We start from the raw sequence: 142,043 nt of genomic DNA on the forward strand, positions 1-142,043 counted from the left end.
TTTGGTTGCAGCCGTCATTGCTGTTTGGCGGGCCCCGGGCTGGATTCGAACCCGCCAGCTCAGGTGTATGTGGCTGGCGCCTTAGCCGCTTGAGCCACAGGCGCCGAGCCTCTAACCCATTTTAAAGATGGTAAAACTGAGACAGGAAAATGCTCAGAGCGCTTACGGTATTGGTCCATAAAGGGTAGTTAAGGATTTACCCACCCAGATTCCTAAACTTCTAAGGTCAAACCCAAATAAAACAAAAGAAGTCCTGCTTTATTCCTACACCGAACGATTAAAGTTAAAAGCCCTTCGCACGCAGGTCTGCGCTTGCGCGGATCAGGACTTGCGAACCAGCCTCCGACCGACCTAGAAGTTTCAGGCAGCCCCTCCTAATCCGGAACACAACCGACATTCCGTCGCTCTGGCCTTGACAGGCGTGACCTTCATTCAATAAGAATGGAGAGATGATTCCCACAAAGCCAATGGTGAGAGCCCGAGGGGTGGTGGAGGCGGACCCTGTGAGGAAACTAGAAGACAGGCCCAAGATGGAGACGGCGGCGGCCGTAGCGGCGTGACAGGTGAGGGCAGGCTTGGTAGGGCTCGGTTTCTCCGCCGCCGGGCACGGGCCGGGAGCCCGAACTGAAAGCTCAGCTCCGGGATGTCAGTGCCTCGGCTCCGGCGTCTCCCGCCCGGAACCGGAGGAGTGGTTTGACCTGGGGCGAGACCATCGTCGACAGCGGGGGTGGGTAGCATGCTGGTGATGGTTTCGCCCGCCGCGAGTGGCAGCGCGCTTGCGCAAAGCCGGAAGCCCTTCGGTAGGCGGGACTCTGCTGTGTGGGGCCTGAGTTGGGGGGTGTCATGCCCGGATTCCGTCTTAACCCCCGTTAAGGTGTTTGATAACTCTTTCTTATCAGCCCTGAGAGTGCATGCAGACGCGGCTCACTTTCCGGTTTCTTATTCTGGACTAATGTCTGAACCCTTAGGGAAATGTCTGAGGATTCCCTGGTTACTCCTCTTCAATCCTCTTCAACCCACTTTCACGGTCCCTCATTCAGTTTACACTAGTAATATGTCTTTGACCCCCTCATTAGTTGCCAGGCAGAATTTTGGAGTCTTCTTCTTACCTCCGTTTTTCTCACTTCAACACCATTACCTTCCTTTTTCCTTCCCTATGACAGTATCTGGTGATAGGCTGTTACCACCCCCGTTTGGCTTAAAGTTTGTTGACCCCCATTATCTTCCTTTCTCCTGCATTACAATTCCTAGTGATCCCCGTTACATTTCCCTTCAGTATAGTGTCTGGTGACCCCATATGAATCCCTCATCAGAGAGTCTTGTGACGTTAGTCATCTAACGGTGTCTGTGGTCCTGCCATCCACATTGCACTCTAAGACTTAGGGATGCCCACAACGTCCTTTAAGAACATGTTTGGTGCAACTTCCATTTACTCAAACTAAGGGCAATGTCTGGTCATCCTCTTCCACCATCCTGTTTGTGACTCCTTCCCAAGGTCTCTGGTAACCCCCCCCCACTTCCTTCTCCATCAAAAATACGGGACATTCCACTCATGCCCCTTGTGTACCTGATACTTCAGTGCAGTTCTGTTTCCCCATTGGGCCCCAGGAGAGTCTTGTGTGCTCCTGTGCCCTCCAGGACAGTGTGCGCTACCTCCCACTGTGTTCCCTCTTCCCTCCCCACCCTGTGTGGTGAATCTGAGACCTGGGCACTCAAGAGTGAAGCAAACAACAGGAGGGTTTGAGCAAAGGAAGGACTGGGTAGACCGCAGGTGTGAACATTTTGGGGGCTGTTATGTGGAAATTAGGCTGCAGGGGCCAATGGGAGCATGGAGATGGAATTTTTAAATTTTTTTTATTTTTAATTATTATGGTTACAAAATAGTTGTACATAATTCATGGAGTATATGTGATACAAATGTACAATGCATAATGATAAAATCAGGGTAATTGGATATCCATCACCTCAAACATTTATATCTTTCTTTCTAATTCCCCTCTTGCAGTTATTTTGAAATATGCAATAAATTATTGTTAATTCAAGTCACCTTGTGGTACTACTGAACACTAGGTCTTATTCCTTCTGACATATTTTTGTACCCATTAACCATCCCCCTCATTATCCCTCCCTCCCTGCTATCCTTCCCTGCCTCTCATAGCCATCATTCTACTCTCTGTCTCCATGAGTTCAAGGTTTTTTTGGCTCCCACATATGGGTGAGAACATATGATATTTGTCTTTTTGTGACTGGCTTAACATCATATCCTCCAGTTCTATCTATGTTGTTGCAAATGACAGGATTTCGTTCTTTTTTATGGCTGAATGATATTCCATTGTTTCTGTGTATTACGTTTTCTTTATTAGTTCATTCATTAATGGCTGGAGCTTGAATTTTATTTTGTCCCCTGCTTCTTTGCTTTCGGACTATCATTATTGGACCTCTGAATTCTTCCTCTGTCTTCTCTTAGGAGCCCCATGGCATCTGCCAAGCCCCACCTCAGCCCATCTTGACAAAGTCTTAGGCTCTATGGAGCCACCAAGGGGCCCCCCTGCCAATGGGGCTGAGCCGTCCCGGGCAGTGGGCACTGTCAAAGTGTACCTGCCCAACAAGCAACGCACAGTGGTGAGTCATGAGAGCAAAACTGTCAAGGATTGTAGATGGACCCATTTGTAACTCTGAAATTGGAAGGGTGACAAGGAATGGGGGAAGGCCTTTGTATATGGATGGGAGTATCAGTTGGGCACTCTTTTGGGCACTGAGGATCTTTACATCTGCACACAAACAGGTGACTGTCCGGGATGGTATGAGTGTCTACAACTCTCTAGACAAGGCCCTCAAGGTGCGGGGTCTCAATCAAGATTGCTGCGTGGTCTACCGACTCATCAAGGGGTGAGTGTGGGTAACCCCACACCCACCCACTGGGTGCTCCCCTCCCATCCCCTTCTCAGGGTCATCATGAAATCCTCTATTCACCTTCCTTTAGTCTCTAGTCCTCTCCTTATTTGTGGGAGATATGCTCCAGGACTCTCAGTGGATGCCTGAAACCATGGATAGCACTTAACTCTTTGGCTGGCCTTTGGAATACATTTCTGTTCACGTCTTTTACCCACAAATGTAATGCTTTGTCCATCTTAACTAAGCACTTACCATGCATTGTGGCCATAACTTTTGTACTTTGAAGTGCAACAGCAAAATCAGAATGAATTTCTTTTCCTTTCACAATTTCAAGAGTGGAAGAGTCATCCTTGCTATAGATCTCAGCACCCTCAGCATATGATTTTTTTTCTTTCCTTAAATCAAGAACTTTCATCTCCTCACTTAAAGGAAGCACTTTTTTTTGTGTGACAGTATCTCAAGCTGTCGCCCTGGGTAGAGTGCTGTGATGTCATAGCTCACAGCAACTTCCAACTCTTGGGCTCAAGAGATCCTTTTGCCTCCATTTTTCTATTTTTAGTAGAGATGGGGTCTCACTCTGGCTCAGGCTGGTCTTGAACCTGTGCTCAAGCAATCCACCTGCCTCAGCCTCCCAGAGTGCTAGGATTACAGGTGTGAGACATCAGCCTCCCAGAGTGCTAGGATAACAGGTGTGAGCCACCATGCTTGGCCATTAAAGGAAGCACTTTATGGCTTCTCTTAGGCATATCTGAATTGCCACCATCACTACTTTTACACTTTGGGGCCATTATTAATTAAAATAAGAATAACTTGAACACAAGCACTGCAAATAGTGAGAAAGTCATCTGATAACCAAGATAACTTCTTAGTGACTAGCAATAGCGGACAGTGTAGATACTGTGGATATGCTGGACAAGGGGATGATTCACATCCTAGGTGGAAAGGCACAAGATTTCATCATACTACTCAGAATGGTGCTTGATTTAACTGTGGGTAACTGAAACTGTGGAAAGTGAAAGCACAGATAAGAGGAAATTTTTGTAGTTCATTTAAACTATGAGTCCATCCATCTTTTAGTCCATCACTTTATTAGTTTGTTGGCCTGTAAGGTCAGCAACTCATTCTCTTTTTGGTCCCCAAGTCCTCACTCTGCTCTCACTTTCAGAGATCATCTATTTTGTTCTTTTACTATTTCATTAATTCATCACCTCTCCTTCCTCAGTTTCCCCATTCCCTGTCTCCTGAGTTGGGCCTTGGTGCCCTTCCATTTATTCCTCTATTCTGGGGTTCCTATTTTTTTTAATTCACACATTATTATTTGTTTGAGACAGAGTCTCACTGTGTCACCCTTGGTAGAGTGCTATGGCGTCATAGCTCACAGCAACTTCAAATTCTTGGGCTTAAGCAATTCTCTTGCCTCAGCCTCCTAAGTAGCTGGGACTACAGGCACCCGCTACAACACCCGGCTATTTTTTTTGTTGTTGTAGTTGTCATTGTTTAGCAGGCCCAGGCTGGGTTTGAACCCGCCAGTCCCAGTGTATGTGGCCGGCACCCTAACCACTGAGCTATGAGCACGCAGCCCAGTTCACACATTATGTTTTATTTGTTCTTTCAGTGCTTCATCAGCCCCCTTTTCAGAAGCTCAATTAGCACTCATCACACTTAGTTGTTTGGCTTCCTTCACTTCTTTTTATTTTATTTATTTATTTTTTTGCAGTTTTTGGCCGGAACTGGTTTTGAACCCACCACCTCCAATATATGGGGCCAGCGCTCTACTCCTTTAGCCACAGGCGCCGCCCGCTTCCTTCACCTCTCACCTTGTTGTTAAGAGCATGGCCTCTTCACTCTGTCTTGTCACTCATTAACCCTTGTGGCCTTGGACAAGTCACTTAATCTCTCTGAGCCTGTTTTCCTGTCTGTAAAATGGGGGCAAGAATTGTGACTAATTCCTTAAGTTGCTGTGATGAGAATTAAACATGCCAAATATTGGCTCGGCGCCTATAGCATAGTGGTTATGGCACTAGCCACATACACGGAGGCTGGAGGGTTCGAACCCAGCCCAGGCCTACTACACAACAGTGACAACTGCAACAAAAAAATAGCTGGGCATTGTGGCAGGCGCCTGTAGTCCCAGCTACTTGGGAGGCTGAGGCAAGAGAATCACTTAAGCCCAAGAGTTTGAGGTTGCTGTGAGCCATGACGCCACAGCACCCTACTGAGGGCGACATAGAGAGACTCTGTCTCAAATAAATAAATAAATAAACATGTGAGATATTACTCCATGGATGGCAGGCTCCGAGGGACTTCTGGATGTTTTCTGTTTCTCCATGGCCTCTGTCCATCCTTCTACTCATTCCCTTCAATGCCCTCTGCAGGCGAAAGACAGTCACTGCCTGGGACACGGCCATTGCCCCCTTGGATGGTGAGGAACTTATTGTCGAGGTCCTTGAAGATGTCCCACTGACCATGCACAATTTTGTGAGTGCAGGGTGGACAGTGGGGGCCCACTGTGTGTGTGAGGAGGGTCTTGACCAGCCTTAAACCTTCCTTGCTCTGTGGCAGCAGGTACGGAAGACCTTCTTCAGCCTGGCATTCTGTGACTTCTGCCTTAAGTTTCTGTTCAATGGCTTCCGCTGCCAAACCTGTGGCTACAAGTTCCACCAGCATTGTTCCTCCAAGGTCCCCACAGTCTGTGTCGACATGAGTACCAACCGCCGACAGTGAGCTCAGCCTGGGGTGGGTGGGGGGATGGGGAGACAGGCCCTTACAGACAGCTGACCCGTGTCCCCTTCCTTTATACTCTAATGTCTTCAAGGTTCTACCACAGTGTCCAGGATTTGTCCGGAGGGTCCAGATATCATGAAGCTCCCACAAACCGCCCCCTGAATGAGCCGCTAACCCCCCAGGGTCCCAGGTAGGGATGACTTAGCCAAAGGGCTACTGGGATAGAAAAGGATCTGGGGGCCCCTGTAAACCACAAGCAATACTTTAATCATGTATTTACTTTACAAACATTTATTGAGTACCTACAAGTGTGAGTAAGGGCATGAAGCTGTGGGACCTTGGGCAAGTCACCTAATTTCTCTGGGCCTCCGTTTTCTCATCTATAAAGAAGGGATAATAGCACTTTCTACCATATGGGGTTCTGTTGAGGATTAAATGAGTTAAGACATGTTGAATGCCAAGAATAGGATCTGGTACAGAGTAATGATCAATTCATCTTATAAATTATAAACATATATGGTATATGTAAGCATACGACTACCTTGTTGATTTGTCCAGTACAACTATGCCCAAGCCTTTCCATTTTGAAGTGCATATTACTTTATCATAAGTTCCCTTTTATTTTTGTTATGTTAAATATTATAATATATATTAAGATATATTGTTGTTCCTATATAGGTCATACATTTTATAATGCACATATTTATATTATATATTTATGATATTGTATCATGTCTTCTATTATATATTCTTATATAGAACATCATATATATTTATATAATATATAAAATGTACAGTTAGGGTATTATTTTTAATTATGGGTATATGTGGATTATTTACCTCACAATTTCAGAATAGTGAGGGGCACATTAGGAAATATTTTTATAACACTATAATATGTATAACATGTATGTATAGCATATAACATTATGATAATATGTATATTCTAAAATATTGCCATTTTAATATAGCTCATGCATGTTTTATAACATGTATTTGAATAGTACATGTAATTATATATTTATAAAACACTATATATTGCCCTTTTCCCACTATCTGTGTGGCTTGCTGTCCTTCCTTTAGGCCTTTGCTCCAATGTCACTTCCTCAGAAAAGCCCTTCCTGACACCCTTAGGGATACTTTCTGTCTCCTTATTTTGCCTTACTGTTTTTTGTTATCATACCTATCACTATCAGGCATATTATATATTTGTTTTTTTGTTTGTTTTTTTTTTTTTTTTTTGTAGAGACAGTCTCACTTTATAGCCCTTGGTAGAGTGCCGTGGCATCACACAGCTCACAGCAACCTCCAACTCCTGGGCTTAAGCAATTCTCTTGCTTCAGCCTCCCGAGTAGCTGGGACTACAGGCGCCCGCCACAACACCCGGCTATTTTTTGGTTGCAGTTCAGCTGGGGCCGGGTTTGAACCCGCCACCCTCAGTATATGGGGCCGGCGCCTTACCCACTGAGCCACAGGCGCCACCCATATTGTTTTTTTCTTTCTTCCTCTGCTAAAATATCAGCCCCACAAGGCCACAAACTGTTTTGTCCACAATTCTATCTATACCATCTGGAATGGTATGTAGCACATAGCAGGCACTCAATAAATGTTTCTTGAAACAATGAATAATAGTACTACCAGTGGACATTTGCTCTGTATGAGCCAAATGCCTGTTTACAGCCATAGGTTGAGTGGGGAGGGCTTTCTTGGTTCTCTGATTCATTCAACAGTGATTTCACAGCCTTTCCCCTGTCAGTCCCCGCACCCAGCACCACGACCCGGAGCACTTTCCCTTCCCTGCCCCAGCCAACGCCCCCCTCCAGCGCATCCGCTCCACGTCCACTCCCAACGTCCATATGGTCAGCACCACAGCCCCCATGGACTCCAACCTCATCCAGGTTGGTGCCATGGGGGGCAATGATGGGGACCACTGGGCAGAGGGGAGAATGTTCCTGTTGGCATCCACATATTCTCTTTGACTCCTGTCCCTCTTCTTCCAGCTCAATGCCCAGAGTTTCAGCATTGATGGTGAGCCCCCTATACCCGTACCCTGAACCCCCTAACCTCTGCCTTCACCCCTCTTGCCTTCACTCACATCCTCTTCACAACTACAGCTGCTGCTAGTAAAGGTGGTGGTGATGGATTCCCCTGGGGGAGCCCCAGCCCAGCCAGTGTGTCCTCAGGGAGAAAGTCCCCACATTCCAAGTCTCCATTGGAGCAGCGGGAACGGAAGTCATTGGCTGATGAGAAGAAGAAAGTGGTATGCTCAAGGGGAAAATTTCGGGGAGCACCACAAGTTGAGTGACATGGGATGAGGTATGTGGGCAAGCCCCTCAGATGCCACCCGTCTGGCCCACAGAAGAACCTGGGGTACCGGGACTCGGGCTATTACTGGGAAGTGCCGCCCAGTGAGGTACAGCTGCTGAAGAGGATTGGGACAGGCTCGTTTGGCACCGTGTTTCGTGGGCGATGGCATGGTGATGTGGCTGTGAAGGTGCTCAAGGTGGCCCAACCCACAGCTGAGCAGGCCCAGGCCTTCAAGAACGAGATGCAAGTGCTCAGGTGAGGCCATATGTGTGTAGAAGTGGGGGGTGGCAAGTAGGGCCTTGGCTTCTCTCTGGAAAAAAGCCATGCACAGAGCACTTCCTGGATGTCTCCTGCATTTGTGTTGTTAGACCATAATTCAAAGTTGTTTCTCTCTTAATGTCCCTTTCCACTTTAGGAAATGGATATGTTTAGTGGGCCTCTGATGATGCTATTGTTTGTGTTTGGGTTAACACTGGTATTTTTTTTATATATATATATTTTTTATTATTATTAAATCATAGCTGTGTACATTAATGCAATCATGGGGCACCATACACTTGTTTTATATACCATTTGACATATTTTTATCACACTGGTTAACATAGCCATCCTGGCATTTTCTTAGTTATTGTGTTAAGACATTTATATTATACGTTTAGTAAGCTTCACATGTACACTACGGTGAGATCCCACCAATCACCCTCCCTCCGAACATTGGTATTAATTAATGGCTCTATCTCCAAAATGTGAGACTTCTCATTTGCACATGGTAAACTGGGCAGGGGGCAGGCCGCCATTCACATTCTTACATGCACTTGCATGAAGAGCATGTTAGTGGACACATCCCCAGGAAGGCTGAGTCCTTCCTTCCTCTCTGCTTGTACTACATTGTTAATGTTATGTTTATTGTGCTGCATCTTGTTATTCATTAATTCTAATAATACCTTAAAGAACAATATTATTGTAATTATCACCATAATATAATCATTGCCTAATTATTATAATTGCTGTACTTAATATGTAATTAATAGGCTTAGTGCCTGTGGCTCAAGTGGCTAAGGCGCCAGCCACATACACCTGAGCTGGTGGGTTTGAATCCAGCCCAGGCCCGCCAAACAATGATGGCTGCAACCAAAAAAATAGCCAGGCATTGTGGCAAGCGCCTGTAGACCCAGCTACTTGGGAGGTGGAGGCAGCAGAATCACTTGAGCCCAGGAGTTGGAGGTTGCTGTGAGCTGTGATGCCACGGCACTCTACCCGGGGCGACAGCTTGAGGCTCTGTCTCAAAAAAAAAAAAATGTAATTAATAGTATATTAATGCACACTGAAAAACCCAGGTGTTCTTTTTTTTTTTTTTGCAGTTGTAGTTACTGTGTAATGTAGTACTCTATCCTGATATACTACATAGGGAATACTGTACAGTTTCTACCACTCCTGGGATGTCTGCATGGGCTTTTCTCCTCTGTTAAATGGGCACAGTTATCAGCATCTATGTCATCATAATTACTTGTACTATATTAATTCTTATCTTCACAATGGATGTCATAGTAAGAAAACCTTTAGTATCAATTCCTCTATGTGCAATGGCAATGATTTGAGTGCATTGTTACTTTAATATATTTTATTAATATATTAATATTTTATATTTTATTTTTTTCTATTTTTTGAGACAGAGTTTTATTTTGTCACCCTCGGTAGAGTGCCGTGGCATCATAGCTCACAGCAACCTCAAACTCTTGGACTCAAGTGATTCTCTTGCCTCAGCCCCCAGGTAGCTGGGACTGTAGGTGCCTACCAACAATGCCCAGCTAGCATTTTGCTCAGGCTGGTCTCAAATTCCTCTGAGTTCAAGCAGTCCACCCTCCCCAGCCTCCAAGAGTGCTAGGATTACAAACATGAGCCACCGTGCCCGGCCCAGTTTATTAATATTTTATTTTATGTTTGTTTTTTGGGGGGGAGACAGTCTCAGTCGCCCTGGGGTTGAATGCATCGTAGCTCACAGCAACCTCAAACTCTTGCTTGGGTTGATGTGATTCTCTTGCCTCAGCCTCCCAAGTAGCTGGGACTGCAGGCACCCGCCACAATGCCTGGCTATTTTTTAGGTCTCCCTCTTGCTCAGGCTAGTCTTGAACTCCTGAGCTTAAGCGATCCACCCGCTACAGGCGTGAGCCACCGCGCCCAGCCCTTATTAATATTTTTAACTATATTCTAACCACTATTACGAATCCTCATGTGCTCTGTTATCCTCTTAGATGTGAACACAACTCCAGATTATCATTGGTGTTATTTGCATTTGTGTTACCATTATACTTGTGGTTAATACTTCCATAAGGAATGAAGGTTTTCTCACAAACTAGAGGGAAACAATTCATACATGACTGAGTTTCCGTGAGATACATCCAGGTACCCAGGACCAGTAACAGTAAGGGCAGTGACATTTTCTGAGCATTTACTATGCGTTCAGCACCATTCTAAGCATCTTCCCATTATTTACTCTCTCCTCTTGACATCTCTATAATGTAGCTAATATAATTATCACAATTCTACATTTGAGGAACATGAATCCCAGAGAGGTGAAATGTCCTATTAAAGGTTACATAGCAAGTAACCAGTAAAACCTCAATTTGAACACAGGATATGACATGAGTCCAGACTCCAAGCTGTCTACTTCTAAGCTTTTTATGCTGATGAATAAGCTATAGTCATCATATGTCACCAATATTTTTATCCTGTATTTATCAATATTATGTTGATACATCACTGAAGAAGGATAATATTAGACTTTCTCATCTGTAAAATGGTCACAGGCCCGGGTAATGGTCTAACTCAGAGTTGGGGAGAGTAGAGATGATTAGAGATGTTACTGGTAGACAGAGGGTGGAGGCAGCAATCTTTCTATCCTGCTTTTGTTGGGAGATTCAGATGAGGAAGCTCCAGATATAAATAAGCCCTCAGCAGAGAATCATAATCCAGCAAACATGTCTCACAAATTCATGGAATCTGGGAACAGTCTGGTCACCAGTGCCCCAAAAGACAGGGTGAAAATGAATGACAGAGGAAGCCAATGAACAGTACCATTCCTGATGCTCAGTAAGTGAATGGCAGTTGCTGGTTTTCCTCCCCGCCTCTTACACTGCCCTGTCTGCCTGCAGGAAGACACGACATGTCAACATTTTGCTGTTTATGGGCTTTATGACCTGGCCAGGATTTGCCATCATCACACAGTGGTGCGAGGGCTCCAGCCTCTACCACCACCTGCATGTGGCCGACACACGATTTGACATGGTCCAGCTCATTGACGTGGCCCGTCAGACTGCCCAGGGCATGGAGTGAGCCTCTCATCCTGGGGAGCAAGCGGGAGGGGGATAAGGGTGGGGGAGATAAGGTAGCCCCCAGCCAATTCGCCACTGCCTCCACCCCACAGCTACCTCCATGCCAAGAACATCATCCACCGAGATCTCAAGTCTAACAGTATCTACCTGTCCCTGGGCTGGGATTGGGGTGGGAGCATCAAACAGGGTGAGGCCTTAGAGAGATGGCACTTATGAGGGCTTCTGAGGATGAAGAGAGTGGGGGTATGTGTCACATGACTCCTTGCCAGGTGGCAAAGCTATGGCTGGTTAGGGCACTTTAGTGGGGGGGTCTCTTGGTTAGTAGTCAGAGGTGTGGCTGGTTCACGTTCTGTTCTTGGGGACTCTGGTCAGGCTCTGAGGTGTGGCAGTTGTAGAGAAGCATTATGGGGGTTCTTCATCAGCATCTGAAGTATGGTGAGTTTGGGTGCCACTAGAGGGGCTTCCTGGTCAGGAGTCACAGTTGGGTCCAAGTGTGGAGGCCGTTAGTTGGATTTCCCCGCCCAAGTCAAGGTTGTGGAGAGTTTGTGTAACACTGGGAGGCTTCTGGTCAGAGTAAGAGACATGACTGTTGTTGGGATCATTAATGGGAACTTCTCAGGGTGAGAAATGTGGCTATTAGGAGTCCCTGTAGTGGTCCTTGACCTTGTCAGACATCTTCTTACATGAGGGGCTCACAGTGAAGATCGGTGACTTTGGCCTGGCCACAGTGAAGACACGATGGAGTGGGGCCCAGCCCTTGGAACAGCCCTCAGGCTCCGTGCTATGGATGGTAAGTTGGGCCAGGCTAGACAGAGGCCACATGGGGATATGGGCTCCTAGATTAGGACATGTGGGGCTGAGTGGGGACAGGGATGCCTGTGTCAGATGTGGGCAGCTGTGATTTGTGCCCAGTGCTGCCAGTGGGATCTGAGTCTATGGGCCAGCCATCTGCTGACCCCCATGGTCCATGTCCATGGTCTGGCTTATCATAGGCGGCTGAGGTGATCCGTATGCAGGACCCGAACCCCTACAGCTTTCAATCGGATGTCTATGCCTACGGGGTAGTGCTCTACGAGCTTATGACTGGCTCACTGCCCTACAGCCACATTGGCTGCCGTGACCAGGTGAGTCACATACCTTACTCACACTTCCCCAGGCTACAGGATCCCCTTAGGTCTCTACACAGTTCAGAATCCTCTGAATCCCTGTAGGCCTACAAATACCCAGAAGCCCTCTGGACCCCTAGACACCTACAGTCCTCTGTTCTGGGTATGCAAAATCCCCCAAATCCCCAAAGCCCAGAATCCTGTTTCTCCCAGAAACAGAATCCCTTTGTACTTCCAGAATATTCACAGATACCCACAATTGTGCCAGGCTTGAGTGTCCAACAGGCTTTAGGCCCTGATATTTGTAATACTGTAGGCCCCAAACTCTCAACAGTTCTCCCAGTTCAAGGTCCAGAACCTCCCATCATTCAGAAACTGTGGGTTCTCTATGCTCCAGATAGCAACTCTCTGACCCCTGAACATTCACAGTTCTACAGACCACATGGACTCATAGACTTCTAGGTCCCAGAACCCCACAGAAATGCAAGTTCCTTGTGGACCCAGAACTCCATGTTTCCCAGAGACCTAGTACTTTCCAGGATCCCTATCCCCCCTAGAAACATTTGAACCCATAATCCTCTGGGCCCTAGATACTTAAAATCCTTAAAACCCCAAACTTAAATCTGTCCTGTAAATAGAGAATCCTCCCAAGTCCTCAAGAGACCCTGAATCCTTTGGGCCCCAATACCTACAGTATCCCAGTTCCTCAAAAATGAGCCTCCAGGCTCAGCACCCATAGTACAGTACTGTAGTACTGTGGTTACAGCGCCAGCTACATACACCAAGGGTGGGTTCGAACCTAGACCGGGCCAGCTAAACGATGACAACTGCAACCAAAAATAGCCAGGCATTGTGGTGGGCACCTGTAGTCCCAGCTACTTGGGAGGCTGAGGCAAGAGAATGCTTAAGCCCAGGAGTTTGAGGTTGCTGTGCGCTGTGACGCCATGGCACTCTACCGAGGGCTACATAGTGAGACTGTGTCTCAAAAGAAAAAACAAGCCTCCTAAGTTCTTCAAGACCAAGAGTTCCCTGGGCCTCCCAACCCCAGCCCCCAGATCACCCTCTTCCTCTCCTGACAGATTATCTTTATGGTGGGCCGTGGCTATCTGTCCCCGGACCTCAGCAAAATCTCCAGCAACTGCCCCAAGGCAATGCGGCGCCTGCTGTCTGACTGCCTCAAGTTCCAGCGGGAGGAGCGACCCCTTTTTCCCCAGGTGGCTGGGTAGGAGGGCTGGATACCTTGGGTGGGGGACTCTGAGATGGAAGCAGCTGTGAATGTGAGCTGCGTTTAAAGCTCAGAGATGTACAGTTTGTGAGTGTGTGTGTTTCCCCATTAGGACGGGGTCTGGGGTTGGGATGCTCATGCGGCTGTTGGACACCCCTCATTACCCCTACCTGCCCCCAGATCCTGGCCACAATTGAGCTGCTGCAACGGTCACTCCCCAAGATTGAGCGGAGTGCCTCTGAACCCTCCTTGCACCGCACCCAGGCTGATGAGTTGCCTGCCTGCCTGCTCAGCGCAGCCCGCCTTGTACCTTAGGCCTTACCCCCAGCCATGAGGGAGCCAGTCTCAGCCTGCCATGCCAAGGAGCCTTGCCCACCACCAATGTTCCGTCTCTGCCCTGACACTGCCTCAGGATCCCCCATTCCCTACCCTGGGAGATGAGGGGGTCCCCGTGTGCTTTTCCAATTCCCTTGGAATTGGGAGACCCCCCCCAATAATTGTGCCTCCTCCACAATTTGGGTTTCCTTTTGGCTTTGGAGATACTTCTAAATTTTGGGAGCTCCTCCATCTGCAATGGCTGGGATTTGTGGCAGGGATTCCACTCAGAACCTCTCTGGAATTTGTGCCTAATGTGCCTTCCACTGGATTTTGGGGTTCCCAGCACCCTGTGTGGATTTTGGGGTCCCTGTTGTGTTTTCCCCTGCCATTCAAGGACTCCCCTCTTTCTTCACCAAGAAGCACAGAATTCTGCTGGGCCTTTGCTTGTTTATTTTGTTTCCCAACTCTTCTCTTGGGGTTCAGAACCACTGGGGGGAAAGGTGAGTCCAGGGAAGGAGTGGAGGTCAGGGGGAGGTGTGGACCACACAGCGTCACTGCACGCATCACCACAGGCAGCACAATGAACGAGGACCACATATGCCAAGCACGGCACAAGAGGAGGCCACGTCAGTCACAGACACAGACATCACGGCAAAGATGGGGAAGTGGGAGACCACTGGCCTATGTGCAAAGGATTCTGGGAGGATATCTGGAGTTTGCATATTTAAAGACAGCTGTCAGAGGCAGGAAACTGGGGAGGGGATCCCTGGGGGACCAAAGGGTCCTGGAAGTGAGAAGAGCTCCCAAGGTATTCAGTAGGTTTGAGGGGTGTGGGCAAAGGGAAATCCTTGTGGGCTGGGTGGTGGGTAGCATTTGAGATATGGATCTCCAGAAAGTGAGAAGGGGCTCAAAGTTAGGAGTTTCTTGAGAATTTGGAAAATTTTTATGGGGAACAAGGTGTGCTGGAGAGATTCAGGACCAGGAACTTGAGGGTTCCAAGAGGGGATTCAGTGGTATTAGGGGCCAGAAATGGGTTGCCTGGTATTTGGGAGCTTCTGGGAAGGAAAGCATCCTGGGAGGTGACCAGGAGCAGAGGTCTTCAGGAATTTGGAGGTTCTAAAACTGAGAAATAAGATCTTGAGGTGACCAGGAGTGGAGTTCTGAAAGGACTCGGGGATTTCAAATGTGAGAATTGGATTTGGGACCAGGAGTGAGGTTCCACAAGGGACTTGGAGATCTTGAGGAATGAGAAGTGGGACCTTAGAGAACCAGCAGAGGAGTTCTCAAGAGATCTGGATGTTCCAAAAGTGAGAAATGGATTCAGGGCCTGGAGAGGGGTTGCCCAGGGATTGGGGGGTTCTCAGAGTGGGGTGTCAGTCGGAGAAGAGGCTGGCGAAAGACTTCCTCAGGCTGCGGATCGTCTCAGCTTTCACCTCGTCCTGGCTAAGGCTGGGCCTGGGCGGGGCTGGCTCTGGAAGGTTGAAGGCATTGGTCAGAGACTGGGATTTGCTAGAGAGAGACAAGGTGGAGGCGTGGGAGGAAGAGGGGAAGAGGAAGGGGAGAGAAACACAGTGTTACCCCAGGCCCGGCCCCAGCCCTGCCCCTCTGATCCTGGGGCTGTGCCTGTGACCACCCCACCTACTACCATGTGCTAGGTCCTCAGGGCTGGGAGGATTCAGATAAAGTGGGTGGAGCCCTGGGCCAGAGGTGGGATCTGAGACAGGCTGGGGGAACTTAGAACCAAGATGAAGTGTGGGATTAATGGGAAGAGTCCTAGGCAGAATCTTCTCTTTGCCTTATAGTTTGATACAAACGGGAAGATGAGTAGGCATGTTTCCAGTCTAAAGGCCGGGGAGGGACTTGGCCCAAGTCAACCTAAGTGGGAGCAGCTAGGTGGGGCAGGGAGGACTTTCGAGCTGGGGGTGGGGAGAGAATGATTTGGGAAGAGACTGAGATGGGTCAGAAAGTTCTGGGGATGGACTAGAGAAGATCCCAGACTGCTGGGAAAAGTATGAGGTTGAACTGGGAGGAGTGATGTGACAGGAGTTTGGGGAATGGGCTGGGCAGTAGTGGGTCAGCAAGGTGTCTGGGACAGGCTGGGAGGTCCCAGAGGTGGAGACTTTCCCAGGGCCAGTGGGGAGGAACCCAAATCAAAAGTGGAGCCTCTCCGGGATTCCGGAACCAAAAGGCTGGGCTGGAGGGGCGGAGCGAAAGCTTGGGAGCTGGCGGCTGGGCTGTAGAGTTCTTGAGACCCCTGGATATGACACGCACGGGAGGTGGGGCCGCCCTATGGGGCTGGAGCCCGCTTTGGGAGCAGCAACTTGAGGGCTGCTGTAGGAGTCCTCTTACTTGAGCTGGGGGTGCGGGGGTCCCCCGGCAGCAGCGGTGGCGGGTGGCGGCATGTCCTGGCTAGGTTTCTGGGCCAGCTGTGGCTTGGCGGGACGTCCAGCGGGGCCTGGGCCACTGGGCCGAGGCTGCTGCGTGGTGGGTAGCCCAGTGCGGGGCATGGGACCAGCCTGGCTGGCCTGGCGTGTGGGGCCAGCAGGGCCAGGGGGTTTCTGGGGCGGGCCCTGGCGCTGCTGCCCACCCGGTGGGGCCCCAGAGGCTTTGGGCGGAGCCTGACCGGACACAGATGTCTGCCGGGTAGCCTGTGGGGGGGCCGCCTGGCGCTGAGGAGACACGGAGGCGGGTGGGCGGGTGGCTGGAGGCACCCCAGGACCTGCCGCTACCGGCCGGGATTGGCGGCCTTGACCCTGGGTCTGGGACACAGGCTGCTGGGGCGCTGATGTGGGACTTGGTAGGCGCTGGGGCAGGGGGCTTCCAGCTGGGGGTCCAAGGCCTGAAAGGTGCTGCTGGCCCTGTGGGGGTGGACGCTGCTGCAGTGGGGGTCCCTGGCGCTGGGGGCCTGGGCTCGGCTGTGGAGGGCCACCTGGGGGACAGAGAGAGAACACACGTGAGAGGGAGCAAGTTAAGAGATGGCAGGCTGTGAGGATGGAGTAAGCCAGCCCCCCACTTACCCTGTGGTGGGGGTCGTTGCTGAGCCGGGGGACCTGAGGGCTGCTGGGAGGTCTGGCGGCCCAAGGGCAGGGCCCCTGGGGATGGTGTCTGTGGCAGAGGCATTGAACAGGAGAGGTTAAAAATAGTGACCAGCCAGTGGAACATCAGCCAGTTATAAAGACACAGGTTCTCTGCGTGCTGGGTGTGCCCCATTTGTGGTAGAGCTGAGGGGACCTCCAGTTGTGGGGTGGGGGACTTGCTCCCAGGGGAGGGGTTGGTAAGGCACTCAGGGAAGTTGGGGCAGCAACTGTTTATAAGGTTTCTAAACATTTAGCAACTGCAGCCACATGTGCACAAGAGCTATGCTATTAGCCTACTGGTTATCTGCTCCATGGTGGGCATGACCAAGGCACTGACCTGGCTGTGGACTCTGCCAGGGGAGGCATCCCGCTGTTGCTGCCGTGGTAGGGCCTGAGCCATCTTGTTGACCACGAGCTCTACGATGAGCTGCTTGTCTTCATCCTGGTGCTCACCAATGAGCGGCATGGAGGAACCCACCACCTGAGGAAGGGAGAGAGGGAGCCAGTGAGGGGGAGGCAGGATGTGCACCTTGGGGGGCAGTAACAATGTGGAAGCGAGCTTCAGTTTATCAGAAGCACTGATAGTGCACCATGAGAAAGGTTTGTCTTTTCCAAAATACCTTACAGCTTATAAGGTGCTTCAGAACAAAGGTCAGCAAATTAGGGCCATGGGCCAAATCTGGCCCATCACCTGTTTTTGTATGTATGGCCCATGAGCTGGGGATGGAGTTTTTATTTTATAACAGTTGAGAAAAATCAAAAGATTTCAGGACATGTGAAACATGTTATAATGAAACATGTTTTCACATGAAAAACAATCTGAAATTTAAATTTCAGTGTCAATACACTAAGTTTTATAAGAATACAGCTGCGACTTGGAGGATATTTGCTTTTGCCTTGGTTATTACTTATCTTTGTTCAATTTCTCAAAGGCATAGTCTCTGCACTTGTGATAAAAGGCAAAGTGTTCGTGGCTCAACAATATTATGAAGTAGCCGTGGATACCGATAATGAATGAGATGAGACCCCATTCCTGATTGATGCAGTCTCAAAGGGGGTAATAAGAAATGAGAAATAAATCTTATACTTAGTGATCCTGAGAAAGCAGCAGGCAGCTGCAGAAAAACTCCTCCTCCTTTAAAGATAAGAACAAACTTTACACTGAGCTAAAATAACCTTGAAAAGCAAAAAAAACAAACAACTCTGTAACTAATAACAATACCCTGGTTTCTAACATCTGTAGCCCTAACTATGTAGCTGATATTGAACAAAAGAATAAAAAAAGTTATAAAAGAGTTCGGTGGGGGGGGAGGGAACTGTTCCCTGGAACTCAGCATTTTATGTCTGAGGCACCTGAGTTCTCGCCAGCAATTAAAGGTTCCTTCCTCTATTAATAATAATAATAACACAGCTGCCCTTAAATTTTGTTACATGTTGTCTTTTTTACATATTGTTTATGGCTGCTTTTGCACAGTAGTGCAACAGAGACTGTGTGGCCACAAAACCTAAAATATGTCCAGAAAATGTTTGCTGATCCCCATTTTATACTTTGCTAGGCATTTTGTCCTTCATGAATTGTTTTGCTGTTGGCCTAGTTTACAGAACACTTTAAAGGTTACTAAGTGCTTTGTCATTCACCAAGATGTCTCAATTTACAGAACATTTTATAGTTTAACAAGTGTTTTTTGTTTGTTTTTTTGAGACAGAGTCTCACTATGCGGCCCTTGGTAGAGTGCTATGGCATCATAGCTCACAGCAACATCCAACTCCTGGGCTTAGGCGATTCTCTTGCCTCAGCCTCCCGAGTAGCTGGGACTACAGGCACCTGCCACAATGCCTGGCTATTTTTTGTTGCAGTTTGGCCAGGGCCAGGTTTGAACCCGCCACCCTTGGTATATGGGGCCAGTGCCCTACTCACTGAGCCACAGGTGCCACCCTTAACAAGTGTTTTGATATTCTCCAAGGAGGTCTGAGTTCACACAGCAGTTTAGCATTTACTAAGCATTTTGCCATTTGCCAAGAATGTCCCCTCGTAAAGTTTACTAAAGACATTGCAGTTTGCTGACGACCTTCTAAGTCATGAAGGGCTTCACTGTTTGGAATGTCACTTCCTTGCACTCGTTCCTCCCTATGTGTCCCACCGATTCCTGGGTGCTCCCACCTCAATGATGTGATCCCTTCCGTCCTTGCCATGTAGTGCTTCCACAGCACAGATGTCCAGTCCCCCAAAAATCTCTGAGCACGTGTCCACCCACAGCTTGTACCTGCCAAGAAAAGGGGCAAGGAAGCCTGTGAGTGCCTTGCCCAGCAGCCGGGCTCCCACCCTCCCTCCCTCCCAGACTGAATTCGAGCTGCCCACCTGTCAGACATGGCAATCTGTTCAAGCATCGCAGAGCCAGTGTTGGTTTTCCAGTTCCCTGACACTGACGTCCTCCTGGGGACAAAGAAGCAGAGGCTCAGGAGGGCCTTGGTTGTACGGGGCAGGACAGGGGACCCCTCCCTGGGCCTTTGTCTCTCCACTCACATGTAGGCCTTGTAGTTCTGCCCAATCTTCTGGACACGTACATCATATTTGGCATCAATGAAGGGCTCAGCTGTAGCGTATGTCTTAGTCAGTGCCACAACACTTGCGATGTCTTGGAAGTCATGATGGTTGTCCACCTTGACCTGTGGGGGTGGAGATCAGGGCTTGGTTGGATGGGGCAGCAGTGGGGAGCAGGGATGCCTGGGGGCATGTACACATGACATACAGGGGAGGCACATAAACCTTAGGCAGATGTGCCAAGGCACTCAAGCTTGCATGTGGGTTTCCTATTTTGTATATTTGCACATGGACCCAAAGTTGGGTATATAGATGTACAACTCTGAGCATAGTAAAAACCACTGAATTGTCCACTTTAAATGGGCGAGTTGTTTGGTATGTGAATTATATCTCAATAAAGCTGAAAAAACTGTATATACATATGGACACCCAGGCACAAAATCAGTTGTATACACAATATGCAAACACAAAAGCTTAGACACTTTCAAACAAATTACAAGTCTGCTTTCTATGGACACACAGAGATAAAATCAGATGAATGGAAAACATACAGGACCCAAAACCCTGGCATAAACAGTGTGTGTGTACTCAACACAGAGGCATGCATGTACACACAAACCCAGTGCTGGATACGCTAGCAAAATAAGAGGATACACAAAATTGGCTGAGTGCACAATAGAAAAATGGCCTGACAAAATCAGCCAAATATGAGGAAACAAAAATCCAAACAGATAAAAACATCCCAGGCTAATCGTATGTACCCTTATGTTAATCTGAAATTAAAAAAATCCTAGGACACACAATCACACAGATTTTACTTGTGTATGTCACGCAAATACACATCTACCCATATACAGTGCCAGGAGCAGGCACTGTACAGACACGTGTGCACTCCCTAGCTCTGTAGAGACTTACCTTGCCCATCCCAGAGTGTGCATGACCCATCTTCACAACCACAGGGTATGTTGTGCTGCTGAGCTGGTGGGGACAAAGGCAGAGGAGGCACAGTTAGAGCAGAAGGGCTGATGCCCACGTCCGGGGGTGATGCTGAGGGGACCCCATCCAGTAGAAGCCACACTATGAACCATTTCCCAAGAAAGGTGGGTCAGAGATGGGGAGGCAGGAGCTAGGAGTCACACAGTACCTCACAGCCCAGAATTGAACTCAGGGCCCTGTCTGCCTGTCCATCCCTGCACCCCTAAGTCCCAGACTTCCCACATCTCCTTCCAGGGTTGAGGCATGGGTTGAGGGTGAGGGAATTTTCCAGAAGAGAGAAAGTTTGTTTTTACAGTGAATGGATAGAGTTGAGTGTGTGTGGGTGTGTGTTTGGTGGTGAGCATGTAGAGACTGGACCCCTTGGCTAAGCTTTGTACATTAGCCATGTCCACATAAACAATTAGGGACACAGGAAGATCTATACCGCCAAACCCAGACCTGCCCATCACAACGAGACTGGCAAACATAGTCTTTGGGACTGCACAGAGACCCACACACTCATCCAGCCACCGGGTGCTCATATCGGGACAGCAGCCAGGACAGCAGCACACAACTGACACTTAGACATATGACCAACACTTTTGAGCACGCACACAGGCTCCCTCCCCTCACGCAAACCCACAGGCTAGTCAGGGGGACATACATGACAACAGATTACCCATGCAACACCAAGGTACACACAACTCTACAGGCACACACAACTGGTCACATACTCAACGCAGACATACACACAACACTCCTAGGCACATGCACAACAAATAGAAGGACCTAGACAACATACAGAGGGAAGTGCACTTTTAGGTATTCACATTGCCACTGAGACCCATAACAGACCTACACCACACCACAGGGCACACACAGTGTATCTAGAACAGCATTTTCAACCTTCTTTATCTCAAGGCACGCTTGAACCTATAGTTAAACTTCCATAGCACACTTAAATCATGTTGATCCAAAAAGAGAGTTAAAAAAATAATATACTACTGTGCTTTGAACTTCTTTTGAAAATTTAATTAATGATCTTTAAAAATGTTCCCAGCATACCTAAAATCCTCTCATGGTACACTGGTTGAAAATCACTGATCTAGATACACACACACAACATGCCTTGCCATATACACGTACAATACAGAGAGCATACATACAACCAGAGACACAACTCTCCTAAGTATGCAGACAGCACCCCAGGCACCACACACACACTCACTCTCACACATGAGGAGGAGGATATACCATGTCTCCCCTGACCCTGGGCAGGATGACCTAGCTCCCCCATAGCACATCTGAACCCATGGGGCACCTCTGGCCCTCCCTCCCCCTGACAATGTAGAGAGATGGCATTCCCGGAGGGGCTGCTGGGGCGGTGATGGTTCCTGGTTCCCGACAGGCACAGGAAGCCCACAAACTCAGTGTGACCAATTGACCTTCAGGCCTCGCCCTCCCTCTGCATCATCACTCCCCCTTCCTCATTTCCCAAATGACTGGCGTCATTACGGGGAATGGGGGGGCTGAGAGTGAGATGATAGGATGAGGGGTTGTGGGGGTCCTCTGGACAGTGTGCCAAGGAAACAATGCCAACACAGGCATTGTTCAGTGTCCCTCGGGCATGCACACAGCACAGAAGTGGACAAGGCATTCACTGTCACTTATGCATCTTAGGCCCAATTTACTGAGGCAGATACACACAGCTCCCAGAAGGAACACACAAAACATGCAGGCACACACCTCCCTCTCAGGAATGGACAGACAATACACCAGAGAGCTGTGCAGATGCATGCCCACAACCCCGACCTCCACGGTCTCTAGCTCCCTCTTTCCATTAACTGTCCCTGTTTCTTCTGGACATGAGCCTGAACATAATGCTGTGTAAGTGCCAGGCGCCGTGGCTCTGGCCTGTAATCCCAGCACTCTGGGAGGTGGAGGTGGTTGGATCACCTGAGTTTCAGAGGTCAAGACCAGCCTGAGCTAGAGTGAGACCCTGTCTCTAAAAACAGCCGGGCATTGTGGGCCTGTAGTCCCAGCTACTTAGAAGGCTGAGGCAAGAGGATCACTTGGGCCCAAGAGTTTGAGGTTGCTGTGAGCTATGATACTATGGCACTCTACTCAGGGTGACAAAGTGAAACACTGTCTCAAAAAAAAAAAAAAATCACCAAAAAACAATGCTGTGTAAGTGTGTGCCCACACATGTGTACATGCACGGAGCTTTAGACTCTGACTCTGGGATCCCCTGGAAAGGTCCAGGTTTATATCTGGCCTCTCCTCTTCTTAAGGCCATGTGAACCCCAGCCAGGTCCCTTAATTCCTCTCTGGAACTTATTTTCTGATCTGTACAAAGGGCACAATCAGGCCCAAGCACCTGATATGTTGTGGGGGTCTTCAGGTGTCCACTCTGCACATGCTACCCCCATAGGCCCCCACACCAGCTCCCTGGGTGATCACACACCTGGACATCCCTCCATGACGCCCCTCCTTGCCTGTTTTAAATCTGTATGATATCCCAAATCCACATGACTCCTCACATGTAAACAGTCGGCAAAATTCTGTGCTGAGTCAGGTTTCAGAGCTGGAGTCAGAACTGGGGTCAGCAAGGGGCTGAGGCAGGACTTTCCCTGCCCTCGGTTCTCCTTGGTCTGCGTTACTCAGCTCCCTGTCTCATTCACTCTCACTCCCTCACTTTCACAATCTGCTTCCACAGATTTTTGGTTTACTTCCCTTCCTCATTTTTGGTCCCTCCAATAGTCATTTCTTCATTCTCATTCCTGGGCAGGTCACTCGACCCCCTTTTGTCTCAGTTTCCTCATCTGTTTAATGAGATTATGAGCCATATCTAACTCACAGGGATGTTGTGAGGGATCAACTAGTTATTTCTGGAGAAATGCTTAACACAGTACCTGGCACACAGGAAGTTTTAACCGAAGAGTGCTGGGTACTATTATTATGATTGGTTTAGCATCAGTTTCCTAACTAATATTAATGAACAAAGATAATCAGGATTGACTGAAAGATATGTACAAATGTACATACAGAGACTTTCCAACAGTGCTTGATACGCTGTTAAGTGCTGGTGGTAGTTTTGTTGTGTTGCTGTTGTTTTTGAGCTAACCCCTCTGAATTAGTGGAACTTAATTATAATTAGCAAAGGAGAGTGAATGAGATAATTTATACAAAGACTTTAGCATACAGTACACAGTAAGAACTCAATAAGTAGCTGCCATCATCACTATCATCATCATTATTGTTGGTCTGTCTTCACCAAATTAACCAAGAATGTTAATCTGGACCCCAGGGAAAATTCCAGCATCATCTAGAAACTGGTGAGCAGGGACTGCCTCACCTCACCCCCTACCAGGGGTGTGGGACAGTTGGTGGGGAAGGGGTAGGGCAGGATGGGGTGGGGACGGTTTTCTACTGACTCGCTTCTTTCATCACTATTCACCCCCCTCCCAATGCCCATTAATTTACCTACATTATTCCCTGCCTGCTAGGACCATGCTGTTTCTGGGTTGAGATCTTGAGGCCAGTTAGCCTAGATTTGAATCCTAGCCATGCCCTGTGATCCTGAGACACTTCTTCAGTCTCTCTACACCTCATATTTCTTCATCAGTAAAATGGGAATAATACTGGTACCCACATCAGACCCTGATGTGAGCTTTAAAGTAAGATAAATTATGCTGAATGCCTGGTACACAATCGGTGTTACAGTCTGGCTCCTTGCCTGTGTGTTGTGAGAAGAGTAGTTGTGTGCTGCTGGATTCAGGCCACCTGAGTTCTAGTCTCAGTTCTGCCATGTATTAATTCTGTGATCTTCGATAAATCAATCCCTTAACCTCTCTGTGCCTCAGTTTCCCCACGTTGTTTTCCGCCCCATTCACCTATCTCATCCTCCTCCATAGCGGCTAATTAACTTATTTCCCCCCTGCCACTCCTCATCAGAATGTCAGACACACCAACGAAGGGATTTTTGTGTGCTCGGCAGATAGTAGGTGCACAATAAATGTTGAAGGGATGAACTAATTTTGGCTTCAGCCATGGGGAGCTAGGGACCGGTGGGTGACTGGATAGACTTTGGAGACTTTAGGGGACTGACCTGGGGGGAATCCTGCCTGTTAGCTCTCCACTGAGGTGGCCTGAAGGATTGGTGCCCGAAGGGGTGGGGGTGGGGGAGGGGGCTAGCCAGGGCGAGGCTGGGGAGGGAGAGGAGGAGGGTGTATCTCCTCTCCACAGCCTTCAGCCCGCCCCTTGGCTTCTGTGCGCTGATGGTGGGCGGATGAGTAATGCATCCAGGAAGCCTGGAGGCCTGTGGTTTCCGCACCGCTGCCGCCCCCGCCCTCCCTGGACATTTATCCTCTAGCGCACAGGCCCTGCCGCCATTGCCACAGATCCAGTGCCTAGAGAGACACCACAGGTAAGCAGAGGCCTGGGGGTTAGGCTGGAGTTTGTATGCTGGACACCAGAGCTGTCCACTCCCAGGTGAGATGCCTGTCTTCTCCACCTGGCCCAGGACTCCGGGCTGGTCAAGCGGGAAGGGGCCAGGGGCTGGAGAAGTCCTTCCCCAGCTCCGACATGCACCATGCTTCCTCAACCCCCTGACACCTATCTTCAACTCCTCTGAACCCATGACCTCTTAATACGAGTACTGTCCCCAACCCTCAAAATTTCTTCATTGCCCTCTAAATCCCCACCCCAAGCCCCTGCAGGTCCCTAAACTCTCCCAGCTCCTAAATCCTTCAAACTCCTCTATCCCCAACTCCCTAAGCCTCAAAACTTCCTCCACCCCCAAATCCCTCAAGAACACCCATGGCCTTGAGCCCCCAAATCCCCCAGCTCCCTAAAGCCTCAACCTCCTCCAAATTCCTTAACCTCCTTAAATCCCCCCAGCCATCTGTACCTCTTACTATATACAACCCCTTAACTGCCAACTTCCCCTAAACTCCCCTGGGCCATCCCCACAAATCCCAACTTCTCAAACTTCAGATTTCTTCAACCACCTTAAATTCTCAAACTTCCCCAGCCCCCTATTTCCCAAACTCCACAACTCCATAATCCCCCAGATCACTCAGTCCCTCAATCATTTAAACTCCACAAACTCCTAAACTCTGTCGGCTCTCTAAATCCTTAAGCCCCTCTGGATACCCCAAGATCCCTAAAATTCACAAACTCCTAAGCCCAAATCCAGTCCCCTAACACCCACCCCCACCTCACAGGCTGCTCTGGGGCAGGATGCAGCAGGCGGCCTGCTCAGGTCAGATCAGCTGGGCTGGGGGGCCTCCTAACATCCCCTCCCCCCACAGAACCCACCATGGCCCCCAGTGTGCCCCTGGCCTGCCTCCTGTTGCTGCTGTGGCTGACAGCCCCTAGCAGGGCCTGTACTTGCGCCCCATCACACCCTCAGACTGCCTTCTGCGGCTCCAACGTTGGTGAGTGTGGACCCCACCCTACCCTACACGCGCTGCTTTGGTTCTCCTCTCATTCTGGCAGGGCTAACGATGGCGCTTACCTCTAAAATGAGTCCACTCACCCTTGAACTTACTCTGCTTTAGCTGTACTGGCATCTTCCACTTCCTTTAGTACCACAGGGCCTCTGTTCTGCCTGTTCCTTCTGCCCTATACTCTTCCTCATTTCTACATTCCACACCAGTCACCTTCTTGGAGTGATTTTCCTACTACCATGTTTAAAATTTTAACCCCTGCCCCTTAGGACTGCTGAACCTCTGTTAAAGAGAAAATTATTCAGTGGTACTTGTTATAGTATGGTAAGGTAGACTTTACTGAGGTCTATCTCCAAAGGTATAAGGATTACTGCAAGGGGTTCTTACAGTGAGGGACAGAGATTGGGCTAATGGGAGCAGGTGGGGGTCAGTGGATGGAAAATCACTGAGAGGAAACATCAGGGGTGAGAGGGATTCTGGCTAAACCCACCTAACAAGATTCTTGCTGAGGACAGGTGAGAGGGATCAGGCATCACCTGGGGGCTAGTGCAGGAGAGGAACCTAATCAGATACCCAGTGGGATCAGATATGGAGGATGATTAGATATTAAAGATGCTAACTGACTTAGTGAATTCTTTGCTAAATGAATTTGACAAAAAACAAAGTGCACACAGATGGACCTACAAGAAGGTTCAGGAGCCTATGTTTGGTCAAGAAAAAAAAATCTGTCACTCCCTTACCTAGTTCTGTAATTCCTCATAACGCTCAATATCTTCTAACATTCCATATACTTATTTGCTTGTTTTTAGTCCATCTCCTCCTGTCTGGAATGTGAGCTCCACAAGGGAAGGGATTTCTGTGTTTTGTTCACTGTGTGTCCCTAATACAGTACCTGGTGCACAGAGGGCACTCTTAAAATATTTGTTGAGCAAATGAACAAATGAATATATGAAGGAGAGTCAATGAACAAATGTAAAGTGCTTAGTAAGTTGCCTGGCACCCCAAATTCCTACTTATGTATGTGCTTCGCTGGTATTATGATTATTTATTTTTATTGGCTCTTGCCACCCATTTTACTCATTTTTCTCCCTACAGTCATCAGGGCCAAGTTTGTGGGGACGGCAGAAGTCAACCATACAACCTTATACCAACGTTACGAGATCAAGACGACCAAGGTACCACCACCTCTTCCCCACCAGTTCCTTACATTTCATCCTCTTCAAAGTAGACGCCTATAGCCACGGGTTGGCAAGGTTATGTGACTTCAGGGAAGAACGTGGAGTGGGAGGATTATGTTAGTAAAAGAGACACTTCCCCTAATCCATCAACAGATGTACAAAGGATTCCACGCCTTGGGAGATGCCGCTGACATCCGGTTCGTCTACACCCCCGCCACGGAGAGCGTCTGCGGATACTTCCACAAGTCCCATAACCGCAGCGAGGAGTTTCTCATCGCTGGTGAGGCCCGGTCCCCCGCCCTATGCCACGCCAACCCGTCCCTCCGGCGCGTCAGCGGGCGAGGCACTGATGGGAACAGTCGCTGCTGAAATGGGGACCACCCCGATTTCAGCCTATCAGAAGGCTGGGTCTTTGCTCTGTGGGGTCTGTACGCCAAGGACGCCAATCAGGCGCCGGCCCCCAGGCCAAGCCAATCAGAAACCTCTTATGAGTTCCCCCATCCCCCTACCCCCCCCAGGAAAACTGCGGAAGGGCCTCCTGCACATCAGCACCTGCAGTTTCGTCGTTCCCTGGCACAATCTGAGCCACGCTCAACGCCGGGGCTTCACCAAGACCTACGCTGCCGGCTGTAAAGATTGCACAGTGAGTGCCTGGACCCCACTGCCACCTAGACATTGTTCCTGGGGCTCTTCCCCAAGTGGGCGGCCTGCTTCTTGCTCCCTCTGGCTACTCCTTGTCCCTGTGGCTGCTCCCAAACCCTGGGGCTGTTCCTTACCTCTCTTGCTATTCCACGAAACCAGAGACTGCTTCCTCGTAAATTCTAGTTGTTCCTTTCCTGGTGATTGCCTGATCCCAGGACCTTCTGCTATTCCCTACCCCTCTAATTCTCCCTTGTGACTATTCTGTAATCCCACTGTCTGTTCCTGAGCCTTTGGGATTTTTGCTTCCTCAGAATGTTCTTTTTTTTTTTTTTTTTTTTTTTGAGACAGAGCCTCAAACTGTCGCTCTGGGTAGAGTGCTTTGGCATCACAGCTCACAGCAACCTCCAACTCTTGGGCTTAAGCGATTCTCTTGCCTCAGCCTCCCAAGTAGCTGGGACTACAGGCGCCTGCCACAAGGCCCGGCTATTTTTTGGTTGTAGTTGTCATTGTTGTTTGGCAGTCCTGGGCTGGATTTGAACTCGCCAGCTCTGGTGTATGTGGCAGGCGCCGAGCCAGCTTCCTCAGAATGTTCTACAGGAAAGCAAAATGCTTTTCCCTAAACCCACTGACTCTTTCTCAGCACATCTAATTGTTATTCTGCAGCTCTCACTGTTCCAGACACCAGGGAATGTTATATCAGCCTTCTGCCTATTCCAAGACTATTCACTGATGGCCCCAAATGTCCTCTGACCCCAGTGACTGTCTCAGAGTCCTACTGGCTAACCCCATGCTTAAGCTCCCCACCCACCAACTATTTCCTATTACTGCCAGTTGCTTCCTGTTCTGTGGGAAAATTCCCCAGGAGACCCGGCTGACTGACTCTAAGTAACTGTTCCCCAGCCACCATTCCAGGACACTGATCATTTTACTGGCCTTCTGTAACCCCGCAGAGCCCAGTGACTGTTTCTCCCCCAGTTTGGAGGGGCTCTTCTTGGGTATGTACTCAGGCGGGATGACAACAAGGCTCTCTGGTAGCTCAAGGTGAAAGCTGAGGAGTGGTAGTTGTGCTTCAAAGCAGAGGTAGAAGGTGGAAAAGCCTTCATAGATGTACCTCCCTCCTCCCTTCCAGGTGTTTCCATGTTCATCCATTCCCTGCAAACTAGAGAGTGACACTCATTGCTTGTGGACAGACCAGCTCCTCCGAGGCTCTGAGAAGGGCTTCCAGAGCCGCCACCTTGCCTGCCTGCCACAGGAGGCAGGGCTGTGTACCTGGCAGTCCCTGAGGCCTCGGCTGGCTTGAATCCTGACTTGGGTGGATGCTGAAGCCTGCACAGTCTTCCCTCTTCCCTCTCCCAACTTTCTCCCAATGAAATAAAGAACTGCCATCAGCAGACACTGTCTCTGTGTAGTGCCTGGGAACAAACCCATGTTTCAGATAACCTGGTGGGAGCTCCTTGGGACCAATTCGCAGGTGGTGAGAAATGACAAATGTTGGGTTTTTATATTTTACATAAAATCCAATGTATTAGTAATAATTCTCAACATTGGTATTAGCACTGGAGAGCTACAACATCAGGAACAGTTACTTAACATGCATTTATTTTATTTATTATTATTATTTTTTTTGTAGAGACAGAGTTTCACTTTATGGCCCTTGGTAGAGTGCCGTGGCGTCACACAGCTCACAGCAACCTCCAACTCCTGGGCTTAGGCGATTCTCCTGCCTCAGCCTCCTGAGTAGCTGGGACTACAGGCGCCCGCCACAACGCCCGGCTATTTTTTTATTAACATGCATTTATTGAATCAATTGTTCTAATCAACACTTTAAAACATTTTTCTGTATTAATTTATAATTGCTGTTTGCCCAGGGCTCTCTAGTTAATAAATTTTCCCCAGCTAGGGCAGTGCCTGTGGCTCAAAGGAGTAGGGCGCCAGCCCCATATGCTGGAGGTGGTGGGTTCAAACCCAGCCCTGGCCAAAAACTAAAAAAAAAGAGAAGAAAGAAAGAAAGAAATTTTCCCCTGGTGATAAATCACTGCCTTATTGAAATTCTACATTCACAAATCTTGCGAATTGACAAACTCATTGATAGTTGTCCTATCAACTGGCAAATGACTCATTGAGCCTCAAGCATTGTCTTTTATATATATTTGTGTGTGTGTTTTTTTTTGGCCGGGGATGGGTTTGAACCTGCCACCTCCAGCATATGGGACCGGTGCCCTACTCCTTGAGCCACAGGCACCGCCCGAGCCTCAAGCATTGTCATGATGTTGTCCAGTGAGGCTGCCCCATCCAAATCTGTGGCTGTTACTGTCTCCACCCTTAGGTTTTGTATAGAGTCTGAATTTTGTGAAAGGGAAATCCCCAGGGGACTCAAGAGTCCTCCAGTAATCCTGCTGGGGACTCCAGAAGGGATAGCAGTGGCTCTCCACCCCTAGCCTGCAGGAGATTCCTTGGAAGGAGTTGTTAGAGGCATAGGAGAGGTGGGACCTGGAGAAGGTTTGATTTCACAGAACCTGAGCTCCCTCCTCCCCCTCCCTGCCTCTCCTTTACTCCTCTGAGCAACTCTAAAGGATATGTATATATGTGTGTGTGTACACAGAAATGAAAAATATATATGTATCAGTCTCATTCTGTCACCCTGGGTAGAGTGCTGTGGTGTCAGCTCACAGCAACCTTAGACTCTTGGACTCAAGGGATTCTCTTGCCTCAGCCTCCCAATTAACTGGGACTACAGGTTCCCATCACAGTGCATGACTAGTATTTCATTTCTTTGGGTTTTTTTTTTTTTTTTTTGTAGAGACAGAGTCTCACTTTATTGCCCTCGTAAGAGTGCCGTGGCGTCACACAGCTCACAGCAACCTCCAACTCCTGGGCTTAGGCGATTCTCCTGCCTCAGCCTCCCGAGCAGCTGGGACTACAGGCGCCCGCCACAACGTCTTTGGGGTTTTTTTGAGACAGAGTCTCACTATGTCACCCTCGGCAGAGTGCCATGGCATCACAGCTCACAGCAACCTCAAACTCTTGGGCTTATGTGATTTCTCTTGCCTCAGCCTCTCAAGTAGCTGGGACTACAAGCACCCAGCACAACGCGCGGCTGTGGCTTTTTTTTTTTTTTTTTTGGTTGTAGTTGTCATTATTTGTTTGGCAGGCCCAGGCTAGGTTTGAACTCACCAGCTCCAGTGTATGTGGCTGGTGCCCTGGACACTGAGCTACAGGTGCCGAGCCTTTTTTTTTTTTTTGAGACTGAGTTTCACTATGTAGCCCTCATAGAGTGCCGTGTCATCACAGCTCATAGCAACCTCAAACTCTTGGACTTAAGCAATTCTCTTGCCTCAGCCTCCTGAGTAGCTGGGAATACAGGCTCCCGCCACAATGCCCAGGTATTTTTGTTGTTGTCGTAGTTGTCATTGTTGTTTCACAGGCCTGGGATGGGTTCGAACCTGCCAGCCCTGGTGTATATGGCCGGCACCCTAACCACGGAGCAACAGGCACCAAGCTAGCCGGCTAATATTTCTAGAGACAAGGATTAGATGTCTCTAATATTTATTAGAGACAAGTTCCTCACTCTTCGTCAGGCAGGTCTTAAACTTCTGAGCTCAAACAATCCACCTGCCTTGGCCTCTCAGAGTGTTAGCATTACAGGCATGAGCCCCTGCGCCCAGCCTCTGAAAGAAATACTGACAACAATAAAATGCAGGCATGCCAGCCTGTACCCGACACACACACCCCCACCCAGTTGTCTTCTACCTCTTTCTGTGCCTCTCTTCTTTTTGTCAATATTCCCTTTTACACACCCCTTCTCTTTTCTCTTTTTTCTTTTCTTATCTTTCTTTATTTCTTTTTTCTTTTTTTTTCCCCCCTTCTTGCTCTTCAACCTTCTCATCCTTCTGGTCCTGTACCAAAAGGACTCATCGAAACCCTGGTCCAGAGGCACGGCAACTTAAAGAGCAAAAGAAAGTGAAAGGAAAATTAGGGCAAGGAAACAGATAAAAGAAATCACTCATGAGAAAAAATCAGCAGAAAAAAATCCTGGCAACATGAAAAACCAGTCCAGAGCAATGCCCCCCACCAAAAAAGGGAACATGAGGTAGCTACTGCAGAGGATTCCACCTATAAAGAAATGTTAAAATTACAGAAAGGGAATTTAGAATACAGATGATGAAAACAATGAAAGAAATGATGGAAACAATGAAGGAAACTGCTAATAAAGTGGAAAATAACCAAAAGGAAATCCAAAAACAGAATCAAATAAGAGATGAACAATATGAAGAATATAGAAAGGCTATAACAGAGCTGAAGGAACTGAAGCAGTCAATTAGGAACTTAAAGATGCAATAGAAAGTATCAACAACAGATTAGAACATGCAGAAGAAACAATCTCAGAGGTAGAGGACAAAGCTCTTGAGATAGCTCAGATAGTTAAAGAGGCAGAAAAGAAGAGAGAGAAAGCAGAACGTTCACTGACCAAATTATGGGACTTTATCAAGCATTCAAACATATGAGTTATAGGTATCCCAGAAGGGGAAGAAGAATGCCCCAGGAGAATGGAAGCCATACTAGAGAATATTATAAATGAAAATTTCCCAAATATCTCCAAAGATTCTGAAACACTCCTGTCAGAGGAATATCAGACCCCAGGTCACCTCAACTCTAACCGAGCTTCTCCAAGACACAGTGTGATGAATCTGACCAAAGTCAAGACAAAAGAAAATATTCTTCAAGCTGCCAGGAGTAAGCGCCAGCTGACCTTCAGGGGCAAATCAATCAGGGTGAATGCAGACTTCTCTAAAGAAACTTTCCATGCAAGAAGACAATGGTCATCTACCTTTAATCTACTTAAATAGAACAATTTCCAGCCCAGAATTCTATATCCTGCTAAGTTAAGCTTTAAAATTGATGGAGAAATCGGGCGGTGCCTGTGGCTCAGTGAGTAGGGCGCCAGCCCCATATGCCGAGGGTGGCGGGTTCAAATCCAGCCCCGGCCAAACTGCAACCAAAAAATAGCCGGGCGTTGTGGCGGGCGCCTGTAGTCCCAGCTGCTCGGGAGGCTGAGGCAAGAGAATCGCGTAAGCCCAAGAGTTAGAGGTTGCTGTGAGCCATGTGACGCCACGGCACTCTACCCAAGGGTGGTACAGTGAGACTCTGTCTCTACAAAAAAAAAAAAAAAAATTGATGGAGAAATCAAATCATTTACTGATATACAAACATTGAGGAAATTTGCCACAACGAGACCAGCTCTACAGGTAATACTTCAACCTGTTCTACACACTGAACATCACAATGTATCAACAGCAAAGTAAGAACTTAGCAATTAAAGAACATAACCTAACTTCCACACTGATGCAGAAGATAAAACTTAGCAATGGACTCTCGCAAAATAAGATGAATAGAATACTACCATACTTATCAATTATCTCAATAAATGTCATGGCTTGAATTCCCTAGTGAAGAGGCATAGATTGGCTGATTGGATTAAAAAACACAAGCCATCCATTTGCTGTCTGCAGGAAACACACCTAGCTTCAAAAGACAAATCTAAAACTCCAAGGTAAGGGTTGGAAGTCAATTTTTCAGGCAAACAGAATTCAGAAGAAAAGAGGGGTTGAAATCTTATTTTCAGATACATGTGGATTTAAAGCAACTAAAGTCAAAAAAGACAAAGATAGTCACCTTATATTGGTCAAGGGAAAAATACAACCAGAAGACGTTTCAATTCTAAAATATTTATGCACCCAATTTAAATGCTCACAGATTTCTGGAAACAGACCTTACTCAGTCTGAGCAATCTGATATCTGATAATACCATAATAACAGGGGACTTTAACACTCCTCTTACAGAGCTGGACAGATCCTCTAAACAGAAATTAAAGAAAGATATAAGGGACTTAAATGAGACCCTAGAACAACTGTGCTTCATAGAATTCTCCATCCCAAAGATAAAGAATATACATTCTTCTCATCACACCATGGAACATTCTCCAAAATTGATCACTCCAAAATTGATCATATCCTAGGACACAAAACAAACCTCAACAGAATCAAAATAATTGAAATCTTACCTTGTATCTTCTCAGACCACAAGGCACTAAAGGCAGAACTCAACTCCAACAAAAACGTTCAACCCCACACAAAGGCATGGAAATTAAACAACCTTCTGTTGAATGACAGTTGGGTGCAGGAAGAAATAAAACAGAAATCATTAACTTCCTTGAGCATAACAACAATGACAACACAAGCTACCAAAACCTGTGGGATACTGCAAAAGCAGTTTTGAGAGGAAAATTTATTGCTTTAGATGCCTACATTCAAAAAACAGAAAGAGACTGCATCAACAAACTCACAAGCCATCTTATGGAATTGGAAAAAGAAGAATAATCTAAGCCTAAACCCAGTAGAAGAAAAGAAATTTCCAAAATTAAATCAGAGATCAATGAAATTGAAAATAAAAGAATCACTATTGCAAGAGGGACTTTACCTAACAAAAGCAATCAGTGTAACCTGGCTTATTGTCCCTCAATGAATCCTCAACAATACAAAAAAAAAAAAGACAAACTGATTCAGGTCAATGGGTGTTTTTATTTTTAAAAATCCTATATTTTCTAAAATAAAAAATATTAGTAAGGACAAGAAAATAAAAGAATCATTCAGAAAATTAATGAAACAAGGAGTTGGTTTTCTGAAAAAATAAATAAAATAGATAAAGCTTTGGCCAGACTAGGAATAGAAAAGTAAAATCTTTAATAACCTCAATCAGAAATGATAAAGGAGAAATAACAACTGATGCCACAGATATACAAAAGATCATCTCTGAATACTACCAGAAACTCTATGCCCAAAAATTTGACAATGTGAAGGGAATGGATCGATATTTGGAATCACACCCACTCCCTAGACATAGCCAGGAAGAAATAGAGCTTCTGAACAGAACAATTTCATGAACTGAGATTAAAGAAACAATAAAAAAGCTTCCAACCAAAAAATGCCCTGGTCCAAATGGCTTCACTCCAGAATTCTATCAAACCTTCAAGGAAGAGCTTATTCCTGTACTGCAGAAATTATTCCAAAAAATTGAGGAGGAAGGAATCTTCCCCCAACACGTTCTATGAATCAAACATCACCCTGATACCAAAACCAGGAAAAGACCCAACCAAAAAGGAGAATTTCAGACCAATCTCACTCATGAACATAGATGCAAAAATTCTCAACAAAATACTAGCCAATAGATTGCAGCTTATCATCAAAGAAGTCATACATTATGATCAAGTAGGTTTCATCCCAGGGATTAAAGGCTGGTTTAATGTACACAAGTCCATAAACGTTACCCACCATATTAACAGAAGCAAAAATAAAGACCATATGATCCTCTCAATAGATGGCAGAAAAAGCATTGGATAAAATCCAGCATCCTTTTTTAATTACACTGAGAATATAGGCATAGTATAGGAATTTCTGAAACTGATTGAAGCTATCTATGACAAACCCACAGCTAATATTTTACTGAATGGAGTAAAACTGAAGGCTTTTCCTCTTAAACTGGAACCAGACAAGGTTGTCCTCTGTCACCATTACTTTTCAACATACGGCTGGAAGTTCTAGCCAATATGATTAGGCAAGACAAGGAAATAAAGGGAATCCAAATGGGAGCAGAGGAGGTCAAACTCTCCCTCTTTGCTGACGACATGATCTTATATTAGAGAATCCCAAAGACTCAACCACAAGACTCCTGGAAGTCATCAAAAAATACAGTAATGTCTCAGGATATAAAACTAATGTCCACAAACCAGTTGCTTTTGTATATGCCAATAACAGTCAAGATGAGAGGATAATTAAGAACACAACTCCCTGGGGCGGCACCTGTGGCTCAGTCGGTAAGGTGCTGGCCCCATATACTGAGGGTGGTGGGTTCAAACCCGGCCCCAGCCAAACTGCAACCAAAAAATAGCCAGGTGTTGTGGCGGGCGCCTGTAGTCCCAGCTACTCGGGAGGCTGAGGCAAAAGAATCGCTTAAGCCCAGGAGTTGGAGGTTGCTGTGAGCTGTGTGAGGCCACGGCACTCTACCAAGGGCCATAAAGTAAGACTCTGTTTCTACAAAAAAAAAAAAAAAAAAAGAACATAACTCCCTTCACCATAGCCTCCAAGAAAATGAAATACCTAGAAATATACCTAACAAAAGAGGTGAAGGACCTCTATAAAGAAAATTATGAAATCCTGAGAAAGGAAATAGCAGAGGATATTAACAAATGGAAGAACATACCATGTTCATGGCTGGGAAGAATCAACATTGTTAAAATGTCTATATTTCCAAAAGCAATTTACCTATTCAATGCCATTCCTATTAAAATACCAACATCATACTTTCAAGATTTGGAAAAAATGATTCTCCGTTTTGTATGGAACCAGAAAAAACCCATATAGCTAAGGCAGTTCTTAGTAATAAAAATAAAGCCAGAGGCATCAGCATACCAGATTTTAGGCTGTACTACAAAGCCATAGTGGTCAAGACAGCATGGTACTGGCACAAAAATACAGACATAGACATTTGGAATCAAATAGAAAACCAGGAAATGAAACTAACATCTTACAACCGCCTAATCTTCCATAAACCAAATAAGAAAACACCTTGGGAGGGAAGACTCCCTATTCAATAAATGGTGCTGGGAGAACTGGATATTCACATGTAAAAAACTGAAACTGGACCCACACCTTTCTGCACTCACAAAAGTTGATTTAAGATGGATAAAGGACTTAAATTTAAGGCACAAAACAAATAAAAATCCTCAAAGAAAGCATAGGAAAAACACCGGAAGATATTGGCCTGGGGAAAGACTTCATGAAGAAGACTGCCATGGCAATTTCAACAACAAAAATAAACAAATGGGACTTAATTAAACTGAAAAGCTTCTGTACAGCTAAGGAGACAACAACCAAAGCAAATAGACAACCTACACAATGGGAAAGAATATTTGCATATTTTGAATCAGACAAAAGCTTGATAACTAGCATCTATAGAGAACTCAAATTAATCCACATGAAAAAAGCCAACAATCCCATATATCAATGGACAAGAGACATAAATAGAACCTTCTCTAAAGAAGACAGAGGAATGGCTAATAAGCATATGAAAAAATGCTCATCATCCCTAACTATTAGAGAAATGCAAATCAAAACCACCCTGAGATACCATCTAACCCCAGTGAGAATGGCCCACATCACAAAATCTCAAAACTGCAGATGCTGGCATGGATGTGGAGAGAAGGGAACCCTTTAACACTGCTGGTGGGACTGCAAACTACTGCAACCTTTTTGGAAGGAAGTATGGAGAAACCTCAAAGCACTCAAGTTAGACCTCCCATGTGATCCTGCAATCCCATTACTGGGCATCTACCCAGAAGGAAAAAAATCCTTTTATCATAAGGACACTTGCGCTAGACTGTTTATTGTAGCTCAATTTACAATCGCCAAAATGTGGAAACAGCCTAAATGCCCACCAACCCAGGAATGGATTAACAAGCTGTGGTATATGTACACCATGGAATACTATTCAGCCATTAAAAAAAATGGAGACTTTACATCATTTGTATTAACCTGGATGGAAGTGGAACACATTATTCTTAGTAAAGCATCACAAGAATGGAGAAGCATGAATCCTATGTACTGTATTTTGATATGAGGACAATTAAGGACATGGTGGGGGTGGAGAATGGGGAGAGCAGTGAGAGAAAGAAGGAGGGAGGGGTGGGGAAAGAAAGAGCAGAGAGAGAGGGAAGGAGGGAGTGGGATGGGGCCTTGGTATGTGCCACACCTTTTGGGGGCAAGACAGGATTGTAAGAGGGACTTTACCTAACAAATGCAATCAGTGTAACCTGGTTTCTTGTACCCTCAATGAATCTCAGCAATAAACAAATTATAAAATGAAAAAACCCTGAGTCAGAGGCCCTCCTGCTCCCACAGCTGGGTCCAATCCCTGGTTCTTGCCCACTCCAAAGGCCCTGACTCAAATGAGGTCCTTGGTAACTAGAATTTCTGACTGGTGCAAACATTTTATGGACCATCCAAGTGTCCTGTTCACCCAAATCTACTTGAGAAAGGCTCCAATGTATGTTCTTTGGTGATAATAAAAATCCCCAAATTCCCTCTCATCAGACTACCCACTACTCCTACCAATAGGAACCCAGGATTCCAGGGTATTTTAGGTCACCAAGTGTAGCCCCCGGGTCATCTATGGTCCTGTCCCAGAGCCTTTTGCACTCCTGAGAGGTTTCCCCAAGGCCCAAATTATCTCCCAGTTGGAATGGGCAGATTTTGAATGCCAAGTACGTATCCACCTAAGCAGGGAATGCACATTTCAATTTCTACCTCAATAAAAAAAAAATTCTACCTCAACATCTACAGCTTGGTTATGCCCCAAGACAGTATGAATCCCATTCGCCGAAAGGGACAAATGGCAGCCTTTTCTTTTCTTTTTTTTTTTTTTGAGATAGAGTCTCACTTGGTCACCCTCGGTAGAGTGCTGTTGCATCTTTAGCTCACAGCAACCTCAAACTCTTGGGCTCAAGCCATCCTCTTGCCTCAGCCTCTTCAGTAGCTGGGACTACAGGCGCCCGCCACAATGCCTGGCTGTTTTTAGAGATGGAGTCTCGCTGTAGCTCATGCTGGTCTCAAACTCGTGAGCTCAGGCAATCCACCCACCGCATCCTCCCAGAGTGCTAGGATTACAGGCATGAGCCACCGCACCTGGCCTACAAATGGCAGCCTTTGGTGATGAGCACAACTATAAGGGAAGGGCCTGGGCCCTGGTTTGGCCCTGGTGACCTTGTCACTATTCCCTCTGCTGCCTGCAAAAGTTTGGCAGCTGCCGACAATTCACCAGACCCTAGTATCAGCTCCCTGCACTCTTAAAGCTGTTCCCTGAACTCAGGGCCCAAGCCCTGAGCCCTCAGCTGTTCTAAGCTGTAGAAGAAAGGTGAAGTAGTTGGTGGAAGTGCAAGGATGGAACCCAATGTGGATGCCATTCCTGTCAACCTGTCCACATACATGCCCTGAAACAAGACCCTGTGCAGCATGGACAGCACCAACCAGTATCTCAGGGTATACCACAGAGTCCAACACAGCATACAAAGCTATTCCCCCAGAGACCTGCCATGAGCTCCTGACAGGATCTGTATGTAATCCTGGGCTCACCAAATCCCCCATCAGTCTTCTAGAAAATCCATTAAAACCCAGGAATGTATTAACAAGCTGTGGTATATGTATACCATGGAATACTATTCTGCCATTAAAGAAGATGGAGATTTTACATCTTTTGTATTAACCTAGATAGAGTTGGAACACATTCATCTTAGTAAAGCATTACAAGAATGAAGAAGCAAGAATCCAATGTACTCAATTCTAATATGAAGGCAGTAGCTGATCTAATGCAAGCTGGGGGGTAGGGGAATGAGGGAACAGGGAGAGGAGAGGAGGGGGAGGGATGGGGCTCACAGTATATAGTACACCTCTTAGGGGCAGGACACAATTATAAGAGGGACTTTACCTAACAAATGCAATCACTGTAACCTAATTCTTTGTACTCTCAATGAATCCCAAACAATAAAAAAAAATTAATTACATTTTTTGAAAGAAAAAGAAAAGAAAATCCATTAAAGTGAGTAAAGTGAGTAACCCATATCCCACCCCAGTATTCGGTGTGTCCGTGTGTGAATCTGTGTTTGGGAGAGATGCTGACAGCTGAGAGGAAGCACTTGTGAGGTGTGCAGCACAAGGCAAACTCTGTGGGTAAGCTGGGACCAGCCCTTCCCTCACCTAAGCCTCAGTCATTCTCCCTAAGAAATGGGCAGCACAGTCCCTACACAGAATCCTCCAGGGGGCTGTGCTGGGGTTGAAGGATGATTATCGGGTATCTTTTCCCCTTGGATTCTTTTAGGGAGGCCCAGAACACATGAAACTCTTATAACAACAACTTAATGTGCAATATGACCAATAGTGGCTTAATTTCCAGACAGGGAGTGTCGTACAGTCATTAAGAGCACAAGGCCTGGAGCCATTATCTACATTCAAATCCTGCCCCTTCCACGTCCTAGCTCTGTGTCCTTGGGGGAATCATATTACCTTTCGGAGCCTCAGTTCTAACAGCTGTAAAATAAGGATGAAATAAGCTAACTCAAAGGGACAATGTACATATCACATGAGGACATAAACATGAGGTGCTTGGAATAGTGCTGGGCACACAGTTCTTACAGATAGTAGTAGTAGTAATCATGGCAACTAATTTAATTTACAACGTCAGTAATGATAATTCTTATCAGTAGTGATTATTTACCACATTGGAAATAATGTTTAATATTAAGAAAGATACAATATTAGAGATAATGTATAATTAGTAGCAATAATTTAATGTCCATTTTGCCCCCACATCTGTCTCCTCGCCAAAATATAAATCCCCCACCCTGCTCTGCCTGAACGAAAGGGGTAGGTCTCTGAGACCCAAGAGCTATTGATATGTTATTCAGATCCCAGCCTTTCACCCCATAAATGCTCCTCAGTCCAGTGTCCCTCTTCCTTTTCCCCCCTCACAATCAACAGTCCTAAAGGTGTTCTGAACCTCTGGTCATAGAAGTACCTGAAAATAAAGAGCAATGTGGTTAGATCCGCCTACATGCCCACACAGAACAACTGCGGTGACATCCATGAGGAGAGGTTGCCCTTTAGGTTCCTCATCCCAAGTCAGCCAACCCGCGCCTGCCCTGTATGACCCCCCCCCCACCCTCAAGCCACCCTCTGCATAGCCCTGGAACAAAGAGTCCTCATTCCTCATCCCTGAGACATTCTCTCCACCAACAGCCCCCACCCCAGGAAGCTGAGTTCCCAATTTTAGTCCACCACAAAAAATTCTATCCCCAGCCTCTGATGCCCTGAATTCTTGGGACTGGCCATTTGGGATTATAGTATGTCCTAGTCGAGGAACATATGGTCATACTTTACTGACCCTTAGGGCATGGCCTCTGTCCCCCAGGCTCTTTGAGGATTGGGAACCGAAACTTCATGATATGCATGGGAATATCCTTATAGGGGGCTCAGGTAGGAGCAGAGAAAGGCCTTCCTGACTCTCTCCAGGAAAGGCAGACTGAGCCCAGGCTCCTCTGTGTGCTCCAGTTCTTCCTGCTCCCTGCTCCCCTTTGCTGCTCCCTACTTCTTCTGAGTCCCTGTTCCCTGTCCATTGCTCCTTCTGCATGTTCCCTACTCTCCATCCCTGCTCCTCACTGCTCCTTCTCTGTTAATGGCTTCCTTTTACTGTCCTCCAGGCAGTCTCACTGTCCCCTGGCCCCCTGCTGCTCTTCCCTTCCAGGAGAAGCACATGACGTGGTGCCACCCCCCCCACACCACCCCCTGTCACCTCCAGGGGCTTTCCTGCCTCCTGCAAATCCTCATACCTGAATTCCAATCTCACCTGATGTCCGTGGGGTGACACGTGTTTCTCTGAGCACTAGCAAGAAAAACATGAAGCTGCAAACTTGGCTACTTTCCCTGATGTCTGCTATTGAACCTTCACACATGACAGTCTCTTGCCTTGGACCTAGACTTCTACTCAGCTCTGGTGAGCAGTGGCTCTCCACCTTCCTCAAACTCTTAGACCTCCCTAAACTCATATTAACATCTACCCTGTGCCCTCCTTCAATTCCCCACTCACTCCTGCCCTCTCTCCTCCACTTAATTCCCACAGCTCTGCCCCTGGTGACTCTCACCCCAAGTCCCCTTTCTTTCTTCACTCCCCAAGGACCATGAATCCTGAGCCCAGAAAAGACCTTGGGGTTGGACTCTACCTGGCACATTGTGAGCTCCCCGTAAATATCTGCTGTACCACAAATCACCTGAGTGGAGGTGGCAAGGAGTGTCCGGAGTGGGGAGACTACCTATTTCCATGGCAGCTTTCACCAGGTCTGCATGACCAGATTGCCAGGCTAGGGAAGCTGGGGTGAACAGGGTCTTCCATATCTCTCCCATACCCGGTAGTGACTATTTAGATCAGCAATTCTCAACCTGTGAGTTGCGACCCACAGGAACTGTATTAAAGGGCTGCTGCATTAGGAAGGTTGATAACCACTGATTTAGATGCAGTTGAGCTGAGCAGCCTGCAACTTGGATGGTAATAGTTAGAGCATCAGTGCCAGAGTCCTGATATGTGTCTCCTGCCACATGACAGAGGCTGGGCATCCTTCCCACCAATGCTTCAAAGTACTGCTCCTACTAATCCAGGCCTCACTTTTGTCCCTCCATGCTACACAGTAGAGTGGGGATAAAAGGGGAAGAAACAGTGGCAAGCTGGCCTGCAAGGACTCTAAGGCCTCTGCCCCCGCTACCCCCATTACCACTAACTCTGCCTTCTTTCTGGCGTCTGAAGTCCTGTCCTCTCTGTCCCTGACAAAAATAGCCTCTACACAGCTACAGAATGGCCAGGAGGTATGACTGCCCTACCAGACATCAGGAATTAATGAGCAAATGTAATTATTAAGATAGTGTGGCATTGGCACAGGTAGAGAGAAAGTGGCTAATGGAATAAAACAGAGCCCCAATCTACCCTGCACATATATGAAATTCTAGTGTATGACAGAGGTAGCATGTCAGCTCAATGCGGAAAAAGAGTGACCTATAAGGAAAAAAGACAAACTGAAGTCATACCTACCTCACACTGTATATGAAAATCAATTTCAGATAAATGAAGAATTTAAGTGTCAAAAACAAAGATTTACTAAAATGTCCCTCTTTGTCCTAGTGACTTGAGTCACTACTTTAATCATATACTAAAATTTCACATGTATATGCATTATCTGGACATTTAATTTTTCTTCCTTTAATCAGTCAGTCTGTTCATGAGTCATCATCAAACTGTTTAAATCATGAAAAGCTTCATAATATGCTGGTGGCAGAAGCATCACACTCCCTGTAGTCTGGGAGGGTCAGAGCTCTTTGCTCTTTTTCAGGATTTTCCTGGCTTTTCTTGCACGTTTGCTTTCCCGTATGAACTTTCCTTATCAAATTGCCCATCTCCAGATATGAGTTTGTAGGTATATTTGAAGGGATTACCCAAATATACCTACATGTCTCCTTAACCTCTCAAAGTTCTGTGATTACAGGCGTGAGTCACAGTGTCCAGCCTGTTTTTGTGCTATTCATGCTATAATTGCTTAAGAAAAATAATGGGAAAGTTTCTCCTTATTTTCCAATTCTCTGAAATAATTTATGTGGCACTGGGATTAACTGGTTTCTTTTCTTTTTTTGAGACAGAGCCTCAAGCTGTCACCACAGCTATGGGTAGAGTGCTATGGCATCATAGCTCACAGCAACCTCCAACTCCTGGGCTGAAGCAATTCTCCTGCCTCTGCCTCCCAGGTAGCTGGGACTACAGGAGCCTGCCACAAGGCCCGGCTATTTTTTGGTTGCAGCCGTCATTGTTGTTTGGTGGGACCGGGCTGGATTAGAACCCACCAGTTCAGGTGTATGTGGCTGGCACCTTAGCCGCTTGAGCCACAGGCGCCAAGCTGAATTAACTGGTTTCTCTGGGCTTTATGCTTTTTAAGGAGTAATTGTTTAACAACTTCCTCTTTCTTTTATGTATATTGGTCTGTTAAATTTTCATGGGGCAAATTTTGGTAAACTGTGTTTCTCTAGAAAATTATGCATTTTCATCTAGGTTTTCAATTTTATCTGTGTATGCCTTTTTATATTTTGACTTTTGGAACCATGCTAATGTCTTACATTAAAAAATATAAATCAATGGGCGGCGCCTGTGGCTCAGTCGGTAGGGTGCCGGCCCCATATACCGAGGGTGGCGGGTTCAAACCCGGCCCCGGCTGAACTGCAACCAAAAAATAGCCGGGCGTTGTGGCGGGCGCCTGTAGTCCCAGCTACTCGGGAGGCTGAGGCAAGAGAATCGCTGAAGCCCAGGAGTTGGAGGTTGCTGTGAGCTGTGTGATGCCACGGCACCCTACCAAGGGCGATAAAGTGAAACTCTGCCTCTACAAAAAAAAAAAAAAAAAAAAAAAAAAAAAATATATATATAAATCAAGGTTGTGCTGAAGGCCTGTTTCCTAGGCTACACACGGGTGATTGGTTCCTTGTTCTTAAAAAATATATATAAATCAGCATGGATAGGGAAAAAAACTAAAATTTAATACAAAGAGAAACAAATTTTAACTTAAATAAAATGAATAATATAACCATGCCAAATGAAAAATAAAATGAACTAAATCAAGTCATTTTTTTATTTTTTTTTTAGAGATAGATTCTCATTTTGTCACCCTCGGTAAAGTGCTGTGCCATCACAGCTCATAGCAACTTTCAGCTCTTGGGCTTAGGCGATTCTCTTGCTTCAGCCTCCTGAGTAACTGGGATTACAGGTGCCTGCCACAATGCCTGGCTATTTTTTTGTTTTGCTTTTGTTTTTGTTTTTTTTGCAGTTTTTGGCTGGGGCCAGGTTTGAACCCGCCACCCTCAGTATATGGGGCCACTGCCCTACTCACTGAGCCATAGGCGCCACCCACCAAGTCACTTTTGAATCCAGTACTTCGCATGCCCTCAGTCTAAAGCAATGGTTCTCAGACTGTGGGTCTCGACTCACAGGAACTGTACTAAAGGGTTATGACATTAGGAAGGTTGAGAACCACTGGACTCTAAAGGTATAAAAAAGGGGCCGGGATCAGTGGCTCACCCCTGTAATCCCAGCACTTTGGGAGGCCGAGGCAGGTGGATGGCTTGAGCTCAGGAATTTGGGACCAGCCTGAGCAAGAGTGAGATCAAGAGGATCGCTTGAGCCCAAGAGTCTGATGTTACTGCAAGCTATGATGCTACAGCACTAAATGGAAAAAAAAAAAAAAAAAAAAGACATAGAAAGGACAAACAAATCTCAAGTTTTATTTTAGTAGGTTTTTCCTAGTGACACAGGTGTTGCCATTCTAAAAATTTGTAATAAGTAAAGTTTGACTTCTGTAATTACAAGAGGTGCTCAATGTGACTTGTATTCATCTTTTGTTATTGGTATAGATGGAGTATTACAATTTTTTTTTAAATGAGGAGTTATTGTTTTTTGGGTTTTTTTTTTTTTTTTTTTTTGCAGTTTTTATGGCCGGGGCTGGGCTTGAACCCGCCACCTCCAGCATATGGGGCCGGTGCCCTACTCCTTTGAGCCACAGGTGCTGCCCGAGGAGTTATTGTTTATTTATTTATTTAATTTATTTATTTATATATTTTTTAGAGATAGAGTCTCACTTTGTCGCCCTCAGTAGAGTGTCATGGCATTACAGCTCACAGCAACCTCCAACTCCTGGGCTTAAGCAATTGTCTTGCCTCAGCTTCCCGAGTAGCTGAGATACAGATGCCTGCCACAACGCCCAGCTCTGGCTAGTTTCTTTGTTGTTGCAGTTTGCAGGGCCGGGTTCAAACCTGCTACCCTCAGTATATGGGGCTGGCGCCCTACTCACTGAGCCACAGGTGCCTCCCGAGTATTACAAATTTTTTAAGACAAAGTTTTCACTCTGTCGCCCTGAGTAGAGTGCCATAGCATCATAGCTGACAGCAACCTCAAACTCTTGGGTATGAGCAATCCTCTTGACTCAGTCTCCCAAGTGACTGGGACTACAGGCACTGCCAGCTATAACACTCTGCTAGTTTTTCTATTTTTAGTAGAAATGGGGTCTCTACTCTAGCTCAGGCTGGTTTTGAACTGAGCTTAAGTGATCCACCTGTCTCAGCCTCCCAGAGTACTAAGATTACAGGTGTAAGCCACTGCATCCAGCCTGAGTATTATTATTTTAATACAGTTTTTTTTTTCCTTTGTTAAAATGTGTATACAATTTCTGGCACTGTGTGTGTGCATGTAGAGAGAGAGAGAGATGAAATTTCTCGTCTCTGTGTGATGAGAAGGCCTAGAAGCAAAAATATTCCAGTAGCTATGGTACATCTTGCTCCCAGATCTTGGCTTAAAAATGCTATTACATAGGGCTGAAACTGGGGAAAAAAAAAAAAAAGTTATGTCTGGAGGTATTGTTAGCAGAAATGTCAGAGTAAGAGCCTAAGAAATCTCCTCCATAAAAGCAATGTGAACATTGGCAAAAGTTGTCTAAACCAACTTTGTCAGAACTCTGAAAACCGACCAAAGGTTTACAATTCAGGAAGCATTTATTCAAGAGAAATGGGTGAATCTTGGTGGCCGAAGCTTTGTAAGAATCTTGTAAGAATCTTGAAAACTAACGGCTCTGCAATCCCAGTGAAAACCAGCAGCCTTGCAACCACTGGAGGAGGCAAAACAGTGTTGGAGTTCCTCCAAAACCCCATTCCAGGAGAACTATCTTTATCTGACCTGTCTGGCACTTTCCTGGAAACCCCCCACAGGGCTCATCTGGTGTAAACAGCTTTCTCTAGGGGTGCCTTTTCAAAAAACAATCAGCAGCAATTGTTTAATATAGCCTTTGCCTGAGGCAGTGATAATATGGAGGTGAAAGTAACCCCGTTTTGGTTGCTAATCCCCTATGTTGACTTCTAAATAACTCCAGTTCCAGGAATTCCTCTAAGATTTCCACTTTATCTGCTGTTTCCTATGTAAGAACACATACTTACCACAAATCCTACCCTTAGGTCAAAATGACTTTGATGCTATCGCACAAATTACAGGCTATGACATACATAGAATTATTGCCTTTCCTGAAAGGTCAACTTTAAATGTCTTGCACATTCCCAATAGAGAATGTATTGGGAATGTATACCCCTTTCCTATAGTATATAAGCCCTGGGTCTAGGGGTTAACAGTGCAAAGATCTACTTGTTTAGCTGCTGGTCAAGACCATATATACAAGTTCCCCAACAAATCACCCTCTACCAACAAACAGGATTTTTCATTCTTTGGTTTCTCAATTCCTCTGTGTTTGGGGGTCACTTTGGACATCTGGCCCCTTTACAAAATGGATAACATTTAGGACAAACAACAAGCTGATCAAAAAACTTAAAATGAAAATCTTTGTAATGAGATGTTCATAGGAGTCTCTGAAAAGCTCTAGCTTTGAATCTAGAAAGCCACAAATGTGCATAGGCTGTGTGCATGCCTAGGATCTCTGGCTGACCTTGAAGCTCAGCACAAGCAGGATGTGAAAGCTAAGGCAAAGCTGTAAACAGTCTGCCTGAGCATTAAAGTTGCACACCATCATATACACACAGTGCATAATCAAAGGATGGGAGACTTACTGGTTCTAGGTGTTTAAAGAAACATCTGTCTAATAATTAGGTGATCACTAAACTAATGGAGTAGAGACTTCAGTGGCCGCACATGACAAAGAATGCAGACTTTACAGAATTAATTCAAGAAAGTCACTAAAAAACAAAGAGCAACAAAAACAAACCCTGGGGAGGGAGAAGAATCTGATTTCTAGAGTTGCTACAGTATATTATTAAGATGTTCAGTTTTCAACAAAAATTTATGAGAAATGCAAAAGAACAAGAAGACAGTGGAAAAAAAAAACAGTCAAACACTGTCCCTGAGGAAGCCCAGAGTTTAGACTTAATAGACAAAGAGTATATAATAGTAATTTTTAATATTCTCAAAGAACTAAAGTAAAATATGAAAATGGTATCCTAATAAATATACACTATCAATAAAGAGATTTTATATAAAAAAATTCTGGAGATAAAAACTTAATAACCGAAATAAAAAATTCACTAGAGGGGGTGGCACCTGTGGCTCAAAGGAGTAGAGCAACAGCCCCATATACCACAGGTGGTGGGTTCAAACCCAGCCCTGGCCAAAAAAAACTGCCAAAAAAAAAAATTCACTAGAGGGGCTCAACAGTAGCTTTGAGCTGGCAGAGTAAAGAATCGCTGAATTTGGCTGGGTGCAGTGGCTCACACCTGTAATCCTAGCACTCTGGGAGGCCAAGGCAGGTGGATTGCTTGAACTCAGGAATTCAAGACCAGCCTGAGCAAGAGCAAGACCCTGTCTGTACTAAAAATGGAAAAACTATCCAAGGGTGGTGGCATATGCCTATAGTACCAGCTGCCTGTGAGGCTGAGGCTGAGGCTTGAGCCCAAATGTATAATGTTGTTGTGAGCTATGATGAAGCCACAGAACTCTAGCCTGGGGCAACAGAGTGAGATTCTGTCTCAAAAAAATGAAGGCTGAGTGAATTTGAAGATAGATCAGTTGAGATAATCCAATCTGAGGAGAAGAAAGAAAGAAAAAGAAGGAAGGAAGGAGGGAGGGAGTGAAGGAGGGAAGGAAAGAAGGGAGGGAAGAGAAGGGAAGGGAAGGGCAGGGAAGAAGGAAGGGAAGGGAAGGGAGAAAGAAAAGAAAAGAAAAGGAAAAGAAAAGAAAAGAAAAGAAAAAAAATGGTTGTGGAGTTGGTAAGTGGTGAATCCCAGATTCGGGACGGGTCATCTGAGCTCTGAGTCTGCACTTCAGTCACACTGCAGGAAAAGGGCTCCAACCGGGAGGGGGAGCAGAGCCTTTCTCCACCTACTTTATCCACTTTTGCATTGTTTGGATTTGTTACAATGAGCATGTAATTGAAAAATAAAAATTTTGTAAAAGCACCCCCCCAAAAAAAAAGAAAAGAGAAGAAAAGAAAAAACAAAGAAAGAAAGAGGGAGGGAAGGGCTGTGCCTGTGGCTCAAAGGAGTAGGGCACTGGCCCCATATGCTGGAGGTAGCGAGTTCAAACCCAGCCCCTGCCAAAAAAAAAAAAAAAAAAAAAAGAAAGAAAGAAAGAGGGAGGGAAGAATAAGAAAGGAAGGAAGGAAGAGAGGCCAGGCTCAGTTTGGGAGGCTGAGGCGGGTGGACTGCCTGAGCTCACAGCCTGAGCAAGAGCAAGACCTCATCTCTAAAATATAGCTGGGCGTTGTGGCAGGCGCCTATAATAACAGCTGCTCAGGAGGCCGAGGCAAGAGAATTGCTTAAGCCCAAGAGTTGGAGGTTGCTGTGAGCTGTGACTGCCATTGCACTCTACCAAAGGCAACAAAGTGAGACTCTGTCTGAAAAAAGAAAGAAAGGAAGAAAAGAAGGAGGGAGGGAGAGTCCTAGAGGCCTGTGGGACAGCAAGCATCTAAACACATACAAAATTATAATATCAAAAGGAGAGGGAAGAGAGAGAAAAAAAAAATGGTTTAAGAAAGAATATTTGAAGTAAAAATGGATTAAAACCTCCCAAATTTGATGAAAAACAAGAGTCTATGCACTCAAGAAGCTCAATGGATTCCAAGTAGGATAAATTCAAAGAGATATGCACTTAGATACATCATAAACAAACTTGTGAAAGACAAAATTGAAGAGAAAATCTTGAAAGTTTAAGAGAGAAGTGACTCATCATATATAAGAGATCCTCAATAAGACTAGCAGCTGATTTCTCACTGGAAACCCTGAAGTCAAATGGGAGTAGTACAACATATTCAAAGAGCTACAAGAAAAAGACTCTAAATCAATAATTCTATAACCAGCAAAATTGTCTTTCATAAATGAAGGACTAGGGCAGCACCTGTGGCTCAATGGAGTAGGGTAACAGCTTGAGACTGTTCAAATCCACCATGGCCAGCTAAAACAACAATGACAACTACAACAAAAAATAGACAGGTGTTGTGGCAAACACCTGTAGTCCCAGCTACTGGAAGGCTGAGGCAAGAGAATTGCTTAAGCCCAAGAGTTGGAGGTTGCTGTGAGCTGTGATGCACGGCACTCTACTGAGGGCTGGATAGTGAGACTCTGTCTCAAAAAAAAAAAAAAAAAAGAAGGAGAAATTAGGACATTCACAGATAAACAAAAACTGAGATAATTCATCACTAGCATACTTCTACAAGAAATAATAAAGGGACTGACTCCATGTTGAAATGAAATGACACTAGATAGTAACTTAAATCTACACAAAGAAATAAAGACTACCTATAAAGGTAACTACATAGATAAATATGAAACACAGTATAAATGCACGTTTTAAAAAGATCTGTAGCCCTTTATCCTCCTATCTGATTTAAAAGACAGCTGCCTAAAGCAATAATTATATGTCTATGTTCATGGGCACACAATGCATAAAGATGTTATTCATTTGACAAAAACAGCACAAAGGGGGGTGAAGGAATGCTTATATACAGGCAAAGTTTTTTTTTGTTTGTTTGTTTTGTTTTGAGACAGAGCCTCAAGCTGTTGCCCTGGGTAGAGTGCCGTGGCATCACAGCTCATAGCAACCTCCAACTCCTGGGCTCAAGCAATTCTCCTATCTCTGCCTCCCAAGTAGCTGAGACTACAGGCGCCTGCCACAACGCCCAGCTATTTTTTGGTTGTAGTTGTCATTGTTGTTTGGCAGACCGGGTCTGGATTTGAACCTGCCAGCTCAGGTGTATGTGGCTGGTGCTTTAGCCGCATGAGCCACAGGCAAAGTTTTTTATACTGTTTAAATTAATTTGGTATTAATTTTAACTTAAATGATATAAATCATGATGTTAATTGCAATCACTAAGAAAATAATTTTTTTCTTTGAGAGAGAGTCTCACTTTGTCACCCTTGGTAGAGTGCTGTGCCGTCACAGCTCACAGCAACCTCAAACTATTGGGCTTAAGCAATTCTTTTGCCTCAGCTTCCCAAGTAAGTGGGACTACAGGTGCCCGCAACAATGTCTGGCTATTTTTTAGTTGTACTTGTCATTGTTGTTTGGCCGGCACGGGCTGGGTTCAAACCCGCCAGCTCTGGGGCATGTGGCCGGCCCTCTAACCACGGAGCTACAGAAGACGAGCCAGAAAATAATTTAAAAAGAAATACACAGAGGCTTGGTGCCCGTAGCACAGTGGTTACGGCGCCAGCCACATGCACCAAGGCTGGCGGGTTCAAACCCACCTGGGCCAGCTAAGCAACAATGACAATTGCAACAGAAAAACAGCCAGGTGTTGGCAGCGCCTGTGGCTCAGTGAGTAGGGCGCCAGCCCCAAATACCAAGGGTGGTGGGCTCAAACTCGGCCCCGGCCAAACTGCAACAAAAAAATAGCTGGGCATTGTGGCGTGCACCTGTAGTCCCAGCTACTCAGGAGGCTGAGGCAGGAGAATCGCCTAAGCCCAGGAGTTGGAGGTTGCTGTGAGCTTTGATGCCACAGCACTATACTAAAGGTGATAAAGGGAAACACTGTCTCTAAAAAAAAAAAAAAAATAGCTGGGTGTTGTAGCGGGTGCCTATAGTCCCAGCTACTTGGGAGGTTGAGGCAGAGAATTACTTAAGCCCAAGAGTTGGAGGTTGCTGTGAGCTGTAATGTCACAGCACTCCACCGAGAGCAACACAATGAGACTCTGTCCCCCCCCCAAAAAAAAATACACAGAAGGCAGCACCTGTAGCTCATTGGGTAGGGCGCTGGCCACATACACCAAGGCTCGTGGGTTCAAACCTGGCCCAGGCCAGCTAAAACAACAATGACAATTGCAACAAAAAAATAGCTGGGCGTTGTGGTGGGTGCCTGTAGTTCCAGCTACTTGGGAGGCTGAGGCAAGAGAATCACTTGAGCCCGAGAGTTTGAGGTTGCTGTGAGCTGTGATGCTGTGGCACTCTAGTGAGGGTAACAAAGTGAGACTCTGTCTCCAAAAAAAAAAAAACAGAAAGAAACAAGAAAATATAAATGGTACACTAGAAAACATCTATTTAACTCAAAAGAAGGCATTAATAGAAGAATACAGGAACAAAACCTTTAGATATATTAAAAAAATAGCAAAATTGCAAACATAAATCCTACCTCATCAGCAATTATATTAATGTAAATGAATTAAACACTCTAATTAATAGGAAGAATGGCTGAAAATGTGACTCAACTATGTACTACATATGAGAGATACATTTAGATTCAAAGACCCAACAAGTTGAAAGTAAATGAATGGAAAAAGATTTATCATGCAAACTGTAACCAAAAGAGAGCTGGAATGGCAGTAATATCAGATAAAATAGACTTTAAAACAGAAATTGTTACTAGAGATAAAGAACATTTTATGATTATCAATCCATCAAAAAGATGTAACAATGATTAATATATGTGCACCTAATGACAAAGCACCGTGATACATAAAATAAAACAGGCAGAATTAGAGGGAGACATAGACAATTCAATAATAATAGTCGGACATTTCAATATCTCAATTAAAAATGGATAGAACAACTAGAAAGAGGATCAACTGAAAAAAAAAAAAAGGAAACTTTGAGCAACACCATAAACCAACTAGACCTAATAGACATCTGTAGCACACCTTACAATGGCAGAATACACATTCCTTTCAAGCAGACATGGAATATTCTCCAGGTCAGACAATATGTTAAGCCAGAAAACAAGTCTCAATAAATGTAAAAGGACTGAAATCACACAAAATATGTTCTCTGACCATAAGAGAATGAAATTAGATATCAATAAGAGAAGGAAATTTGGGAAATTCACAAACATGTGGAAAGTAAATGTCAGACTCCTAAGTAACCAGTGAGTCAAAAAAGAAATCACAAGGGAAATTAGAAGATAGTTTGAGATGAATGAAAATGAAAACACACCTTACCAAAACTTAAGAGATGCAGCTAAAAAACTGTGCTTAGAGGGAAATTCATAGTTGTAAAAATGTCTATATTTTAAAAGAAGAAAGGTGTCAAAATCAATAACCTAATCTTCCATCTTAAAAAATTTAAAAAAGGCCGTAGTGGCTCACGCCTGTAATCCTAGCACTCTGGGAGGCCGAGGTGGGTGAATTGCTTGAGCTCAGGAGTTCAAGACCAGCCTGAGTAAGAGTGAGACCCTGTCTCTACTAAAACGATAGAAAGATGGAGACTTTACCTCTTTCATGTTTACATGGATGGAGCTGTAACATATTCTTCTTAGCAAAGTATCTCAAGAATGGAAGAAAAAGTATCCAATGTACTCAGCCCTACTATGAAACTAATTTATAGCTTTCATATGAAAACTATAACCCAATTATAACCTAAGAATATGAGGAAAGGAGAAAGGGAGGAGAGGGGAGGGGGAAGGATGAGGGGAGAGAGGGTAATTGGTGGGACCACACCTATGGTGCATCTTACAAGGGTACATGTGAAATTTACTAAATGTAGAATATAAATGTCTTAACACAATAACTAAGAAAATGCCAGGAAGACTCTGTTACTCAGTTTGATGAAAATATTTCAAATTGTATATAAAACCAGCACATTGTACCCCATGATTGCATTAACGTACACAGCTATGATTTATTTTTTTATTTTTTTATTTTTTTGTAGAGACAGAGTCTCACTTTATGGCCCTCGGTAGAGTGCCATGGCATCACACAGCTCACAGCAACCTCCAACTCCTGGGCTTAAGCGATTCTCTTGCCTCAGCCTCCCGAGTAGCTGGGACTACAGGCGCCCGCCACAACACCCAGCTATTCTTTGGTTGCAGTTCAGCCGGGGCCGGGTTTGAACCCACCACCCTCGGCATATGGGGCCAGCGCCCTACCGACTCAGCCACAGGCGCCACCCCACAGCTATGATTTAATAAAACAATAGAAAAAAAACTAACTGGGCATTATGGCATGTGCCTGTAGTTCCAGCTATTTAGAAGGCTGAGGCAGAATGATCACTTGAGCCTAAGAGTTTGAGGTTGCTGTGAACTACAATGACATGGCACTCTACCCAGGTCTCAAAAAAAAAAAAAAAGAAGAAAAAAGAAAAGATGGTGGGATTACACCAGCGGTGCATCTTACAAGGGTATATGTGAAACTTGGTAAACGGTCTGTGAAGCTAGTGAATGATGCCCCATGAATATATGAATGTACACAGCTATGATTTAATAAAAAAAAATAAAAGAAAATAAAAGAAAGAAAGCAAGAATGAACATTGTATGGAATGGAATCGGAAGTATTGGAAAAAGAAAAAAGAAAAGAAAAGAAAAAAAGAAATTAGAAAAAAAAAAACCCAGCAAACTAAGCCCAAAGCAAGCAAAATGAAAGAAATAATAAAAATTGGTGTAAATAAATAATATGAATAATAAAAAACAATAGAGAAACCAATAACATTAAAAATTGGTTTGTTGAAAAGATCAACAAAGTTGACAAACTTTTAGATTAAGAAAAAAGACAGAAAACTAAAATCAGGAATCAAAGAGGGGACAGTACTTCTGACATTACAGAAATAAAAAAGGATTATAAGAGAGTGACTCTTATAGTGACTAATTCTCACATAAATTGGATTTAATTTTGACCAAAGTCAAAATTACTTAAACATTAATTTTTAATTCAACTTGTTAATATGTTGTTTGGGATATTGCATCCTCATTTATAAGTGAAATATGTTTGTAATTTCCCCTTTATAATAATATATTCTCTCCAATTTTAATATCTGGTGTACCCAGATCAAGTAGAATGATTTTGAAGTATTCCTTCTTTTTCCATTGTCTGTAAGATTTGGCATGATCTGTTTTTTGAAATTATCTTTTACTTTTATTTATAAATATTGTCTATTTTTTGAGACTTAAAAAAATAATAAGTTAACTGATGACTCCATGCTGAATCGCAGAGTCAAAGCATTCATAAGAGACATACTCTTTTTTTTTTTTTTTTTGTAGAGACAGAGTCTCACTGTACCTCCCTAGGGTAGAGTGCCGTGGCGTCACACAGCTCACAGCAACCTCTAACTCTTGGGCTTACGCGATTCTCTTGCCTCAGCCTCCCGAGTAGCTGGGACTACAGGCGCCCGCCACAACGCCCGGCTATTTTGTTGTTGCAGTTAGGCCGGGGCTGGGTTTGAACCCACCACCCTCGGCATATGGGGTCGGCGCCCTACTCACTGAGCCACAGGCGCCGCCCAATAAGAGACATACTCTTATTTGACAATGTAAATGTTACTTTCTTTGCACTATTATTATTGCTTAATATTTCAATGCAGCAATTCTCTGATTTCTTTTCTAACTGTATTTATGTTTGTTCATTCTTTTTTTTTTTTTTCCTTCTGCTGCAGACCTGATATTTTACTGAGGGAAATGGACGATCAGATAATTAAATAAGTAATGAGAGAGAATATTTTTTTTCCCTGTAAGTTTATAAATTGAGTGAAGCTTGCTTCAATCTCATGTGTGTTTGAGTTGGTGGGAGTTGTCCTCTGCCTGCTGAATTACTCCCCCGGCTGCTTACAAGAGGAACGCTGCAGACAGTGGTGTGCTGGAAAACCACCAGCTGGGGAGGAGGGGGTGTTTGTTCATTCTTTATGAGGTTTTTGTTTCTAGTCCTTATATTAAATATTGTTATTGTTATTTAAAAAAGAGAGTACTATAAACAATTGTATGTTAATAAATGAGAAAACCTAGATGAAATGGAATTTCTAGAAAGACTCAACCTGGAAAATCTGAATAGACCTGTAACAAGTGAAGAGATGGAATTAAGAATTAAAAAAAAAAAAAAAGGATAGCCGGGCGTTGTGGCGGGCGCCTGTAGTCCCAGCTACTCGGGAGGCTGAGGCAAGAGAATTGCTTAAGCCCAGGAGTTGGAGGTTGCTGTGAGCTGTGTGAGGCCACGGCACTCTACCAAGGGCCATAAAGTGAGACTCTGTCTCTACAAAAAAAAAGGAAAAGAAAAAAGAAAACCTCCTACAAAGAAGTACCCAGGACCAGAAGTCTTTTCACTAGTGAATTCTACCAAATGTTTAACAAGATTTAACAGTGAGTTTTCGTGGATGAATTTATGGAAACTCTTTTTTTTATGATTTGTTATTCTTTCCAACTAATGATCACTCTGTCAGCTAGAAGCATCTTTTCTTTCTTATTAATGATATTTTTCTTGTATTTTGTTTCAAAGGTTATATCTATACTTAATATTTTAAATTTCTCATTTGTTTTCCAATTTACTTAAACACAAATGTTTTTGTTACTATTAGCTTGCTATAAAATAATGCAAAACAGTTCTAAGTCTGCCTACATGCTTATATTCTTTGCATTTTGTTGTTTTGTTCCATAAAATAAAGCTGTTTCCTTAAAAAAAAAGATTTAACATCAATCTTCACAAAATTTAGAAGAGGAGTAAACACTGTCCAAGTCATTTGATGAGGCAGTATTACCCTAATACCCAAACCAGACAACAACATCATAAGGAAAGTACAGACCAATGTCCTTTATGAATATAGATACAATAATCCTCAACAAAATACTACCCAATTGAGTCCTGCAACATAAAAAAGAATTTATGTCATGAGCTAGTGAAATTTAATCCAAGAATGTGTCACCAAGCGCAGTGGCTCTTGCCTCTAATTCTAGCACTTTGGGAGGATGAGGTGGGAGGTTGCTTGAGGCCAAGAGTTTAAGGTTGCAGTGATCTATGATGCTGTCACTGCACTGGGCAACAGAGAAAGACCCTGTTCCCATCCCCCCCCAAAAGACTGCAAGTGTCAATACCTATACATATCACAAATTTATTAACTTACCAACTTGCATGAAACTCAATTAACACAATACACCATATTCATAGAATAACGCACAAAACCCACATGATCATCTCAATAATCGTAGAAGCACTTGACAAAGTCCAACATCTTTGCATGATAAAAACTCTCAAACAAGTACGAACAGAAGGAGAATTTTATCAACACTTCAGTAGCAGTTAATATATGCCAGATGCAGTGTTCTAACCACTTTACCTTTACTAAATAATTTCATTCTTACACCAACTCTATGAGGTAGGAACACATACTGTTTAGTTAGACAGCTAATCAGTTGCAGACAGCTAATCAGTTGTAAAGCTAGGGTTTCCGTACAGAAATTATGGCTACAGAGTCCATGCTCTTAATCACATTCTGTTCTACCGTCTCTTAGAGAATGTGAAATAATAATAAAGACACACAAATTGGGTTTCCTTAGAATTAATGATTTGATTTTTACCTGTAAGTAAAGTTAATTCATAATACTGTTAACATATCAGTAACCATAATTTGTAATACAGGTAAGAATTTATAATATTAACATCAATATTTATTTGATCAAGTTGGTAATGTTGGGTCAATATTGATATTTCATTATAATTTTAGTTATAAGATTGGTGATTATTTACATAAAGAAACATAATTTGTCACACTGGCAAAAATTTGCAAACTAATTGTAAAATTTTATAGCACTGGTAACAATGATTCAATTTCTATTTGTAACTAAAATTTGATTAGTAGATATATTACTCATAATTTATGTTAGTAATCTTAATTTATATAATTGGTAATAATTTGTACCTATAACAATATTTTATACTGTTTGTATGAATAGTTTAGTTTCCTTTGGTAATTATACATTAATTCACAACATAGGTACTAATCATTTATGCTGATAAACTTAATTTGTAACACTGGTAATCAGTTGTAATATTAGTTGTTATATTTGATACTAGTTATAATAGTTCAGTTCCTATTATTAAGTATAATATAATTCAAAATAGGCAATGATAATTTATAATATCAATAATCATTTTTAATAACTGTAATCTTCGATAACACTAGTAATAATTATTTGATTTTTTTTTTTTTTGAGACAGAGTCTCAAGCTGTTGCCCTGGGTAGAGTGTCATGATGTCATAGTTCACAGCAACCTCCAACTTGGGCTCAAGTGATTCTCTTACCTCAGTTTTTTCTACTTTTAGTAAAGACGAGGTCTCGCTTTTTCTAAGCTGGTCTTGAACTCGTGAGCTCAAGCAATCTACCTGCCCTCGCCTCCCAGAGTGCTAGGATTACAGGCATGAGCTACCAGGCCCGGCCCTAATCAATTTCATTTTTTTTTTTTTAGAGACAGAGTCTCACTTTATCACCCTCATGGCATCACAGCTCATGGCAACCTCCAACTCCTGGGCTTAGGTGATTCTCTTGCCTCAGCCTCCTGAGTAGCTGAGACTACCAGGCACCCATCAGAACACCCGGCTCTTGTTTTGTTGCAGTTTGGCTGGGTCTGGGTTCAAACCTGCCACCCTTGGTACATGGGGCTGGCACCCACCCTACCCACTGAGCCACAGGCAACTCCCTAATTATTTGATTTCTATTAGGGACTATAATTTAATTCATAACATAGGTACTTATAAGTTTACATCAGGTAATAACAATTATAGTATTGGTGACAATTTGTAATATTAGTGATTATATTTTATGAAATAGTAATTAACAATTTAATTTCTATTTATTAACAACTTAATTTATAACATTTCTACTGATAATTTTTTTTTTTTTTTTTGAGACAGACTCTCACTTTATCACCCTTGGTAGAGTGCCGTGGTGTCACACAGTTCACAGCAACCTCCAACTCCTGGGCTTAGTCGATTCTCCTGCCTCAGCCTCCCGAGTAGCTGGGACTACAGGCACCCACCACAATGCCTGGCTATTTTTTTGTTGCAATTCGGTGGGGGCTGGGTTTGAACCCACCACCCTCGGTATATGGGGTCAGCACCCTACTCACTGAGCCAGAGGTGCTGCCCTATTTTCTTTCTTTCTTTCTTTCTTTCTTTCTTTCTTTCTTTTCTTTCTTTCTTTCTTTCTTTCTTTCTTTCTTTCTTTCTTTCTTTCTTTCTTTCTTTCTTTCTTTCTTTCTTTCTTTCTTTCTTTCTTTCTTTCTTTCTCTCTCTCTCTCTCTCTCTCTCTCTCTCTCTCTCTCTCTTTCTTTCTTTTTTTTTTTGAGACAGAGTCTCACTCTTTCGTTATGGGTAGAGTGCAGTGATATCACCATAGCTCACAACAATCTCAAACTCTTGGGTTCAAGCAATCCTCCTGCCCCAGCCTCCTGAGTAGCTGGAACTATAGGCACACACCACCATGGTCTGGCTAATTTTTTTTCCTTTCATGTAGAGATGTGGTCCTGCTCTGTTGCCCAGACTAGAGTGCAGTGGTGTCATCATATCTCACTGCAACCTCAAACTGGGCTCAAATGAACCTCCTGCTTCAGCCTCCAAAGCAGCTGAGGCTACAGGTATATGCCACAATGCCCAGCTAGAAATAAAGGTAAAACTTCTATCAGGAGGAATATTTGATATTGTTAGCAGCAATGATTTGATTTTTATATAATATACAATCTGATTCATTACATTAATTCTGTTAATTTGCATTAGAAATTGATTTTTTTTTTTTTTTGTAGAGACAGAGTCTCATTTTATGGCCCTCGGTAGAGTGCCATGGCATCACACAGCTCACAGCAACCTCCAGCTCCTGGGCTTAAGCAATTCTCTTGCCTCAGTCTCCCGAGTAGCTGGGATTACAGGCACCTGCCACAATGCCTGGCTATTTTTTGGTTGCAGTTTGGCCAGGGCTGGGTCCGAACCCGCCACCCTCGGCATATGGGGCCAGCGCCCTACTCACTGAGCCACAGGCGCCACCCTAGAAATTGATTTTAATACTGGCAAAAATAGCTAATATGAGCAAGAGGACCTGATAAATATTGAGATTGATGATTTCATTCAAGCTGGTAATCACAAGGAAATTCATGGTATTAAAAGACCCTATCACAAAGTAACTTCAGGCTTCCACATTCACTCAGGTGCTGTACACTCTGATATCATCCCATTGATAACACACCCATTGGTGAGGTTATTGCAGTACTTAGATATCCTTCCCTCCTTCCCACTCTATTTTTCCCAAACTCACCATTTCTTTGTGATTGGGGTAGAAAGTCTGATCAATTAGAGGGAATTCCTCTGTCCCCAGCTTCTTGTGCAGTCGAACCATCTGAGCAAACTATGAGAACCAAGAGAGAAAAGGCCACTGAGTCCTTCGCCTGCAAGTAGTCTCTAACCTGGGAATGTTCTCACGTCCCCCAAATCAGAGCGCTTTCAAGATCCCACATGCATGCACAAGCTATTCTCTCTGTCAGTGGCACCCTTTCTGTCACTTACCACCCAGGGCTTGTCACAGAAGTTGTAGACAGAATGTAAAGAGTTAACACTGGGGATCCCAGCATACTGCAGCCCGATGACCAAACTGCGGTAGTCCCCATTGCGAGCCATGCTGAAGGCATGCTGGCGGATCAGCACAAAGTCCGGCTTCAGAGACCTGGGGTGGCAGGAGTAGGAGTGTTGGGGGTCCCCCCAAAAGCTCCCCACCTTCCCTGGAGCAAAGACCAAGTTTTTAAAGATCCACAGAAATTGCAAAATGTTTTCTTCTGCATATATGCATAAGCTCTTCCCTCTGCCACATAAACCCTTTCTACCTTTACCCAACTGGTGATCCCCTTTAATTTTTTGTTTTGTTTTGAGAGAGAGTCTCACTTTGTCACCCTCAGTAGAGTGCCGTAGCATCATAGTTCACATCAACCTCAAACTCTTGGGCTCAAGTGATCCTCTTGCCTCAGCCTCCCAAGTAGCTGGGACAACAGGTGCCTGTTACAACGCCCAGCTATTTTTAGAGACAGAGTCTTGCTCTGGCTCAGGCTGGTCTCGAACTCCTGAGCTCAAGCCCTCTCCCTGTCTCAGCCTCCCAGAGTGCTAGGATTGCAGGTGTGAGCCACCACATCCAGCACCCACCTTTAAACTTTTTATACCTGCTCCCCTCCTCAAGAGGCCAGCTTGCAGCTTACCTGCTCAGCTCTCACAGCTCCCTGGTTAAAATCTCACAGACTACCAGCTGTCTTTAAAGTGTGCTGCCCAGAGCAAATCCTAACCATAGGGCCTCTATGAAGGCTGTTCTTTCAGCCTAAACATCTCACCATCTACTAAGTATCTTCATGGATCACTCCATCCCCTCCTTTAGGCCTTTCCTCAAACGTCTCTCATGCTACTAGGCCACCCTATCTGAACTTTAGACCCCACCACCATCCAACAATCCCTGCATCAGGTTTACGGCTATGTTTTTCTTATCTCTTTTATATTTTTACATTTGCTTTTTGTGTGTATCCCACAGGAGAATGTTAGCTTCACAAGGCTTTTCGTTTATTTTATATTTATTTTTTTTTTATTTTTGTCTTTCAGTTCCTGGCACAAAGTAGATGCTCAATAAATGTTTGTTGAATGTGAAGCTCTGACCGCAGCCCCTGGCATGCAGTTAGATGCTTAACCAATGTTTGCTTAATTAAGAATTGAAGTTTGACTTGTGGTCTGCTGGGGCCTTGGCTCTTCTTTAGAAGAAAAGCTATCTGCCCATATTCTGTGTCTAAGTTCTTGCTCGTGGATGGATGAGTGGGGAGGTACGGACTCTCCCCCAGCTCTAAGGGAGTCCTATGCCTCTCACACAACACCAAGGTACCCTTGTCATACGCACCGGATGACCTTCACTCCATTCCGAAGAACTTCCATGTCTACAGAGAATCCACCATTGGCATGAGCCACAAGGTTGAGATCAGAGAATTCAGCCTAGGAAGGAGAGCAAATTGGTGATTCACCCACATCAACAAAAATGATCACTCGGTTTGCAGGCTGGACAATTGGTCCCCAGGTCCACCTGCCCCAACATACCTGTTCTACTTTAATGTCAATTTCTCCATGGATCTTTTTCCCTTTGAAGTATTTTGCCCTAGAGAGGAAAAACAGAGCACATCTGTCAATGCTCAAATCTCAGAAAGGAAGACAAAACCCAGGCCAGTCCCTTGACCTCTTTGCCCCTTTAGTGCTACTAGAGACACCATAAAGGGCTTTATAATTGTTTTAATACTTTGGAAAAATCAACACTTCTTTGTGTGCAATAAAGTCTGTTGTGATTCTTGTGGAGGTATATATGTGTTAAAGGACATTGCAAACCAAAAAAATGTCCTTTAACCACAGAGAGCAGGCATTCCCCAGAGTATAGTCTACTCCTCACACTGCTATTGTAAATGTTTTTGAAAAGCTTCTCAAAATGAGTAATGCTATGTAAATTAGAATATACTTTGAAATTGCAAGGTCCGTAAGTGGCAAAGAAGCTTGGAAAATACATGTGTGTGAGGTGTGCCTGTGTCTGTGGGGCCTGAATTCATCTCCATGTGTGATCGTGCGCTGTGAGGAACACAGTCATGCAGGCAGCTGCATCCGAAAAAGAAGAACAGATTGAGGGATGCAGCCTTGGAAGGCTCTAAAGAAGCCAGTGCAGCTGACAATGATGAGGGTCGAGGCCGAATGCAGCTGAGGGGGAGGGAAGAGGAGTAGGAGCAGTAGTAAGCACAGCATGAACTGCTATGTCATTGTCCCCAGGCCCATCCCCAGCTGGGCTTGGTTTCCGGTGGTCTCCTCTCCCAGGCCCAGGCTTCTCCACAGACAGAATTTCATCCCCAGATTTCTCACGTAAGGAGGATGAGGAGAAGAGGCACGCTCAGTGTCGTTGGTCCCTGCCATGCACAGAAATGGGGTCTCTGATACATAAATGCACTGAACAAATTGACCCTTGGTGACTTGATTGACATAGGCAAGAGACACCAAGTTCAGCTATTTTCTTATCCTGTCTCTGTCTCTGTCTTTCTCTCTCTCACACACACACAAACATACACACATGTACATACCCCATCAATGACACCATCCCCTCACAAGTGTTGGAAGAGAGTCTCTTGGAGATCTGCACATTTCTCATCCATAAACTGTGAGTGTGGATGATGAGTGCATATAACTGTTTTCCAAATTTTTCTGACCATCAGTGTAGTGGCTACTGCAGTGTTTTGCTGAGGCCTCCTCTTCAGGGCCAATGTACCTTGAACACCTGCTGACACAGCTGTCCCTCCCACCAATAATTGTCTTCTGTCACAGGGAACCACCTTGGCCAAGGTTACACTTACTTTGTGAAAACAGCCCATAGCTAATATGTATCTGTGAGGGGTCAGAAAGGCCAGCCTTCTTGCCTTAATCTGGGCTGATTCCAAAGAACCATCCCAGCTCCAGAGCTCCCCTGAGTATCAGCTGAGGCCTATGATGCAACCACATCGTGGACCAGCCTTTCTCTCTGCTAACCCCTGCCCTGCCTCACAGGCATTGATCCCAAAGGCACTCCCCAGTGCAAATCTCTGCCTTGAACTCTGTTTCCAGAGAACCTAAAGCAGAGGGCCACAGACCTCAAACTACAAAGACTATTGCAATTCTGAAGCTGGATCAACCAGTCACCAAATGGCAATGGGGACCCGTCAGTGGTGAGCATGGAGCACAAACCATCCTGACATGCTGTAGCAGTGCAAAGGGCTCTGCAGCAGGCCCAAGCTGTGGTCAAGCAGAATGCCACCAGGCCAGATGATCTGGCAGGTCCTATGACATTGGAGTGTCAGTAGTGGGGATGGATGCCAGGTGGAGCTTATTCTCTCCAGTGGGGGAATACAGCACAGGTTCCCAAGGTTTTGGAACAGTAGTCCTTTTCCTGATGTTGGGCTGTGATAGGCTTCTGGTTGGAGGGAATCTGCTGGCTGGAACTTGAGAGGTGTGAGGGAGATGGTAACCAGACTTGGATGACTATTCCCTGAATGCCATCGAGTAGCTGAAGAAGGATCTGACACATTCAGAGAGAATAACCACCAATTAAAGGCAAAATGTGAAAGCCAGAGGGGCTCTCTGACTACATTTAAGGAAACCCTAGTCTTCAGCCCAGAGGGCAGACAGTGGGGAGGATCAGGCTCAGGATTAATTGTAAGTGAAGTAAAGCTTCAGGGAAAGTTGAGTTCTCAGGCCCAATACATCTCCTGAGCCATGCCCAGTGCCCTCATAGGACAAGAGTGGGACCCTGAGGCTTGAGATGGGGATATCTGGGCAGATGCAGTTAAACACCTTGAACTCACAGACTCACCTGCACCCACTGGGCCTGCAGAAGTCAACCATTCTCCCTTGTTAGAGAAATACTGACTTGCCCTCTGCTTGAAGATAATGCTGAGGCGTTGAATGAAGCAGGTGCCTTATAAGACAATGCCTGCTCCTCTCAGAATCTATCTCAACCTCCCCTCCTGGAAACCAGAGCAAAAATTAGGGCCAAATCCCAGCACAACCTACCTGGAGAGAGTCCAGGCTTGCAAAGAAAGGAGAGAAATGGGGTGGCGCCTATGGTTCAGTGGGTAGGGCACCAGCCCCATGTACTGAGGGTGGCAGGTTTGAACCCAGCCCCAGCCAAACTGCAACAAAAAAATAGCTGGGCGTTGTGGCAGGTGCCTGTAGTCCCAGCTACTCGGGAGACTGAAGCAAGAGAATCGCCTAAGTCCAAGAGTTGGAGGTTGCTGTGAGCTGTGATGCTACAGCACTCTAACAAGGGCAACAAAGTAAGTCTCTGTCTCAAAAAAAAAAAAAAAGAAAGGAGAGAAATGATACACAGAAGCTGAAGAACCTGGCTAATAGGTACTAGCTGGCACTGGGGAAGTATGCATGGCATTGTATCCCGAGGACAACAGTTCAAGAGAGTGGAACAGGAATCTGGAGAGCTCCTCCAGGATTCAGAAATTAAAACCTGGTGAGGACCCTAGGAGATGTTACTAACACACAGTTAGGATGACTCTTGGAAACTTGAAGAAAATGACAGCCCACACTAAGTGGAGCAGAAATGCCAGAACTTCCATGGCAGATAGTGGAGGGCTCAAAGAAGCAGATATGTTAGAGTGAAAATACTACCTAAGGCTGCAAAACTCATCAGCTGCTGCAGTTCCACCAGAGGGTGCAAAGGGTACCACCAACTTAGGAAGTCAATAAGAAATCCGTGGGTGAGAGTGGCACCTGCCATGTTGAAAAGCACAGTAGCAAAAAGGTAATAAATGAAGTCCTGGCCTGGGTTCTGCTCATAGTGGGTCCCCTGGGTTCAGAGACCAGTCCAGTGGTCACTTCCCCAGTTCGCAAATGCATAATTGGAAGGATATACTTTGTAGCTGTAGGATAAGAGCTATTGTAGTAGGGAAGGCCAAATGGAAGCATCTGGAACAGCATACACTCCTGTGCCTCAATCAAAACTGTACGTCAAAGCCAATTTTGTGTGCATCCTAGGGGTGATGGTGGAAAGATCCTGAAGGGTTGTGTAACCCTTTTTCTCTGCCACACATTAGAAGAAGAGTTATCTTGGGCCACATATTAAATACACAAACACTGGCTCAGCACCTGTAGCTCAGTGGCTAGGGCTCCAGCCACATACATGGGGCCTGGTGGGTTTGAATCTGGCCTGGGCCTGCCAAACAACAATGACAACTACAACAACAACAACAACAACAAATAGCCGGGCGTTATGGTGAGTGCCTGTATTCCCAGCCACTTGGGAGGCTGAGGCAAGAGAATCGCTTAAGCCCAAGAGTTTGAGGTTGCTGTGAGCTATGATGCCACGACACACTCTACCAAGGGCAACAAAGTGAGACTCTGCCTCAAAAGTAAATAAATATGCAAACACTAACGACAGCTGATGAGCAAAACCCAAAAAGTCCGTGCATAATTTTTGCAATATCCCATACCACAGATAAGCAAGACAGTCTTCAAATAATTGGATTCAGGGGTTAGTCCCACCTTATCTCCATTGAATTAAGCAGTCTGGGCCCTGTGGAGGCTGGATGGATTCTGGAGAAGGATCACAGACTTCTGTAAACACAACCAAGTAGTACCCTTGATTGCTCCTGCCATACTAGACATGCTGTCATTGGCAGAGAAGATTAATAAGGCCTCAGGTATGACAGGTGGCCACTGATTTGGTGAATACTTTCTTTTCTATTCTGATTAGATAGAAAAGAGGATTAAAAACAGTTTACACTTACATGGGACTGACAATATTTATTGATGGTCTTGTCATAGGGCTATGTTAACTCTCTCACTCTGTGTCATAACATATTCCGAAGGAACCTGGACCATGTGGACATCCCACAGAATATTACACTGGATCACTTTATTGATTACGTAATAGTGACTGTACAAGATGGGCACAAGAAGATTAACATGTTGCCTTGATAAGACAAATGCATTCCACGAGGTGAGAGATAAACCCTACAAAGACTCAGGGGCTTGCCAAATTAGCAAAATTTTTAGAAATCCAGTCAGTGGTCCAGGACATGCCATGACAGCCTCTCCACAGAATGGGGCAAAGGACTGCATCTCACACCTTCTGCCATGAAGAAAAAAGCATACCACCTGGTAGACCTTTTCACGTTCTGGAGGCAGCATATTCCACACTTGGAAATACTGCTCTGACCCATATTCTAGGTGACATGTAAAGCTACCAGCTTTGGGAGTTGGGGGCTGCAAAATAGAAAAGGGCTCCATAGCAGGCCTGGGCTATATGGTACAAACAGTCCTGCTACATAGGCCATATAATCTGGCAGATTCTACAATACTGGAGGTGTCAGCAGTGGGGAAAGATGCCAGGTGGAGCTTATGGGAAGCCTGAGTGGGAGGCCCTCAGGGTTCTGGAGCAAGGCCATGCCATTTGCACTGGAGAAATTATATGCCTTCTGAGAAACAAATTTCTCTGCAGTACTGAGTCCTGATAGAGACAGAATGCTTGGCCATGGGGCACCAAGTGACCACGCCTCCAGAACCTCCCATTAGGAGCCAGGTCCTGCAAGACCCACCAAGTAATAAAGCCAAATGGAGCTGGCAGCCAGGACTGAGCCCAAGCAGGAGCAAGGAAGGTACATGAGTAGCTAAGGCAGATCCACAGTCTTCCACAACTGTTGTGCAAGTTAGTGTCTGTCCCTCAGCTAAGGGGACTCCTTACAACTAGCTGATGAAAGAGGAAAAAGCCTAAGGTCGGTTCACAGACAAGTTGTCTTGGTATGAATGGAAGAGAAAAAACGGCCAGTGGCTGTACTAGAGCCACACTTGGAATGGCCTTGAGAGACATGATGGAGCTTCTGGTGGGTTGAGCTTTGGGCTGTGCACCTGAGCATCTATTTTGTATGGAAAAAGAAGTGGTTTAAGATTAGAAAAAAATGTGTGTGTATATATATATATATTTATATTATATATATTACATATATGTATCTATATACACATTATTTTATAAATAAATGTATATATATTTTATTTTTTTCCACTTATGGGCAGTGGCGAATGGCTTGGCTGATTGGTCAGAGGCCCAGGAGGAAAAAGATTGGAAGATCAGGAAAAGAAAGGCTGGGATACAGAAATGTAGGTGGACATACAGGAGTGGGGAAAAAATAAGGAGTGAAGATCTTTGTGTTGTGTATTTACACCCGCCAGACATCATCAACCATGGACATGGCACTGGGCAACCAGGCATACAGGATGAGTCACCCAGATGATGTCAGCCAGGTTCTCTGATCTGCCACCACAGTGCTAGCAGATGGGCACATGAATGAAGTGACAATAGCAGCAGAGAGAGAAGCTGGACATTACTGAACGTCCCACCTGTCAGCAACAGAGACCAATACTGAATGCCTTATATGACATCATCCCTCAAGAAGAACAACTAACCCCTTTGTAGCAAGCTGACTACATTAGGCCCCTTTCACCCTGCAAAACGTAATGATCTATTTCGACTAGAATATTCCACATATGGGTTTCCCTTTTTTAAATGCAGGACCTTAGCCATCTTTGCTGTCCAAGGGCTTACACAATGTTTGATCTACTAGCATGGGACTCCAAGTAACACTGCATGAAACCTAAAGACGCAATTGATAGCAAAGTAAAGGAGGTGCAAAAGTGGTCGCATGACCATGGATTCAACTGATGGCATTACGCACCACACCACCCAGAAGCTGATGGCCTGATGGAGCAATTTGCTGCAGCCACAGCTAAGACCTCAGCTTGTAGGTGATACCATGCAAGAACAGGCACCATTGTCCAAAACACAATGTAATCCCTAAATCAATGACCACTTAGGTATTGTGCTGCTGAGAGGTGGAATACATGGATCCGTGTACACAGAGGTTAAAGTAAGAGTGGCCCAGCTTACCAGCAATCCCAGTGATCCACTTTTGGAATTTGTGCTTCCTGTTCCCTCAAGGCTCTGCAAGGTTAGAGGTCCTGGTTCTCCAAGGAGGAATACTGCTACCAGGGGACACAGCAAGAATCCCATTAAACACTAAGCTATGATTGCCACCTGGGCACTTCAAGTTTGTCATGTCAAGGGACATGAAAGATGAGTCATTGACTTGACAGGGACACGGCCGACCAAGATCATCATGAGGAGGTAGAGTTGCTGGTGCACAGTGAGGGCAGACAGGGGTATGTTTGGCACCCAGGTGATCCACTTGGGCATCTGTTGGTACTCCTTGTTCATCTTTGATAGTAAGTGGCCAATGTGGGGGTTTGTATAGCAGCTGTAGCCTGAGGAGGTCATGGGGACTAAAGGCTCCAGGATTCCTCAGGATGAGGTGAACTGCTGAGATCAACAGAAGTGCCAGGTGAGGGTGAGTGGACTCTGGAACGTATGACGGGGAAGGAGATGATGAATATCATTTATGGCCTTGAAATCAATGGCAGCAGCAAAGACTATTGTTTATCCCACTACTATGTCTTTCAAGTTTCCCCCAGAAAACAAGATGAATTAGAATTCTGAAAATGCTTATCCCAATGAAGTGAACAGCAAGTGGATCGGAGCAGAACCAAGGGTGGGCTACATGCTTCCTCCAGAGCCTTATCGCACCACTTCGGCCCTTTACATCTAGCCCCTGTTTCTGGAGTACCTGCCAATGAAGGCTCACACACATGTCCCTTGCTGAGATTGGCCACTGTAGCAGGGATTTGCCTCTCCTAAGGCTACACCTCCTCCTAGGGGCCTGTCTACAGCTAATGACTGATGCAGAAATACCAAAGCTTGGCAGCCTCATATCAATTGGGACAACTCTGAAGGGCTGTCCCAGTACCAGAACTTCCAAGAGGACTGGCTGAGGCCTCTGTTGTGGTTGCATCACAACTCAACTTTTCCCTCTGCCCAATCCTCCTTCCCACACCACCTCTCCCACAGGTGTTGTTTTCAAGAGCTCTCCCCAATAAATCTCCTGCACGCAAATTTCAGTCTCATGGTCTCCTTCCAGGAAAATCTATCTAAAAAAAGAAGTCACAATAAGAAATATAGTTCATATAACCCACTATATACATATTTACATAACCCATTCTATATATGTAATATGTATTATATAAGATGTTATATAGCAAATATAAGAGAATATAGAATGTATTATATAATATATAATATAAAATGTTGTGTGTTACATATTATGTGTATATGTATCTAGGTGTAGAACATATATATAAATATATGTACATATTTGGAAAGAAAGCTTCAGTAAATAATTACCTTTACGATGTGCAATGCAATCTGAGATTTCCTATTCTATTTTATTCCATTCCATAAAGAAAAGCACATACATATAGATGTACTATGTACTATAAAGCCATAACATAACACATGTATTATATAGTATGTCATATATAATATAGTATACATTACAGATCATATATTTTATTGAAATGACAGTTTTGTTAAACAACAATTCCACTTACTATGTGCAATAAATTGTTATTTTCTATTTTTATTTATCCAACTTCATAAAGAAAGTGAAATGCTGGTTATGAGCCAGTAGGTGACCCATAGTTTGAAAAACACTGGACTAAATTAGCTCTGAAAGGAGGAGATAAGTCTCAACTCAGAGTCTGCAACTTTAAGCCGTGAGGAATTGAGACCCAAGAAGGAATGAGAGCAGTGGGGTTTGGTGGGAAAAGTGTCAGACTGTACTTAGGTATACATTGCATTACAGATTTAGCACAACTCCTCCAATGCAGGCTTAAATCCCTAAAGCTTGCTTGGTTCTGAATGCCTGTGAGTTGGTGAAGCAGGTCTCTGCTCCTCACACTCAGTGTGGTGTGCACAGGCTCTCTCCGTTTGTCCACCCCACCCCACATGTGGCAGACACTAAATAAATATTTGCTAGATTGATAGGAGGAAAGGACTGGGGGCTGTTGGGATAAAGGGAGGGGCTCTGGGGTACAGAAGGGACAGACCTTTCACTGAATTCAGCAGGTGCTCAAAAAAACGCTTGCTGGACAGAAGAAAAAATGGAAAACATTGGAGTCACAATTATAAAAAGGGGAAGAGGCTTATCAGTATTCAGTAGATACTAAATGCTTGATGGAATGAAGGAAAAAGCAGCAAAGAAACTGCCTGAAGGGTTAGAGTGAAGAATTCTAAAAGAGGGTGGTTACCAATATCCAGCAGGGGCCTCATTAACGTTTGTTGACTTCAATGGAGCAAATTTAGCCAGGAAGATAGCGCCTTGGTGAGTGGACGTTGGTGAAGAAATTATAGCACGTGCTCAATAAATGCTTTAAGGAATTGATGGAGAAAAGAGCGGAGCAGCCTGCTGCAGGGATGAGAACAGAATACAGTAACTGGGAAAGAAAAGGGTAGCTAAGAAGATGGCTACTAAGTGGGGGAAGGGGCCTACCCAGAATAAATGGAAAACAGTAGACACTGTGAGCTTTTGGGAATATGAAAGGAAGGATGGAGACTGTTGAAGGGGGAATTAGGATTACAAGATGGGGAGGAGAAGCATTAAATACAGAGTTCTAAGTAGTATACAATAAGTGCTCATTAAATGATTATGGGGTTGAATGGAGGAAAGAGTATAGTGAGGCCAGTTGGTGGTTGGGATTAGAAGGAAGGGAAGCCGAAGGAGGGTTCTTCCTAGTATACAGTAGTGTTGAATAAATGCCTCCCATACTCCAACAAATGCAAAGTATGCAATAAATATATGTAGAATGAATAAATGGTTCTGAATAGAGAGAAAGGCTGCTGGGTAATGGCCTCTGGGCAGGGCAATGGGTAACCTATGCAGTAAATAGCTGGTATTCAATAAATTTAGGCTAAAGTAGACCCCTGGAGAGACAGAGCGCTCTTGAGACAGGGACAGAAACTTCCAGAGACTTGGAAAGAGGAAGTTGTTTACCAGATTCAGTAGACTAAAGGCCCTTTGGGGTATAGCTGTAAGGCTGGGAGAGGGAATCCTAGGGATGCTGAAGGGTGTAAGAAAAGGTAACCCTTATAAATTGGGTTCTGTATTTATCAAAGGAAAAGATCTTGGTCTTGTGATTGTGGAAAGTTCTCTTAGGGGTAATGAAGGGGAATGTACTCCCTACATACAACAGGCACTGCATGTATGCTCACTGGATCCACCTGAAGAAAGGGACTCTGGGGAGGAGATGTGAATACACAAAACACACAGAAGGCATGCCATAAATGTTCATGGGAGCGATTGGAGAAAAAAGGTCTTTAGGGGAAGGTGATTAGAATGGAGCACATGGCAGACAAGAAAAAAATGCTCACTGGATTCATTAAAATACAAGGCCTTAGGGAGGGATCCAGGAAGGGGCATACAATCACATCATATTTATGCTCACTGGATCCTTGCAGGAAAAGTCCTTTGGAGAGATGAAATGAGGATGCAGATACTTGATCTATGTAAGCTTGACTCTTCATCCATGGGAGGGTAAGCTTTTGTGGAGAAGGCACAGAATCAGGTACACAGTAGGTGCTCCATAAATACTCCAAGGAGTATTTAAAATAAAAGGTCTTTGGAAAGAGTGAAATGGTGCACACAGCAAGTGCTAGATATCTGAGCACTGGGTTAACTAGAGGCATAGGGCCTTTGTGGAGAGGTTTAAGATTGGGTCATGCAGAAAGTGCTCAATACATGCAGACTGAAACCGCCAGAAAAAAAGGCACTGGGGAAAGGGTTTGGGGTAGGGTATACAGCAGGCACCCAATAAAAGCTTGCTGAAAATATTGGAGGAAAGAAACTTTAGAGAAGGCTCACACTGCAGGCAGTTGAAAATGCTAGATAAGTTCATCAAAGGAAAAGTCTTGAAGAAATAGCTTGAGGACAGGCGATACAGGAGGCACCTAATAAATGCTTTCTAGATCCACTGTAGGAAATCGTCTCTGAGGAGAGTCTGAAGATGAGTCACACAAAGAAGGCTCAAAAAAAAAAAAATGCTCACGAAACTCACTGGAGGAAAATGATTTGCTTGAGAAGGGGGTTGGGGATGGGGAGCAGATCAGGCACTTAGTAAATGCTTCCTAGATCCTTTGGAGAAAAGGGTTCTCAGAGAGAGGGCCTGGAGCTGGGGCACACAGAAGGCATTCAGTCAAGGATCCATTCAATCACAGGATCCATTAAAGGCAAAGCTTTTGGCGAGAAGATGGGGTAGGATACACAGCAGGCATTCAATCAATGTTTACTGAATAGTTTAAAAGGTCTTTGAGGAGGAGGTTGGGATGGGAGGCATAGCACAGACTGGACACATGCTCACAAGAGCCATTAGAGAGAAGGCCTAAGGGCAGGGGTTGAGGAGAACAGGACACACATCAGGCTCTCAAAAAATATGCACAAAATTCGTTGAAGCCAAAGGCCTTGGGGAAGGGCTCTTGGATGAGGCATACAGGAGGTATTTGATAAGTGCTCACAAGATCCATTAGAGGACCAGATTTTGGGGCGAGGGCTGGGGGGCTAGGTAGGATATTTTCAGATCACATAATATACTAAAGGCTTTTGGAGAGGGGTCCTGGAGAAGAAGTACACACCAGGTGCCCATAACTGTTCCCTGTATCCATTGAGAAGGTTTGGTGGGGGGACAGGGGTAGGGCAAAGCGTCCAGTATAATAATTTAAAGGAAAAGGATTTGGGTGAGAGAGCCAGGTGCCAGGAACACAAACAGCGCTCGATAATTGCTTGCTCGCCGTCAAAAGGTCTGGGGGCCCAGGCCCGCGGGGAGACGACTGTGGCAGTGGCTTACCAGTCGGTGTGCGGTTCGTCGATGACCAGCAGCACCCTGGCGGCGGCGCCCCCGCGGCCTGCGCCCCCAGAGCCGCCGCCCACCTGCTCGCTGAAGGTGGCGGCCGCGGCTGCAGTGGTCTGCTTGACCGCGTTGGACAGCGACGAGAAGAAGCCACCGCCCCCTGAGGACCCGGGGCTAGGGGCAGCTGGAGAGGCCACGGGAGCGGCTGCAGAGGCCCTCTCGGCAGTGGCGGTCGCGGAACCGGGCGCGGCTCCGGGACTGGGGGCAGCGGGCGGCGGCGGGGGTGGCTGCGGGCGCTGCAGGTCTGTCATGTACCCATTAGGCAGATTGGCCATAAAGTTGCTGTCCGACAGGCGGCGCCGCAGGTAGTTCATGGCTGCGGCTTGGGGCAGAGGGTCCTAGGGGCAGTGTGGCCAGGAGCCGCGGGGGCGGACCGCGCGGGGCCCAGGAGCACAGCGGCGCTCTCAGGCACGACGCTACTTCTCCGCTGCCGGCCGCAGACTGAGGCAGCGCTGAGTCGCCGCCGCCGCAGAGGTCGCACCCGTACCCCCCTATTTCGCGCCTCGCATGGTGTAGTCCGGCCGGGCAGGCAGCGGCCGGGACGCGACCAAGGCAGCCAGGTAGGGGAGTTTGCGGAGAAAGGGCGAGTGACGTCAGCGCGCCCTCAGTGCTGGGGCGGAGATGGCGCGCGCCGGCAGGCGGGGGTGGAGGCGCTGTCCGCGGTGCTGAAACTGGAAGTGCGCACGCGCCACACCGCATCCTGTTTCCCCTCCCCCCTCTGATTTGGGATGCGCAATTTGGGGAGTGGGGGTGGCGTGCTTTTCCGAGGGTCCGGGTCGGTAAACAGGCAGGTCCGTCACCACTCTGCCTCATCCTGGTCCTCATACCCACTCGCACCCATACACGGCCCTCTGCAGACACTCGGTTTCCAGTGTTGATATTCACCGCAGAAGGCATTTTGAGGCTGGGAGTGGGGGTGGAAACACACTCAGAGACAAGAAAGTAGAGAAGTAATCCCCTTACAGCGAGAGGTGGGGTCACGTTCGGTGCCCCATTGGGAAATCAGTTTCCTAGTCCACACAGGCTCAATTAGGCAGAAAGTGGGGGACGCGGGTGGCGCCTGTGGCTCAGTCGGTAAGGCGCCGGCCCCATATACCCGAGGGTGGCGGGTTCAAACCCGGCCCCAGCCAAACTGCAACCAAAAAATAGCCAGGCGCTGTGGCGGGCACCTGTAGTCCCAGCTACTCGGGAGGCTGAGGCAAGAGAATCGCTTAAGCCCAGGAGTTGGAGGTTGCTGTGAGCTGTGTGAGGCCACGGCACTCTACTGAGGGCCATAAAGTGAGACTCTGTCTCTACAAAAAAAAAAAAAAAAAAGAAAGTGGGGGACGCATAGATAGTGTCAGACAAGCAGAGGGGGACACTTGGGCGGCGTGCACACTCTTGCTCAAGTTGTGGGGAGGTGAAGAAGGCCTGAAGGCACACAGGGAATGACACACATAGATACATTTACACACACACAAACGTAAGGAAACACAGGGGTATGTTCAGAGAACAGACACCAGTCTAGGTGTATATACAGACATACAAGCCCAGGATAGCACACATGGGCATGCATACACTTATACACACACCGAAGCAACACACTGACACACAGAGACCCAGAGAAACTCACCTGAACATACACACCCAGACAAAACACATACTTGCAGGTGATCATGGAGAAACATAGATCTGCAATTCTAACATTTTAGAATTCACTGCAGTTCTAACCCTGAGGCATATCTATCCCACCACCAACAACCACAATGCACTTGGTTTATATGTCCCCATTCCTTTGTTCTGGACACAGCTAAAACCCACAATAACAACCTGGTGTCATCGGTGCTCAAAGATGTCTCCCCGTCCATCTAAGAACTTTCCACAAAAGAGGCAGGCCCATCCCAGGATGCATATACAGTAGGTGCCAAATAATGTTTACACATGAGTAAATGAGGTAGCTGAGGCAGAGGTGGGATGTGGAAGCCAGCCTGTCAAACCTATATGATCCTGACTACAATAAAAGCACAAATTCATAAATAACCATTTGTTGACTGATTGTAACTAACATTTAAATAAGCTGTTTACATGCACCATTTCATCCAACCTTCACAACAATGCTATGGGGTGGATAATATAATTTCCATTTTACAGATGAGGGAATATAAGAATTCCAATTCATTCCTAAAAGGTTCTATTCACTTTACAATCCATACCTTTTTTTTTTTTTTTTGAGACAGAGTCTCACTCTGTCGCCTTGAGGTTGAGTGCTGTGGCATCGTCATATCTCACAGCAACCTCAAACTCTTGGGCTCAAGGGACCCTCATGCCACCCATGTAGCTGGGACTACAGATGTCTGCTTCAATGCCCAGCTAATTTTTTGTCAGGGTCTCACTCTTTCTTAGGCTTCTTTTGAACTCAAGCAATCTGTCCATCTCAGCCTCCCAGAGTGCTAGGATTACAGGCATGAGCCACCATGCCCTGCCTCATACTTTTTTTCTTTATGAATATACCAGGTAGAGAGAACAGCCAATGCCAGTGTGGCTGGAACAAAGTGAGGGAGATTGTAGTAGAAGATGGGGTCAGATGTTAGCAAGGGCCAGATTGTGTAGGACCTTGGCTATAATGCATGATGATGGTGGACCAGGTGAGGTGGCATAAGATATGCAAGAAGTAGGCAGGTCTGAGATCTCTTTTGCCTGTGGGATTTTCAGGTGAATCACCCACTTATTTATTTGTTGATTCTTCATTCATGAAAGCATTAGCTGGTTTAAAGAAGGCAGTAATAGTGTGGGGGTCTGGAGTCATAGTACTGGGGTTCAAGTTGGGCCTCCACCATACCCTTGGGAAAGTGACTTAACTAACCCCTTTGAGATTTGGTTTCTGCATCTGTAAAAAGGGTATGCCACTGATTTACCTCTAAGGAGAGAGGTAGGGGAGGGGCAACCTCTGTACATTTGCATATGCTTAACTTCTGCCAAGAATGCCCTCTTCCTCTTTCAAGGGCTGTCTTTGGCCACTGTATCCAGGAAGCCCTCCATCTGCCGGTCTCAGATTCCATCCCCTCTTCCCCTAGGCTCCCATAGTCTCCAAGTTAACCACTTTCTTTCTTTTTTTTTTGTAGAGACAGAGTCTCATTTTATGGCCCTCGGTAGAGTGCCATGACATCACACAGCTCACAGCAAACCTCCAACTCCTGGGCTTAAGCGATTCTCTTGCCTCAGCCTCCCGAGTAGGTGGGACTACAGGCGCCCGCCACAACACCCAGCTATTTTTTGGTTGCAGTTCAGCCGGGGCCGGATTTGAACCCGCCACCCTCGGTATATGGGGCTGGCGCCTTATCAACTGAGCCACAGGCGCCGCCCAGTTAACCACTTTCTAAGCCATCCTTTACTCCCTCCTCCAACCCAGCCAGCTTCAGTCCCACCTCCTGGCCTTTGTTTTGGCCATTCCTTTCTCCTTCCTCCAGGATGCCCTCTCTGGCATTCCAAATCCCAGTATTCCCTAGATGGGAGCTCCCCACAAATGAGTTATTTTCCAATATTTTGAAGTACGTGTTCCTTGGTTTTGTGCTCATTAAAGGAAGCAAACAAGCTGCTTAGGGCATGGTACTATCTTTTGGCAACTGGAGCAGCTGCAGGTCTACAGACCTTTCTGGCTACTCTGGGCCTGAATTCATGTTCCTCAGGAATCTGTTTCCAGACTGTGCCTCTTCCTAGGTATCCCGTTCCTAGGCTCCTAATACTTGTGGCCCCAGCATCATTCCCTTTTTCAAGGTGGCTCAATTTCCAGAAATGAAGGAGGTGTCTCAATTTCCCCTAGGCAGAAACAAGACTCCTCCACACTGTATCCATCTTCTTCAACAGGAATGGGTGTACAAAAGGGGCTCCAAGAATTATTTTGTTGTGAGTTGGCGAGCAATGACTCTCATGTACATACTCAGTACTGTATCCATGCCCACATACAAATACATATCTATGCCACCTTAATGTGCACAGATTGTTATGGCGCACACGGTTGTAACTTCGCATACACTTTGCATACATTTAATACATTCTTAATTCTTTTTTTTTTTTTTTTTTTTTTGCAGTTTTTGGCTAGGACCAGGTTTGAACCCACCACCTCCAGTATATGGGGCCGGCGCCCTACTCCTTTGAGCCACAGGCACCGCTCCATCCTTAATTCTTGCATATCCCCATAGGTCTGCATATCACATACACAAAAATTTGTATGTACCTCATAATGCACACACACAGCTGAACTTTCTTGTAAACACATACCTCTTATATTCCTTACTTTGGCTAGGTCCTCCTAAGATGACCAAGTACCCATTAACTGACCCAAGACAATTCAAGTGAGTGCACCAGCAGACTCCAGGTCACAAACCTCCCACCTGAACCTTCCCACACAGAGGAGCCTCTTCACCATAGCACAAAGTCTTGACCTCTGCTTCTGCCTTGTCATAATCCATGGTGCATCAAAAAAGCCCAATTTGCTACCTTTTGTGCTTGCTTCTTCTTTTGTAAAATAGGGATAATAATACTGACTCTCATAGGTTGGTCATAAATTAAATGAGTTCATGCTATGGAAAGCCTTAAGAAACTACCAGGTACACAGTTTTTTCTAACTATTAGCTATTACCAAAATCACAATTATTCTTATAATGCATCTCCTTACAAGGAGCTTGGCATTCAGTAAGTGGTTTGCATTTAGCAAATGCTAAGAGCACTGGTATATGGGTTTGTCCCCTTCACTGTTGAGACACATAACACTCTGATTCCTTTTCTTCCCTATCCCCCATTATGTCCAGCACTATTGTTAGTATAAAGTAGGCGTTAAGTGTTGAATAGATGTTCAAAGGAAAGAAATAACTATTCTGAGTCTGTACCCTCGCTCAGATGTCCTCTCCTTCTACCAGCCCTCCTCCACCCCAGATGTCCAGACTTAGCTTTAGTGTACAGTAAACGCTAATAAGTGTTGAATGAACGAACAAGCGCTGGAGGAATATGTCTGGGTTTTTCTTGGGGGCTCCTATGGGCAGATGCTGTCTGTAGCTTGTTTTTGCCCAAGCCCCAGCTCAGGGTACATTATAGGCACTTCCTTACCCGCCCCCGCCCCTACCCCCCCACCCCTGCCTTGCGGATCTGTTTGTCACCAGTAATTGCGGCATTGGAGCCAGGCTGTTGGGAGTGGGTGGCTGCAGGTGCTTGCGCGGCAGGACGCCAACCCCAGCCATGCCTCTGCCGCCTTTCACGGTCAATTGACTGGGGATCCGTCAGTCGAGAGGCTCGAGGGGTTGGGGGTGAGGGTGTGGATATGGGGTCGGGTGGGAAACTAGGCAGCTTCAGGAGGCGGGGAGCCGGCAACAGGCACTCCAACCAATCAAAAAGTGCCTGCCAGGACGAGTAGCCAATCAGGAAACTCGTGACGCGGAGCTCTGCAGAGGTACGTGCCAGGGCGGCCCCAAGGCACTAAGGCGAGTCGGTGGACCAGACACTGAGGTCCCAGCAACGGCAGCGAAGGGAGACTGAGGCTAGATGCTTTCACTCCTGCCAAACTGCACCCACAGTGGAAATACAGTTTTTGTTCACACTAGCCGCTGGGACTTTGTCTGTGCTATGTTCTTGCCCTAGCGGTTCTCAACCTAGGAACTGTATTAAAGGGCCGCGACATTAGGAAGGTTGGGAACCACTACCCTAGAGGATAATATTGTCCCACGTCTGGGGAAAGGGGTACGTTGCTTTGCCTTCTTTTAAGGAATTTTTTTTTTTTCCTTCCAGTTTTTGGCCTGGCTGGGTTTGAACCTGCCACCTCTGGCATATGGGGCTGGCGCCCTACCCCTTTGAGCCATAGGCACCGCCTTCTTTTAAGGAATCTTAGAAGAGCTCCAAGAGGCTAGTTTATTGAGGTTTGGGAGGTCAGAGGGTCAGAATGGAAGGGAGAAGTGTTAGAGCCTCTAGTTCTCAGGGTCTTTGCAGGCAGGCGTGTGTAGGCATGGCCGTTTCTCCTCCACCACCAGCCTCTTCCCCTGCAGCTCTTCACACAGTGGCCGCGGTTTCCCCCAGAAAGTCACATTCTTCTCACCCTGACCTTCAACCACGGAAACGGTGGGCCTGGGGCATTGGGGAAATGGAGGGAAGAAACTCAGGGAAGGCAAAAATGCATTCTACATACTCTTGAGTGCCTGCTGTGTGCTCAACACTACTTTTTAGTTGTGAGACATTAGGCAATTTATCTTCCCTGTGCCTCGGTTTCCCAAGGGCGTGAGGTGGGGTGGGAACCTAGGCAGCTTCCTAGGGATTAACTGGGATATTACTGGGAATAATATTAATACCCACCTCATGGGGATGAGTGAGGATAAATGAGTTAATTCAGGTAAAGTGTACAGAGCAATGCCTGGCACACAGTAAGTTCTCGATAAATGCTGGTGATTGTTACTTGACACAAGCTGCCTTTTCTTACCTTCCAAACCCTTTATTTCTCTTTGCTCTATCCCCAGAAAAAATCCCAAAGGCCTTGTCCTGACATTCAAGACTATTGTTGGGCCCAAATCCCTGCCCCATGCTAATATCAATCTCTCTCTCTCTCTCTCTCTCTCTCTCTCTCTCTCTCTCTCTCTCTCCCTCCTTTACTTTATCCAAACTCAGTCTCATGTCCAGAAAGGTCTTTGCCTGGGTTATTTCTCCCACTAGGCAAGCCCTTCATTCACTCTCACCCCAGTTCTCTCAATTAGTGCTTCCTCCAGTCTTTCACTCATTCAAGTCCTTTGTGCCTCCATTCAACACCTCTAACTCATCTTCAGGACCTACTCAGAACTCCATATTCAGGATATCCCTTCCCAGATGGCAGGCCTTCCATGAGCTGGGAACAGTGCACTTAATCTGGTGGCTCAATATATGTGGGAGGAAAGAAGGGATGAGTATTTGAACCCCCTCTAACACCTGGGCTACTCTGTCACTGGGAAATGTTTGAGGTGGCCAATCTCTTGTGTCCAGGACTCTGCTCAGTCTTGATGCCAGGAATTCCTTTCCTGACCCCTACCTGCCCTAGGAGACCTGATCAGCATCCTGGACCTAGGCTGAGGTGGCAATCTCTTTTCTACACACCAGTCACTCTTCACCCTGCTAGATCCCTTGGGTGGATTCATGGAATCTGGGTTTTGTATGTTTACAACTGTTGCTGAAAAGGCCTTAGAGTGCCCTGGGGCAGTGAGTAGCAAGTGAAAGAATGGAGCGGGAGCAAGTAACCACAGGAGTGGGTGAGTGCAGGAGCAAGTGAGTGAATGGAGGCTTGAGTGATTGAACAAGTCAAAGCATAGGCAACTGAGAGGTCAGAGTAAATGACACCTGAAGGACTAATGTAAATGGGAGAATGACTGACTGAGCGAGTGACTGAGGGGTACAGAGGCTATACATTCTTCCCTAATTGCTTCTTTCTCATCTTTATTTTCTCCCCTCTTCCTGCAGCTGGGAGATGGCACCTGGCAAGGCAGACATGCTAGATGCAGTGGTGGAAGCCCTGGTTGCCTAGGGTAGCCGACTCTCCCACTTTCAATGCCCTGACCCCCTCCCAGGCACACTATACCCCCTCACTCACGAGAACTTGGGGAGCAGGGCCGTGCAGAGGCGCTGGCGGGCACGAGTGGGGCTGGGTCCACATGGGGGCATGCACAGTCCCCAGGTACTCCACTCTGACCAGGAGCCTTTCACTGCAATGAGGGGTGGGGGAGTCACAGAGTCAGAATTGGAAGTCTCAGGGGGAAGGTGAGAGGGAGGCTGCAGGGATATGGGGTCCACAGCAGACTTGGAAAATCCTTGCCCCTGCATGGACTGCTGAACCCTCACAGCAAAGCCTGTGGGGTACTTACAGAGGCAGCCCTGGATGCTGTAGCAGTGCCGGATATCCTGGTATTGGCCAGCACACCGCTGTCCATTATACTTGCGGCCTCTGCAGGTCCTCGTGCGTGACTGCTGGCCCGGGATTTCATTACAGCTGATGGACTTTATGTTCAGGCGGAAGCAGGTGCTCCACTCTCCCCAGGCCTCCCACTCTCCATCCACTGGAGAGACAGGGAACCAGGGGCTCAGACCAAGGCTGGGAAGCAGCAAGGGGATCATAGGAAGGAATGAGGGCTACGGGAGGGCGTGGGGGCAATCAGATGTGGGGATGGGGACTCAGCGGTGGAACAAAGGCATCAGGGCCAGGAAAGGAGGAATTAGGGACAGGAACAAGGCCTCAGCAGGAGGAACTGGGCAGCAGGGATGGGCAGCGGGGGTTCAGACATGGAAATAGTGCCTCCTAAGGTGCTGACCAGGGCAGGGGACAGCTGTGTTGCAGACGTGAGTCCGGGTGGTGTCGCCAGCGCAGAAGGGGCCCCCATGCTGAGGCTTGGGGTTATCACATATCCGTTTTTCGAGGGTCTGGCCCAGGCCACAGGTCACAGGGCAGGGACTCACAGAGCTCCAGGGCCCCCAGCCCCCAGCCACTGTTGGAGGAAGAAATGGAGTGAGGAGAAAGGCCACCTTAATCCCTCCCCTCAGCTGCTAGACTCTTGAGGCAGACTGTCCCAGATGAAGGGCTCCATGTTCACATGGTGTAGAAACTCTGCCCCCTGAAATAGCAGAGCATCTGTGCCTGAATCAAGAACCCCAGGGGCAGAGTGTCAGAGGCTTAACGCCCACGTACCTGGGCAGGGTGGGAGGCCAGGGCAACCCCGCTGCTCATAGGCTGGCCCTGGGCAGGGCTTCCCAGGAGGCTGCTGGGAGGGCTCAGGTGCAGAACATGTGCGGCTTCGTGTTTGCATAGGTGCATGGGGTCCACCATGGCAGGAACCTGAGCAAGGACTCCAGGGGCCCCATGCAGCCCAGGCTCCATGTGCTGCGGTGGGTTGGGAGGGAGGATGCAAGTGTGGTCATATGTGCTGAAGTCACTTCACCCTGGGATTTCCCTGCTGTAACCCTACAGACCCACCCTGGGTGCCCCCACTGGTGTCCTGCGGCTGCCCTCACTCACTAGGGCAGACCTGCTTCGTGTCACAGGCCTCTGACTCCTGTGCCTCTCCTGGGCAGCTGCCCCCACACTTGGGGGCAGGGTGATCACATGCTCGCTGGCGGGTCCGAGTGCCTTTGGAGCAGGTGACAGAGCAAGGCTTCCAGGGTCCCCAGTCAGACCAGCCACCCATCTCTGTGGGAGAGAAGAGAGGGGGCTGGAAGTGGGGTGCCATTCGGGACTCCTTGCTTCCTTGCAGGCCCCACATCAGCTAATCCTGTCCTCATATCTTCTGCCACCACACTTGACCCACTATCACTGTTCCCCTGAACAACACAGAAGACTTTACACTGGTCGCTCACCATACACACTCTGTCTTCCCAACCCACACCAGATCACATTTCTTTCCTGCCCATAGTCCAGATCACTCAGACTAAAAGCCAGTGTTCTCACCATGGCCCCCAAGGATCAGGGCCCCCTCACCTTTCTGACCTCACCTCCCACCACTCCTTCCATCCTCACAAACATCAGGTATAGGCCTGACCTCAGTGCCCTGCACTGATTGTTCCCAGTGCTGGTTAGCAGGGAATGCTAGCCTGCCTGCCTGGTCCTCCTTACCAGGACAGCATAGCTGGTCCTCACAGGCCTGTAGCTGCCAGTCAAGGGTCCCAGGCACTGCTTTCTCAGAGCATTTCCCTTCCCGGCCCATGCAGCGCCTATGCCGCAGCTGGGAGCCCTCAGAGCATGTCACTGAGCAGGGGGCCCATGCTGACCAAGATGACCATCCTATGGATCTATAAAGAAGAGCATATGTCCCATCCTGATGCAAGGCATTCTGGACTCCAGAGTGTTAAGTATGCATACAAGGGGGGAAATGTGTATGGGACGAGTTAGTGAATGCCAACATTTTAGGGATATTGGGGGATGGAATGGGAAGAGGTGGGCATACAGTAAGTGCTTGATAAAAATCATTTACCATCATGATCAGGGACCTGGAATTAGAAGACCCTCAAGGACAACAGCAGGCACACAGTAAGCCCCAGTAAGGACTAGGGGACTGGAGCTGCTGTCAGAAACTCAGCGGGTCACCACCCTGCACAGTAGCAGGCAAATAGGAAGTGCTTAATAAACAGGAGCCATCATCCCAGCAAGCTCAGAGGCCTCCTCAGAAATCCCCCAGATCTACCTCCAACCCCCTTATAGCACTGGGTATACTCAATGAATGGGAAGTATCATCACCACATTTAGGGGCCTGGAGCTGCCCTCAGAATTCCCCAAACTCTTTCACCCCCACAATGTGTCCATATATAGTTGGCATGCAATAAACATGAGCTGTCATCACAATTAGGAGACTAGAGTTACCTTCAGAAACACTTGAACTGCAGCCTACCTGCAACGCTTCCAGTGTGCAGGAAGTGGTCAATATATGGGAGCTATGGTAGTGGTTCTCAATTGGGTGATTTTGCTCCCTGGGGGACATTTGGCAATGCCTGGAGACATTTTTGGTTGTTACAACTGAGAGGGAGTTGCTACTGGCATCTAGTGGAAGGCCAGGAATGTTACAAAACATCCATCCCACAATGCACAGGTCAGCACTCTCCTTCTCCAACAAAGAATGTTCCAGCCCCAAATATTAATCAATAGTGTCAAGGGTGAGAAACCCTGAGCTTGTCATCATAATCAGGGGCTCAGGGCTGCCCTTAGAAATCCCAGAGAAGGAAAGCACCCAGTCCTAGGTCATCCCACAGGCAGTCCTTTTTGCCTCCCCTGAGCCAGGTTCCCCCTAACCTGCATGTCTGACAGAGCTTGCTGCCATCTTCCTGGAAGGCAAAAGCAGTGTTGAGACAGCAGTCTTCCACACTGACGCTTCCCAGGAGGCCCTTGCACTTGTGGGAGGATTCCTCATGCTGAGTGAAGCAGAGCGCAGGATCTGAGCCTGTAACAGGGCCCGGGATGGGCCAGCGGAGCAGAGTCAGGGATGTAGTGGGCCTGAGCACCCCTGGGGACCAGATGGGCCCTCACTGGCTCACCTGTGGCTGGCAGGGTGAACAGCAGCAGCAGCAGCAGCCACCAAGGGGCCTGTGTGCAGGAGGTCATGCTTAGCACTGCCCCCTGCCCCTGTGAGGAAGGCTGGCTTTATCTTGGCTGACCTGCTCCTGGAGTCAGCAGGGAAAGAGGAACTGGGAGGGTGAAGGGCGGGGGAGAGGAGAGGGTGCCCAGCAGCCCTCTTCTGTTGTCCCCTCTGCCACCTCCTCTACTCTCCCTCCTGTTTTCCTGTTTCACCCTCAATCCTGTTTTGTCACTGATCTTGTTTTGTTTGTAACCATATCCCCATACCTTATGCTCCACCCAGCAATCTTTCAGCATTCAATCAACACTGTTGGGCAAATTTTCAATGAGGAGAAACAGCATAGGAGTTTGGAGCAACTTGCTAGTTGTGTGACCTTGGGCAAGTCGCTTACACCTCTGAGACTCAGTTTCACTACCCGTAAAATGCATAATCTCTATCACAGTGATGAGATGAACACAGTCATGAGGCTGTTGAACAAGAATGAAATGAAATACCAGTCGTGGTGGCTCATGCCTGTAATCCCAGCACTCTGGGAGGCCGAGGTGGGTGGATTGCCTGAGCTCACAGGTTCGAGACCAGCCTAAGCCACAGCAAGACCCCCATCTCTAAAAATAGCCAGGTGATGTGGCAGGCGCCTGTAGTCTCAGCTACTTGGGAGGCTGAGGCAAGAGAATCGTTTGAGCATAAGAGTTAGAGGTTGCTGTGAGCTTGACACCACAGCACTCTACTAAGGGTGACAAAATGAGACTGTCTCAAAAAAAAAAAAAGTGAAATGAACGTGTTGGGGGCCTAAACCCTTCCTCCTCCTCCTAGATCAAAAGGCCTACCTGGCCCTACACCAAGAGTTTGACTGGAAAGACCCTAGCCCACCAGGACCTTCCAGCAAGCTGTGGAATCTTCCTCCCTCTACACCCAGTATAAAAACAAGCCTCCAATGGTGGCATCCTCAGTGCAGATGCCATCTTTGCTGAGACAGGTCTCTGACCCCTTTCACTAAACTTGGCCTGAGCCTCTCCCGGTCTCGTCTCCGGTACACCACCAAACCCCTTTCAGTATGCTCACGTGTATTTCTTCATGAGATATAGAGGGGGCATCGAGGTAATTGCTACATCCACCACCCTGACTTAACCTCCACCCTTCTCTTTCCTGAAAGTGGGGTTCTCTGCGGTCAGCATTGGGGGGGTGGTTAGCAAAAGGGAAGTGAGAAAGGGAAGTGAGAGGAGGCCGGGTGCAGTTAGGCAGTAACCAGCTTGGCCAAGTTCCATAGAGAACCCCTCCTGGAGCCTGTTTCCTCCTCTCTAAAATGTGCTCACAGCACCTACAACAAAGGTAGGGTTTCTTACAAAGAATGGGATTTGGCTTTTTAAAAGTCCTTAGAACAGAGCCCGGCACATAGTAGGTGCTCTGTGTTTATTAAATAAATTTATTTGACATTTATTGAGCACTTACTGGATGCCAGCTGTGGCTCTCAGCATTAGTGAACAGGACAAGACAATTCTAGCCTTCAAGGGACTTACAATCTAGAAGAGGAGACAATGTCACACCCTCCCTCCCTGCCCCCAGAAGTCTTCCCAAGCTACCTTTCTTGTATGGCATCCCTGTCACTTTCTAGCCCAGTGGCTCACATAAACCCTAACAAAACTCTACAGCCCACTTTAAAAACAGGAATGTTTTCAATTAACAAAAAAAAGGAGCCTAAGAAAGACAGGAAGGCGGCAGTGCCCGTAGCTCAGTGGGTAGAACGCTGGCCACATACACCAAGGCAGGGAGGTTTCAAGCCCGGCCCAGGCCAGCTAAACAACTGCAACAAAAATATAGCCAGGCGCTGTGGTGGGCAGCTGTAGTCCCAGCTACTTGGGAGGCTGAGGCATAGAATCGCTTAAGTTAGAGGCTGCTGTGAGCTGTGATGCCACAGCACTCTACCAAGGTTGACAAAGTGAGACTGTTTCAAAAAAAAAAAAAAAAAGGAAGGCAATGCCCCACTTTGCCTGCATTTAGTGAGGGAGAAAATCCGTTCTGCAAATTTAAACAAGATAAAAGAATTTGGTCAGGTGTTAAAACAGTTCAAGAATACTGGTCTTGTTTTCCAGGCAGTACAGAGTGTGTGAATATCTGTATCCATTATGGATGTACTCTATTATCTGATAATATAAGCCTGTCTTTCAAAGTGTGCTTTGAACAAAGGGGTCTTGTTACGATTCTAAGACTTCAGACATTAGTGCTGTGTTATCCTATAAAAACAAACTCCCCAAGAAACCTGAAATTCTGGTTGTGCTGCACTGATAATAATGTCATAATCGATATTTTCTTTGTTTCTAAACTGCGTAAATATTCATAGGATTCCCTGTGGAAGAGGATTGTTGGCATGTTCATCTTCTCCCACACATACGTAGGCAATAAAATGACGCTGCAGATTTCTTTAAAAAGAGACTCTTGTCTGTCTTGATACTATTTGTTTCTTGTCTGTCTCCTTCACCATTTATCAGCTAGGGATTTTTGTCTGGTTAGCCACCAGGTCTGCGGGGATTAGATGGGCACCAGCAAACAGCACATGCTCAGTAAACATCTGCTGAATGAACCAATAAATGAAACAAAACCTGGGAGATTGTGGGAAGTACTAAGAGGACCTGTCTTGAGTTAGATGTAAAAATTTGAGCATCACCTGGGAGATAAGTAGTATTTCAATAGTATTTCAAGTCCAGGAACTGGATAAAACGACCTAGAGAAGACACGTGACAGAAGACTACCAGGCAAAGCCCTGGGGAACCCCAGCATTTCAAGTTATGGAGACCTGGGAGGAGCCAGCCTAGGGCACTGAGCAGGAAGTGTCCACAGAGAAAGAGGACAAACAGAAGATGGTTTTTCTCCTAGGCCTGGCACAATCTGTGATCTCTCATAGTGTCGTATTTGGTCTCATTTTCTCTCACATTTTTTAACCTATACACACACAGCTCTGGATTCGCAGCCTCTACTATAGTTTCTCAAAAACAAGCTCAATCACAGAGCCTCTCACTGAGACAGACTCAATCACATGGCCTCTCATTCTGTCACTCAAGACCCATGTTCTGTCACTGCTCCCCAGCCTAACAGTTTCACACACACAATCACATCTTGCAGCCCATCTCAGTCAATATCGCCAGTATTTCCTCTCACTAGTTTCTCTCTCACATACACACATCACACCATCTCATAAAACCTTCAGCCACTCATTCAGCCTGTCATTTTCTCACATACACAAATAGTCACGGATTTACAGTCACTGCCAATGAAGTGAAACTTCTCATGAAGTTTCTCGCACACACACACACAATCATCACCGCTCCCACCCCTTCACAAAGTCACTTTTTCACACACTCACAGCCCCCAATTATAGCCTCTCCCGTGGTACACGAGATCACACCGTATTGCAGACATTGTCTTCATCGTCTAGTCTCACATTTCTCCTCATCCAACTTTCAACACACCCAGTCTTTTAGTCCCCGAGTCACAAACAAATTATGTTCAACTCACAGAGGCTATTGCAGTTAAGTCCTCATGTTAAACACATCCGACCGACATACAATTTGCACTTATGAAGGTTATTATAGGTAATCGGTAAATGTACCTGTTCCAACTTACTTACTAATTGAACTTAAGAACCTAGAGAACCTATCTTGTTCTTAATTGCTGGACTGCCTGTACAACCTTTAATAATGTCTCTTACAAGTTTTATACACAGGCACACAGTGTCCCTTTCCATCTCACCATCATTGTCCCTCAGTCTGTTTCTGACATATATGGTTACTAAGTCATAATCACTACTAAGCCCTCAATAAGTCACAGTCTCCCATGCCCTATCTCAGTTGAGCACACTGTCACTTTCTTCATATGGAAAACTTGCCAGGTGCACAGATGCACAATTATAGCCTTGCAAGTTTCTCACACGCCACACACACCATGTGGTTACTCACCATCAATTTCACTCAGTCTCGTTTGTACAGCTTTTTCACAAATGTAAGAGGCTATAAATCAGGGATTATATATTTCACAACCTCCCCACCTCCAAACTCGCAGACCCTGCTCAGTTGTCAAGTTTCTTTCCCACAGTTGCTAACTTCCAGTTGCTGCTACTGCTGGTTTCTCCTTCCCACCCCTGGTCGGGTGGTCTTTTGCCCCATCTTAGTTGCTATCTCACCATCACTTTCTCACAACCCCTGCACCTGTGGGACTAACTGTTGGAGTAACCATAAATCAATTTGCCACTGTTTCGGGCTCACACGCACGCACAGCTACAGCCTCACTCTCTCCCAGGTACAGCCCTTCTTTCTCCATTTCTTCACTACCATTTCTCATGACTTTTGTTGTTTGCTTGCTTTTTGAGATAGAGTCTCACTACGTTGCCCTGGGTAGAGTGCCATGGCGTCACAGCTCATAGCAACCTCAAACTCTTGGGCTTGTGATTCTCTTGTCTCAGCCTCCCAAGTAGCTGGGACTACAAGTGTCCGCCACAATGCCTGGCTATTATTTTTTTGTTGTTGCAGTTGTGTTTTAGCTGGTCCGGGCTGGGTTTGAACCCACCAGCCTTGGTGTATGTGACCAGCGCCCTACCCACTGAACTACGGGAGCCACCTCATGACCTCTGTTTTCATACACACAACACAAACTTCTCATGCATGCTCCCAAGACTTCAGTTGGTGCCATAGCCTCACAAACAGTTCCATACACACTCCACTCATCACATACTGACTCACCTACAGTAAGGTTTCTCACACAATCCCCACCACAATTCCAGATGAAATCTACCAGTTTCATGCCCACAGTCTCTTAGGTGGTTTTGGTCACTCGGTCTGTCCTGCTCACCATCAGCCTATCAAATAGTGACAAAACTTCAGTCCTTTCTCATAAATGTTATTTCATACATACCATCACTGGTTCTTGTGTGGTATCTTAACCACTCATTCAGTCTTAGTGATTTTCTGAAACAGCCAGAATTTCTCACATAGCCACACTGTCAAAAGTCTGTGGTCACAACTTCTACATTCTTTCACACATGCAACCACAGCTTTCCAGTTTCTCACTCACACACAGTTACCAATCTGCAGTCTCTACTACTGCTTCTGACACATTTCTCTCACAATCAAGCTCTGCCTCACGTTCTCATTGCCCATCACAGTCATGCCTGTCACACTCAGCTAGTCCTGAAAACTTAAGGAAAAAGAATGCCCCTCCAGCATCACCTTTAAAAATATATATTTACAGGAACAATTCCCCATTCTCTGGGACTCTTAGAAAAAAAAGGTCCATTTTGGGGAAGTAAAATAATGGAGACAAGTATAGCACTGTCCCCCAAATCACCAACCCCCAGGTCCCTATACCTGGGCTGGGCCAGTGCTGACAGGAGGTATGCCCAGGAGTCTTCTGAACCCACCCTCTCCAGCCTGGAATCAAGATAGGACAGGCTTTATGTCCCCATTCCTCCCTCCCAACTCCAGGGACACTTAAAGAGTCCTTTGTACCCGCCCGCAGGAAATTGGGGGGCTGGGAGGGAGGGAGCTGAAAATACATGTTTGGTATCAAAAATAAACACTTGGGGATGGTAGGAAGATTCCCCCCAAATCCCTTCCTTCCCACCCACCCCATCAGATATAGGAAGAGATACCCCCCTCTCCCCTATTGAAAAGCCCCATTTAAAAATAGATTATACTATCAAAATGGCAAGGGGTGAGAGACAGGGAGACCTGGAGTACTGGCTGGAGGGGCCCCCCAGACGGGGACCATCTCCCAAAAAAAAACCCTCCATTGGGAGGTAATAGACAGGACTCCAGGGAGTTTGGCAGACATAGGAATGGCTTCTCAGGGGGGAGAAAAAGAAAGGAACATTCCTCCCTGGCCAAAAAGTAGGTTCAAAAAGGGACAAGCTCTCTGAGAGAAAGGTTGGGGAGGTGGGAATTCCTATTCCAAGGATATCATTCTTCCTTGGATAAGACTCCCAATCCATTAAATGGTACAAATTCTTCCTAGACCCTTGAGTATGGCCAGGAATAATAAAACCAAACAAACAATCTCTTTCTACACACATCCCAAAATGGAGATAGGCTCCCTCATCTCCCCAAGGGCAGGCTAAGAAATAAATAAAGAAAGGTCCTTCTCAAGCCAGACCCAGATTGTCTTGTCTTGGGGGAAAAGGTGAGGGGGGAGATGTCCTAACCACCCCCCTAAAAGGGTTGGGCCAGGCTCCTCCCAGTGGCCTTCAAAAAATAAATAAATAAACCACCCCTACCACTGAAGTAGGAGACGTGTAAAGGCGGCCACCAGGGGACTGACAAAGAAGATGGAAGTTCTGTGTTTTCTATGGAGGAGTTATTGAGAGATCCTTCTTTCCAAGAATCCCCACCCCACCACAACCAGAGCATAAGTCTGTCAGTTGAACTTTGTTTCTCCTTGAGATGGCTGGCTGGAGAGAAGTTCGGGGGCATGGATGGAGTGACCCCAGAAGGGGGTGGTGGTGGTGGTGGTAGTTCATGGCTTCTGGGGCCCTGGGGAGAGCACCACGGGGGTCGAGAGGCCATCCACGCTGATGGAGGGGATGTGCACCTGGGCGCTGCCACTGGACGGAAACTGGAAGAAGAAATAAGGAGAGGTCACAGATGGGGAACATGCTAGGGTCTCTTACCCTCTCCAAGATGGGGGAAGGGGATCCTACCTGGAAGGAGAGCTTGGCTGGGCTACGGGGTGCAATGGGACTCAGGGTGCTCCAGAAGTGAATGCTGGGAGGCAGTGAGCTGGGCGTCAGCAGCACCGGGGTCTGCAGGTGAAGAGGTAGATGAAGCTCAAGTGAACAAAGAGCAGGTATGGGAAGATGGAAGGAACTTGGTCCTAGCCCTGCCAGATTTTCCACTCAATTTGACTCTCAAGGTCACTCCTGAAAGTTCACAGACCCAGGCCATAACTAATGAGGTTATGCCCTTAATCTCTCTCAAATTCTACACAGCCACCTCCTCCCAACTCCTGAGCATCCACCCCCAGGTGCTGGTGCTGAGACCTCACTGGTCAAGACCACTCGCAAAACCCTAACCACATGCTTCTCTCAGATCTCTCAAATTGCCATCCCAATAGCTCAGGGTCAGCCCCCATCTCTTTTGTTTCACCCTTGTACTTCACAGGAAACCCAATAAACAAATCCCAGACCAAAAAGCCCTGCTCAGGTCCTTAACCCTAACCCAGAAACTCTCACCCACAGAAGTCCCTGGAACTGCCCTTCACCAATCTAGCCCCATTCCTCCAGCCCAAGCCTGAAGACAGCCAATCACACTTAAAGGTTACATCCTCTTCAGCGACAACTATATTCACCCTCATCTAATTCCTATCAGTCACTCACCACATGCCAATCCCATCGCCCTGGCCCTTTGCAGGCACTCACCAACGTATGCGTAGGTAGCAGAGACGGCGTCAGTGCTGGCCCAGGTGCCTGCAGACCAGAGCCAGTCCCAGACCCTGGAGTCCGTTCGGGGCCCAGCCCACCCAGCAGACTTGGGCTAAGTGGAAGCTCCAGGTCTCGGGGCTTCCGGCCCTTCTGTGGCTGGACAATCTCAGTGCTGGAAGCTGCCAGGGCTCCCATGGGTGCCATAGTCTCCATTAAAACCCCAGGCAGCCGGGAAGGAATGCCTTCGGCAGAAGGGACTTCTGGCTCAGCTTTAACTGCTTCGGGCCCAAACCCTGCCTCTGCCTCTACATCCAACTCTTCCTTGTGCTCTTCCACTTTCACCTCTGGAGGCAAAGGCCGGCCCAAACCCTGCTCCACATTCAGCTCTTCAGGTTTCAGGTTCTGGGCTTCAGGTGGGGTCAGGATGACCTGGGAGAGTACAGGGTACAGAAGGGGTAAAGATTGTTAGGGAAGAAATGCTTTCTCTTCCCAGCCACCTGATGATTTCTCTGGGAAGGTGGCATTTGATACTACTGTGGGCATGACCGCACATCAGGGCAGGTCCTCCAACAGGACATGGGATTTCAAGGAAGTGGGACTTCCTCTTGGGCAGGTCCTCCTAATGGAGCAGGATACCAAGTGTGAGACAACCTGTGAGTACGGGACTCTCGGGAATACCACCGTGGTTCTCAAAAATTTACTTTAGGGACCAGTAGCATCTGCCTCATTTCAAAACTTGTTAAAAATACAAATTCATGGCCCCTTCCCAAGACCCACATAATTAGAAACTCTGGGGTGTGCCCCAGCAATCTACAGTTTAACAAGCCCTCCCGGTGATTCCAATGAGTGCTAAGGGACTAGTGCATTAAACAAATATACCTGAGGCACTAACTACATGTTGGGTAAGTACTAACTCTCCTCCACCTCAGGATTTGCATAGTTCTCCCCCACCCCTTTCTCCAATGGGACTTTGTGTCCCTCCTTCCTCTATTATCTTCTTTAAAAGGACTGTCATATCTCTTCTCTACCATCCCCTCTCCCCGTCCCTCCTCTTTACCTCCTCCTCTTACTGAATCTCTATATATTCCAGTCCTTACCTGCAGAGGCAGGCCAGCCTCCTCAGCCTCCAGGCAGGCCTCCAAGGGGCTTGGACTGGTACTCCTGCTCCCCGAGGGGGGCGCTGCTGCTCCTGCAGGAGCAGTGTTGGGGAGCACCGAGGCAGGCCGAGGATGAGGGGGTGGCTGTGGCTGTGGCTGCAGGGACTGGATGGTGAAGGTGGAATAGAGGCCCGAGCGCATGTACTCGTTACGGCTGCTGCGCGCCAGACTGCCTGGCCCAGCCATTCCTGCACCCTTGGGTGTGCCTGGCTTTCCAGAGGCAGTGTCTCCCAGGGTGGCATGTACGGCAGCAGGGGCCACATTTGCCACGGTGGAGGTAACAGACACCTCGGGCTGGGGTGGGCAGTCCTCAGTGGAACACCCTGCGACCTCGGGGTAGGATACAAACTTGTAGACGAACTTCTGGCCACTCACCTTGCGGATGATGTTCTGGGAAGGGAGGAGATGGAACAGAGCGCCTTAGAAGAAAGGGGCAGGATGGAGGGAGAGTGCTGATGGGAGAAGAGTGGGGTGGAAGCATGTTTCCCTTCTCTTAGGAGCTTTCTTCCCACTTGTCCTTCGCCTGCCTTTTAACATTAACACTGCCCCTCCTCTGTTTGGTCCCCCTCCCAGCCCATTTCACAGATCTCTTAATTTTTGGGCTCTATTCTACTCCTATCAGTTTCTACCCCTCTTTCCTTCCCCTCCTTAGACTCCTCTCTCCGTGTCCCTCCTCAGTTTCTTCTCTTCTCTATTCTCCCCTCCATGATTCTTTCTTTAGTCTCCTTCCCATCCATCTCCCTCCAAGTTGCCCTGTCACTCACTCTTATCTCCATGTGTTATGATTCTCCCACCCCTACCAGCTCCTCTTTACAGTGGGGCCCATGGAAAGAAGTAGGTACAGGACAGGAGCAGATTTTCTTCCTGGTCCCAAGAACCAGGAGTTAACAGGGTCAGGCCTTGGAGGTGGCTGCCAGGACACAGTTTTGGAGCCTAAGTCAATAGGACAAGAAAGTGAAGTAACTGATATAAATGTGGGAAGAGACTAAATTAATATAGATGGATGAGGTAGATGAATTATTAACACAGAGGATTATTTAAAGCTAACAACATAGACGGGAACTAGGCAAGGTCACCACAGAAGGCAGAGAGAGAGTCCTCATTATTAATTCTGTTGTGGAGGTTTAAGCTGAAGCAGTAAGAAAATGAAGTAACTGACAGCAACGAGAAAAGAACATTAAAATACTGGTATAAAATACTGGCAAGGGGAAGATCTCAAGGTTGGCTTGGGTGGGTCACAGAGCATGATTTGGGTATTTCAGGGTAAGTGGTCTGAAGGGTCTCAGGGATGTTCTGGTTGCCCCAGAGGGCAGAGGTAGCCTCATTATTAATAATGTTTTAGAGGCATGGAATAAATGTCATAAGTTATTAAGGGCATGCAGCACATATCTAGGCTTATTCTGGGTGGCAAGAGGTGTCTGGAAAGCACTATGGTATTCTGGGGAGGTCTTAATGCTAGTCAGGTATGTCACAGGATGGGCAAGGAACAGTCATTAATATTATTTTGGAAACTTTAGCTATATGGGAAGCTGAGGTAGGAGGATCACCTGAGCTCAGGAGTTTGAGGTTGCTGTGAGCTATGATGCCATCATGGCACTCTACCCAGACACAGAGTAAGACTCTGTCTCAAAAAAAAAAAAAATTTAGAAATTTTAGCTAAAGAAATCAATGAAACAACTGGTATAACCTACAAGAGGGAGGGGAAATCCAGTCTGGTCTGAAGTCTGAGAAGATAGCATAAGGGAAATTTAAAATTTTAGCTACAGGAGTAAGCCGATGATATAAAACAATTGGTATAAATACAGGGATAGATTAGTGCTACTGTGGGAATCCAAGAAGATGGGGCATGGAGCCGGCATTAAACATGCTGTTTTGGAGGTTTTTGCTAAAGGAGTAAGAGAAGAAAAGAAAAGAATTGATAAAAAACGTTGGGGAGGAGTTAGAGACCAGCCTGGGTAAGAAAGTAAGACTCTGTCTCAATAAAAAAATAAGAAAAATTAGACAGGCATGGTGGTGCATGCCTGTAGTTCTAGATACTCGGGAGGCTAAGGCAGGAGGACTGCTTGAGCACAGGAATTTGAGGCTGCAGTGACCAATGATCATGCCACTGTACTCTAGCTTGGGCAACAGAGTAAGACTCCATCTCAAAAAAAAAAAAAAGAGGCCTGGGTGCAGTTACTCATGCCTGTCACTCCAGCACTCAGGGAGGCGAAGGAGGGTGGATTGCTTGAGCCCAGGAGTTTGAGGTTGCTGTGAGCTATGATGCTACGACACTCTACCCAGGGCGACAGAGTTAGACGCTGTCTCAAAAAAAAAAAAAAAAAAAAAAAATCACTCATCCTGGCAGGTTGCAATGGCTCATGTCCGTAATTCTAGCACTTTGGGAAGCTGAGGCTGGAGGACTGTTTGAGACCAGCCTGGATAACACAGTGAGGCTCTGTCACAAAAACAAAACAAAAAGAATAAATCAATGTTGGGGGTCCCAGAGGATGAAGTAAGGAAAGGTTAGGTATAATACTGTCAAGGAGGTTTTGATTCTAGGAATAAGAATATGAAATATTGTAGGATAAGAGAAGATTACCAAACAACTGGGAGAATATGGCATGGTTCAGAGCTTCCAGAGGACAGAATGAAGACTAGTCATTATTAACAGTGCTTTCACGTTTTGGCTATAGGAGTAAGGCACAAAAATGAAATGTGTGGGGGATGGCAGGACAGTATCACTTTGGGAATCTCAGAAAGTGGGTGAGGAAGAGTCAATAATGCAGTGAATGTTTTAGCTGAGGCAGTAAGACAAGAAAAGAAAAAATAAGTGAGATAAATGCTTGGGGGCCCCCTTGGTCTGAGGGTATCAAGAAGATCGGTTAAGAAATAAATTTCTAATAAAAATGCCAGCGGTTCCAGCCCTGGTCTTAGAGGTCATACCTTGTCATAATAGTACCGTAAAGCCCGGCTGAGCTTGTCGTAATTCATGTTGGTCTTGTTCTTGCGCAGCCCCCACAGCCGGGCCACCTCCTCTGCATCCACCAACTTGAACTCACCACCATCCCGTGAGGTCCAGGAGATGATGTGGCCATTGCCTTGCTCTCTCAGCAACTGTAGCAGAAACTGCCACAGTGTCACTGATGGGTCCATCGCTGGGGCAGTGCTCACGTCATCCCAAGGGAACCTGGAGAGTAGACAGCTTAGAACTCAGAGGCTTTGGACACAGGAGGGAGCAGAGGTGAGGAGGAAGATTCCTTTCTTGCCATCTTGCTTCCACCTCTATCCCTAAAAACAACCATCATTCTCTAAATATCCTCAGACTAACTTCTTTTTTTTTTTCTTTTTTTTTTTTATTGTTGGGGATTCATTGAGGGTACAATAAGCCAGTTACACTGATTACAATTGTTAGGTAAAGTCCCTCTTGCAATCATGTAAATTTTTTAATTATTTTTTATTTTATTTTATTTTATTTTTTGGCCGGGGCTGGGTTTGAACCCACCACCTCCAGCATATGGAACCGGTGCCCTACTCCTTGAGCCACAGGCGCCGCCCCCTCAGACTAACTTCTAAGCTCCCCAGTCTAGCTTTGTATGTCTCCTGTAATGGTATGTGACTTGTGGGGATCTTAAGATGTTGTGAATGTATTTTGCATGTAGGAAAAATGTGAACCCATTTACAGGAAAGCCTATGGTAGGCAGAATAATGCCACCCCTGCCTCAAAGATGTCCATATCCTAATCCTGTATGTTATGATACATAGCAAAAAGGAACTTTACAGATGATATTAATGTTATAGACTTCAAGATAGGGAGATTGTTTTGGATTATTCTAGCAAGCTCGATCTAATCACATGAGCTCTTAAAAGCAGACGAGGAGACTGAAAGGTAGCTCAGAGATGTGATGACAGAAGAGGCAGGAGAAATTCAAAGTGGGAGAGAGTTTCCCCTGCTATTGCTGCTTTGAAGATGAAGGGGGTTCTGAGCCAAGGACTGATGGCAGCCTCTTAAAACTGGGAATGACCATCAGCTGAAAGCCAGTAAGGAAACAAGGACCTCAGTCCTACAACTTCAAGGATCTGAATTCTGTTAACAACCTGAATGAACAGAAAACAGATGCTCCCCTAGAGCCGCCTCCAGAAGGAATACAACCCTGCCAACACCTTAATTTCAGCTCAATGAGACCAGTGTTGGACTTCTCACCTATAGAGCTATAATAAATATATAGATAAAAAATAAAACAGGTAACATATAGGTGATAATTTGTTTTAGGCAGCTGAGTTTGTGATAATGTATTACAACAGGAATAGAGACCTAGTGCAATCCCCCCTCATTTGAACATATTTGTCTGTATCTTCTACCACATCAGTATCAAATTTTTCTGGAGGTTCCTTTTGCCAGACTTTGGCAAAGCTGTTCACTCCCCATGGAGCTCCCTTCCTCTGCCTAGCTGCTTTCAAATCCCAGCCCAAAGGGCCTTTCCTTTATGATGCCTTCCTGAAACTGAACACTTGCTCTCTTTCTTACTGTCCCTGAACATTCTTCTTGATAACAGTAATATCTATTGTGTGTATAATAAATGTTAGGCACTGTTTTAAGAAGAGAGGCAATATAGCCTACTAGACAATCACCCAGGCTCTAGAGCCAGACTGCCAGGCTTTGAAGCCTGGTTCTGCCATGTATGAGCTGTATGACCCTGGGCATATTCTTTAACCTCTCTGTCTCAATTTTCTTTCTTTCTTTTTTTTTTCTTTTTGAGACAGAGCCTCAAGCTGTCACCCTGGGTAGAGTGCTGTGGCATCACAGCTCATAGCAACCTCTAGCTCTTGGGCTCAAGCAATTCTCCTGCCTTTGCCTCCCAAGTAGCTGGGACAACAGGTGCCTGCCACAATGCCCGGCTATTTTTTGGTTGCAGCCGTCATTGTTGTTTGGCGGGCCCAGGCTGGATTCGAACCTGCCAGCTCAGGTGTAGGTGGCTGGTGCCTTAGCCTCTTGAGCCACAGTTGCCAAGCCTCTGTGGCTCAATTTTCTAACCTATAAAAAAGGGACAATGGGCGGCACCTGTGGCTCAGTGGGTAGGGCACCGGCCCCATATACCAAGGGTCGCGGGTTTGAATCCACCCCCCGCCAAACTGCAACAAAAGAATAGCTGGGCATTGTGGCGGAGGCCTGCAGTCTCACCTACTTAGGAGGCCGAGGCAAGAGAATCACCTAAGCCCAAGAGTTTGAGGTTGCTGTTAGCCGTGATGCCATAGCACTCTATCAAGGGCGACAAGGTGAGACTCTGTCTCAAAAAAAAATAAAAAACAAAGGGATAATGATACCCCCATCAGTAAAATAGGGACAAGAATAGTTAATTCAAAGGGTTATTGTGTGGATTAGATACATATGCCTGGGGTATGGTAAGCTCTAAATAAATATTAGTTTCTGATTTGTTCATAATTCCTTATTTGCTATTCCAAAATCCAAAAATCTCTAAAAACAGAAAGCTTCTTTTTAACTCTTTTGGCAGCAAAACTTGATTCGAAATGAAACAAGGCCCTTTCTGGTCTTTATTGATTCTCGCTTAGTGTGCATGTTTAAACATTTTGCTGCAGAAATATGAACATAGCTGATTACAGAGCTAAGGGTGTTATGTAACACATTGTATGTGCACCATGTTCTTTCTAAAATCTGAAAAATTTGAAATTCTGAAACACATCTGGCCCCAGGGGCTTTTGGATAAAGGCATGGATACCTGTACTGTTGTTTCTATAGGAATTGAGTTATTTATCTGGCATCACGACTCCGAGAAGTAGGCATTCTTATCAGTAATTTGTAGATAAGGAAGCTGAGGCACAAAATGTCTAAGTAACTTCCACAGGCCACATAGCGTAAGTGGCAGAGCCAGCATTTGGACCCAGGTGGTCAGGTTCCAGTTGTCTAAGCTTTTAACCATTAGACTAAACTGACCCTCACACCGACCTCTCCCTCTCTGCTTATCCCTCAGAGAATAGGTTCCTCCCTCTTGCCCCATAACTGCTCCCTTTCCTGAGAGCAAACGGGAAATAAACAGGAGCTTCCTATTCCTTAAGGGAATGAACTTTAATCAACCAACTGTTCACCTGGCTGGGATCCTTGGGTTAAGAATAAAACCTAAAGCCGGGCACAGTGGCTCACGCCTATAATCCCAGTACTCTGGGAGGCCAAGGCAGGTGGATTGCCTGTAGCTCACAAGTTCGACACCAGCCTGAACAAGAGCAAAACCTTGTCTCTAAAAATAGCTGGGTGTTGTGGCAGGCACCTGTAGTCCCAGCTACCTGGGAGGCTGAGATGAGAGAATTGCTTGAGCCCAAGAATTTGAGGTTGCCATCAGCTGTGATGCCACAGCACTCTACCAGGGACAACAAAGTGAGAGACACTGTCTCAATAAATAAATAAATAAAAGAATAAAGCCTAAATCACAAAGTTTTGAAGTTATTTGTAGCTTGATTCTTTAATCTGCAATGAAATACACAGTATGACCCTCTTATGACTGAACTGGTTCATTCATGCAGCACCCATGGTTTTAGGGTATTATACAAGCCACAGTGCCACAAAGTGTCCATTAGAGTCGTCTCATCAGAGACCTAGTTTATTCTGAAGGAAGGCTTGTTTCAGGGACCCAAAGAGTTCGGTGTGCCTCCTGGTGGCGAAGATAGGCAATTGTAATAGTTCCTTTTTCAGCTGCAACAGAACCTATCCGTTTAAGCGAAATCTGACCACTGGTTTCTAGCCTCAGTGGCACACAGGATCTTGTATTTTGTTTATTATCACTTCTCCCACATGACCCCTAAGAGTTCTAGTAATCTGCTTTATTGAGATGTATTTACTTATCTTCAATTCACTCATGTAACAAGCATTTATTGAGTGCCTACAGTGGGCAAGGTGCTGAGGATATAGCCTTCCACAAAACAGACAAAAATCCCTGCTCTAGTGGAACTCACACTTAGTGGAGAAGACAGATAAGAAACAAGTAAAATATTTAAAGATGGTGATAAGGGCTATGGAAAAAAAGGGAAGAGGCTGTTATTTTCACAGAGGTAGTCACTGAGGATGTGACAACTGAGTAAAGACCTAAAGGAGGTGGGGGGATGGAGCTAGTATCTGAGGGCAGTGAGCCAGGCCAAGAGAGTGGCTGATGTGAGATGCTCAAGACTGGAGAGTGCTGGCAGGTGAGAGGGAGAAAGGGCAGTCAGCACGGGTGGAGGGGAAACGGGGGGTGGGGGGGCAGCGGGAGATGAGAATGGAGGAGAAAGAGGGGCCAGACTGAATGAGGTTTTTGGGAACTGTCAGGACTGTGACTCTGAGGCAATAGCCACAAGAGGATTGTGAACAGAAGGGTGATAGGATTTTGACAGGATCCCTCTGGCTGTTGAGAACAGACTTTGGGGTTAAAGAGGCTACTGCAATAGTTTAAGTGACAGGCAATGACAGTGTCTGTGGAACTGGTGAGAAGTGGCTGGGTTCTGGATAAAGTCTGAAGACAGAACAGGACTTGCTGACAGAGAGCATGGGGTTGGGGGCTAAGAGAGGGGAGTAAAAGGTGATTGTAGGTTTGTAGCCTGATCACCTGGAAGGATGGTGGTGTGAACAGCTGAGATGGGAGTCCTGCAGGAGAATAGGATGGTCAGTTTCCAAGGCCCGTTGGACACCTGCGTATACACTATGACTAATAATTAAAAAATAAAACAAGGCACAGAGATCTTACTGTGTGCCACACACTGTTTGAATCATTTCATTCATTTAATCCTCAAACCAACACTAAAGGGTATTCTTATTTCCCTCATTTTCCAAATAAGGCAATGGAGGTACAAAGTAACTCGCCCAGTGTCATACAAGCAAAGTTGGCAGATCCAGGATTCAAACTTAAGTGGTCTGCTCCAGTCAGGAATCCTAGCTACCTTATGCTACCACTTTGCTATGAAGAGAAAGATATAAATGTAAGATCTTAGAGGGTGACAACAATGCGCCTATGCACAGGATGAGCAGAGAGGTCTTCCTTAAGTGGCATTTGCCCTGATGGAAGGGAGGTAGCAAGCCATGCTGACATCAGGCGGAGGGAGAAACAGGAGGGAACAGGGAGGGAACAGTTCCACAACAAAGGCTCCTCGGCACCCACCCTACATTATCTAAGGTTCCCAGGACAATCCCCACCCCTGAAGATAGGTGTGCTGTTCTCCCTGCTGGGAGAGCTTTTCCCTCACACAAAGGGCTCCTTTATTATACAAACATCAAGTTCCAAGTAGCCTGTAGAAGAATTAATTCTTCTGTGTTATCCCATGCACTGGATAACCTTCGTATCTATTGTTCTTGGTCTACGGCCTCATACTCCTCTGCCCCTGTTCTGGCTGTGTGACCTTGAGCAAGTTACTCAACTTCTCTGTGTCTGTTTACTATCTGTAAAATAAGGATATTTTACTCTCCAAATCAAATACTCTCAAAACTACACCTACCCTCAACGGCTTCTGTGAAGATTAAATGTGTCAGTATATATAAAGGCCTTAGGAAAGTGTCTCTGGCACATGGCAGCCACTCAGCAAATGTTAGCTATTAGCTAATGTGTCACCTTGCCTTCCCCTCAAGCCTGTGACCATGGCCTACCTACACCATTTGGCTCTCATCACCTCTCTGGCTGTGCTTCTAACCTTCTCCAACTCTGCTCCAGGCATACTGGCCTCTGGATATTGCTTGAACATGAACGACACAATCCTGCCTCAGGGCCTTCGCACTGGCTGCTCTTTCCTCTAGACATTTGGCTCTGTCCCTCACCTCCTTCAGGCTCTTCATTCAAGAGTCACCTTACAAGTGTGGCCTGCTTGGTGCCTAAGATTTCAACCACCCCAGTAATCTATTCCTACCTGCCCCATTTCATTCTTTTCTCCTTTGCATTTGTCTAACATACTATCTAATTTTACTTGTTTTGTTCATGTAGTTCATCTCCCCCACTTTTTTTTCTTTTGAGACAGTCTCGCTCTGTTGCCTAGAGTGCCGTGGCATCAGCGTAGCTCACAGCAACCTCAAACTCCTGGGTTCAAATGATCCTTCTGCCTCAGCCTCCCAAGTAGCTGGGACTATAAGTGCCTGACACAACGCCCAGCTATTTTTTTGTCGTTGCAGTTGTTATTGTTGTTTAGCTGGCCTGGGCCGGGTTTGAAACCGCCAGACTGGGTCTATGTGGCTGGTGCTGTAACCACTGTGCTACAGGTGTCAAGCCTGGCTACCAAGTTTTAATAAATGCCTGCTCCACAAGAGTATTTTTGCCTGTTTTGTTCCCTCTCATAACCCCAGTACCTAGAACAGTGTCTGGTGCTCAGTAAAGGTTTGTGGAAGGAATAGTCCCAACTAACAATCATCTTAACTAGCTCTCATAGCCTTTCATCTTCCCCATCAATCCCCTACACTGATGTCTGAAATGATATATTTTTCCCAATCATTCATGCAATCAATTCTCACAGAGCACCTACTGTGTAACTGGTACGTTTTCAGGAGCTGGAGACAGCAGTGAATAAGCAGACAAAAACTGAGTACTCATGGGATTCCCATTCTAACAGAGAGAGGCAGACAATAAACAAGTCAAGTCTACAGTGGGTCAGTGATAAATGCAGAGGGACAAACAATACAGGGAAGGGACCTGAACTCTGCTAGGTGCACAGGTTCAGGGGGTTAGGAAGAGGGTGACTTTTGTTTTTACAAATAGGATTCTTAGAAACATTTTTTTTATACGCATGCTTTTATATGGTGCATTCCAAGCACCATGGTGTGACAAATACATTCTTTACTGAACTAGCACTACCCAGGTGCAATGAAATTAAAGCACTTTTATAAATATCTTTTACACCTGTGCCTTTAGGAGAGCATATTACAAATACCATTTTAAAAAAAGACAGGGGTCTTGCTATGTTGCCCAGGCTGGCCTCAACTCCTGGGCTCAAGCAATCCTCCTGCCCAAGCCTCCCAAACTATAGGAATGTGCCACCAAGCCCAGCTAGCTACCAGTTTTGTAAACACATTCTTTCAATGAAATAACCCGGTTCTTATTCATACATACAACCAGTATTCTTAGAAACAGTTTTTATAGATTATATTACATACATCCCAGTTTTGTTTGTAGACAAAAATCACACTCACCTTATTCACATATAAACTGGCATTCTTAGACACATCTTGGATAACTGAGCCTTTATGCAGTGTGTTCCGTGCACCACAGTGTGCTGAACATTTTAAGGGCTGGCATTTGAACAGAGCCCTAAAAGGAACTACGTATGTAGAGATCCAGTAGGGGGGAGTAGTGTTGAGGCGGAAAAAGCAGCCAATGCAAAGGCCCTGAGGCTGGACCACACCTTCTGTGTCTGAGGAGGAGCAGTGAGGTAGAGCCAGCCTGGCTGGAGCATGGTTAGGGAATGCAGAGTGTAAGAGGTAAGACCAGAGAGAGATTGTTAGTTTTACTATTAATTCACAAGTATTAGTTGCTCTGGAGGGGATTCTAGTTCTGATCCCCTCATTTGACAAAAAAGGAAACAGAAGCAGGGAGACCTAGTGTTAAATCACACATCTAAGGTCACACAGCTTCTGGGAATGGGGGTGGGTTGGTGCTGAGACAAGACTTGGAATGAAGACAGCTCTCAACAAAAGCAAAAGCATGGAGATGGGAGCTGTTTTTGTTTGAGACAGGCTCTTGCTCTATCACCTGGGCTAGAGTGCAGTGGTGCCCTCATAGTTCACTGAAACCCCCAACTCCTGGGCTCAAGCAATCTTCCTGCTTCAGCTTCCTGAGTAGTTGGGACTACAAGCACCACCATGCCGGGCTAACTTTTTCCTTTTTTTTGGTAGAGCTGGGGTCTCACTACATTGCCCAGGCTGGTCTTGAACTCCTGGCCTCAAGAAATCTTCCTGCCTCACACTCCCAAAGTGGTGGGATTTCAAGTATGAGACACCCCACTAGGCCATTTGATTTTTAAGGAGTGGTGCCTCAAGTGGAGTGGGAAAAGGGCTAAGAGGGGAGCCTCAAAAATTCTCCTGTGCCCTGGGTACTTACTGGACCATCTTTGAGTAAGGCAGCCTTCCTCAGGACTATCTTCATAGGGTTGAAATTGAAATGAGAATTAAAGAAACTCATTAATATAAAGCACTTCGCTTAATATGTAGCAGGTGCTCAGTAAGTGTTAGCTCCTATTGGCATTAACCACCATCACTAGCACTAATGTATTCACTTATTGTATGTAGTCAGATAGGACATCTGGGTGCTTAAGAGTGTGCATGAAGGAGTAATTCTAGAGTAAACAAGCCCTGCGTTCAAAAAACACACAGGTTGACCCACTATTGAGAGGTGGGGGGACAGGCAAGGCCATGGGCTGATCCACTACAAGGAAAAAAAGACAAAAATAAAAGTACAAAGGCTGACACTCCTGGGGGAGGGGTCGTAAAGCACTGGACTCAGGGAGGGTATGTGTGTGGGGTAAGTATGCAGCTAGCAGGAAGGCCAGTGAGCAGATCTACTACAAAGGGAGGGGAGATAAGGCTCATGTGCTAGGGGAAGGGAAACGGAAAAGCTTCTTGACTCCTGTACCACAATGAAGGGAGAGAAAAGCCATCAGAGTCTGATTTAAAGGCAAGAGGAACAAAGCCATGAAATGAACTGTTGAAAATAGGGAGATATAAAGCACTAAATTGACCCACTATCAAAAGGAGGGGAGAAGCCCAATGTCTGGACAGTCTACAGAAAAGGGAGGCGAGATAGGGCAATGGACTGATAACTAGCGAGATGTGAATCCAAACATGCAGACTGATCCACTATAAAACGTGGGCGGGCGGGGGAGGCCGATAAAGCCACAGACTGATGCAGTGAGGGACAGAAAGAAGCAAGAATACAAACTGAGATTCACTCACTGTTAAAGAGGAGTGTGTGTGTGTGTGTGTGGGGGGGGGGGGGTTCAGTGCCACGAATCGATTCGCTACAAGGAATGGGGTGTGTGCGGAATAAACAAGACCACAGATGGGTCCCCTGAAAGTTGAGGCCAGGAGAAACACAAACATTAAAATGTATCTACTATTAAGGGGGATGGACACTACCATAGACTGGTTCTCAGTTTAAGTAGGGGTCAGGGGCAAGACCATGGACGAGGCCACCGTTAAGTTAGGGTGGGGAGAAATATAAGCCCGCAGACCAATCCATTATACAACGGGAGGGGGAGGTTAGACCATGGTCAGATCCACTAACCGGGGTTCGAAAGGAGTGGGCAATGCCACACGCAGATCCACTAGCCACGGTGGTGGCGGTGGGGAGTCGAACACCAGCAGGCCATGGGCCAAGCCACATCCCCCGCGCGGGGGCGGGAAGGATACAAGGGGTCACGGACCGGGCCCCTCCACCCTCTAGGCCCAGGGCTCACCTGTGTGTAGAGCGGTAGCGGCGTTGGCAATGTTGGCAGCTCCGGGGGGCGGGGGCTCCATACGCGGCCCCACCGCCCCCCAGGCCAGGGTTCCGAGGCAGCGGCGGTGGTGGCGGCGGCGGCAGCAGCACCTAGAAGCCACCCCTGCGTTTCCCCATCGCTCACGTGGGCTTGTGGAGGAGGAGCCAAGCGCCCCGCCGCTCGTTGATTGGCCAAAGTGTCACGGATCGACTGTACGGCTTTTAGGGGTTGGCAGGGCGGGCCCTGCCCCACAAAGCTATGCTATGATTGGACCAAAGGGAAATGAAGGCCCGCAGACGGTAGCTCGCGTCCCAAGGAGACGTGTTTGGTCTCGCTAGTGCTGCACATTGATTGGCTCAAGGAGGACTGATAGACCGTGGGCAATTGATAAAACTCGGGGGCGCCTACTTCACACCAATTGGCCTAAATGGGATTGATGGACCACAGACTGCCTCCAAGGATGGCTCTGTTTTTGATTGGCGGATGAAAGGCTCCTAGACAGCTGCCAAAACATCAATGGGGCGGTGCTGTACGCCACGCTGCTCAGCGGAAGCAGGACTTATATAGAAATGGGCGTAGCTGCAGGCAGGGAGGAGGGTCCCGTTAGACTCTGCGTAGGCGGCCGGCAACTCTATGGTGATTGGCTAGAAAAGACGAATTTAGAACACAGCGGAGGTAGAAGAGCAGGATGGTTGCCAGACATGCAAAGGAGCGCTGAGTGGCAGAAAATGCCTACAAGGGCAGGGTTGAGCTGCGGCCAGTTATGAAGGGGCGGAACCTGGCTCTGCGTTGATTGGACTCAGCTGGGCTCAACCTAGCTTAGGGGCAGGAACCATTAAGACACGGAGGTGAGGCCAAGGTTGGGCTGACGTGGGCGTGGGTGTATTTTAGGGTATCTGAGGCAAGATGGGGTAAGCCTACCGGGGTCCTCAAACTGCGGCCCGCGGGCCACATGAGGCGGTGTGATTGTATTTGTTCCCTTTTTGTTTTTTTACTTCAAAATAAGATATGTGCAGTGTGCATAGGAATTTGATCATAGTTTTTTTTTTTTTTTTTTAAACTATAGTCCGGCCCTCCAACGGTCTGAGGGACAATGAACTGGCCCCCTGTTTAAAGTTTGAGGACCCCTGCAGGCTTAGGGCCAGGAATGAAATGCTGATTGCCCTGGGAACAAACTTCCACCACGAAATGGTCCATTATGTATGGCAATTCAAAGGAAAAGAAATGGAAGCGTGAGGTGGGAGCCCATGTTGCCAATGTGACAGAAGAGAGGGCAGAGCATAAAGCTAACACCCAAAGGGCTGGAGGCAAGACTTCTGGGGTGCTTTCAAGGTTCCACACACACTAGATTTCTGGGTTTCCCAATAACTTTGTGCTCTAGAAACAGGGCTCCTGTACCAAAAAAACGACCAAACAAAAAAACCCAGGGTTCCTGGGTAACTGGCAGGAATTATGGGGGAAAAGAAGGGCCATGTGACTCAAAGGCATTAGGAGTCTTTAATGTCAGAGAATGGAGGAAAAAAGTCAATGGTGAGGCTTCTCTGGGAAATTCTGCAGGCCTTGTATTTCTCTAAGCCCCTGAAAAATAAGACAGAAGAGACTGAAGAAGGACTGGGCCCAGGCCAGGCCCCAGGCTTGCTCTGACCTCCCCTCCCCTTGGCTCCAACTTAGAGGGAAAGCTGATTCCCTTCTATTTTCAAGTCACCACCATAAACACAGAATCTGGGAGTAGGGTGAGCTGCTCTCACCTCTAGCAACATGTGGATATGAGCTTTGATATTCATGGAGTCCTTGGTGAGGCTGTCGCTGAGCCTGGAGAAAAGAAACACAGGAAAGGGCAAAGTGGGCCCCACACACAATTACGAGGACAACCCTTCCCCATCACTTCAAGAACTACCTACTTCAAGATGACCCCCACCCAGCCTGCTCCTGTGCAGAAATGCCTAGCCACCATCTGGACTACACTGATTCTAGGGAGATAGCAAAAACCAAAAAATCCAAGCCCCATGGAGCTGAAATTCTTCTTAAGAGAGACAAATGATGTAGTAAAAGATATGGTATGTTAGATGGTGGTAAGTACAGTCATCCCTTGGTATACACAGGGGATTGGTTCCAGGAACCCCATGTACACCAAAATCCATGCATACTCAAGTCCAGCAGTCAGCCCTCTATATATGAGGGTTTCATATCCTTGCATCCCACAAATACCATATTTTCTATCCAAGTTTGATTGAAAAAACACCATGTTTAAATGGACCCATGCAGTTCAAACCCATGTTCAAGGGTCAACTATAAAATTAAAAAAAAAAATGAGGAAATATAAAAAGTACGGGAATGTGGGCTACAATTTTTTTCTTTCAGAGACTATTACTCCGTCACCCTGGGTAGAGTGCTGGTAGCATTATCATAGCTCACAGCAACCCCAAACTCTTGGGCTTAAGCAATCCTCTTGCCCCAGCCTCCTGAGTAGCGGGGGACTACCCACAAGTGTCACTATGTTCTGCTAGTTTTTCTACTTTTTAGTAGGGATGGAGTCTTGCTCTTGCTCAGGCTGGTCTAAAAGTCCTGAGCTCAAGTGATCCACCTGCCTTGGCCTCCCAGAGAGTGTTAGGCGTACAGGCATTAGCAACCGTGCCTGGCCTGTGGGCTGCAATTTTAAACAGAGGACTCAGGGATGGCTTCACTGAGAAGCATTTGAGTACAGACTTAAAGAAAGTGAGTAGTGTGGCTATATGGAAGATGAGAATTCCACATACAAGGGGCAGCAAATGCAAAGGTGCTGAGGCAGGAGTGTGCCTGCCATGTTTGAGGCACAGTAAAGAGGCCAGTATAGCTGGAGAAGAATAAGCAAATGGGTACTGTAAGAAGTGAGGTCAGAAAGGTAAGAAGGAAGGTAGACGTGCAAAGCTTACAAAGCCACAATAAGGACCATGGCTTTGAGTCTAAGTGAGATAGAGGTACATTTTGAAGGTAGATCCAATGGGATTTACCAAAAGGTTGGATTTTAGGTATGAGAGAGAGGACTCAAGAAGATGCCACAAATGGAAAGCTGGAGTGGCCTGAATCCACTCTGGCCTGGCCTGTTACACAAAACAGTCAATTCCTTTTCTTAATTTTTTTTTTTAATTTTTTCTGGTAGAAAGGCAAAATGGGGTCATCTGGCCTGGGCCTAGTGGAATGGGTCCTCTTTTGGAGCTGAAAGCCTAGAAAGCCTAGGTGCATCAAGTCAATTCCTTTTGTCTAAGCCAGTTTGGATCAGGTCTCACTCAAAAGAATCCTAATTGATTGGAAATAAACATTTCTCCTATTAATCTGCCTTAAAAAAAAAAAAAAAAAAGAATCCTATTTGATACAAAGGGTCAAGGAAGGCTTCTTCCAAGAATGAGAAAGAACTGAAGAATGAGTTAAGTAGTAGGAGAGCCTTTTCCACAAAATGCCTTAGAGGTAAGAAAGAGCTGTTTGAGGAACAGTCAAGTCAGAGTATTAGAAATTAAATGAATGATGAAAGAATGTGGTGTAAGATAAGGTCCAAGACGTAGGAAGGGGCCAGATCATGTAGGGTCTTGATACCATGATAAGCAATGTGGATTTTATTATGGTAAGCCAATGATTTTCAACCAGAGTGCTATGAGAGGATCTTAGGTGTGCTGCAAATATTTTTAAAGATTGTGAAGGAAAAAAAAATGGAAACCTAATTAACACATGTATATGTAAAAATAAAAATTAAAAAAATGTATTTTTAAAGAACATTATTTTCAAAAGAAGTTCAAATCACAGTAAGTAAATTCTTTTTTTGTACTCTTTACCCATCTATATACTAACATTTCCCAGAATGATATTTTTATTTATTTATTTATTATTATTATTTTTGAGACAGAGCCTCAAGCTGTCACCCTGGGCACAGTGCCGTGGCATCACAGCTCACAGCAACCTCCAGCTCCCGAGCTCAAGCGATTCTCTTGCCTCCACCTCTACAGACGTCCGCCACAATGCCCAGCTATTTTTTGGTTGTAGCCATCATTGTTGTTTTGGTGGGCTGGGGCTGGATTCAAACCTGCCAGCTCAGGTGTATGTGGCTGGTGCCTTAGCTGCTTGAGCCACAGGCGCGGAGCCCAGAACTCTCTCTTGAACTCAACTTCAGAGTTTTAACTACATCTTTTTTTTTTGGAGACAAGAGTGTCAAGCTGTCGCCCTGGGTAGAGTGCCGTGGCATCACAGCTCACAGCAACCTCCAACTCCTGGGCTTAAGCGATTCTCCTGCCTCCGCCTCCCAAGTAGCTGGGACTACAGGCGCCTGCCACAACACCTGGCTACTTTTTGGTTGCAGCCATCACTGTTGTTTGGTGGGCCTGGGCTGGATTCGAACCTGCCAGCTCAGGCCTATGTGGCTGGCGCCTTAGCCACTTGAGCCACAGGTGCCAAGCCCACTTCAGTGTTTAATAAGCTCCTCATACTTAACAGATTCCAGACTAAACTCCTGATCTTCCCCACCAAATCTGTTCCTCTCCTATCCATCTCAGATAATGCCAACTCCATCCGTTGAGTTGCTCAGTGAAAAACCTGGACTCCTCTCTTTCTCTCATACTTCACATCCAATCAACCATTCTATTTAAAACCTTAACTACTCCATCCCAGGCAATGCTTCTGATCTCCATTACATGCTCTCTCTTCATAGCCCTGTCACACTACATCATTATTTATTGTCTCCCCTGACTAGAATGTCAGTTTTGTGAGGGCAGAGATTTTGGTTGTTTTATTCCCTGCTGTACTCCCAGGAACCAGAACGGTGTATAGCACACAGTAGGAATGAATAAGTGAACAACTACTTCACTCAAAAGAACCTGAAATCCTCAAAAGATGGTTGAGTCTATGTTTAGGGACAGAAAATAAATGAAGCACGGTGTTGTTACCAGAGGTCAAAAATACATTTAAGAATATTTAAGAACATTGTGCGATAATGCTGTAAGAACTGAAGAATGGAGAAGGGTACATGTGAAATTTACTAGGTGTAGAATATAAATGTCTTAACACAATAACTAAGAAAATGCTATGAGAGCTATGTTAACCAGTTTGATGAAAACATTTCAAATTGTATATAAAACCAGCACATTGTACCCCATGATTGCATTAATGTACACAGCTATGATTTAATTAAAAAAAAAAAAGAATCACAAAGAAATAAAAAAAAAATAACATGAAGAATGAACTTGATCAGCTACTATGGGAAAATTTATTCATTTTTATCTTTTTTTCTTTGAGATGGGGGTCTCTGTTGCCAAGCTGGAGTGCAGTGGCCTGACCATAGTTCAGTGTAACCTTGATTTCCTAGGCTCAGGTGATCCTCCTGCCTCAGCCTCCCGAGTGGCTGGGACTATATATAGGCATGTGCCACTATGCCTGGCTAATTTTAAAAATGTTTTTGTAGACATGTGGTCTCCCTGTTGCCCAGGCTGGTCTCAAACTCTTGGCCTCTTCCAAGGTGGAAGTGATCCTTCCACCGTGGCCTCCCAAAGTGCTGGGATTGCAGTGAACCACACTGTACCCAGCAAGGACAAATTGAACATCAAAAAAGAGAACAAAATTAGTTAAGGGTACAAATTTAGCTGTGAGTTCAATACTTAACAGAAAAGGAAAAAGACACAAAGTTCACCAAATGCTAGTTGTAATACAAAAAGGGGTTAACTGATTTAATGTGTAAGGCAGTATTACCAGTCATATGGTTAAGCTGTTTCTTTTATAATTACATGCTTCTTTATGAGATGTGGATGTATATTGCTTTCTATGTAATTAGAAAAGGATATACACAGAGAACCCCCTCAGCTCCCCAAATAAAGATATATACTAAGAACAGGAAGAAGGACAAGCAATCTTTTTTTTTTTTTTTTTTGAGACAGAGTCTCACTTGCTGCCAAGGCTAGAGTGCCATGGCATCAGCCTAGCTCACAACACCTCAAACTCATGTGGTCAAGTGATCCTCTTGCCTCACTCCCAAGTAACTGGGGCTACAGGGCATGGGACATGATGCCCAGCTAATTTTTCTATTTTTAGTAGAGATGGGGTTTTGTTCTTGCTCAGGCTGGTCTGAACACCTAATCTCAAGGGATCCTCCCAACTAGACCTCCCAAAGTGCTAGGATTATAGGCATAAGCCACCACACCTGACCATGACAGGCAGTTTCAATTACATAAAGTCTGTGTGGTGACTCATGTCTGTAATCCCAGTATTTTTGGAAGCCAAGGCAAGAGGATCACTCGAGGCTAGATCCTAACTGCTAGGAGTTCATGATCAACCTCAGCAAAATAGTGAAACCCCTGTCCCTACAAAAAATTAAGAAATTAGCTGGTGTGGTGGCCTGTAACTTGTAGTCCTGGCTACTTGGGAAGCTGAATTCAAGGTAAACTATGATCAGGCTACTGCACTCTAGTCTGGGTGACAGTGTAAGAACCTATCTCTAAAAAAAAAAAAAAAAATTACCAGAAAGTTAGTTTAAAATGTGTCCCAAGTAACTAAGTATTTTAATTAACTATTTTTTTAAAAGACTGAGTTGTACTTTGTTACCCTTTGTAGAGTACCGTGGCATTATCATAGCAACCTCAAATTCTTGGGCTCAAGAGATACTCCTGCTTCAGCCTCTCCAATAGCTGGAACTACAGGTGTGTAGTCTACCATGGTGTGTAGGATTACCACGCCTGGCTAATTTTTCTATTTTTAGTAGACAGGGTCTGGCTGTTGCTCAGGCTGGTCTCCCACTCCTGAGATCAAGTAATCTGCCTACTCTGACCACCCAGAGTGGTAGGATTACAGGTGTGAATCACTGTGCCTGGCTGGTAACCAAGTGTTTTAAAAAGAAGAGCTGAAGAGCCAAAGAGCCTGCTACATAGACTCTAGAAAGTCCCACTAACTACAAAACAATAATACAAGTCAACCACATTTTCATCACACTAATAGACCAGGTCAATATATCAAAAAGACCAGGCAAGCGCACAGGAACAGACAACTTGAAAACCTCATTTTGGGCAGGGCATGGTGGCACGTGCCTATAGTCCTGGCTATTCGGAAAACTGAGACAGGAGGATCACTTGAGTTCTGGGCTGTAGTGCACTATGCTGATTGTGTGTCCGCACTAAGTTCGGCATCAATATGGTGACCTCCTGGGAGCGGGGGGCCACCAAGTTGCCTAAGGAGGGGTGAACCGGCCCAGGTTTGAAATGGAGCAGGTCAAAGTTCCCATGCTGATCAGTAGTGGGATTGCGCCTGTGAATAGCCACTGCACTCCAGCCTGGGCAACATAGTGAGACCCCGTCTCTTTAAAAAAAAGAAAGAAAACTTCATTTTGGGGAAAGATATCAGTCTCGATAAGTTAAAATCTATTTGCAAGGCCCAGGAATACTGTGACATAAGAAAAGCTTTCTTCTAAGAACTAGACTTGGTCTAAAAGCCCACTAGTTCAGAATTATGTTGACCATGAAAGCTGGTCCTTTGATCAAACTATTTGATAATTGGTCCGTACACCAAGATTTAGAAATATCACCAGGTCTGAGGTTCTTTTGGATCTACTACTGAAACCCTGGACAGGTGTGAAGACAGAACAATTGCTGAAACATTAAGGGAGGCAACTCTAAAGGAAATGAAAGTAGGAATAAACATAACTAAGAAGGAAGTTTAGGTCAGTGATATTCACACTTGTGAGATGTTAATCTAAGTGTACTGCTCAGTGCCTCCACACTCATTCCTCTTGTGGCAGTTTCTCTAGCATGCCTGGCATACTATCCTCCTTGACAGGGAGGCTCCTACCCAGACAGCCCCAAGACTTGTTCACTTAATCAGATGGTTCAGGGTAGCACCTGTGGCTCAGTGGGTAGGGCACAGGCCCCATATACAGAGGGTGGCAGGTTTGAACCCGGCCAAACTGCAACAAAAAATAGCCCAGTGTTGTGGTGGGTGTATATAGTCCCAGCTACTCAGGAGGCTGAGGCAAGAGAATCGCCTAAGCCCAGGAATTGGAGGTTGCTGTGAGCTGTGATGCCACATCACTCCACCGAAAAAAAAAAAAAAAAATCAGATGGCTCAATTGTCCCTTCGCCTGGGAGGCCTTCCCTACCTACATTTCAACCCCTCATCTACACTCCCAATGGCCCTTCCCTGTACAAAACCTTCAACTCAACTGGAGCCCACTTTCCCCATCACCACCAACATAGATCTGCTTCAATCAGCATTGCAATTTTCTTCCAGTATACCTTTTCATATTCTTTCAATATGTAGAGAGTGTCTTGATAAAGCTTACATCCTAATTGGAAAAAACAATGAATATGACAATTATACAGTAAAATCAGGGGGTGATAAGTGCTAGAGGAAAAAGGAAAACTAGAAGAGGGGAAGGGAATCAAGAGTGCTGGGGGAGCAATTTTAAAGTGAGGTTACAGGCTCGGAGTCTGTAGCACAGTGGTTAATGCACCAGCCACATACAACAAGGCTGGTGGGTTCAAATCTAGCCCAGGCCAGCTAAATGACCATGACAACTGCAACAAAAAAATAGCCAGGCGTTATGGCAAGCGCCTGTACTCCAAGCTACTTGGGAGGCTGAGGCAAGAGAACTGCTTAAGCCCAAGAGTTTGAAGTTGCTGTGAGATGTGACGGCACGGCACTCTATTGAGAGTGACATAGTAAGACTCTGTCTCCAAAAATAAATAAACAATAAAGTGAGGTTACAGAAGGCCTTACTGAGGAAGTGACATTTAATCAGGATAATGAGTGAGGAGAAAGGAAGCCCCATGAGTACTAGAGAAAAGAGCACTGCAAGGAGAACAGCCACTGCAACTGCCCTGAGGTGGGACCATTCATGGGGTGTTGAAAGAAGCACCTGATGGCTCAGCACCTGTAGCTCAAGCCGCTAGGGCGCCAGCCACATACACCAGAGCTGGCGGTTTCAAATCCAGCCCGGGCCTGCCAAACAACAATGACAACTACAACCAAAAAATAGCCGGGCGTTGTGGTGGGCGCCTGTAGTCCCAGCTACTTGGGAGGCTGAGGCAAGAGAATCACTTGAGCCCAGGAGTTGGAGGTTGCTGTGAGTTGTGATGCCACAGTACTCTACCCAGGGCAACAGCTTGAGGCTCTGTCTCAAAAAAAAAAAAAGAATGTAAGAAAGAAGCACCTGCAGGTCACTGTGGTGAGAGCACAGTGAATTGACAGAAAAATCAGCAGGAGGTAAGGTCAGAAATAACTTATTTTATTGTTAGTGATTTACAGGCTGAGACTGCATTGATCTGGTCATAACTGTTTTTATATATAACAATATAGTCCCACTAGATTTGTATGCCTTCAAGGAGATCTTTTGTCTTGGCCACTGCTGCACATCCATCGATCACCACAGTGCCTGGCATATAAAAGGTGCCCCCAAAATGTTTGTGTGAATTAAAAATACAAGGACCATTTGGGTGCTTATTATGTGCTACGCTGGGGCTGAGGGGAGATGAGTCCTAAGTATTATCCCAGGCATCCATGGGGGAAGGGAGAAGAGTGTTGAAAATAATGATATTTTTAAGACAACTACCCTCATGGAATGGACTTACTCTGTGAGGAGAGAACTCTTACGATCAATGAACTTGAGGGCTTCTGCCAGTGTCAACTCCAGGAAAAAGCCATATCCCAGGGCCACATAGATTCGTGAAGTATCTGGGCTGAGGAAAGAGAGGTTAGAGGAAGTGGGGATAGTCCTTATCACTATTTAGCATACCATACAGTTTAAGATCTTATTTTATAGCCCCGCTTCCCCAAATTGAGACTCTGGGAGAGTAGGGATTTTGTCCTATTTCATTCACTGTCATATCCCAGCACCTAGCTCATAAATCCTACTGGTATCTAAAACCTAGCAGTGTCTGGTACACAGAAGATACTGAAAAAAAAAAATGGGTTGCCTGAAGGAAGGAGTGGCTGAACCCTGTGAGCTGAGAGAGGCGGGTAGACACTCACACCACTGTGTCAACGAAGAAGTTACAGCCCAAATCCACCTGCATATATAATTCCGAGTGTTTAGCTTCCTGTGGGGCCAGGGAAAAAGAGGGAGGGGTCAGTGGTCAACTTTTAGGTCAGGTGACAGGTTTTGGTCTGAGGTCTCTCTTCCCATCTCCCACCCTTGCCCACACTAAAAAGGGTACCCAACCCTGAAGTCTTTACCTGGAGTCGTTCAATGACATTTCTCAGTTGAAGGTATTTGGCCAGCTGCTCATATACCTGGTCTCGATGGTCCAGCACCTTTCTGATGGGACGAGAGTACAATGGTGACCAACAGGCAGCCCTATCCTTCCCTCATATCATGACCCTCTGAGACCCTCACGTCATCATGCCCTAGAGGCATTTCAGTATAGATGTTAAAATTTTGGACTCTGGATCAGACTGCCTGGGTTTGAATCCAGGCTCTATCCTTTACTAGCTGTGCAGTCAAGTAAGTAACCTGTTTAGAACTCAGTTTCCCCATATATGAATAGGAATGACAATATTACCTCATAGAGGCCTAAAGCACTTAGAATAATGCCTGCTAAATGGTAAGTTCTCTATGTAAGGGTTAGCTATTATTTATTACTGTTATTACACTCTACTCCCAATGCCTCCCTCCAATCAGGATGTTCATCCTCACCCTAGAAAAATCTTCTATCCCTTTTAGAATGCTCAGTCTTAGTTTTGAACACGTTAGATTCACAATGATAATAATTATAGTTCTTCATACTCATTTAGCCTCTAGTAGGTTTCAGGCATTCATGCTAAATTCTTCACATGCTAAATTGAACACGTTGAAAACTCAAAGCTATCACATGAGGAAGATTCCATGAACTTCCTAATTTCACAGATAAGGAGAGTTTATAAACCACAGAAAGGCAAGACAAGGTACAACGTGTTCACAAGGGTGGCAAAGTGGCCGGGCCGGGATTCGAATCCCGAAACCCTGGCTCTGAAAATCTAGCTCTCATCCGTTGAATAACATCGAGGCCACGCATGCACTATCATATCCTGTTACGAACGCCACGGTCTAGCAATATCGCACACCGGATGTCGCCCCCCTACTTCACGCTCCAACGCAGGGCCGGACACCTCACCCACCAATCCGAAGGTTTGGCCCTAACTCCGAACGCCCCATCCACCACACGGAATGTTCCAAACGTTCCGCCCCCTGCTCTGTCACTAACCTCAGGTCCTGCTGTAGCACGTCACTGATGAAAGTCTCGTAGCGCAGCACTTTCTCCCCCGTGGCCTCCACCGCCCGCCGTTTAGGGGGCGTCGCCATGATGAGTTACCTGGCGACTGGGGAGAGGGGAGACCACATTGACCACTTCAGTTTGGCCTCATGCACAGTTCATCTCCACTTTCTCAACGCTGGGAATAGGTTCGTCCGGCTCATGATGGGGGTTCCCCTTTCCGCCCGTCCCAACTCGGGGACCTGGCCACCCAGCAACACCCAAACGCAGCCCTTACCTTAGGGCCGCTGGCAAAAAGAACGGTGGGTATGAGCCGCAACTTCCGGGTGGCGCCGGTAAAATGACGCAGGCAAGCGTGCTGTCCAACCAAATAGCTAGATGGGGAGGGGCGGCACTGAATGAAAGAAGGCTGAACTGGAGAAGGAAGGGGCGGGGCGTTACGGAATCCTAGGTCTTCGCGGTTGACTGCGGAGCGTGGGAGCAGCGACCATCTGGCAATAAACAGGCAAATGGAGACTGCGAAAGCGGCGCGCAGAGCCTATGAGGACCGTGCGTGGCTAGTGCGGGTGGGGCTTCATGAGATTTGGGGGGTTCTGGGTAGGCTAGACCCACGGGTAAAGGCAGAATGGGAGCGACAGGTTTAGTATTTGAAAGCAGGGCCTTGGAACCAGACGGAGACTTTTTTTTTTTTTTTTCAGTTTTTGGCCGGGCTGGTTTGAACCCACCACCTCCGGTATATGGGGCCGGCTCCATACTCCTTTGAGTCACAGGCGCCACCCAAGACAGATTTTTTAAAATTCTTTTTTTGAAAACTTCTCCTTTTCTCACTTCCTTCCCTGCCTTGTGAGGTAGCGGGGCAATTCCTGGCAGGGCCAAGGGCCATTCTAGACAGGTGTCTTCTACCAGGACCCTGTCCCAGCCTCCCTAACCTTCAGGGCCTGGTCTCATATTGGCAGCTGTAATACAAAGGGAACTCACCCCAACTCCTCCCAGTCTGGTGCTGTGCTCTCAGTCCACCGCCAGCCAGGCCTAGCGCTGTCTCCAGGCTGGCTGCAGGCTCCTAACTCCCTGGCATCTGCCAGGGGCCATGGCCGGAGCCTCTGTGTGCAGGGGCCACCTGCCCTCCATCCTGCCAGGCGCTTTGCCCACCTGCCTCAATCTGGGCCTTGTGCCCATGACCGTGCCCGCCACCCTGTCTGACTCTAAATGTTTTCTGCCCTGAGGACAGAGGGGTCAGACTGTAAGAGGCCCAGTGTCCTCCCTGTCCCCTCTTCTCCCACCTCTGCCACAGGCCAGCCTACTTCTTCTCTACATCCATGACCATAACCCCAGCCATTTTGTGCCCTCAATGTGTAACTGGGACTACAGCAGACATTGACAACGTGCTATTGTCTAATCACATTTAGTAGTCAAAGATTGGCTGTCCTTTAGTAGGAAATAATTCCTGTTTTTATTTACAAGTGTAAATTTTTTATGAATTTATTTTTATGTACTTGAGTGTCTGAGTGAATTTATTTCCCACATAGATTTTCAAACCAGAGCATCTACCCTGGCAAGTCGGGGCCTAAGCCACGAGGAGAACCCAGACGCCAGGATCCCCCAGTTGCTGTTTCCAGCTGGAGAGCATGGAGAGCATCTGCCCCTACCAGGGAAGTCTTCCCAAATAACTTGTATAAAAGCGGATTTTTTTTTTTTTTTTTTTTGCAGTTTTTGGCCGGGGATGGGTTTGAACCCGCCACCTCTGGCATATGGGGCTGGCACCCTACTCCACTGAGCCACAGGTGCTGCCCCAAGCGGAATTTTTTTTAAGAGGCTGGGTCCCACTCTCTTGCTCAGGCCGGAGAGTAGTGGTGCAATCATACTAGCTCACTGTATCTTGTAACTCTGGGCTCAAGCAATCGATTTCCCTAAGCCTCTGGAGTGGCTAGGGGTACAAATAAACACCACCACGCCTGGCTTAATTTTTTATTTCTTGTAGAGAAAAATATAAGTGTGTTGTCCAGGCTGGTCTTGAACTCTAGCAGTTCTCCACCTTGGCCTCCAGAAGAGCCAGGATTACAGGCATGAGCCACTGCACCTGGCCCTGGCCCCTGAAAGCAAGTTTTTTTTTTTTTTTTTTTAAGTGCTCAAATCTGAAGCAATTTAAGCTTTTCTTTGCCATTAGAACAAGATGATTGTAAAGGGAACACTGATTTTTTTTGTAAAAACATAGTTTTATAAATCTCATGATACATATAGTGAAAATTACATTTATTTATTTATTTATTTTTTGAGACAGCCTCAAGCTGTGGCCCTGGGTAGAGTACTGTGTCATCACAGTTCACAGCAACCTCCAACTCCTGGGCTCAAGCAATTCTCCTGCCTCCGTCTCCCAAGTAGCTGGGACTATAGGCGCCTGCCACAATGTCCGCTATTTTTTTGGCTGCAGCCGTCATTGTTGTTTGGCAGGCCTGGGCTGGATTCGAACGTGCCAGCTCAGGTGTATGTGGGTGGGCGCCTTAGCCGCTTGAGCCACAGGCGCTGAGCCTAAAAGTACATTTATTATGATTGAAACAGACACTAGATAGTAAGATAAATTTTACCTAGTTAATCTATATGTATATCATTTTCCTGTGAAAAGAGATAAAACATGTTTATTTAATAGAGAGAACATAGTTCTGATCGGCTGGAGAGGGATTTTTGTAAGTCTATTAACATACATTTCAAGAAAAAAGTTTACTTTTTAAAAAATTTTACTTTTAAAAATATATTTCTGGCTCAGCGCCTGTAGCTCAGAGGCTAGAGTGCCAGGTTCGAACCCAGCTGTTGAACAACAATGACAATTACAACAAAAAATAGCCAGGCATTGTGGCAGATGCCTGTAGTCCCAGCTACTTGGGAGGCTGAGGCAAGAGAATTGCTTAAGCCCAAGAGTTTGAGGTTGCTGTGAGCTGTGACGCTACAGCACTCTACTGAGGGCGACATAGTGAGACTCGGTCTCAAAAAAAATATATATATATATGTATAGATATGTATGTCTGGCTGGGCATGGTGGCTCATGCCTGTAATCCTAGCTCTTTGGGAAGCTGAGGCAGGTAGATCACCTGAGCTCAGGAGTTTGAGACCAGCCTGAGCAAGAGCAAGACCCCTGTCTCTACTAAAAAAAAGATAGAAAAATTAGCTGGGCTTTGTACCAGGCCTCTGTAGTCCCAGCCAGTCTGGAGAATGACACAAGAGGATCTCTTGAGCCCAAGAGTTTGAGGTTGCTGTGAGCTGTGATGATGCTACAGCATTCTAACCTGGGCAACTGAGTGAGAGTTTGTCTCAAAAAAAAAAAAAAAAAAAAGAAAACAACAAAAACTACATCTATCTATCTATCTATCTATCTATCTATCTATATATCTAACTTTATATTTCAAACCTTTGGAAAAGTCGACAGTGAACACCCAAACAGCTTACACTTAGATTCACAAATTATTAATATTTGACCACATTTGCTTTTTCTCTTTCCAGTTAGTTGTTGACATGGCTTCATAGCATTCCATCCTTTGGATGGCCTCAGAGTTTTGAGCCATTGCTGTTATTATGTTTGAATATGTCCATTTTTTTTCATTGTTATTATCCAGGAAGGGATAACAGTCTTTGATTTCAAATTTTTGTGTACAACCATGGTTATTTCCTTGTCATGAACTCCTAGAAGTGGAATGTATGGATCTAAGGGAAATCACTGCATTGTAAGTCAAGTATTAAGTGAGAATTATACATACAGGGTGGCCATAAAGTTCACATGCAATTTAAAATAGACAACTATTTTAAATTTACACAAACTTTATGGCCACCCTGTATACTCTCAATAACAAACCTCCTTATTCATGTTTTCTTTTTTTTTTTAAGTTTTTTTTTTTTTTATTGTTGGGGACCTTCATGTTTTCTTATGGCCTGTGTGCCATAAGAGAAAGTATGGAAGACAGTGGAAGTTATGTGAAATTCATATATCAGTGTCCAGTAATAAAGTTTTATTGAAATTCAACTATGTGTTCATTTACTCATTTATGTGTATTATTGTAACTGTTTTAATGCCATAATGGCAGAGTTGAGTAGTTGCCAAAGAGACCATATGGCCTGGAAATCTGAAGTATTTGCTGTCTGGCCTTTTACAGAAAAGATTTGCAAACTCCACCTTTACACAATTACCAGTCACCAATTCGAATGTTGGGGCTATAACCATGTGGGTCTCCCTAGCTTCCACTGGTAAACTCTTACCTGGTGTATGGGTAGGCATTTTCAGGCTGGTGCTTCTGGGAGATACGAGAGACATGGTCAGCCTGTCTCCAGCTCCAGCCTGAGTTACAAAGTGGACTCTGTCTCTTGTATCTCCACTTGTGTCTTCTCTCCCTCCCATCCAACCTCCTCCCCCCTTACCCCCCTTAGCACTGACTTACAGATCTCTGTCTTTGCCTTTTTCCAAAGAGGAACAAGAAATGATTGAGACCTAGGTTATTGCCCTGATAGCTGATGACATAGAACATATTGTCATGTGCTTGTCATCTGTATGTCTTTTCTGATGAAATGTCTCCTCGCATTCTTTCCTCATTTTCCTAGTGGATTGTTTTCTTTTTTTAAGTATTGTGTTTTGAGAGTTCCTTGCATACTTTAGATATGAGTTCTTTGACAGGTAGGTGGTTTGCTAATCAGTTTTCCTAGTCTGTAGCTTATCTTTTTGTCCTCTTAACGGGATCTTTTTTAGAGCAAATATATATATATTTTTTTTTTTGTAGAGACAGAGTCTCACTTTATCACCCTTGGTAGAGTGCCGTGGCGTCACACAGCTCACAGAGCAAATATTTTTAACTTTGAAATCTAATTTATTGATTTAAAATTGTTTTCGAATCATGCTCTTGGTGTCATGTGTAAGAACTCTTTTTAAAAAAATTATTATCAGCCTTTATTACTTACATACTTTCCCAATTTTGCTTCCAGACCGAATTCTTTTTTTTTTTTTTTTTTTGTCTTTTCAGTTTTTGGCCAGGGCCAGGTTTGAACCCGCCACCTCCAGTATATGGGGCCAGTGCCCTACTCCTTTGAGCCACAGGTGCTGCCCATGTCTAAGAACTCTTCACAAGCCCTAGCTCTCAAAGAACTTTCTCCTATATATTTTTTAATTTTTAAAGTTTTATAATTGTATGTTTTACATTTAAATCTATAATCTATTTTTAAAACAGCTTAATTGAGGTATATTTTGTGTATCATAAGATTCAAACATTCAAAGTATACAATTCAGTGGTTTTTCATATATGCACAGGATTGTGTGCACAGCATCACAATTTAATTTTAGAGCATTTCATCACTCCAAATAGAACTCCATGCCCACTCCTCAATCTACTCCCCCCATCCTTAAGCAGCCACAAATTTACTTTTCATCTGTGTAGAGTTGTATATTTTGGACATTTTACATAAATGGAATCATGCACAATGTGGCCTTTTGTGTCTGGCTTCTTTTACTCAGCATAATGTTTTCAAGGCTAGTTTATCCACATCACAACATACATTAGTACTTTATTCCTTTTTATGGTTGAATAATACTCTATTGTGTATATATACCACACTTATCTATTTTTAACCAATTTGAGTAGAATGTAAAAGTCCTTACCTCTTTTTAAGTCCCTTTGCCCCCTTTTATAATATTAAATCTTAAATATTTTCTCTATATACATTAAAAAGCACATCAGTGTTATAATTTTTGCTTCAACTGTCAAGTACCATTTAGAAAACTGAAAAAGTAAAATCTATGTTACTTCTATTTTCACTCCTTCTGTTGTTCTGTCTTCCTTTCTGATGTAGGATTCCTTCATGTATAACTGCCTTTCTTTTTTAGACAGAATCTCACTATGTCGCCCTCAGTAGAGTGCCGTAGCATCACAGCTCACAGCTATACCTCCAACTCATGGGCTTAAGCGATTCTCTTACCTCAGCCTCCCAAGCAGCTTGGACTACAGGCGCCTGCCAGAATGCCTGGCTATATATATATATATTTTTTGTAGTTGTCATTGTTGTTTAGCAGGCCTGGGCTGGGTTTGAACCCACCAGCCCCGGTGTATGTGGCCAGCGCCCTAACCACTGAATGGGTATGGGTGCAGAGCCAAGATTAAGTAACTTATTGTTCTGTCTTCATGTTCACTCATTCTTTCATGTTTCCTCTCCATTCTGCTTTTGAACTTATCCATTGAGTTTTGGAATTTGGTTATTGTAGTTTTCAGTTGTAGAATTTCCATTTGGAAATTTTAGGAGGGCAGAGCCCTCATGAACTAATCACCTCACAAAGGCCATACCTCTTAATTGTGTTGCATTAGGGATTAGGTTCCAACATGTGAATTTTGGGGGACACATTTAGACGAAGGCAGGCCCTCTGGATTCTCCTGAACATGCATGCAGGTTAGCTTGTGTGTACAGTCCTCCAGACCACTAGTGATAAGTAGGATCTCATTAAGGCCTTTTTTGGTCTGTGTCATTCCCTAGATCTCCATGTTAAATTTATTACTGACTTTCTCGTTTATTGCTTACTGAAAATGTTGCAGGAAGATGAGGCCCAATGGGAAGCAAGAGCACCCAAACACCATGTTTATAAGAGGAAGGGCTTTATTTCAGCCAGTGGAGCAAACTGCATAGAAGAATCCAAAATGGCCATGCTCCCCAACTGGCTTGTTCGTTCCCTTTTTATTTACAGTCAGAAAGTTCCAACCCATGGGTATGTTTCCCATTGGTCAGTTTGAATCAAGCGGGAGAAGCTGTTCCAGCCCCCACAGAACTACAAGATTTCGCAGAGGTGGAAATTTCCAGGTCCGAGGAAGTTAAGTCTATGAATTCCTAAGAGCTGAGTCACCATGGAGAGGACCCTGCAGGTGTATCCTTGGGGTCTCCTTGAGAAGACCTCTGTTCTAGACTCTACCCTTCCTGGGTATTCTCTCTCATTCCCCCCCTTTGAGATTTCATATGTATTTTAATTGGGGTCTCAATATCAGTTTGCTTCCGCAGGAATCAATATTAATTTGTAAGACTGACTCCAGGGGATACCCTGACTCTATCAAGCAATCTGTCTTCACTACTTTTTTTGAGCACAAAATTCTCAGGGCTTTCATTTGGCTTTTGCATGACCTCAGCTACCCTGCATAGGTTTGTAACTTTCTGGCTCCCTAACACTGGCAGGGATGCAGTCAAGGTTGGGTTCAGCATAAGAGAATGAAACTATTTAGCAGTCACTTACAAGTATCTGCAAGTTATGGATTTCAAGGCTAAGGTTCACACAATGAGAACATTAGTATTCTTATTTATAGATTTAGCATAATTCTTTATTTTTATTTTTATTTATTTCTTTTTTTGTAGAGACAGAGTCTCACTTTACTGCCCTTGGTAGAGTGCCATGGCGTCACACGGCTCACGGCAACCTCCAGCTCTTGGGCTTGTGTGATTCTCTTGCCTCAGCCTCCCGAGTAGCTGGGACTACAGGTGCCCGCCACAACGCCCGGCTATTTTTTTGTTGCAGTTTGGCCGGGGCTGGGTTTGAACCCGCCACCCTTGGCATATGGGGCCGGCGCCCTACTCACTGAGCCACAGGCGCTGCCCAATTTAGCATAATTCTTAAGGTAATACCTAGTATTAAGAGTCCCTACAGAACTGATCCAAAGTTCTGGGCAATTCAAGTGAATATTCCTGAACATCTGTTTGGTGTGGGGCTACTTATGAGGCCATGTTACAATCACACCATTTAATGGAAAATTCTCATTCAGGTTCCAATTTTTCCTGAGGTATCTATATAGACACAGCAGATAATGTTTAATACTGCACAAATTTTTCCAGTGTAGCTAACAGGTGACATTTGTTGAGCCTTAAGGCTTCAGAGCAAATATAACTACTGTATATAATTCTATATTCTTTGGGCAGTCTCTTAGTCCCATTTAACAGATCAGTTTAGTAAAACAGTTATGTCTCATTTTATGAACTGGCATTGCAGACAAGGCTGGAATCTAATACAGGTGGGCCATAGTCCCCTCCCCCCCTTTTGAACCATTTCTCTTTAATTTCTCATTTTACTAAAAACAAATTATAACAGAACTAATTCAATTGCCAAAATAAACTGTACTTTCAGTATACTGGGTCTGATTATTTGCATAAAGTGCAGCAAAAATAATTATTAGCCATCCAGGCTATTCTTTAAAATTGGCTTTGCTGGAACCTTTCATAAGGAAGCTCAGATTAGACTTGAAGCCTTTCCACAAGGCAAGGTTCCATCTGTGCCATTAGATACCTGTATCCATTGGGTAAATTCCTCTTCTCTTGAGGTTCCCCAAGCACACTGTGGTTCCTGGATCTGTCAGCAAGTGACCTTCTTTACACACCACAGGAAATGTTATTGGTTGAGGTATTCGGCCGGTCTCTCCATTGGGATTTTTTATTGGCCTTATAAAGTCAACCTTAACTCCTTAACACATTCTGGACACCTTTGAAAATGCTATTCCAATCAAAGCCTTAGTAAAATAACCAGTGTCTTCATCATTCCTATAAAACAAAACAGGTTTTTTTTTTTTGAGACATTGTCACTATGTGGCCCTTCATAGGGTGTCATGGCATCACAGCTCATAGCAACCTCAAACTCTCAGGCTTAGGGGAGTCTCTTGCCTCAGCCTCCCAAGGAACTGGGACTATAGGCACCCACCACAACGCCTGGCTATTTTTTTGGTTGCAGTTCTCATTGTTGTTTAGCAGGCCCAGGCCAAGCTTGAACCTGCCAGCCTCGGTATATGTGGCTGGCGCCCTACTCACTGAGCTACAGGTGCCAAGCCACAAAACAGATTCTTATTGAAATTATGCAAATAACTATTGTCATGAATTAAGAATATTTACAAATGGCTTTCAAATTCCAGAGAAATCAAGGAGAGAGAAAAAAATAAATGTTTCAAATTCTGCCTATAAGTACATACATTGCTGAAAGCTACAAATAGCTAAAGAGACAGAAATTGGTTTTATTGACTTCTGGAAAATAGAACACAGAAAGAATCAGCAATGTTTCAAACAAAAAGCCATTTCAAATCAGCCCAGTTCCATGTAACTGATTTCTGTTCTGTTTGAAGTTAGGTTAGCAATACTCATGAACATGTTAGGTTTCTAATTAAAGTCCTAGAAGTTTGCTTTTAGTCTGATGGTATTTAATTTCCAAAGACATTAGATATTTGAATTCAAGAGAATTCGCCAGCCTTTCCTAATATTTCTCTTGAAGGACAAACTTTGGACTCAGCCAGTTGCAGAGAACACTTTCTGAGATGAATTAAAATTATTACTGACAGGTGTGGCACCTGTAGGACAGTGGTTATGGCACCAGCCACATACACCAAGGCTGGCAGGTTTGAACCAGGCCCTGGCCAGCTAAACAACAATGACAACTGCAACAAAAAATAGTCTGTAGTCCCAGCTACTTGGGAGGCTGAGGCAAGAGAATCACCTAAGCCCAGGAGATTGAGGTTGCCGTTAGCTGTGATGCCAAAGCACTCTACTGAGGGTGACATAGTGAAACTGTGTCTCCAGAAAAAAAAAAAAAAGTATTGCTGACAATATACAATAAGACCAATCAATATTTTATAATATTGCAACATACCTATATAAATATGATTCACAGAAAATTAACCACCACTTCATATTTGACAGTATTTCCTATACATTTGTCTTTCTCAGACTCTCAGTGGTCTTGATATTTCTTTTCTTTTTTTTCTAGAGACAGAGTGTCACTTTGTCACCCTCAGTAGAGTGCTGTGGCATCACAGCTCACAGCAACCTCAAGCTCTTAGGCTTAGGCGATTCTCTTGCCTCAGCTTCCTGAGTAGCTGGAACTACAGCTGGCCACCACAACACCCAGCTATTTTTTTGTTGCAGTTTGGCCAGGGCCGGGTCAAACCCACCAACCCGGTATATGGGGCTGGCGCCCTACTCACTGAGCCACAGGTGCCACCTATCTTGATATTTCAAAAAGACTAAATTTAGAGTTTTGATTTTGGAAGATTTGTCAAATATCAAAGGCTTAAAACATTTGTTCAAACGAGATTACAAGCCAAAAGTTTCTAAAGGCAATACTGGATAGTCAACTGGATCACATGCAAATTCCTTCACAAATTTCCTTTTATGAACCTTCTTCAATCCTGCACAATTTACAAACATTTTAAACCTTCTGTATTGCCCTGCCTATCACTTTCTTAAATAACCATTCTTTTTCAGGACAAAATGTACCACACAAGATCCTTTTCTTACACAATGCCATTTCCTTTCTGCCTATTTTCTCTTACTCTGAAAAAACCACTTTTCACAAAACAGGATCACAGTTTACTATGAAGTTAATTATTCACTTGGCTTCACTGATAAGTAGAAGGTTTAAAAGGGAAGAATCTTATTCTTTGACAAAGACTCAGTTTCCCAAACAATTTAAACAACAAAATTATTGCATTGTACAAATGAGAGACATCTTATGGAATATAACATTGATTCAGGATTTTCCCACTCAGGACTAGACAGGGACCCCCCATTTTTTAGGTTCAGGTGAGCTCAGAAATCAGACTCCCATCTCCAGGCACAAACAGGCTGCACCCTACAAGCCTGCAGGCCACATCCTCTAAACTCCAGCAAGGCCATGAACAAAGCAGCTCCACACGGAGTAGGGAGCACACACCCTAATCTTCTCCCTACAACAAAAACTGCAAAAACCTAGCAACCTTGTCCCAGGGGAGAGACTGCATTAATTCATTTGTTAAAACACTCATTCGGCTTGTAAAGGTGCTTTTCCACCTAACAAGTCCTAGCCAAAGTTTCTCTCAGGGCCAATATTTACCCCCAGACAGAGGACCCAGGCAAGAGACCTCTGACTTGGGCCTCCTCCCCCTGGAGCTCTCCACTCCCTCTGGATGCCCCTCCATCCAACAAAATCCCATTTTATCACTGATCTGTGGCCCATGGGCTCAATTTTCTCTCTTTTTTTTTTTTTTTGGCCAGGGCTGGGTTTGAACCTGCCACCTCCGGCATTGGGCTCAATTCTTGAATCCCCAAGACCAAGGACTCACTGGAGAAAGAAATTATGGTAACAAAATCACAACACAGGCATCCTTTCTTTTCTTTTCCTTTTTTTTTTTCTTTTTTGACTATGTCACCCTTGGAAGAGTGCTGTGGCGTCACAGCTCACAGCAACCTCAAACTCTTGGGCTTAAGCAATTCTCTTGCCTCAGCCTCCCAAGTAGCTGGGACTACAGGCGTCAGCCACAATGCCCAGCTATTTTTTTTTGTTGTTGCAGTTGTCGTTTAGCTGGCCCAGGCTGGGTTCAAACCTACCAGCCTTGGTGTATGTGGCTGGCACTGTAACCACTGTGCTATGGGCACTGAGCCCAGGCATCCTTTCTGATGTCTTTTCATTGTCCCCCTAAGTCTCACATGGCCACATGGCAACAAAAATGGCCACCAAGGACTAGACCTGTGTCTGAGACAGAAAGCAGAAAACCCAGAATGTTCACTCTCTCTGAATAGCAAGGGGGAAAAGTTGGAGCAGGGAAGAAGGGGCCATGTAGTCTAGACTGTGCCCTACAGCTGCTGGTCTAAGTATGGAGAACGTGTCCTTAGGCCTCACAGTATTCAGAGGCTTAAAATCAAGCACATAAGCTTGCAGTCAAATCTAGCAAACTTAGAAATATTACAGAGGTGGCAGTTTTATAATCTTCCAGCATTTGAATTTTAACAGGTTTAAAACTAATTTTATCTTAAGGAATACTACAATCACTTGAACAATAAGGCATTTGGGCTATTTCTGTTCACACAAAGATCTCAATCTTCCCAGAGACATAGCACAAAGTCTCCTGTAAACCTTTTTTTAACAGTGCTTCAGCACAGTTCCCAACAGGGTGGGCTTCCCCATGTTTCCCATTTCCTTCTCTCAGACAAACCACAAACACATTACAGATAGGATAAAAAACAGGGATACAAACAGGGGCCAGTCACAGTCATTTTGCCCTGTGAAGGCGGGGGACACAAAACCTCACCTATTGTTACCCTTCTCAGTCAGTCTTCAAGCCCTCACATGCACACAATTCCAACCATTTCCTAACCTGGGCAGCCTCAATATCCTACTTGAACTGCCCTTAGCTATAGGAGGTGAATCAACACTTCCCTAGGCCCTGTGAGGGGAAGTCAGAACCCCACTCTTGGTGTTTGTCTCAGTCACACCGCACCCACACTCTCTGGTACACCTCTTACCAGGCCTGCTGGTGATCTAATACCCAAGGGTTGATCAGACCCCAGCTTCCACTCAAATAGTGGGAACCCCAGATCCACCCTACCTTGCCTTAGATGTCTCCCAGTGCAAGTGCCAGTTCCTGCATGCCAGTTCCTCCCAGTGTTTGACTCCTTGAAGACCCACCGAGGGGGTCCTCCTCTGCCCAGTAGAGGCTTCCACACAGGGATGCAAAACCCATCCCTGGTGCGCTCAGTGGTTCATGTCGCCCAGACTGATCAGGGCCCCCACGTGAGTGTCCAGAGGGTTGGCAGCAACTACCAGGTGTATCTGGGCCTGTTCTCTCCTCAGGTGACTCAGTTACCAGTCAGGGAACCAAAAGTGTTGCAGGAAGATGAGGCCCAATGAAAAGAAAGAGCACCCAAACACCAAGTTTATAAGAGGAAGAGCTTTATTTCAGCCAGCGGAGCAAATGGCATATACAAATTCAAAATGGCCACGCTCCCTAACTGGCTTGATCTTTCCCTTTTTATTTCCAGTCAGAAAGTTCCAACCCATGGGTGCCTTTCTCTAACCTGGGAAGCCTCAATTTCAAGAGGGAAAAGCTGTTCCAGCCCCCACAGAACTACAAAATTTCGCAGAAGCAGAAATTTCCAGGTCCCAGGAAGTTAAGTATACTAATTCCTAAGAGCTGAGTCACCATGGAGAGGACTCCTTGGGGTCTCCTTGAGAAGACCTCTGTTCTCCTAGACCTCACTCTTCCTGAGTATCCTCTCTTACAATCAGTATCAAGACCCCAGGCTGTCTACGATGTTGCGCTTTCCTGGTTGTTAGCCACTGAGATCACTGTTGTTTCAGGGGTCCTCAAACTACGGCCCGCGGGCCACATGGGGCAGTGTGATTGTATTTGTTCCCATTTTGTTTTTTTACTTCAAAATGTTCAGTGTACATAGGAATTGGTTCATAGTTTTTTTTTTTTTTTGTAGAGACAGAGTCTCACTTTATGGCCCTCAGTAGAGTGCCGTGGCCTCACACAGCTCACAGCAATCTCCAACTCCTGGGCTTAAGTGATTCTCTTGCCTCAGCCTCCCAAGTAGCTGGGACTACAGGCACCCGCCACAACGCCCAGCTATTTTTTGGTTGCAGTTTGGCTGGGGCCGGGTTTGAACCCACCACCCTCGGTATATGGGGCCAGCGCCTTACTGACTGAGCCACAGGTGCCGCCCAGTTCATAGTTTTTTTTTAAACTATAGTATGGCCCTCCAACGGTCTGAGGTACAGTGAACTGGCCTCCTGTTTAAAAAGTTTGAGGATCCCTGTAACCTGGGCATAGAAGTTTCCTCACTCTGCTCTAAATATAGTTAGTGCCCTCCTGCAGCATAGCTGTTTGCTGGTCCTTTGGGCCTGTCCTTTCCTGGTGGAACTTCTGTACCTCAAAGCTGGAGGGGATAGTAACAACTCCAGGTTAAAATACTATAGACTCCTACTGTTCTTGCTGGAATTCAGTAGATTTTCTTGAATAAGCATTTCTCAATTCGTTATGTGACTTTGTTCAATTTCCAGAGTCTTTAACAAAATATTTCACCTTTTTAAAAAATGTATACAAATTTATGGGGTACATGTGAAATTTTGTTACATGTCTATAATGTGTAGTAATTGAGTCAGGGTATTTAGGGTGTCCATCAGCTCAATACAATTTCCACAGTCTTTTTTTTTTTAATTTTAAAGAATAGTACTTGATTGAATAAGTTTTATTCACAGAAAAATAAGCTTTAATTTACAATGAATGATCATATAGCAGAAAGCAATTTTCTTAGTTTTCCATATTGATGGAAAAGTTCCTACTAAATGAAAAAAGCCATAAAATTATATTCACAAATATAGTACTCTGTCTCAAAACATTTCGTGATTATTCACAATACTAATACAATAACATAATATTCTGTCAGATGAAAGTAAAATAAAGTGCAAAATCTAACAGACATTACATTAAAGCCTCTGTTATATCAAATAAAAACACAAATTTGGTACTAAGTATAGATAAAATGGGAAAATATATAGTAATTTAAAATGTTACATTAATGCTACATAATAATAGGAAATGCCAAAAATCTATATTCATATCTGCAAACTCTAGACTTCAAAATACAATCTTACCACCCAAACGTTAATGTCATATTGTCCAATCTGAAGGTAACAGTTGCCCCTTAGTATCTGTGTAGAACTGTGTCCAGGACTCCCTAGCAATATACTAAAGTCCTGGGATTTTTAGAGATTTTTAGAGATGGGATCTCACTCTTGCTCAGGCTGGTCTTGAACCCATGGGATCAAGCAATCCACCCGCCTCGGCCCCCCAAAGTGCCAAGGATCACAGGCATGAGCCACCACGCCAGGCCATCCTGTATACTTTAAATCATGGTTAGTTTATAATATCTAATAACAATGTAAATGCTATGTAGACAGTTATACCATATTACTTTTTAATTTTTATTATTCTTTATTGTTGTATCTTTTTTTAATTACTTTTTCCCAAACATTTTCAATCCTTGGTTCGTTGGATTCTCAGACGCAAAATTTGAAGAGCTGGCTGTATATGTAGTTAAGATTGTCCTATTATATTAGTTATAAAGTCTCATTTAATATGTAGTGAAAGTTATGGCATAGTGGAAAGAATAGTTGAAAAATAAACATGAGGGGAGCAAGATGGCGGCCAAGTAACAGCTTCCCTGCAACTGGTCACAGTGAGTCTGGGGAGATAAGACTCCAGGCATCTCTGGCTGGTGGGATATGCCTATAATCATCCCTTTGAGAATACAGGGAGTCAGCAAGGGACTTCTGGACCCCAAGAGGAGGACAAAAACAGTGGAAACCTGTCAAGTGGTTGGGTGTGTTTGATTGACCTAATCCCGCTGGCAACTGTAAGTACAAGCAGCAGTGAGACTGCAAACCGGAATGGCCTTACCTGTGAACTGTTTCAGTGTTTTTGGACTTGGCACTCAGTTGAACTGCCTTGGGGAGAGCTTGAGCAGGAGTGCGGAGAATTTGGGGCATTGTTTAGGACCCCAGACTGAGCCACCGAGCTGGGCTGCAGGGAACCATTGTGAGAGAACTGCCCCGGCAAGCTCCGCCCTCAGGGTCTCAGAGCAAGGATTGGGCGGGAGCTAGTAACCTAGTGACTGAGCAGCCTAAAGGCAGGGACTGAGCTGCCTTACAGCCTTAACCCTTAGGGGCAGAGTGACACTGGTTTTGGCACACTGGAGCCTCCGGCTGTTGCCATGGGTAGAGTGCCGCGGCGTCACAGCTCATAGCAACCTCAAACTCCTGGTCTTGGGGCCACCCAGACCTCCATAAGAGCTGTGCCACAACCCCCGACCTATGACCTGCGCCCGCTGGGCTTCCACATGTCCTGAACAAAAACTGTGGGAGCTGCTCAACCCCGCGTCCTCCCTCCTGTATCCTTCCTGCCTCCACACCGGTCCATTCATCTGGCCAGGGATGTTGGTAGCTGTGTGCCCTCTGGAGCCCTCCCTGCCTATGCAAAGAGCCCCTCTCCTGGCCAGGGACAGCTGGAGGGTTGGGAGCTCTGTGCCAAAGTCACTGACTGCCAGGCACTCCCAGAACCGTGCACACCACCTCCTAGCCTGTTGCTGGATCGGGTGTGTCAAATGCCAGAGCTGCTTCCACAACCAGAACTCTCTAGCTGGGTCAGCCCCAGAGGAACTACACAGGGTCACTCTCTACAAAGATCCAGCAACAATAGAGTGATCCCGCTGGGGTCTAATCTTGGAGAGATACCTCCCTAACTCTGAGGACGGCCAGACACAATGGTGAAAAACAATCATGAGGTGAAATCAACAGAAAAACTCTGGCAATATGAATAATCAGAGTAGATCAACTCCCCCAAGGATCAATGGGACAGACACAGCACAAGATCCCATGCACAGACAAATACCTGAGATGTCAGAAATCGAATTCAGAATCTGGATAGCAAATAAGATCAAATTAGAATTCCAAGCAGTAACCCAAAAGATACCTCAAGAATTCAACGAATTCAAAGACCGAATGACCAAATATTTTGACACATTGAGACAAGAAGTTGCAGCCCTCTACTGAGAAACACAGTAGAATCCCTCAGTAACAGAATGGACCAAGCAGAAGAAAGGATTTCTGACATTGAAGACAAAGCTTTTGAACGCTCCCAAACTCTCAAAGAGGAAGAGAAATAGAGGGCAAAAACAGATCACTCTCTCAGAGAGCTTTGGGACAATTCGAAGAAAATCAATACTCGTCTTACAGGGATCCCCAAAAGCGACGAAGTGGCTTCACAAGGCACAGAGTCTCTTCTCCATGAGATTATGAAGGAGAACTTTCCAGACATGCGAAGAGATTCTGAAATTCAGATAGCAGACAGTTTCAGAACTCCAGCACAACTCAGCCCAAATAAGACATCCCCCAGACACATCATAATCAATTTCACCAAATTTAATATGAAGGAGAAAATTCTGAAAGCTGCCAGATGAAAGAAAACCATTAACTACAAGGGAAAGAATATTAGAATAACTGCAGATGTCTCTGCTGAAATCTTTAAAGCTAGAAGAGGATGGTCATCAACTTTTAATCTCCTAAAACAAAATAACTTTCAACCCATGATCCTGTACCCAGCTAAACTGAGTTTCATTTATGACGGAGAAATTAAATACTTCAATGACATTCACATGTTGAAGTAATTTGCCATAACTAAACCAGCTCTCCAGGCTATTCTCAGACCTATTCTCCATAAAGACCAGCATAATCCTCCACCACAAAAATGAACCCATCCAGAAAATTTTGATGATATTCCAACTTCCACAGCCGCAAAAGGATTAAAAATGCCCACCAGACTCTCAAAAGGCTTATCAATATTCTCAATTAATGTGAATGATTTAAACTGTCCTCTAAAGAGGCACAGGTTGGCTGACTGGACACAAAAACTCAAGCCAGATATCTGCTGCATACAAGAATCACATCTTACATTAAAAGACAAATATAGACTCAAGGTGAAGGGATGGTCATCTATACTCCAGGCAAATGGAAAGCAGAAAAAAGCAGGCATTTCAATCCTGTTCGCAGACGTAATAGGCTTTAAACCAACCAAAATAAGGAAGGATAAGGATGGACACTTCATATTTGTTAAAGGTAATAATATGATGAGATCTCAATTATTAATATTTATGCACCCAACCAGAGCGCACCTCAATTTATAAGAGAAACTCTAACAGACATGAGCAACTCGATTTCCTCTAGTTCCATAGTAGTTGGAGATTTTAACACCCTTTTAGCAGTGCTGGATAGATCTTCCAAAAAGAAGCTAAGCAAAAAAATTTTAGATTTAAACTCAACCATTCAACATCTGGACTTAACAGAAATCTACAGAACATTTCATCCCAACAAAACTGCATACACATTCTTCTCATCAGCCCATGGAACATACTCCAAAATTGATCACATCCTAGGCCACGAATCTAACCTCAGCAAATTTTAAAAAATAGAAATTATTCCTTGCATCTTCTCAGACCGTCATGGAATAAAAGTTGAACTCAATAACAACAGGAACCTGCATACCCATACAAAAACATGGAAGCTAAACAACCTTATTCTGAAGAATAGATGGGTTATAGATGAGATTGAGAAGGAAATCACCAAATTTTTGGAACAAAACAACAAAGACACAAATTACCGGAACCTCTGGAATACTGAAAAGGCAGTCCTAAGAGGAAAATTTATAGCACTGCAAGCCTTCTTCAAGAAAACAGAAAGAGAGGAAGTTAATAACTTAATGGGACATCTCAAGCAACTGGAGAAGGAAGAACACTCCAACCACAAACCCAGCAGAAGAAAAGAAATAACGAAAATCAGAGCAGAACTAAACGAAATTGAAAACAAAAGAATCATACAACAGATCAATAAATCCAAAAGTTGGTTTTTTGAAAAGATCAATAAAATAGATAAAACTTTGGCCAACCTAAGAAAAAAAGAGTAAAATCTCTAATTTCATCAATCAGAAATGGTAACGATGAAATAACAGCAGACCCCTCAGAAATTCAAAAAAATCCTTAACAAATACTACAAGAATCTCTACTCACAGAAATATGAAAATCTGAAAGAAATCAACCAATACCTGGAAGTATGCCACCCCTACCAAGACTTAGCCACAATGAAGTGGAAATGTTGAACAGGCCTATATTGAGTTCTGAAATAGCATCAATAATACAAAATCTCCCTAAAAGGAAACGCCCAGGACCAGAAGGCTTTTTTTTTTTTCCAGATGGCTTTATGTCAGAATTCTACCAAACCTTTAAAGAAGAACTAGTACCTATACTACTAAACCTCTTCCAAAATATAGAAAAAGAAGGAATATTACCCAACACATTCTATGAAGCAAACATCACCTTGATCCCCAAACCAGGGAAAGACCCAACAAGAAAAGGAAATTATAGACTAATATCACTAATGAATATTGATGCTAAAATACTCATTAAGATCTTAACAAACAGAATCCAACAACACATCAAAAAAATTCTACACCATGACCAAGTGGGATTTATCCCAGGGTCTCAAGGCTGGTTCGATATACATAAATCTATAAATGTAATTCAGCAAATAAACAAACTAAAAAATAAGGACCATATGATTCTTTCAATTGATGCAGAAAATGCTTTTGATAATATCCAGCATCCCTTCATGATCAGAACACTTAAGAAAATTGGTATAGAAGGGACATTTCTTAAACTAATAGAGGCCATCTACAGCAAACCCACAGCCAACATCGTATTGAATGGAGTTAAATTGGAATCCTTTCCACTTAGATCAGGAACCAGGCAAGGTTGCCCATTGTCTCCATTGCTCTTTAACATTGTAATGGAAGTTTTAGCCATTGAAATTAGGGAAGAAAAGGCGATCAAGGGTATCCACATAGGGTCAGAAGAGATCGAACTTTCACTCTTCGCAGATGATATGATCATATATCTGGAAAACACTAAAGGATTCTACCACAAAGTTTTAGAAGTGATCAAGGAATACAGCAATGTTTCAGGCTACAAAATCAACACCCATAAATCTGTAGCCTTTATATATACCAACAATAACCAAGCTGAAAAAACAGTCAAGGACTCTATTCCTTTCACAGTAGTGCCAAAGAGCATTAAATATTTGGGAGTATACCTAACAAAGGATGTGAAAGATCTCTACAAAGAGAACTATGAAACTTTAAGAAAAGAAACAGCTGAAGATGTTACCAAATGCAAAAACATACAATGCTCATGGCTGGGAAGAATCAACATTGTTAAAATGTCTATACTACCCAAAGCAATATATAATTTTAATGCAATTCCTATTAAAGCTCCATTGTCATATTTTAAAGATCTTGAAAAAATAATACTTCGTTTTATATGGAATCAGAAAAAAACTCAAATAGCCAAAACATTACTCAGCAATAAAAACAAAGCTGGCAGAATCACGCTACCAGATCTGAGACTGTACTATAAATCGATAGTGATCAAAACAGCATGGTACTGGCACAAAAACAGAGAAGTAGATGTCTGGAACACAATAGAGAACCAAGAGATGAATCCTGCTACTTACCATCATTTGATCTTTGACAAGCCAATTAAAAACATTCAGTGGGGAAAAGATTCCCTATTTAACAAATGGTGCTGGGTAAACTGGCTGGCAACCTGTAGAAGATTGAAACTGGACCCACACCTTTCACCATTAACTAAGATAGACTCTCAGTGGATAAAAGATTTAAACTTAAGACATGAAACCATAAAAATAGTTGAAGAAAGTGCAGGGAAAACTCTTGAAGGAATCGGCCTGGGTGAATATTTTATGAGGAGGACTCCCCAGGCAATTGAAGCAGTATCAAAAATACACTACTGGGACCTGATCAAACTAAAAAGCTTCTGCATAGCCAAGAACATAGTAAGTAAAGCAAGCAGACAACCCTCAGAATGGGAGAAAATATTTGCAGGTAATACCTTTGATAAAGGCTTAATAACCAGAATTCAAAGAGAACTCAAATTTATTAGCAAGAAAACAACACATGACCCCATCTCAGGGTGGGCAAGGGACTTGAAGAGAAACTTCTCTAAAGAAGACAGACGCATGATCTACAAACACATGAAAAAAAGCTCATCATCCTTATTCATCAGAGAAATGCAAATCAAAACTACTTTGAGATATCACCTAACTCCAGTAAGAGTAGCCCCCATAACCAAATCCCAAAACCAGAGATGTTGGTGTGGATGTGGAGAAAAGGGCACACTTCTATACTGCTGGTGGGAATGCACACTAATACGTTCCTTCTGGAAGGATGTTTGGAGAATACTTAGAGACCTGAAAGTAGATCTGCCATTCAATCCTATAATTCCTTTACTAGGTTTATACCCAGAAGACCAACAATCTCAATATAACAAAGATATCTGTACCAGAATGTTTATTGTAGCCCAATTTGTAATCGCTAATTCATGGAAGAAGCCTAAGTGCCCATCGAGCCATGAATGGACTAGCAAATTGTGGTACATGTATACCATGGAATATTATGCAGCCTTAAAGAAAGATGGAGACTTTACCTCTTTCATGTTTACATGGATGGAGCTGGAACATATTCTTCTTAGCCAAGTATCTCGGGAATGAAAGAAAAAGTATCCAATGTTCTCAGCTCTACTATGAAGCTAAATTATAGCTTTCACATGAAGGCTGTAACCCAGCTATAGCACAAGACTATGGGGAAAGGGCCAAGGAAGGTGAAGGGACGGGGGAGGTTATGGTGGAGGGAGGGTAATGGATGGGGCCACACCTACGGTGCATCTTAGAATGGGTACAGGCGAAACTTACTAAATGCAGAATACAAATGCCTACATACAGTAACTAAGAAAATGCCATGAAGGCTACGTTGAACAGTTTGATGAGAATATTTCAGATTGTATATGAAACCAGCACGTTGTACCCCTTGATCGCACTAATGTACACAGCTATGATTTAACAATAAAAATAAATAAATTTAAAAACTGTACATAAAAATAAATAAATAAATAAAAAGAAAAATAAATATGAGATGTCTTGTAGGAGAAGAAGCTTGGTGAAGTTTTTCACCTTCAGACTATGTCCACTAATCATATATTACCTCACCTTCGAGTCTCAGTTGCCTCACCTGTAATATGAGTGGGATGAATTAGATACTCTCTAAGGTCATTCACAACTCTGACATTCTACAATTCTATTATGCAGAGAAAGAAACATTATGTTAAGTATACTGAAAGTGATTATTACAGTTTATTTGAAACTGATAATTAAGAGGGGAATAAGCCAATTGCTTATATTAGGAAAGTTCAAATTTGAAAATAATTCTTTCATGTTTTTTCAAAAAATAATTTAAGTATTTTTGAAGGTTTGATCTATTTATTAATTGTAATTTACATGTTAACTATGAGAAATACTAAGAAAGATGAGTAAGAGTCGCTGAAAGAGTGATCATGTAAGAATTTTTCTAAATTTTAGCCCAAATTTCCAGGTCAAGGCAAACCCATCAAGGGGTAAGAAGGTGTTAGAATGGGAATTAACATTTATAGCAGGAGCTTTAAATACATGATCTCCTGAAGGCTCATAACCTTGCAAGACAGACGGTCTCTCCATTTGATCCTGCAATCCCATTACTAGGTATCTACCCAGAAGGGAAAAAATCCTTTTAGCATAAGGACACTTGTACTAGACTGTTTATGGCAGCTCAATTTACAATCGCCAAAATGTGGAAACAGCCTAAATGCCCAGCAACCCAGGAATGGATTAACAAGCTGTGGTATATGTATACCATGGAATACTATTCAGCTATTAAAAAAATGGAGACTTTACATCCTTCATATTAACCTGGATAGAAGTGGAAGACATTATTCTTAGTAAAGCATCACAAGAATGGAGAAGCATGAATCCTATGTACTCAATTTTGATATGATGACTATTAATGACAATTAAGGTCATGGTGCAGGTTGGGGAAGGGGAGAGCAGAGAGAGAAAGAAGGAGGGAGGGGTGGGGAAAGGAAGAGCAGAGAGAGGGAAGGAGGGAGGGGGGTGGGGCCTTGGTGTGTGCCACACCTTCTGGGGGCAAGACACCATTGCAAGAGGGACTTTACCTAAAAAATGCAATCAGTGTAACCTGACTTATTATGCTCTCAATGAATCTCCAGCAATAAAAATGATAAAATAAAATAAATTAAAAAAATAGATAGACAGTCTCTTCTTATAGACAAAGAAGTTGCTACTTAAAAAAAAAATAGATTTGGCAACATCAAATATTCCTTCATATTTTCTTATTTCTCTAATAGCAATAATGTGAAACCTATCCCATTTCTTCCACTCTTTCCCCCCTTTCCTCATTAAACACCTGGGAAATCAGGAAATAAAACAATGATTTGGGTCTAAGGGTACAACACATGTGACTAATGCTGAGGTGGTAGTCTTCATACAGAATTCAAAATACAAATTTTATCCACTCTAATGAAAATAGAAAAAAAATCCAAATTTAAGTAACATAACAACAAAAACAACATACAATAAAACGTAGGGCCAAATCACATTATACTGAGAGAACCAGACCAACGCCATCTTAAGGGTTCAGCAATTTTGGCTTCTGTCAACCATTTTGTTCTAAACTGATGAGTCACCGTGAATCGCTAGTTTTCCACCTTGAGTCATCAGTGTCCAATCAGAAACTGCCTTCTGGAGTGGGCCATATGGCAGGACCAGTGGCAGCCAATCCAGAAGCAGTCCCTTTGTTTAACTTGTATACGGCCTACTTTGCTGTGCTATACTATAAAAATACCCCTGTTACAGAGCTTGGGGCTCCTGGCTTGGATCTGTTGTAGTGGAGACCCTGGGAGCCCATGTTTGAACTTGCAATAAACGGCCCTTTTGCTTTTGCATCGGACTGGGCTCCATCGTGGTCTTTGTGGGGGATTTCGGGATCTGGGCACAACAATACTTGTATAATACTCACTGACCCACCCTAACCCATCTCAGACCCCAACCAATGGCAGGGGGAAGAAACCAATTCTAGCAGGAAAAGAAAAATACAAAGCCATTAATTAATAAACTGGAATTTACTTTATAAATGCTACACTTATTTCTCAAAAGGTAAGACAAGGCTTTTGATCAGCATCATAAATTATTACAAATAACAATAACTATTACAAAGAAATTTGAATATTTGTGTGACTAGCATATAGTAAAATATGTGGTCACTTGAAATCTTACAGTGAACTTTATACAGAAAAGGAATGTCTACATGTACATACTGAGAACTATTAGGGAGGGGGCACTCATTTGGATCTGGGTATAATTTTTCACCTTGCAAATGATCGGTTTTTACATGATTAGATGAAAAGGATTTAGTGTTTTTTATAGTGTGAACATAGTCTAACATTGGTAAGTCTTCAAAAAATTGAAAGTTGGAGTGTTGAGTGATTTTAAGAACCCAACACAATAGTATTTCTAAACTGTTAACATAAACTTGCTAACCACATCAGCTTCATGCATCAAATTTCATAACGGTGAGAGAAAAAGCCTTGCTTAACTTGAAACATTAATGAACTAACGTTCCCAGAATGGGAAAAGCCTCATGTTAAAATAATTCAGTCCTTGACTCCTTGGCTAACAACTAGAGTGAAGTGCCTAAGTGAAATATCATGGAAAACATAACTTAAAAATTTTAACACTTCTCTTCCCTCGAATGATACTTTTAAAATTAAAGGTTTAGATCAAGGCCAGACATGGTGGCTCAGGCCTATCATCCCGGCACTCTGGGAGGCAGAGGTGGTAGTCTTCATACAGAAGACTACCCAAGCCCACAGGTTCGAGAGCAGCCTGAGCAAGAGCGAGATCCTGTCTCTAAAAATAGCCAGGCATTGTTGCGGACCTCTATAGTCCCAGCTACTTGGGAGGCTGAGGCAAGAGAATCGCGTGAGTCCAAGAATTTGAGGTTGCTGTGAGCTATGACACCATGGTACTCTAACCAGGGCGACAAAGCGAGACTCTGTCTCAAAAAAAAAGATTTAGATCATACAAGTCAAATTCAACTTAACGACTACATAACCAAATCTAAGTGGAAGATAGCGCAAAAGTCTGAGAATTTACATAATATAAAACAGAAACAGGGCAGTCATTATTTAATTTTTAAAATTCTCATTTAAATTTGCAATGCTTTCATTTAATTTTACAATTAATATCACTTAAAGTAGTAATCAACAGAAGTTAGGAGAAGATAACAATGCTCTTTCTTTAGAAAATACAACCAAAAAATGGTTTCACTGCTAAACTTTTCCCTGCAGTAACACGCCTCACCCACCTCTACAATAGATAGATCTGTTAGGAGAATCTTGCAAACCCTGGGTGTTCTATAAAGCATATGCAAACTTACATTTTGTGCCCATATTGACTCTTTTTTTTTATTAATTAATTAATTAATTTATTTATTTTTTCCTTTTTTTTATTGTTGGGGATTCATTGAGGGTACAATAAGCCAGGTTACATTGATTGCAATTGTTAGGCAAAGTCCTTGCAATCAAGTCTTGCCCCCCAAAAGTGTGACATACACCAAGGTCCCCCCTCCCCCGTCCCTCTTTCTACTTTTCCTCCCCCCCATAACCTTAATTGTCATTAATCGTCCTCATATCAAAATTGAGTACATAGGATTCATGCTTCTCCATTCTTGTGATGCTTTACTAAGAATAATGTCTTCCACTTCCATCTAGGTTAATACGAAGGATGTAAAGTCTCCATTCTTTTTTAATAGCTGAATAGTATTCCATGGTGTACATATACCACAGCTTGTTAATCCATTCCTGGGTTGGTGGGCATTTAGGCTGTTTCCACATTTTGGCGATTGTAAATTGAGCTGCCATAAACAGTCTAGTGCAAGTGTCCTTATGATAAAAGGATTTTTTTTCCTTCTGGGTAGATACCCAGTAATGGGATTGCAGGATCAAATGGGAGGTCTAGCTTGAGTGCTTTGAGGTTTCCCCATACTTCCTTCCAGAAAGGTTGTACTAGTTTGCAGTCCCACCAGCAGTGTAAAAGTGTTCCCTTCTCTCCACATCCACGCCAGCATCTGCAGTTTTGAGATTTTGTGATGTGGGCCATTCTCACTGGGGTTAGATATCACAGGGTTGTTTTGATTTGCATTTCTCTAATATATAGAGATGATGAACATTTTTCATGTGTTTGTTAGCCATTCGTCTGTCATCTTTAGAGAAAGTTCTATTCATGTCTCTTGCCCATTGATATAAGGGATTGTTGGCTTTTTTCATGTGGATTAATTTGAGTTCTCTATAGATCCTAGTTATCAAGCTTTTGTCTGATTGAAAATATGCAAATATCCTTTCCCATTGTGTAGGTTGTCTCTTTGCTTTGGTTATTGTCTCCTTAGCTGTACAGAAGCTTTTCAGTTGAATGAAGTCCCATTTGTTTATTTTTGTTGTTGTTGCAATTGCCATGGCAGTCTTCTTCATGAAGTCTTTCCCCAGGCCAATATCTTCCAGTGTTTTTCGTATGCTTTCTTGGAGGATTTTTATTGTTTCATGCCTTAAATTTAAGTCCTTTATCCATCTTGAATCAATTTTTGTGAGTGGGGAAAGGTGTGGGTCCAGTTTCAGTCCTTTACATGTAGACATCCAGTTCTCCCAACACCATTTATTGAATAGGGAGTCTTTCCCCCAAGGTATGTTCTTGTTTGGTTTATCGAAGATTAGTTGGTTGTAAGATGTTAGTTTCATTTCTTGGTTTTCTATTTGATTCCAAGTGTCTATGTCTCTGCTTTTGTGCCAGTACCATGCTGTCTTGACCACTATGGCTTTGTAGTACAGACTAAAATCTGGTATGCTGATGCCCCCAGCTTTATTTTTGTTACTAAGAACTGCCTTAGCTATACGGGTTTTTTTTCCAGTTCCGTACAAAACGCAGAATCATTTTCTCCAAATCTTGAAAGTACGATGTTGGTATTTTGATAGGAATGGCATTGAATAGGTAGATTGCTTTGGGAAGTATAGACATTTTAACAATGTTGATTCTTCCCGTCCATGAGCATGGTATGTTCCTCCATTTGTTAATATCCTCTGCTATTTCCTTTCTGAGGATTTCATAGTT

The 142,043-nt window shown here is 45.1% G+C and overlaps 6 protein-coding genes across 12 annotated transcripts; 2 read left to right on the forward strand and 4 right to left on the reverse strand.

Annotated features, from left to right (window-relative positions):
• Nucleotides 1-438: 438 nt before the first annotated feature.
• Nucleotides 439-14,358, forward strand: ARAF (A-Raf proto-oncogene, serine/threonine kinase). The gene is made up of 16 exons (XM_053580679.1): nt 439-563; nt 2,468-2,622; nt 2,786-2,889; nt 5,271-5,373; nt 5,461-5,615; nt 5,711-5,809; nt 7,376-7,517; nt 7,620-7,647; nt 7,734-7,879; nt 7,979-8,181; nt 11,079-11,255; nt 11,351-11,397; nt 11,930-12,048; nt 12,251-12,382; nt 13,444-13,578; nt 13,770-14,358. Exons 2-16 carry the CDS (start codon nt 2,527-2,529, stop codon nt 13,902-13,904), a joined length of 1,821 nt encoding a protein of 606 aa, XP_053436654.1. The 5' UTR covers nt 439-563; nt 2,468-2,526; the 3' UTR covers nt 13,905-14,358.
• On the reverse strand, nt 14,338-72,908 carry SYN1 (synapsin I). Of its 2 annotated transcripts, none has more exons than XM_053580678.1 (13): nt 72,379-72,908; nt 61,177-61,234; nt 60,983-61,074; nt 59,623-59,779; nt 59,375-59,464; nt 20,442-20,504; nt 19,509-19,651; nt 19,344-19,418; nt 19,146-19,248; nt 17,322-17,465; nt 16,925-17,012; nt 16,257-16,836; nt 14,338-15,378 (listed from the first exon to the last, which is right to left on the reverse strand). In XM_053580678.1, the coding sequence occupies exons 1-13, from the start codon at nt 72,753-72,755 to the stop codon at nt 15,351-15,353; spliced, it is 1,998 nt and encodes a 665-aa protein (XP_053436653.1). In that variant the 5' UTR covers nt 72,756-72,908; the 3' UTR covers nt 14,338-15,350. The 2 variants fall into 2 exon arrangements, with proteins under 2 accessions (XP_053436653.1, XP_053436652.1); XM_053580677.1 differs by having other exon boundaries at nt 14,338-15,416.
• TIMP1 (TIMP metallopeptidase inhibitor 1) lies at nt 14,505-29,164 on the forward strand. Of its 3 annotated transcripts, none has more exons than XM_053580684.1 (6): nt 14,505-14,715; nt 25,814-25,939; nt 27,047-27,126; nt 27,283-27,409; nt 27,648-27,772; nt 28,901-29,164. In XM_053580684.1, exons 1-6 carry the CDS (start codon nt 14,505-14,507, stop codon nt 29,069-29,071), a joined length of 840 nt encoding a protein of 279 aa, XP_053436659.1. In that variant the 3' UTR covers nt 29,072-29,164. The 3 variants fall into 3 exon arrangements, with proteins under 3 accessions (XP_053436659.1, XP_053436660.1, XP_053436661.1); XM_053580685.1 differs by lacking the exon at nt 14,505-14,715 and adding an exon at nt 24,868-24,927; XM_053580686.1 differs by lacking the exon at nt 14,505-14,715 and adding an exon at nt 24,932-24,992.
• Nucleotides 72,909-78,307: 5,399 nt separating the features above from the next.
• Nucleotides 78,308-83,582, reverse strand: CFP (complement factor properdin). Its single transcript, XM_053580683.1, has 9 exons — nt 83,437-83,582; nt 83,195-83,342; nt 82,025-82,200; nt 81,431-81,601; nt 81,104-81,295; nt 80,730-80,903; nt 80,286-80,477; nt 80,015-80,126; nt 78,308-78,531 (listed from the first exon to the last, which is right to left on the reverse strand). The coding sequence occupies exons 1-9, from the start codon at nt 83,501-83,503 to the stop codon at nt 78,375-78,377; spliced, it is 1,389 nt and encodes a 462-aa protein (XP_053436658.1). The 5' UTR covers nt 83,504-83,582; the 3' UTR covers nt 78,308-78,374.
• Nucleotides 83,583-88,689: 5,107 nt separating this feature from the next.
• On the reverse strand, nt 88,690-104,596 carry ELK1 (ETS transcription factor ELK1). Of its 2 annotated transcripts, XM_053580680.1 has the most exons (7): nt 104,427-104,596; nt 101,502-101,581; nt 94,962-95,205; nt 91,977-92,426; nt 90,877-91,308; nt 90,160-90,261; nt 88,690-90,074 (listed from the first exon to the last, which is right to left on the reverse strand). In XM_053580680.1, the coding sequence occupies exons 2-7, from the start codon at nt 101,567-101,569 to the stop codon at nt 89,976-89,978; spliced, it is 1,395 nt and encodes a 464-aa protein (XP_053436655.1). In that variant the 5' UTR covers nt 101,570-101,581; nt 104,427-104,596; the 3' UTR covers nt 88,690-89,975. The 2 variants fall into 2 exon arrangements, with proteins under 2 accessions (XP_053436655.1, XP_053436657.1); XM_053580682.1 differs by lacking the exon at nt 101,502-101,581.
• A 1,329-nt stretch (nt 104,597-105,925) lies between these two features.
• Nucleotides 105,926-116,014, reverse strand: UXT (ubiquitously expressed prefoldin like chaperone). Of its 3 annotated transcripts, none has more exons than XR_008377681.1 (7): nt 115,631-115,905; nt 114,624-114,705; nt 114,420-114,487; nt 114,020-114,127; nt 112,685-113,823; nt 106,196-106,259; nt 105,926-106,025 (listed from the first exon to the last, which is right to left on the reverse strand). XR_008377681.1 is itself a non-coding variant. In XM_053580688.1 (7 exons), the coding sequence occupies exons 2-7, from the start codon at nt 115,726-115,728 to the stop codon at nt 105,972-105,974; spliced, it is 474 nt and encodes a 157-aa protein (XP_053436663.1). In that variant the 5' UTR covers nt 115,729-115,745; nt 115,917-116,014; the 3' UTR covers nt 105,926-105,971. The 3 variants fall into 3 exon arrangements, 2 of the variants coding, with proteins under 2 accessions (XP_053436663.1, XP_053436662.1); XM_053580688.1 differs by lacking the exon at nt 112,685-113,823 and adding an exon at nt 115,917-116,014 and having other exon boundaries at nt 115,631-115,745; XM_053580687.1 differs by lacking the exon at nt 112,685-113,823 and having other exon boundaries at nt 115,631-115,937.
• Between the last annotated feature and the right edge of the window lie 26,029 nt (nt 116,015-142,043).

Source organism: Nycticebus coucang, chromosome X (assembly GCF_027406575.1).
Source record: "Nycticebus coucang isolate mNycCou1 chromosome X, mNycCou1.pri, whole genome shotgun sequence".
NCBI lineage: Eukaryota > Metazoa > Chordata > Mammalia > Primates > Lorisidae > Nycticebus > Nycticebus coucang.

Excerpts from the sequence above, each read along its gene's own strand:
- ARAF (XM_053580679.1), top strand. The coding sequence starts at position 2,527 with ATGGAGCCACCAAGGGGCCCCCCTGCCAATGGGGCTGAGCCGTCCCGG. Across the intron at positions 2,623-2,785 it reads CCAACAAGCAACGCACAGTG|GTGACTGTCCGGGATGGTAT; the intron begins GTGAGTCATGAG and ends GCACACAAACAG. Across the intron at positions 2,890-5,270 it reads GTCTACCGACTCATCAAGGG|GCGAAAGACAGTCACTGCCT; the intron begins GTGAGTGTGGGT and ends TGCCCTCTGCAG.
- TIMP1 (XM_053580684.1), top strand. The coding sequence starts at position 14,505 with ATGCCAAGCACGGCACAAGAGGAGGCCACGTCAGTCACAGACACAGAC. Across the intron at positions 14,716-25,813 it reads AAGTGAGAAGAGCTCCCAAG|AACCCACCATGGCCCCCAGT; the intron begins GTATTCAGTAGG and ends CTCCCCCCACAG. Across the intron at positions 27,773-28,900 it reads CCGGCTGTAAAGATTGCACA|GTGTTTCCATGTTCATCCAT; the intron begins GTGAGTGCCTGG and ends CCTCCCTTCCAG.
- SYN1 (XM_053580677.1), bottom strand. The coding sequence starts at position 72,755 with ATGAACTACCTGCGGCGCCGCCTGTCGGACAGCAACTTTATGGCCAAT. Across the intron at positions 20,505-59,374 it reads ACCCCAATCACAAAGAAATG|CTCAGCAGCACAACATACCC; the intron begins GTGAGTTTGGGA and ends TGTCCCCACCAG. Across the intron at positions 16,837-16,924 it reads GCAACGACCCCCACCACAGG|GTGGCCCTCCACAGCCGAGC; the intron begins GTAAGTGGGGGG and ends TCTGTCCCCCAG.
- CFP (XM_053580683.1), bottom strand. The coding sequence starts at position 83,503 with ATGACCTCCTGCACACAGGCCCCTTGGTGGCTGCTGCTGCTGCTGCTG. Across the intron at positions 82,201-83,194 it reads AAGCTCTGTCAGACATGCAG|ATCCATAGGATGGTCATCTT; the intron begins GTTAGGGGGAAC and ends TCTTCTTTATAG. Across the intron at positions 81,296-81,430 it reads CACGAAGCAGGTCTGCCCTA|CACATGGAGCCTGGGCTGCA; the intron begins GTGAGTGAGGGC and ends AACCCACCGCAG.
- ELK1 (XM_053580680.1), bottom strand. The coding sequence starts at position 101,569 with ATGAGTACTCAGTTTTTGTCTGCTTATTCACTGCTGTCTCCAGCTCCT. Across the intron at positions 95,206-101,501 it reads GAAAACGTACCAGTTACACA|GTTCCCTTGGGATGACGTGA; the intron begins GTAGGTGCTCTG and ends TCTACTCTCCAG. Across the intron at positions 90,075-90,159 it reads CAGCCAAGCTCTCCTTCCAG|TTTCCGTCCAGTGGCAGCGC; the intron begins GTAGGATCCCCT and ends TTCTTCTTCCAG.
- UXT (XM_053580688.1), bottom strand. The coding sequence starts at position 115,728 with ATGGCGACGCCCCCTAAACGGCGGGCGGTGGAGGCCACGGGGGAGAAA. Across the intron at positions 114,706-115,630 it reads GTGCTACAGCAGGACCTGAG|AAAGGTGCTGGACCATCGAG; the intron begins GTTAGTGACAGA and ends TCGTCCCATCAG. Across the intron at positions 106,026-106,195 it reads ATATCCACATGTTGCTAGAG|GGGCTTAGAGAAATACAAGG; the intron begins GTGAGAGCAGCT and ends CTTATTTTTCAG.